This window comes from Zootoca vivipara, chromosome 2 (assembly GCF_963506605.1).
Source record: "Zootoca vivipara chromosome 2, rZooViv1.1, whole genome shotgun sequence".
In the NCBI taxonomy this organism is placed as follows: Eukaryota; Metazoa; Chordata; class Lepidosauria; order Squamata; family Lacertidae; genus Zootoca; species Zootoca vivipara.
This window is the reverse complement of record NC_083277.1, coordinates 16579485-16686239: the sequence shown is the minus strand read 5'-3', so window position 1 is coordinate 16686239 and position 106755 is coordinate 16579485. Positions and strand designations below refer to the sequence as shown.

At 46.7% G+C, this 106755-nt stretch overlaps 4 protein-coding genes across 9 annotated transcripts; 2 read left to right on the top strand and 2 right to left on the bottom strand.

The window, feature by feature from the left end:
- The first annotated feature begins 310 nt into the window (after window positions 1–310).
- PPP1R18 (protein phosphatase 1 regulatory subunit 18) lies at window positions 311–42607 on the top strand. Of its 2 annotated transcripts, none has more exons than XM_060271221.1 (4): window positions 311–1586; window positions 3002–4665; window positions 37993–38196; window positions 39320–42607. In XM_060271221.1, exons 2-4 carry the CDS (start codon window positions 3031–3033, stop codon window positions 39386–39388), a joined length of 1908 nt encoding a protein of 635 aa, XP_060127204.1. In that variant the 5' UTR covers window positions 311–1586; window positions 3002–3030; the 3' UTR covers window positions 39389–42607. The 2 variants fall into 2 exon arrangements, with proteins under 2 accessions (XP_060127204.1, XP_034963145.1); XM_035107254.2 differs by having other exon boundaries at window positions 37993–38200.
- A 1380-nt stretch (window positions 42608–43987) lies between these two features.
- On the top strand, window positions 43988–61019 carry DHX16 (DEAH-box helicase 16). 2 transcript variants are annotated; one of them, XM_035107252.2, is made up of 20 exons: window positions 44674–44922; window positions 46192–46460; window positions 46551–46716; window positions 47955–48011; window positions 48753–49007; window positions 50234–50458; window positions 51588–51782; window positions 51954–52064; window positions 52381–52496; window positions 53549–53759; window positions 54344–54442; window positions 54536–54688; window positions 55161–55301; window positions 56192–56354; window positions 56599–56717; window positions 57636–57703; window positions 58469–58631; window positions 59341–59502; window positions 60054–60227; window positions 60786–61019. In XM_035107252.2, the coding sequence occupies exons 1-20, from the start codon at window positions 44719–44721 to the stop codon at window positions 60912–60914; spliced, it is 3180 nt and encodes a 1059-aa protein (XP_034963143.2). In that variant the 5' UTR covers window positions 44674–44718; the 3' UTR covers window positions 60915–61019. The 2 variants fall into 2 exon arrangements, with proteins under 2 accessions (XP_034963144.2, XP_034963143.2); XM_035107253.2 differs by lacking the exon at window positions 60054–60227 and having other exon boundaries at window positions 43988–44922.
- Window positions 61020–61645: 626 nt separating this feature from the next.
- On the bottom strand, window positions 61646–74786 carry C2H6orf136 (chromosome 2 C6orf136 homolog). Its single transcript, XM_035107251.2, has 6 exons — window positions 74465–74786; window positions 70361–70879; window positions 68523–68611; window positions 64592–64792; window positions 63846–63915; window positions 61646–63694 (listed from the first exon to the last, which is right to left on the bottom strand). The coding sequence occupies exons 1-6, from the start codon at window positions 74597–74599 to the stop codon at window positions 63536–63538; spliced, it is 1173 nt and encodes a 390-aa protein (XP_034963142.1). The 5' UTR covers window positions 74600–74786; the 3' UTR covers window positions 61646–63535.
- Window positions 74787–78473: 3687 nt separating this feature from the next.
- ATAT1 (alpha tubulin acetyltransferase 1) lies at window positions 78474–104895 on the bottom strand. Of its 4 annotated transcripts, none has more exons than XR_004692038.2 (12): window positions 104736–104893; window positions 102209–102269; window positions 101690–101781; window positions 100701–100761; window positions 100081–100194; window positions 99245–99346; window positions 96848–96893; window positions 91636–91707; window positions 90646–90865; window positions 82172–88306; window positions 80783–80834; window positions 78474–78941 (listed from the first exon to the last, which is right to left on the bottom strand). XR_004692038.2 is itself a non-coding variant. In XM_035107250.2 (12 exons), exons 1-12 carry the CDS (start codon window positions 104828–104830, stop codon window positions 78611–78613), a joined length of 1344 nt encoding a protein of 447 aa, XP_034963141.2. In that variant the 5' UTR covers window positions 104831–104895; the 3' UTR covers window positions 78474–78610. The 4 variants fall into 4 exon arrangements, 2 of the variants coding, with proteins under 2 accessions (XP_034963141.2, XP_060127202.1); XM_035107250.2 differs by having other exon boundaries at window positions 82172–82269; window positions 104736–104895; XR_009557078.1 differs by having other exon boundaries at window positions 80783–88306.
- Between the last annotated feature and the right edge of the window lie 1860 nt (window positions 104896–106755).

The window sequence follows — 106755 nt, the reverse complement described above, 5'->3', positions numbered from 1 at the left end:
GGGGGAGGGCAAGGAAGGAGCTGAGCTCTAACTACAGGTATAGGCTACCACGCTTGAGCAGGCCCGACTCCGTGGGGCGGACCACCCTCTCTTCTGGAGGAGGTTCCCATCCACGGCGTGGCCTCCCGCGCTCCTGAACGGGAAATCTCTGCAGCCCAAGACTCTCCGCGAGGCAGCTCCTCCCTTCCTGCCTTGAGCCGCCGCCAGCCGCGCCCCCCTCCCCAGTTAGCTGGTGCCTGCCAAGCTCCGCCCCTCTTCATTGTCCTCCCCTTCTGTTTATACACAAAGACCCCCATCTTCTTCCCCCTCCCCTTCCTCCATCCCCCGCTTTTTTCCTCTCTTTCCTTTTTTTCTTTTTTTAAAAATCTTTTCTCTTCCCCTTCTTTTTTCCACCCTTTCTTTTCTCTCTCTCTCTCTCTTTTTCTCTCCCTCTCCCCACCTCCCCGCCCTCCTGCCTTCCTGGGTTAAAGGATTTGAGCAATGGGTCTGGAGGTGGAGCTCGTCGGATTAGAAGAAGCGGATGTGAGAAGAGATTGAGAGAGATTTCTCTCTCTCTTCTCTGCCTCGCTCTGTCCCTCCGATCCCGAAAACTTCTCGGAAAGAAGCAGAGGGAGGAGGAAAGAGGAGGGTGTTTTTTTCCCACGAAAAAAAGGGGGGGACTATCCAAACCCCCTTCCTTTCCTCCACCCAGCAACAATCCTGACTCAGACCCGCTTGGATCTGCCCTCCCTTCCCCTCGGCTTGGGGAAAGGGGGAAAACGAGACCTCGGAGGCTGCTAAAATCCCCCGCCACGCAAAGGACCAGCTCCGCCTGCGCCCAGCCACGCTCCCAGGGATCATGGGCCAAGCGAGGGATCCAGCCTGCCACCTGCCCTACACCTCCAGGACCTAGCTGGATTGAGACTGTCCTCGGGTGTTTTTGTGTATCGTCGGAATACCGTTTTCCGCTCCGGGTCCTCCGAGCACTGGAGGTGGCTTTTGTTTTTTTCTTGGCGTCTTGAGGACAAGCCGCCACTCCGCATCAGGGTTCTGATTTCGGAGTGGACGACCCTCCTGCCTTCTCGGACGCCTGGGTTCTAACGGAGCCGTGAAGAAATTCCGCGGAAGGTAGAGCGGGGGAGAAGAAGAAGAAGAAAGGATTCTTTTGATCTCGAAATCCACTGCTTTTACCCTCCCAATTCTCGGGCACTTTGATTCTCTCCAGATACTGAAATACATTATCTCTACCGCTGGCTTAAAAAAAAAAGAGGGCTCCTTTGATCTCTTGGTTCCTCTCCGGACTCCTGGGTTCTGTCGACTTATTGGAACGCTCCACCATTTTAATTATTTATTTTTTTGCTGTCTATAATCCTCTTTCCTCCCGTGGTCCCAGACTGCTGAATTCTCGGGATTTTCTGAATATTAAGAAATTCTTGTTCTACAGACATCCACCCGCCTCTCTCCATCCTTTTGGACTTCTGGGTTTCCCAGTTAAGAACTTTTAAGAGGAGTTAGGTACCAAAGTCAACTCGGCACCTCCATCGTTGTTGGGTTTTGCTGGATTTTGAACTCCTGGAATCGCTTGAAATTCTCGCATTCGGACTCTGGTAAATTTGATATTTAATTTTATCTCATTTGCACGCCGCCTCTTGCAGCCCCACAAACCCACTTTTCCTTTTCAGTCATCCACTTGGGGGGGGGGGTATCCTGATCAGTTTCTGCCAACAGTCAGGAGAAATCGGAGCCGTTCGGGATTTATTTTATCCCAGTTATTTAATTACCGCTTACTTCCTGTCAATAATATTAATCTCCCCCCTACTCCCCTTGCCAACCGCATGGGTCCTTGGTGACCTTCTGAACCTGAACCATTCCCCTCCTCATGTTCAGATGAAAAAAATTTCCAACCCCCTCCCAATTTGTGGGCCAAAAAAATTGACCCCAAAACTATATCCCTTTTATCTGAGATTAGTTTCCACTTCTCGGTACGAAAACCGCAAGACCTGCATATTTTAATTTAGATCAAGTAAGAAGGATGGCCTGTCAGCCCCTTAGCCTGGGCATACACTTGCCTCTTCAGATTAGGCTGTGCCACTGTTTCAATCTGGATTAAACAGCCTGGAATAATTTCACCACCCCTGGTTTATTACTCCGTGACACCAACAAGAATTAAAAAGCACACCTGCAGCATTAATAGCCATTGAGTGGGTTTTCAGAACAGTGGTACCGGTATATGAATCTTATGAATCAGGCTCTCCAGGGTGGAGGGGTGGCCATCCTCTTCCCCATCTCTTTAACCATTCTGGCCTCATCTACAAAACTGGCTGCCATGCCACACTCCGCCCCCCCCCTTTCTCCCCAGCTCCTTTCTTCAGTGGGGTGGCGCCTGAGCTCCTTGCGTGAAGATCCACGTGGAGAGCTGTCACTGCCCCAAGGCAGGGGAGGCAGCATATGGTGTGGGGTGTGTGTCTGGGTGTGAGCCGGAAAAAAGATGAGTGGATTGCTTGCAGGGAAAGAAAGCAACTCCCAGGTGGAGCTCCTCGAAAGAGGGCTTTTCATCTCCACACCCCTCCCTTTCCCTTCCTGACCCTCATAGTTATCTTTCCTTCCCAAGTTCCTCCATTTTCTTCTTCATCGTTTTCCTTCCCTGAATCTGTCTTGCTCCCCCTTCCTTCATTCCCAACCCTCTTTCCTCACAGCAATTCCAACTCCTTCCTGCCTTGCTAAACCCTTTCCCTTCATGCCTTCTCCCCTCCCTCCTTCAATCACATCCCCATTCCTTTTCTCTGTCACACACTCAAGCCTTTTCCCATCTACTCCCATTTTGCTACTCGCCTTCCTTCCTTCTCCCCCCTCCTCTTTCCCCCCCTTTGCTTCCGTCTATATTCCCCTTTCCTCTTTATCTTTCCTCTTCCTCCTCCTCGAGTCTTTCACTTTTCCCAACTTGCTCTCCCTCCCTCTTCTTCTTTCTCACCCCTGGATTTCCCCTTCTTTCTTCTTCTCATGTTCCCTCCTTCTTTCCCAGGTTTCCCTCCCCGAGCTCCTCAGGCGAAGATGTCTTCTTCGGCTTCAGCTCTGCCGGAGTGGAAGCTCCAGCTCCTGGAGCGCCGGCGCAAGGAGGAGGAGGAGTCCCGCCGGCGGGAACGAGAGCAGCAAGACCGCATGGCCAAAATGCCTGCTTGGAAGCGGGAGATCATCGAAAGGCGCCGGGCCAAGCAGGGCTCCGGCACCTCTTTTTCTGAGTCTGGAGGACCAGGAGGGACTGAGAGCGGCGCAGCTCCAGCTTCCAGTGCTCCGCAGCCCTGCCAGGAGGGAGAGCCAGAGAGTTCGGTGCTGCAGGAGAAGATTGGCCCCATCCACCAAAACCCATTCATCCAGCTGGAGAAGCGGCGCCACAAGGAGTCGGCCCCGTCTGAGAGCGACCTCGCCAACGCCAAAGCCAAGCAGATCGTCGACCTCTATGGGCAGATCCCGGGCGTCCGCACCTTGCGTGCGGACAACGTCATCATCATCGAGACAGTCCCGGGGGCACCACCAGCGCAGCTCGCCAGCAGCCGGCAAACAGGCGAAGCCAAATCGGGGAGCGTGGAATCCCTCAATGAGCTGCTGGCTCGGCGCGGGGGTAGCGTGACTGAGATCCGCGCTGGGGAGGTCTTCATCGTCAAGTCGGCCTTGAGCCGCAGCGTGGAAGATCTCAATTCGGTCGGCCGAGCTGAGAGCCGGGGGTCGCTGCCCGAGCAGCACCGAGGGAGGGTCAGCAAACTGCTGAGCCACTTCAGCCAGGAGAGTGGCAGTGGTGGGTCGGCATCTCCGCGCCCGGTGAGGTCGCTGAGTACCGAGAACCTAACGGAAAGCAGCTACGTGGCAAGGAGGCCGGCCCGTGTGGCGGCAGACCCCAGCCCGACCCGGAAGCACTTCGACAGCACCCCTAGCCCTCCGCGCGACCTTCCCGGATTGAGTCCACCCGTGCCCTACACTGTGGCATCTTATCGCAGCCAGTTTGAATTCAAATCGAGCAGTGGCGAAGGCTGGCCAGATAGCCCTCCCAGGCGCTCGCCGACCGGGAGGAGCTGGGGGCGGGAGGCTGCTTCACCGGAGAGAAGCCCCAGGAAGGACAGTGTAGATTCTGAAGCCGCTTTTGAGATCCAGCAGGCCCCCCCACCAGCTCCAGTGGCTGAGGACGATGTTCAGGGCAAAGCCTTGGCCAACCTGCGCCTGCACTCTCGGAACTCCTTTGTGGTCATGCCGCGCCGGGCCCCGTCCTCCCCACCCCCAGAACTTAAGCAGGAAGCCAGCTCTTCTCTGCCTGCTGTCAAGCCCCCAGCCCCCACTTCCTGCTCCTCACTTCTCCCAGACGCAGAGGAAGAGCCGCCCGAGGCTGCAGAGGCCATGAGGCGTGGTGTGGGGAGCGGCATCGCCAAGGAGGACGTCCGGGTGGGGGGCTTGCCCCGCGCCTCGTCCCCCCACCCGGCCGTGCAGCGGCGCAGCGGCAACACCATCACCATCAACCCTCGCAAGGCCCCTGCCGCACCTGTGTCCGTGGTGGAGAACGGCATCGAGAGCGACGCTTCCCCGGCTGTGGCGCCGATGAAGAAACGCTACCCTACAGCCGAGGAGATCCAGGTGATCGGAGGCTACCTGTCCCTGCAGAGGTCCTGCCTTGCCAAGAACGACCCACACCGGAAAAAGGTACACACCCCTGGTTGGCTGGGCTGGGCCTGGCTCAGTTTCGCAGGACCTCCTTTGCTTCACTTGCCACTGCCCCCTTTTGAGTTTGCTTCTTGCTGCCTTCAGTGGCCCTTCCTGTTTTCTAACTTGGGTGTTATTCTTTCATCGTCTTCCTTCTCTCCCAAATTATCCTCCGATTCCTTTTGTTTTCTTTTCCCTACTTCTTTCATTACTTGAGTCCTCTTTACTCATAGCTCTGACGCAACTGGAAATAGTCATGTAAGGAATTGTACCGAGGCGACTTGGCTTGTTGAAGGGTGTGGGATTCGAAAGCAGGAACCAGAACCTAACCTGGTGAGCTAGGCTACGTTTATGATTAAGCCTTCCCATAGCTTTTCTTACTTCTTTTTACAAAGTGCAGAATGCTTCGCTATTCCCGCCAGTTAGGTCACTGCTGTTCCCGTTTTACAGGTGGAAAAATGAGGCCAAGGAGCTGCAGCTTGCTCAAGGGTAGCCTTACGTCTGAAGGGATTTGAATTCATGCCTAGGAAGCTGCCTTATACAGAGTCAGACCATTGATCCACCTAGCTCCGTTTTGTCTAAATTGACTAGCAGCCGCTCTGCAGGGAATCAGGTTGGGGGAGGGGCTCCCATCCCTTTCTGAGGATGGCAGGGATTCTGCAGGCAAAAGCGTGTGCTCCACCCACTGAGCTTCACAGCCTTGCAGGCCCTGAGCTCTAGCCCCCAAACAACCTCCCTCTTCATCTTGGGCATTCCTTTCACGTTAGGCACATAGCTGCCAAGTTATCCCTTTTTTAAGGGATTTTCCCTTATGCTGAATAGGCATCCTCGCGAGAAAAGGGAAAACTTGGCAGCTATGGTTAGGCATAGTGATGTGAAGGCCTTTTTTGTTTTGTATATTAAAAGGCGCGCTGTATACGCAGTAATTTTACTCATTGCCTTGTAAGGCAAAATGTTTAGCAGGATCAGCTGTCTGCTGGGGCACTTAGTCCTTTTCTCCTGTGCTTTTTTTTGGTCCCCCTTTCACTCTTTCTTTATCTCTTTCCTCCACCCCTTCTCTGAATTTCCTCCTCACCTTCTGCCCTCAGCCTTGTTCCGACAAACTCTGCTGCATCCTGAGAATTGCAATAGCCTTCCCCTGCCTTCCCCATGCATAATTTTACACTGGATCTGTGGCTGTGGTTTGATGTTGACCAACAAACTCTAGACAAAAGCTTGGAGTGTTTGCACACTAAAAAAGCACTTTTGAGCTTCTGTTTCTATTGGTTCCATGCCTGGATGCTCTTAATGGAGGACATAATGCAGAACATTGTCTGCAATGTGTAGGGTGATTGTTGTTGTATTTTTACACTTGTTTGCAATTGTTTTTGGCTTTACAGATGGATTTAAGACTCTCATTTGTAAATGACCTTTGGCTATTTATAGACGAGGACCCCAGGAGAGCCCCAGTTACAGGCTAGGTCCCCTGTTGGGCTGGCAGGGCTTCGCAAGCTGCACATCCAAAATGCAAATCTTCTGCTGGTTCAAAGGGGGATCAATATCACAGTTGTAGTTAACATGCAATTGCTTGTTCGTCTGAAATTTCATCAGGAGTTGGCTGTGATCACTTGAATGCAACGACTGCCAAAGGGAGAAAAGCTTCCCCTCTGAAGGAGTGGAGCATCCTTTTCTCAGTAAACACATTCTCCAAGACACTTGGTTCTCTGTTTCTTCACACGGTGGTCTGGATTATGGGTTGTGTGCTGTGTGTGTGTGCCTGCGTGTGTGTAGATTGCCGTGACTCATGGCAAGAGATGTTCCCATTCCCAGTCATTCTTAATATCCGAAGAGCAAAACGCCAGCAATTTCTGACTTTTGCCAGTAAATGTTGAACCCGGCTGGGTATCCAAATGTCATGCTTGTTTTTCCATCGTTTAGTTGTCCAAAGGACACTTCCCATGCCATGGATACGAATGTCAAAAAAAACACAAGCCGCACACCACAGATGTTCCTGGTGTTTCCAGCTGGGCCGTTTAAAATCATAAGAGTTACTGGTTAATGCCAGCATTTACCAAATTCTGACATTTACCACAACACACACAAGTCCTGGTTTGCATGTAACAATATGCCAGACTCTCTGGCATATGGTGTTTCCAGAGAATCGAAGAAGGGGAGATTACAGTCAAAGCAAAGAGCTTTGACCATAGGAAATGACCATGGCAGCAGCAACAGCAGCAGAATACTTGTTTGCTGTAAATGGAGCAAGATAGGACATGTCAAAACCAGAGGAGATTCCTCTGCACAGCTTCCAGGTAGAGCTTAATGCAGCCTAACAGGGAACAGGGTGCTTTGTGAATTAAGGAGGTGACTAGTTGTCTTGAGCCGTATCCTGGGACCTGCTCTCTGCTTGGACTAAAACACACACAGAAACCAAGCTGTGGAAAAGGAAAAGAATCAGGTTGGAATGGGCATTGTTGCCTACTAAAGCAAGAAGGTCCCAAAGCCATGATTTACTTCTTTCACCTGGGACAGACTCAACACTAATGTTTTCTAGCGTGCCAAGACCTGAAACATTAGAGTCCCCAGCTGCCAGTGGTGCACCGTTTTCTAATATGTGATCCGTATATGAAATATGTTATTTTCTTTGCGGAATGGTCACTTTCCTGCTCAGCTGAAAAAGACTTCTACGCGGAGCAGCTTATGAATGTCAGTGGCAGGACAGTCCCTACCCCTAGTCTTAAAAGTCTCAGGGGCATGACACAAAAGGAAAAAAGGATTGGGAGGGACGAGGAAAAACACAAGTTTATGTGCTGTGTCTTAGGTACAGAGCTCACAATGAGCAGCTGGAATGGAAAGAGTTCAAGGAGAGGATGAACCAAAAGTTGCTGACCTTTGAGAAGAGCTGGTGGAGAGGATTTGTAATTCCTCTGCTCTCTTTCTTTCTTTCTTTCTCTCTCTCTCTCTCTCTCTCTCTCTCTCTCTCTCTCTCTCTCTCTCTCTCTCTCTCTCTCTCTTCTCTTTCTTTCTCTTCCTCTCTGTTCTAGGATAGAATGTCTGGTGATAGTTGGTAGTTGAGAGGACCCTGTTGGAGCTGGTCTGTGAGATCTGTCTTTGAAAGAGGGCGCATATTCACGGCAATAACTCCTTGGTGGAGGGCAGGTCCTCCAGAGCTGACATCAGCCGAGCAACAGCAGCAACTTTCTCCTCAGGGCCTCCCCAGTCTGGCCACCCTCCTGTGTGTCTATGGAGAGGAACCTATGAACATTAAGGTGTTACAAGACTATAGGTTCACCACAGGTTGCACTATGCCTGCTCTATGGCATCTGCACTGTAGCATAAGCTTCTCTTTGAGTGGCTGCAGCTTACACAAGATGGCGTCGCCTTAGGCTCCACGCTGTGTGACCTCTGGTTTGTGGTGTGTGTGTGTGTATCTGTGGAAGTGCAGTGTTCGAAATTCACCAGGCACATTTTGCACCTGGCTGTCGGCCACTTGTGGCCAGGTGAAGGTGCCCAGGTGCCAGGATGCCCGCCTGACGTCTCTACCATCTGGAGGTGCTTCCCTGGAGATCCTTGGATCTTGACTGTTTTCACACGCTAGCAACACATCCTGTAGAATTCTACGCGTTATATTTTATCTGCGCAATTTCAGGAAACGAAAAGCCGTGTTGAAAAATACGACCTTCGAACCGTCTGCCCCCCAAATGGCGACTAGGCATTCTGTTTTGGCGACTGCAACCCTGGTGTAAGGAACCGTTTGGTGCTCAGCTTCTATATCTGTGTTTCTAACACTGGAAGCCACACTTACTTCATTACACCAGCGTTTCCGACCTTGCGCAGGACTGGTTTGTGGCCCTTGAGAGGTTGCCAGAGGGCAGTCTGGCCCTTGGGCATAAAACGCTTAGCTGTCTGTGCCATAGAGGAAGCACTTCAGGCTTAATATACAGTATGTGCCTCACTTGCTGCCATGGAAAGAACTTTCTGCTCCTCTCTCCGTGTCAGTGGAAGAGTCCAAAATGTGCTGCCCTCAAACGGCACCCAAAGTTCACCACTTGAGACGGAGTCTTTGTGATTCGATTGGCCTTGAAAGCATCTAGTTAATGCTGGAAGACATTACACACAGAAGCCTTGAGTTCCCTCCCACAAAAGCCCTTTCATGCTAGTCACCCTATACTACGGTTCTGGGGTCATTGGATGGGCCCCGAACAAATGTAGTAGCCTGTCTCTTCAGTGCATCATAAGGAAGTTATTTATCCAAATTGCCAGCTACGTGCAAGGCATCCAGGCTACGTCTTTGTTGCCGAGTGCCAGCGGCATTTTCTGCAGCCAGCTTCCGAAATGCTACCCAGTTTCTAGCCACCCTTAAGCACAGACATCTGCCTCCCGGCTTATTAACACTATCCTGCCATTTCCAACGTCTTGCACAACATTCCCCCAACGTGGGGATCGGCGACTAAATAGCAGCTTTAATTCTCGAGCAACTTAGCTAAATACACCCTTTACGGAGATCCTTTGTCAGCCTTTAATTATCATTCATTAAGAAAATTCCTCAGTTCTTCTGTTACTCAACTCCAAGCCATTAGTGCTGGTGTCCGTAAGGAACACGGGCTTTTGAACCACATCTGCCCCACGTTATACGACATTAAGTCAAACGAGGTTTAAATTGACTTAACATTCTTGGTTTCTCAAAAGGAACTCTGGGAATTATATGTTGTATTCAAAGGCTGAGAATTCTGCTTCAGTCACCAGCCCCATTGCGGAATGGAGTTTCTTTGAGAGGGAGACTTGGTGGTTTAAAAGGGGTAATTACTTTTTAATTAACTGTGATTTAGTTTGTTAAGGTTTTCACAATGGAAGACTGCAGTCCCTTATTCTGCCTACCAGCTTCCCTTCTTCCCAGCCTAGGCTGCTCTTGTGCATTGATGTGCAGAAATCCACCTTCAATGCTGGTCGCGGCATGGAGACAAACATTGTCAGCTGCTAATGTCAGCTACAGTGACTGGTTGAAACTTTGACAATGCTGTGGACTTTTTGAGCTTCAGGTACCATCCCAAAACAAACATAAACCAGCAGCTGAGATCCACACACAGTGCCACACACAGTCATGAGAAGGGGAAGTCAGCAAGCTTTATCTCCTCCCCACCCCAATGTGCATGGAAGCATTTTGTGGCCATGGGTGTGTGAGCTTCTCTGAATTCCGCCCAGTGTTTGCTTGAAGAAACATGCAGACTCACATTCCAGGGGTCATTATATCTTCAAGGTCTGAACCCTGTGATGGCTACTTTCAGCTCCTGCAGATGTTGTTTCCGTAGGCAGGGCCTGGGGAAAAAATCCAGAACCTTACAAAGAAGCAAAAAGTTCAAGAATTAAAGTTAACTCAGGTTTATCCTTGCCTGTTCTGTGAGCTAGTAAATGGAGCATTTCTCTGCTATTATCACCCAAGCCTTCTTGTTCATCTCCACAACAGAATAACCTGTGTCTGTGCATTGTTTTTTTTAAAAAAAACAATTTTATTTGGTTTTAAAAATACAAGGTTATTAAAATCCAAATATGAATCCATATACTGCACAGAGATTCCTCCGAATCGCGTGACTTCCCCCCACCCTCTCCACAGGGTCTGATTTTGAACATTTACAACTGCATATTCTTCCGTACTCTTAACTTTTACCTAAATCAATCCATATTGTCCATGATATTTGTTAGACTACAAGTGAAATCAAAATCCTGCCAATGTTTCCATCTGCTTACAGTGGTCTCCTAAATAACTTACCGTACAAATTTTTCCCATTCTTTTATAAAGGTTTTGTCCTCTTAGTTTTGCCATTTTGGCATCGTCCATGAGCTTGGTTTGCCATTCCTCTCTGGTAGGGGCCTTGTCTTCTTTCCATCTCTGGGCTAGTAGCATCCGGGTGGCTATTGTTCCATACATAAAAAGTCTTTTCTGCTCCTTTGGAATGTTGGTGCCTATAATTCCTAATAAAAAAAGCTTCTGGTTTCATGATGATATATAGCAGGCATCCCCAAACTTGGCCCTCCAGATGTTTTGGGACTACAATTCCCATCATCCCTGACCACTGGTCCTGTTAGCTAGGGATCATGGGAGTTGTAGGCCAAAACATCTGGAGGGCCGCAGGTTGGGGGTGCCTGATATATAGTGTTTGTGCATTTTACATCCCCTCGTGCAATGCTCTGCACCTTGACTGAACCTTCTTCGTTCTGATGGTCTGGCTAGCTTGGGTGAGTTTGGCATATAGATATCCTCCCTCTGGTTTTACCGCCATGCAACATCTCTCACTCCCAATTTCTACGGTGTTCAGAATTTCAAAATACTGCATGCTAGTGGTGGGGAATTGGCGGCTCTCCTGATATTACCGGGCACCAATCCTGTCATTCCTGGCCATTAGCCATGTTGGCCGAGGCTCCCAACTCCAGTAACATCTATAGGACAACAGGCTTGCTATCCCTGTCGTACTGTTTAGGAAACAAAGGGATCCCCATAAAGGCAGACTGTACAGTGGTACCTCGGGTTACAGACGCTTCAGGTTACAGACTCCGCTAACCCAGAAATAGTACCTCGAGTTAAGAACTTTACCTCAGGATGAGAACAGAAATTGCGTGCCGGCGGCAGCGGGAGGCCCCATTAGCAAAAGTGGTACCTCAGGTTAAGAACAGTTTCAGGTTAAGAACGGACCTCCAGAACGAATTAAGTTCTTAACCCGAGGTATCACTGTATTTCTAAGAACCAGAGCTGACTCTATAAAGTTACAGTGTCATTCCACTCAAGGCAACTGGCACACGTAGGTGCAGATTCTATTTTTCACCTTTAAATGGGCACAAGTTATCCTGATCGCAATCTCCCCTTCTAACCTGTTTGTTTTGATCCCTTCGCCACCCACTCCCTCGCCATCCGACAGACTTGTTTGCATTTCGCCCAAGCTTGTTCACGACATCCCTCAGGGGGGAAATTCCAACCCTGCCTTTTCGTCCATCGCTGGACTCTTTTTTTTCCTTGTCTTCCTTCACAAAAAGCCCTTTTATCGAGTCTGATTTGCTGGAAGCAGCTAAGCCTGCCTGGAGTCCACCCCACCCCACCCCGCCGCTTCATTTCTTTGGCCTGAGCTATTGCTGTTGGGCTCTGGTCCAGGGCTGACACAACGGCCTCTGAGAGGAAGCGAGGCCGGCTGACATCAGCTGAAAGCAGCCGCTGGCTTGCCCTCAGCCTCCTCCTTCCTCTTCTGAGCGAGCAAATCTGTGAGAATGATCTTCCAACTCTTGCTTCCTTGCCTGGGCCAAAGCCCCAGTCAGAAAAGGGAGCTGGACTGCAGGGCTAATCTGATTTCTGGTGGGGGAAAGGGCAAAGATGTTACAAATCCACACACACACACATTAAGTAAAACAGAAACATTGCCACACCACCCCCCACCCCCTTCCCTTATCTACCGCTCTCCCCCTTTTCCTTCCCAATGTCTCAACAATTGAAACTGATCTGTAAAAATGTTATGAGAGACATTGTACACGTCTTTGTAAACTGAGAAAACCGTTAATAAATATATATATATATAAAATCACCCGACAGAGAAACTTTGCTGGGGAAAACAGCCATCTGAAAGATGGCGTCCTGTGGTACCTCAGAAGGCGACGAGCTTCTTGTGGCATTAACAGACAACAGCTTATTTCAACACACACATTTATTTGGATTTTTTATTTTTAAAAAAACAACCACGTTCACCCACTCACAGAACGTCCACTGTGAGGGTAGCAGTTTGTTAAACTTTTAACTTGTGTTTTAAACCGTCTGGCATGGCTGCGGGGACGATTCAGTCCCACCGCAAGTGGAGCAGATGAAGATTCCTGTTTCTCTCTCATTTGTCTTGCGCAGGGAAGGAGAGTAGGATGGGGATGTGGGGAGCTCATGCAGCCTCCCCACCTGCCACCACAGCGATCTGTCACGCTGCCTTGTTGAGCGGAGGGGAAGGAAAGAGAAACTGTTGGGCCTCTGCACCTGTGGTAGAGTTGGATCATGACTCAAATATTTGTGAGGAAACGTTGCTGAGGGGGCATGCGGGCAGTTCCAAAGAGGGCTACCTACATACTTCACAAATGGAGCCAGTGGCTTGAAGAATTGTGAGCCATGGGGAAGTGCCGGCAAATGCAATGTTTTCCCTCATGGCACTGCAGGGATGGGAGAAGCTGCACCGTTCAGAAATTGCTAATGTGCAACAGCATGTGTCAGCAGCATTCAGTCTTTCCAGACCCATAAATTACTGCTATAACCCCTATCTGCGACTTGTGACACAGATTTAATTTTGTGGCTGAGGTGTGTGTGTGTGTGTGTGTGTGTGTGTGTGTGTGTGTGTGTGTGTGTGTGTTTTACCTCTACCAGCCCTAAGCCTATTTCTTATCTCTCCTTTCCCCCCTTCCTTTTGCTCACCTCTCTCTCTGCCTTTGTCTCCAACATACAGTGGTACCTCTACTTATGAATTTAATGCGTTCCGAACGCACATCCGTAAGTCGAAAAAAATTGTAAGTCGAATCCCATAGGAATGCATTGGGAGAAAAAATTCGTAAGTAGAAGCAACCCTATCTAAAAATACGTAAGTAGAAAAAATCCTATCTAAACCACATCCAAGATGGCGGACGGAGCTCCATTTGTAAGTAGAAACATTCGTAAGTAGAGTTATTCGTAAGTAGAGGTACCACTGTATATGTACTTGTAGCACTGTTGATTTGGAGAGGAAACACTAATGCATTAGGCTAGCAACTCATCCACAAGAAAGCTCCATGATCCCATTGGTGGAGCGTGTGTGTGTGTGTGTGTATTCCATTGGTGGCATATATATATATATATATATATATATATATATATATATATATATATATATATATATACACACATACATACACACACACACACACACACAAACACACACACACACACATACATATATATATACCTGACTCTTGAGAAGATTTTCCTGGCTTAAAAAGTAGTCTTATCCGCAGGAATATACAGTGTGTGTGTGTGTGTGTATTCTTGAGTCATCAGATGTCTCTTTTTACTCAAGAGTTGTTGTTGTTGTTTCATCGTTTAGTTGTGTTTAGTTGTCTTCGTGACCCCATGGACCAGAGCACGCCAGGCACTCCTGTCTTCCACTGCCTCCCGCAGTTTGGTCAAACTCATGTTCGTAGCTTCGAGAACACTGTCCAACCGCCTCATCCTCTGTCATCCCCTTCTCCTTCCAGGGAGTCTTCTCTTCTCATGTGGTGGCCAAAGTATTGGAGCCTCAGCTTCAGGATCTGTCCTTCCAGTGAGCACTCAGGGCTGATTTCCTTCAGAATGGATAGGTTTGATCTTCTTGCAGTCCATGGATAGGTTTGATCTTCTTGCAGTCCATGGGACTCTCAAGAGTCTCCTCCAGCACTCAAGAGTTACCCGGACCTATAGATCACTTTTTGCCGTAGCATCACAGGACCACAAAGAACAGTGTAATGGGCAACCTGATCACAGAAATTCTGTCAACTTCATTTCTCAAAAAATGTGCATAGGACCACAGCCCTGAACTGCAACCATATTCATGCTTTCTTGGGAGTAAGTCCCATTGAGCTTAGCAAGGCTTACTTCTGAGTAAACATGTGTAGGATTGCACTGTTTTTGTCCCTTCCTTTTTAATTCTTTTCTTCCTAAGGCCCCATTTGTTAATCACTGCCATCCACTTTGTGCCTCAATCCCAAACTTTTTGGGTTAAAACTTAAAGCCTGGTCAGTTCGGTAAGACCTATGTCCCAGTCGGCATGCTGGTAGATGGGGCATATTATTTGTACCTACATCCCCCCCCCCCGCCACCCCAAATCCATTGTGTCTTCTTTGCAGAGATATTCCAGCTGTTAGTCTAAAACCATTATATATAAAGAGAAAAGCATTTTGTTGACTCTTGGAACAGGAAAGCTCGATCGTTTTTCCTCTCCCTTTTCAGATGTGAGCCAATCATTCTTATCCTCACATTGCTGTCCTGTGCACAGAATAGTCTCAGTTAGTTCATTGGGGCTTATTCCTATATAATCATGCATAGGATTTCAGCTCAGACTCAGTTTCTCTTTTCTCACTGCTCCCCATCCCTGACGACAGTCAAGTGCAATTCTGTGGATATCTATTTAGAAAGGCCCCATTCAGTTCAGTGCAGTTTACCCCCAGGTAATTCTGTACCGGATTGTACAATGTAGATCTCTCTTTTCTTTCTCCCTGGGACTGCCTTTCTCCTGGGGAGGGGGGGGAATTCAGACTTGGTTCCAGCTGCCTCTTTGACAGATGCAACCCACATCACAAGCAAGAACACAGACAGGAAACCATTTTCCACACCCTGCCTCTGTAGTGGCCCCTGGCAGCATAGGATTCTGGGGATGTTTTGTTGAGTCCCCTCCTCCTCCTAGGCCCTGCGGTTTTTGGCTGCATCTCAAAACCCCTTTTGTCTCGTTCTGGCTCTAACGGCCTGCCAGCTGTAACTGGCCAAGGGGCTGCTGGGTGAGCACAGAGAGGATGACAGGGTGAGCGATGACAACACTCAGGAAGTTAGGAGTGGTGGAATTCCTTGCTGTTGCTAACAGAGACATGGGTTTTCCCCAGGGCCTTTTGCAACACCGGGTACCTTTATGTACAGAGGGCATGTGCTCATGCAGGAATCACATACCCACCCACTCACATGCCCTCTCTATTGCAATGGGACTTTGAGAAGGAGTTTCAGGGGCCTAACAGAAGAGAAGAAGAGGGTGAATAAGGGATCTCTGGGTTTAATTCCCACTTCTGAAAGGGGAGTGATGTTTTGTGGGCTAGGACAGAACAGGACAAAAATAAGACTCTGCCACCGTGATCAGAAAAAAGGAAAAGCCAGGGCAGCTCTTGCATCTCTAAGAGCAACTTCATGTGCATAAATTAGCACAGGCGTGGGAAACCTCTGGTCCACTGGCCAAATTAGGACCCGCCCAAAGTGGCCTGCAGAGTGTTGGAGTAGCTCAGGATCCCTGCAGAGCGTGATGGTGGCATATATTGCTGCCAACCAATTATGTTCTGCTCTATGGGCCAGTTCAGAAGCTGGCAATCTTAATTTTATCACCAGCTGGATAAAAAAATAGTAGTTAAAGCAGGGGAAATGGCTAGACCAGGCATCCCCAAACTTCGGCCCTCCAGATGTTTTGGACTACAATTCCCATCATCCCTGACCACTGGTCCTGTTAGCTAGGGATCATGGGAGTTGTAGGCCAAAACATCTGGAGGGCCGTAGTTTGGGGATGCCTGGGCTAGACTTCCTGTCTTCTTCCAAGAGGCTGGTGAGGGAATTGGCAGCGTCCTGAGTCCTGTGGCATCTTAGAAAGTTTTCTGTGCATTTGACAGAGGAAAAAACCCCTAGCAATTCTTGGTTTACTGGTTTCCGGTTTCATCACGAGCCAATGGTGGAGGTTCAGGCAGGGGAAAGCCAAGATTTATGAGGCAAAAATCCTGGCAATATTCCCCAGTGGGGTCTAGGAGCTCACTGCATCCCACTGTGCCGTGCAAGCCCATGTCTGCCAACCTGAAAGGCAGAGTGGGTGCGACCTGGGAGTGTGTCCCTGCCGTGGATGTGCTTGGTTCCTCCATAATTCGGACAATTGGTATTAATCAAGATGCACTCTTGGACTGACATATGCCAATGGGCTACAATCAATCAGCTGCCGAAAAGACTAGGCTTGGCTCTTTGAAGTTTATTGTGGCTTTATTTTGCTAATTCATTAGTTGCATAATACAGGGCATCCTCTAAGGATACTTACAATCAAGCTTAAAAACATACAAAATAGTTAAAAACATCCACCAACAATTAATGACCATCAAAATTAAATCAGTACATTCTTTTTTAAAAAAACAAACAAACCAAAAAACTCCAGCCTCCACAAACAGAAATATTTTCAGCAACTGGCACAAACTAATCCACTTCATCCAACTGATGAACTAGGCTCTTGCCCAGGAAAGCTCATACTACAATCAATGTTGTAGCCTTTAAGATGCAAGAGGATTCATTGATGTATTTGCTGCAAGAGTCTAATAGGCTTCTTAGCCCCTCTTAGCTTTTCAGTGTTTCCAAATTAGGTTATAATAAAGATGTGTGGCCTGGAGGAATAGAGTGAGACACTTAATACCACATGTACAAGATTACGTTTCGTGTTTAATCCAGAGCTACCACCAGGGTGATCAGATGCAAGAAAGGACAGTGTTTCATAGCTGTGTCAATTTCCCTCTCTATATAGCTATTAAAGGCGCAGGAGCCCTGCCCTCCTCAGTATCTGGCAACACCAGGTTCAATAGTCAACTAATACAGATTATAATCCTCACTTTTACCCAAAGGCAGGTGAGAAAAGGGTGGAAATGGCCTACCCTTTCTCTGTTTAAAAGAGCATTAAAGGTAAAGGTAAAGGGACCCCTGACCATTAGGTCCAGTCGTGACCGACTCTGGGGTTGCGCGCTCATCTTGCATTATTGGCCGAGGGAGCCGGCGTATAGCTTCCAGGTCATGTGGCCAGCATGACAAAGCCGCTTCTGGTGAACCAGAGCAGCACATGGAAACGCCGTTTACCTTCCCGCTGTAGCGGTTCCTATTTATCTACTTGCATTTTGACGTGCTTTCGAACTGCTAGGTTGGCAGGAGCTGGGACCAAGCAATGGGAGCTCACCCTGTCACAGGGATTCGAACCGCCGACCTTCTGATCAGCAAGCCCTAGGCTCAGTGGTTTAACCACAGCGCCACCTGGGTCCCAAAAGAGCATTAATGGGTAACTAATACACACTGGATGATCTGTTGGGCACACCCTTAAGAACAATAATTTCCTCTATGAAATAAGCAGAGAAAAGTGACAGCAGCAGCACAGAATGGCAGGTCTAACAAAACAGTGAGAGAGTAACAAAAGGAAATGTCTCTACCAAAGAATTGGTAGGTGTCATGGTTGCCAGATGTGGTGATGGTGACTAGCTTAGCTGGCTTTCGTTTTTATTTTCACAGGGCTGTTAAGCAAATTCATGTGGGATGAATCTCTCAATGGCTATTTGTTGTGGTAATTAAATAGACCCCTCATGTACAGAGGCAGTATACCTCTTCCCAGAGGAATTTTGAACGAAATGGCTCTCCTTGTACAACAAGATGGCAGGGAGCCTGTGGCCCTCTGGATGTTGTTGGACTCTGTGAAAAACAATGGCTAAGGGGGCTCTCAAAAAAGGTAATGAGGGCAGGGGCAGAACTCCTCTTCCCTCCCTGTAAATCAGTCCCCGAACATAGCTGGTTTTGGATGGGCAGCCTGAGAGCCAGACCAACGGTGACTTTTGCTTAGGTGGTTTGGCCTTACATGGCTGGTTTCCTTGTTTTTCAACCAATAGGTGTGGGTGGGCCTGGTGCCAATAAGGGACCATGGCATGGCAGAGGGTTAATGGGATCATTTCCACACACTACAGGCTTGATCCAGGCAGGAACCCGCAAATCGGCTTTTTTTTTATATCAGTCACAAATGGCCAAACTCTGTGCCTAGTTTGACCTTCAGTAAACAAAGCAGCGCAAGCCAGGAAACCAGCCAGCCATACTGTTGTAAGCCAAAAAATGGCTTATATACAGTGACAGAGAGATACCGTAGTGAGGAGATCAAGGCACGTTGGCCATAGGAGGAGACGAGCCCTCCCCCAGCCCTCAAACTATGGGGGGAGGAATAAGGGTCCTTTATGAAATCCACAAGCCCCACCTCCCTATTCCTCCCAGATTCATCCAAATCATGTCCCTCTGCAGCCTTCGAATGCAGCAGAAAACAGGGATTCTGGAAAAAGTTGGCAGGCTCTGGCCTTTGTGTAGGACAAGCACCAATCTTTTTAAAAAACGATACATGTATACAGAAGTAAGTTTTTGCGTCATCTGCCGTTTGCACTTTTTGAGGAGGCCTCGGTCAGAATCTGAGAGTTGCAACTGTAGGGGGTGTCTGTAGCAGATTATAGACATGGAGCACCAAGGACATTTTTGTGTGTGCAACTGGCAGAAGATCCAGGGAGGCATCATGGAAGATTAAATACAGAGGGAGGCAGGAGTGGGAGCAGCGGACCAGGGCTCCTCCTGGCAGAAGCCGCCCGCTGTGTTTTTCCAAAGGAAGTCATTAAAAATATACTGAAGTCAGTGTTTACAAAGTTGCCACAGTTACCATGGAAGGCCTCTTTTAACTCCTCACTTCTTTGCGGCAGATGCCCTTAAGAAACCTCCCACCCAAGGCCTGCCGCTTTTGGCACACACTCAACCCGTCCCCTCTGCAGTTGCTTCAGGCCATAGCTGAGAAACATTCCTGGCATTGAGTTGAACTTGATTCCACTGGTTTCAGCTCAGTGCTTCCTAAAGGATGCTTGTGCTAAGGAAGCACTGGTGGAGTTATTGGGAGTGGCACAGCTGAGAGTCCAGAGTGATATGCAGGGGTGTCTGTTGCTGGGATTGTGGAGACAGCACAATAACATCCAAGACCAGAGCCGGCTCTATGATTAAGCAGAGTGAGGCGGCTGCCTCGGACAGCTTATTTGGAGTGTCTCGAAGTGGCAGCAAACTGTGAATTTTTTATTGTTGGATTTTCACTGCCAGGAAGTATTGGTACTTGTGGGATTCTCTGCTTCAAATGCCAAAGACTGGAGAACCGTAGAGATGTGTCCGAGTGAACTCAGCTGGGCCTGCTTCTGAGTAAATAGGATTAGGATGGGACTGAAATTAACTTGGGCATTATGCGCCTTGATTCTCTACCATGAGGGTGGGGTAGATGTTTATTTTCTCCCCCGCCCCCCTTTTACTATTATTATAGTCTTAATAATTTTGTGGGTTTTTTTTGTTGCAAACCACTCGGTGGACTCTTGATGAAGGGCGATATATAAATCTAATAAATACATCATAATTCTGGTTTGTGACAGCTTGGGTTCTGCCATTTTGTCTACTTCACTTTTAGAGCCACAGTTGCTGCTGCAGCAGCAGCCAACAGGAGTCCTATAGATCTGAGTTGCCAGCTTTTGTCGCGGCCTTGCTCCTGTGTCATTGAGAGCAGCGTAACACATAGATGTTATGCAAGTGACACTTTCCCCGGGATTCTCCCCCACACCCACTGGAGCTGTGCAGCACAATTCTGAGCATGTTTACTCAGAATTAACTCACAGGCGAGTGTGCATAGGACTGTGGAGAGAAGAACTGTACTGGACCATATGGAGGGATGGGGAACCAACCCATGGCCCTCCAGAAGCTGATGGGGATAAATGGGGGTTGCTGTCCAATATCTGAAAGGCCCCAGGTTCCCCATCCAGCATCCTCTTCCCTGAAGTAGCCAATACTATTTCCCTCCGGGAAGTGCACAAACAGGGAACGAATGCAATAGCTCTCCCATGGTGTTGCCCCCCCCCCAGCCACTGGAATCCAGTGGGCATGCAGGCTCTAAGCACAGAGGCTCCATTTAGACAACTTGGCTAATAGGCTGCTGATAGAGTTATTCCTCCCCACCCCTCGGAATGTGTCTAATCCCCTTTTAAACTCATTTAAGCCTGAGGCCATCACCATACAGTCCGACAGTGAATTCCATAGATTAACTGTGCATTGCATGCGGCGGGAGGGGGGAGGGAATCCTTTCTTTTGCCTGGAAGTAGACTGTGGGAATATTATGGGAGTTAGGGACAAAATGTCCTCTCTATTCTACTTTATTTGCATCATGGCTGGGGAAGCCATGGCCCTCTATACAGTGGGTACCTCGAGTTACAAACACCTCAGGTTACAAACGCTTCAGGTTACAAACTTCGCTAACCTGGAAGAGTTACCATAGAATCATAGAGTTGGAAGAGACCACAAGGGCCATCCAGTCCAACCCCCTGCCAAGCAGGAAACACCATCAAAGCATTCTTGACATATGCCTGTCAAGCCTCTGCTTAAAGACCTCCAAAGAAGGAGACTCCACCACACTCATTGGTAGCAAATTCCACTGCCAAACAGCTCTTACTGTCAGGAAGTTCTTCCTAATGTTTAGGTGGAATCTTCTTTCTTGTAGTTTGAATCCATTGCTCCGTGTCCGCTTCTCTGGAGCAGCAGAAAACAATCTTTCTCCCTCCTCCATATGACATCCTTTCATATATTTGAACATGGCTATCATATCACCCCTTAATCTTCTCTTCTCCAGGCTAAACATAGCCAGCTCCCTAAGCCGTTCCTCATAAGGCATCGTTTCCAGGCCTTTGACCATTTTGGTTGCACTCCTCTGGACACGTTCCAGTTTGTCAGTATCTTTCTTGAACTGTGGTGCCCAGAACTGGACACAGTACTCCAGGTGAGGTCTGACCAGAGCAGGATACAGTGGTACTATTACTTCCCTAGATCTAGATGCTATACTCTTATTGATGCAGCCCAGAATTGCATTGGCTTTTTTAGCTGCTGCATCACACTGTTGACTCATGTCAAGTTTGTGGTCTACCAAGACTCCTAGATCCTTTTCACATGTACTGCTCTCAAGCCAGGTGTACCCCGAGTTGAGAACTTTGCCCCAGGATGAGAACGGAAATCGTGTGCCGGCGGCACAGCGGCAGCAAGAGGCCCCATTAGCGAAAGCACGCATCTCGTTAAGAACAGTTTCATGTTAAGAACGGACCTCCGGAACGAATTAAGTTCGTAACTAGAGGTACCACTGTAGTCTGGAGGCTTTGGGGCTTCAACTCTCCATCAGGCCCAGCCATCCTGGCCAGTGATCAGGGGTGCATGTGAGGGCCACAGCTTCCCCACCCACCTGTGCTACACTCTGCATATTTTAATAAAGCTCTGTCATGTAGAGCATGAGACGCTTAATCTCAGGGTCGTGGGTTCGAGCCCCATGTTGGGCAAAAATTTTTTGCAGGGATTGGACATTGCAGGGATTGGACTAGATACTTTGTACCCACACCCTACAGTTGGATTCTCTGCCCTAAACTAAAAATCTCCCAGTGCGTCAACTTTTCCTTTATCGTTCATCCAATTCCTTGGATCATTTTGGTGGTTCTTTCCTTCTCTTCATTAATAAATGTGTTTTAGTCATTGTGCATCCAATGATAGACAACAATAAAGAGGACAACAATGAGCAGTATCAGACCCTAAAACTTTTAAACATGTGGCGGTTCTGTCTTAACAGAGAATTCTTAATTTGCAGAGGGCTTTGCAATATTTCATTCGCAACTGGACTTAAATGTCCTTTACCTTTTTGCAATATTTACTGTACTTGTGTTTTCCCTCAGGACATCTCTTTAGAGGTAAGTCACTGTTATTCCCCAATTAGGCGATGGGAGAAGCAAAACTGAGGAATATCATTTAGAGTCTACGGCCGAGACACAAAGTCTTGTAGTAGGGTCAGAGTCCAGTTTTCAGTCTGTTTGTGACAGTGTTGCCTCTCCAGATGCATTTGCCCCTCTCGGTGTCTCTTGTTTTTCTTGGTTCTCTCCTAGAATCTCTCTTGGAGATGCCAGGATATGAACCTGGGACATTCTGCTTGTAGAGCAGAAGCCCTTTGCCAGTCAAGCCAGACTTTTGATTTGTTCCACAGCTGATGGGAGAGAGGAGTGAGAAGCAAAGGAGTCAAGAGAGAAACCTGGGGTGGGAGTAACTACAGCATTATCATTTGCCAATCCTTTTGCAGGGTTGCATTACATTCACTAGTATCGTAGAGTTGAGAGGGGACCCCGAGGGTCATCCAGTCCAGCCCCCTGCAATGCTGGAATCCTATCTTAAGCACAGACCCTTACGTTTACATCTGGCTGGTTGCTCCTTTCCAGACGTCCTGTCTTGGAGTCCATTGCATACAACCAAGTGTGTGGTAAAGGCTGCCGTCTCTAGAGCTTGACTGGCTGTGGTTTCCGGCTTCCGTCATCCCCTTTGATGCCCTCTGGAAAGAAATTTCTGGTAAAGATTGCCCAACCTCACCTTCTGGGTAGCCACCACTCTTGCTGCTGTTTTGGCAGGTTGCCTGACCTCGTCACAGAGCCTGTTAGGGCTGAGCATGCACAATTGCGCAAAGCATGATGAAGAAAAATGAAAACAGCTACAATTTTTTGAGGGAGGGGGGAAAGAGAACTGCACAATTGCACATTCCGGGTCGGGTTGCACCCATTTGTTTCCTGTGTTATTTCTCCTCGTGAAAAAATGCCGAAACTGAATCAATTGTTTCTGAACCACTGTACGTGGACAAGTTTGACAAGTCTCAAAGTTAAGATTTCAGGATTACAAGTTCATGGAGGATGGGTCTCTCAGCTGCTGTAAGTCGTACAAACTAAGCCTCCATGTTCAGAGTACCTCTGAATAATAATAATCAATCAATCATAAGCACACACAGGCCTGGTTCTCACATAACACTAAACCATGGTTTATTAAACTAGTTTATTAAACCATGGCTTAGCGCTATGTGAAAACCAGCTCAACTGCTTACCTGTGGTTTATTAACTATAGTAAAAGGTTGCTTATTAACCAAGGTTTGTAGTTGTTTTATAAACCTTACTTAATGTCAACCATAGCTTAGCCTTATGTGCAAATCCAGACCTTAACTATGGTTAAGGAAGTGTCACTGCCACAAAGCTGAGAGTGAAGAGCAGTTCTTCCTGGTTTGTGTGTCCTTTAATGGGGAGGAAAGGGGGAGGAATGTAAGAAACCAAAGTTTAAATGATTGCCTCCCAGATGCCTCAGTTTACCTATGGTTTGCTGCTACATGCAAACCGTGCCACATACACATTTAATTATTGAGAATAAAACACCCATCAGCATAAATCCACCCCATAAAAGGACAAAACAGAGGGTCAGTTAAACAGAGCGTTACATATTATTATTATTAGTATTAGTATTAGTACCGTATTAGTATTATTATTGCGTATACTAGAATAACACAATCTACACTTGACACCTAAATGCGGTAACGAAGGAAGCCTCCTACTACATACTTAGGGGTGAGAAATTCCCAAAGGGGACGCCACTACCGAGAAATCCCACTTTTCCAGCTGTTCTACCTCAACCAGCAATAGGATACAGCCTCATCCAGGAAGTCAGACCTTAGTGAGACTTGGAATGCCTGCATGGAGGGTTAGAAAAAAGCTAGAAAATAGTTACAGCAGGGATGGGGAGCTGGTGATCTTCCAGACGTTGTTGGGCTACAGCTCCCATCATCCCTGACCGTCATCCATGGTGCCTGGGGCTGATGGGAGATGGAGTCCAACAATATCTGGAGAGCAACAGGTTCCCCATTCCAGGGTTGCAGCATCTCAGTTTCTCGTGCTGGTATTATAAGAAGCTGGTGAGGTGGGCCTGTTTTGAGAGATAGTGTCTTGCACAAAGCCCACTCATAGCAGGCCAACTGCATCTTCTCGCCATCTATTTCTTCACTGTTTGAAGTCACTTCCGCCTCGCCAACCCCAGCCTGCATCACAGTTCTTCCGAAAACAGGAAGCAGCGAGTGTGTGGGGCGGAAACCAGAGGCGGCAAGAGGCCTCTGCCGTGCACCGAGTGCACCCTGGCTGGCTCGGCTCAGGAAGTGGGTTGTTGCACTTACTAAAGATGGAAGGGAGAGGCAGGCAGGCACGAGGCAGGCCTGGGGAGGAGGTTGGAGACCACGAACAGGCCAGAGGTTTTTATGGTTCCTGGCTACGCTCAGTGATTTCCGAACAGAATATAGGATCGGATGTAAAACCCAGGCTCCCCTCCTCTTAAAAACATGTTTCTGTCCTTTGTTTGTCCGGGGGGGGGGGGGAGTAATCCAGGCAGTATATCTCTTCCAAAAGCTTCCTTGTTCAAGAAATGCAGCTGCAGCTTCTCCGCCCTGTGTAGCTGCTGGCTACCAATTTTAACTTCTTCTCACGGTTTCCGGTCACAGCCCTTTGCGTGCTTCTGAGCATGCTTTTGGAACCCCTGCCAGGGCAGAGAGTCGTGCTTTGGGGTGGGGGTGTCAAGAGCTAGCTGAGATAACCTGTGTGCTGTGCTGTGTTGTAAAGGCGATTAAAGCCAGCCGTAGTTAGAAAGAAAACACATGTAACATGTCTGGTACAGACCAGCCTAAACTAGCGCTGCCGTATGTCTGGATATTCTCAAACGTTACCAATATTTCAAAGGCGGAAGTCCGGAAGGTGGACTTTAAAAAAAATGCTCAACAGGGTGTCCCAGCTTTTATTTTTTGAAACCCTCCCAAAAGCAATATGGTGCCAAAAGCAGTATGGTGAAAGCGCCTGTCTGATGTCAGTAGGCAGTGAGTTCCAAAGTTTGTGTGCTGCCACACTAAAATACTGATTTCTTGCAAGTATTATGTTGCGCCGGTAACGGTGCCCGTTCCACAGGTCAAAGTGCTTGATAAGGCATATATGGTGTAAAGTGATCCTGTAAAATCTTACGGTTGTGGGTTCGAGCCCCATAGTGGGCAATAGATTCCTGTGTTGTAGGTGGTTGGACAAGATTATCCTTGAGGGTCCCTTCCAACTCTATACTTCAATAGTAGCACCTTGAACTTGGCCCAGTAGCAAATCGGCAACCAGGGCAGATCTCTGAGCAGTGGTGGCAGATGCCGACAAGCTCTCACTCCTGACAGCAACTGTTCTGCAGCATTCTGCGCGAACGACAACTTTCTGATGAAGTGCAAGGGAAGCTCCACAAGGAGTGCCTTGCAGTAATACAATCTCGAAGTCACCAGCGTCTGAACTGCTTTCACGCTTTTCATGAAAGTCACGAATATGTACCATTTTGGGAGGCAAAGGGTGTTTAAGGAGATAACGGAAATCACTGGGTTAAAGCTCACCAAAAGTCCAGAGGTAGCATTATTATCAATTTACGATGGGGTAGAAGGTTCGCAGGCTATGAAGGACTTGCTCACAAATTTATTGACAGCTGCACGAAATATGATAGCTAGGAAGTGGAAGGGGCGAGCAGAATATAAAATGGAAAAATGGTATAAAGAGGTGTGGGATATAGCTATTAATGATAAATTAACACGTGCCATTAATGTAAGACGGGGAATATGCAGGAGAAATGGTTTTGAGGAGATATGGAGGGTGTTTGTAAAATTTGTATTGTTAAAACGGAATGGGGTCAAACCATCACAAGAGGTGTTGACATTTTGGGAGGTTGGATAGTTACAATGGATTGGTCTCGGAGGTGGGGTGCACATTTTTATTCTTATTTATTTATCATTATTTTTACTTTGTCAAAATAAAAAAGAGATTTTTTTTAAAAAAAGGAAAGAAATAAATTCAGGGAAAAGAAAAAGGAAAGTCACAAATGTGCTTCCTCCCCCCTCTTTCACCCTCGCGAAGTAGGTTTGGCCGAGAGGTTGCCACCAGCTAATCTGTGGGCCTTCAGACATTGGATTCCAACTCCCATCAGCTCAGAGAGATTTCTGCCTGAAGCGCAGGAGAGCTGCTGAGCTCTGTAGACCAAATGGCCTGACTTGGTATAAGGCAGCAGTCACAGGGTGTTTGTTACACGCGTGCAGTTTCGGTTCAAATCATTAACAGTTCAGCTTGCAGGTGATTCTCTTATTTTAAAGCACTTCCTCCAGAACCACAGAGATCTTTGTTGTAGGCCACCTCGCTTCCTTCTGCTTGCAGCAGTCTTATCGGTTGGGATAAATGTGGGTTAATCTGCAGGGAATTAATGCGGGTTAGAGATAAGAAGATCCTGTCTCGGCAGGGTAGAGGGCAGGATTAGAGCTAGTAAATCCTAAATGTTGCACCATGGCACGCTGGTGTCCCAGAAGAGAACCGCTATGAGAAATAAACTAATGACATAATTAAAAGTTCCTGTGAGCCCAGAGGATTTACCGGTAAAGGAGGTAGCCTGTTGTATCTCTTTGTACTACATAGTTCTCTGCCCTGTGTGGGAGGCAGGAAATTATTTCCAGCATCTGCACTGGATGCCAGCGTCACTCCTAATTAGCTGACATGCATCCGTCTTAGGAGACAATGGAGTGCACCTTGGGGGGGGGGGTGAGATCAAGCTGTTGGGCAGTTGCAGCGCCTGCTGTGGCTGTAGATGCAGGAGAGAGATGTTTTCTTGCGGCTGGGGCAGATGAAGGCGGCCGGTTGTGCTGCTGCAGATGCACTCCGAATAAAGCAACAAAAAAACCACTCATTGATAGAGGAGGTTGCCTATTCATCTCTACATGGTCATGGACTGGGGTTGCAGGGTCTGGAGCAGGGATTGCCCTTTGTTTTCCACCTTCTTGGTACAAGATTATTTTCCTGTTTTAATCCAGAGCAGGTGGCTGGAGGGCAAGGTTGGGTTATGGAGAAGAAATTTGACTCCTCTACCAGTCTAGAAGTGTTTCTGATCGTATTTGTGCCTAAGATAACCTTTCAGATGAGATCATAAAGCAAAACCCGGTAGTAGGGTTGCATGTTCTGCACATCTTGAGAAAGCTGATGGTTCCTTTTAACCTTCTGATTCCTGTGTGGAGCGTAGATAAGAGGGTTCCACACTCGTAAAATGAGTTTGCTACCCATTTCTTGTATATAGGAGTTCGTAACATTCATGTGTTGTAGCTGCTTATCCTTTCTTCCCCAGCAAATAGCAGCTTTTAGGGACAGGGATTTAAGACATAGCTGCCAAGTTATCCCTTTTTTAAAGGGATTTTCCCTTATGCTGAATAGGCTTCCTCACGAGAAAAGGGAAAACTTGGCAGCTATGATTTAAGATCAGAACAAGGGTTAGAGGAGTAGCTGTTGAGCAACTGCTCTGCAGGCAGAAGGGCTCAGTCCCCAGCATCTCCCGGCCGGACCGGGCGAGAACCTACTCTGAAATCTTGGAAAGCCCCTGCCAGCCAGTGCAAGACAGTAATGAACTAGATGAGCCAATGATCTGATTCAGTAGAAGGCAGTTTCCTTTGTTCCGGCCTCTCCCTTAGGCAAATTCCCTGATCTTCAAAGCCGCCGTATGGAGCTGGCAATTAAAAAAAGAAGCCCAACAGTAATTGCAAGATATCCTAATCCTAGATCTCCCATGTCACTTCCAGATTGGCAGGAAGTATCCTGGCTCACCAGTCGAGAGAACCTGCTTTGCATGCAGACGATAGCAGATTAGTTCCCTGGTATCGCCAGTTAAATGGCTCAGGCAGCAGGTGACGGGAGAGACATTCAACCAAGACCTTGGAGAGCCGCTGCCAGTCAGAGCAGACAATATTGAGCTAAAGGAACCAATAGTTTGACCCCAATATAAGGCGACTTCCCGTGTTGTTCCTCAGTGAAGGTGCAAGAAAAATATCTCCTTTCCTGCTCTGCTTCCTGTTGTGAAATTTACCCTCTCTCATTACGAAGCACAACTGGGTTTATTTAATAATTTTCATTTTTAAAGGGGGGTGTCATCAGAGCCGGACAACAAAAGTGGCATTAAAATGGAACTGCAGATCAAAGAGTTCACCTGCGGCCTTGCACAAGTGAAACTCTAGCTCCCATCAGTCCCAGACAGCTTGGCCAATGGCCAGGGATTAATATGCAGAACGATATTAAGTTTGTAAATTGAGATAAAGAGAAATGAAACAAAAAATAAAATAAAAATTGGCATGGGAGTGAATATCCATTCTACAGTAGAAATGATGATGCTTTGAAGCACCCCACTCCAGAAAAAAACCCCACAGGCTAAACTTAAGTCTGACACACCTCAGAACAAAACACAGATAAAAGAGAGGTGTCTGAGAGTGCTATTAGGGCTGTCATATATCTGGGTTTTCCTGGACACATAGGGGAATCGGGCTGCAGAAATGGTGTCCGGGTGGATTTTTGCTGAATTGGCAAAATGTCTGGGAAAACCTGGACATATGGGGAGGGGGGAGATGTTCCCCCCTCAAAAAAAGCTCAACAGCTTTGACACACACCCCAACCAAAAAAAGGGAATCCTAGCCCATGGGTGTCATGATGGAGGGCCTCAGATCTAAAGAGTCACAGCATTGTAGCTATCATGTCCACCTCTCTAGTAACAATCCTGTAAGCGGGGCAGATTAGGGTTCAATCAATGCATGATGTTCAAAAGCTCCAGGAAGGAAAGCAAACCGCAATCTCATCCCTTTGGGACTGGGATCCACCTGCATACCTGAGTCTTCTAGTGCAGGGGTAGCCAATGGGTTGCTCTCCAGATGTTGGACTACAGCTCCCATCAGGCTTGACCATTGGCTGTGCTGACCAGAGCTGATTGGAGATACAGTTAATCAGCATCTGGAGAATGCCACGTTGGCAGGAGAGGCAAGTCAGCCGGAAGAAAAAAAGGTGCCTTCTTCGTTCTTAAACAGAGGTTGGATGGCCATCTGTCATAGATGCTTTAGCTGAGATTCCTGCTTTGCAGGGGGTTGGACTAGATGACCCTTGGGTCCCTTCCAACTCTATGATTCTTGAAACCCTCTTCCATCCAATCCCAATAGATATAAACAGCACTCCAAGGCTCGTGTTGCAGGCTAGCTAGAGCCCTGAACAAGAGCACTCCTGGTGGTTGGGGAATTGCAGCAACCTTTTTTTGGTTGGTGTTTCAGGTCCTTTATGTTTGAACTGGCCTGCTAAATTAAACCCACCACCCATTCATTCATTTAATCACACCTTTCGTGCTGCCTGGAGGTCTGCTTTGTGATGGTGCCTGGTTTTGTAACTCCATCATTTGTTTTCAAATTGTTTTAATTTATTTTGTTTTATTATGCTTGTGAGCCACTTTGAGAGTCCTGTGCAGGGCTGAAAGGCAACGTATATGCTGCCACTCTGCCAGGAAGTACCCGAGACAGCATAAAACCTTTTAAAAATGCAAGGCTGCCTCAAAAGCGCTGAAACTCACTAAAAGCTGGCATTAAATTCAAAGCAGCAGCATAAAAATACACCACGAAACTGTGGTTAGCACCCCAGCGGTAAAAGCCACAGTCTATTTAATTACTCAGTCATCAGTACATAGCGACTAAAACAAAAAGGGGTTTTTTTAAATAAAAAATACTGTAAAAGCAATAAAATCAGTCACAACAAAACCTAAGCACACCACAAGAACAGTAAAATAATGAGTCCAAAGAACGTTTAGGATTATAAGCATATTACTATCTTGTGCTGACTTCCAGGAAAAGCTTTGTAAAACATCAAATGACATCAGTCGCCAGCAAAATGCTGTTACTACGGGGGTGGCCAAATGGGTTTCCCTTGGGAAATAGTTCTGCAGCATGGGTGCCACAATAGAGATAGCCCCTCCCTCTCCTTTTTATTTATTTTCTGAGCCATCAGTGGGACTTCAAGCAGATACTTTTCTCCCAGATCTTGGATAGCAGGACGGAACGTACGGAAGAAGACAAGTCAAATGAAGTATTCGTTTATTATTGTTAATCTTACTCCTACCTTTCCTCCTAGCAGGTGAGGGTGATGAGCTGAGCTCTTCCTTTGCTGCACCCCTTATTCACACAACAGCCCTGCAAAAAGGCTCGGCTGAGAATAGGATGCCCTCCAGATGTTTTTACACTACAGTGCCCATCAGCCCCAGCCAGGGTGGTCAATACTGGGGGTGATGGGAGTTGGCGTTCAGCATCTGGAGACCACCACAATGGCTAGCTCTGCTCTAACCACTATGACACACAGGTGTAGGTTTTCTGTAAAGACAGACTCCTATTGATACGATGGGCAACATGTGGCTCTTCAGGTAATAGTTAGCCGTGTTGGTCTGACGTAGTTGAAACAAAATTTAAAAAATCCTTCCAGCAGCACCTTAGAGACCAACTAAGTTTTTTATTTGGTATGAGCTTTCAGGTGCATGCACACTTCCTTCAGATGCCTGAAGTATCTGGAGAAGTGTGCATGCACACGAAAGCTCATACCAAAATAAAAAACTTAGTTGGTCTTTAAGGTGCTGCTGGAAGCAATTTTTTTTATTTTGTTTCTTCAGGTATTGTTGGACTCTGACCCCCATGAGGCGCCCAGCTAGCATAGTGAGGAGTGATGAGAGCTACCATCCAACAACACTTGGACAGCCACAGAGTTCTCCATCTCTTCTTTAAAGCTGAGCACCGAAATCTTAGCAAGGACCCAGTAGAGCCGAGAATAGTGTTGTTTTGCTCCCAGAGCGAAAAGCAATTTAAGTGCATAATTCTGCGCTGTCCTGGATAATTTTCAAGGCTTGCTCCTTGTAGATCCTGTTGCCAAGGCAACAGATGACACTGTTCAGATCCTTATCAGAGAGGAAGGGGTTCTCTAGCAATTGATGAAACGGAGCTCTCCCTCACCATGCAAAGCAGATTCAACAAGCACTCGCAGCTGCAAGCTTGCAGTAGACAAAACAACCTAGGATTGCCGTGCCAGCAGCACTCGCATCTAAGCATCTAGTGGACTTTGCTGCATTATCTCCCATCAGTGCCGTGGCACCATCCACACATATTCAAGGCTGTTTGAGTGGCAGCTAGCCATCAGTTAAGATAACCAATACATAGATCATAGAATCTGAGGGGACCCCGGGGATCATCTAGTCCAACTCCCCACAGTGCAGGAACAACCATCAATATATCTTAATACTTCTCAGAGGTATGGGGCACTGTGCAGGGTTTCAGAGGCCCAAAAAGACGTCGGAAGAGCTTACAATGCAAGGGGATAACTAACATGGTGGGGTGAGAAAAAGTAACAAAGGGGAAAGGCGAGCAAGCCCATGCAACTTAAATAGCCTTAAACCTGGCTCCCGTTTGGGACAAAGATTAAGAGGTTTAGCCAAAAGCAGACATAATTACAAAGGAAAAGGAAACGGGGGGGGGGGGACCTGAAAGGAAAAAAACAAACATACGTTGCAGCGTGAAGTGCTTCTATTCAGAGTTCCAGTCATCCCCCCAGTTTTTTAAATTTCTCCTCCACCCTGAGAGACAGTCAGCGTTCTCCAGACATTGAGCAGCTGTTTTAGGGTCTGCCTCCTCTTCTTTATTTCCTTTTCCCCTCTAAAGATTTGTGGGCTTGCAGCAGACCTTTCAGAGTTTCCACAAACCGGCTGGTACCTTCCTCTTGTTTGCGTGGGTGGTTTTGACTACAGAAGGATCAGCGCTCAGATAATGGGCTGGCTGTTAATGTGTTTACGGATGGTTTAGGAGAGAACTCAGAAGCCAGTTTCCATGGGTGTAGCCAGCGGGGGCGGGGGGGCAGCTTCCCCCCATCAAGTAAAACAATAGAAATACTTAACTGACCAATCATGTCAGTACTGCCCCCCCCCCAAAAAAAATCATGGCTACGGCCATGCCAGTTTCTTGTTCTTTCCCCTGTACTGTCTTGAATTTTGCATTTCCTCGCTCCTCACCGCAGCTGCCGGGAACCGCACCCACCCAAGGCCTGCCTCCTTGAGGAATGCACCCATTCTGAGTCACCCACTCTGCCCAAACAGCCCTGGGTGGGCAGGAGAGAGAAGCCCAGGACCCCTGCAGCTGCTGCTGCTATACCACCTCCAAGTCTAGAGTGAACCCTCTCGGGACTTTCCTCTTCTTTTCCTTTGCTGCTGATAACGTGGGTGGGGAAAAGAAAGAAAACCCAGAAAGCAGTGTCTGGGTCTCCTCCTGGGAGGAGAGCTGGGAATATTTATTCTTGTATGAAAGAGCCAGGGAGTGAACGTCAGCAGCACAAATTCCAGAGCTATGTTACATCTGTTCCGGAGGGGGGGCGGTCTCAGGAGGCATCCTACTCACAAGTAGAACCTTGGCAGAGACACATGCCTGACTGCCATGTTCCCTCCCTCCTGGTCATAGCTGCCAAGTCTCCTGTATTCCCTGGGAAACCCCCGTTTTTCCAGCTGTTTCCCGCTGGCAGCCCAGATTTTTAAAAACCCCGTAAATCCCCTGGATTCTTACCGGCCCGGGGAGGCTCCTTCTGCACATGTCTGGAGTCTCTGGACATGCACAGAAGTGATTTTTGGTGCTGCGGCCATTTTGGAAATGAGACTACCGAAGCTCACAATTCTCAAAGATTTGTGAGAATTGTGAGCTTCAGTAGTCTTGTTAAGCTTTTACACATGAACCTTAGAAAGAGTCCGCCCCCTGAGGAAACCATTCCTGTGAAACAGGGAAGAAGCTAGCCGCCCGTCGGAAGAGATAAGAACGCATGATACATCGTAGCACTTTATTATCGGACTTGATTATTGCACTTTATACTGGACTTTTAAGACTTCGAGCATGAGATTGCATCATTGTTTTTGTGGCTCTTTTTTTGTTTGTTTTTGTGACTGTGTGGAACCCAGTTCAGCTACTGATTGATGGAGTGTGTGACTGCAGTATATTGTTTATTTCTTTCATTTTATGGATCAATGGTCTCGTTAAGATTGTAAAATCAATGTTAAATTGCAGTTTTAGGGGTTGTTTTTAAAAGAGTGGAACGGATTAATCCATTTTGCATTACTTTTTATGGGAAAGCGTGCCTTGGTTTTGGAACAGACTTCCAGAACGGATTAAGTTTGAGAACCAAGGTACCACTGTACTATTGTGGTGCAGCGGCTGCTTAGATACCCTGGCCATGAAATTCTGCTGGAAATTATTTTCGCAAATCACCTGTGTCCACGGGTAGCCCCAAACCAGACTGGTTGTGGTAAAAGTGGAAGGGAAATTAACCTTTCTCCTCACTCCCTAGTCTATTTTGGCCCTCATTGAGTAGGTAATCCCATCCCATGTGCAATGGCTTCATTCTTTGTGTTGATGGTGTGGGAAAGCCACTCTGCACATGTTCTGTGGCATTCTAGTATTACTTTGTGTGCTGTAGTCTAGAGGCTGAAAATAGGTTTTGAGGTTAAGCCGCATATCATCAAAGTTCTCAAAGGATAGCTTCTACATAACCAGAGCTGGGAAACCAAACAAAATAGACTGATCTTCTGTGCTCTAATCATCAGCTTGGAAGCTTTCCAAGCAAGGATTAGCATGATCATCTGCTAATATTTGACAACATGTTGTTAAAAGCAAAGTGAAGCCAGATTTTAAAAGGTGAGCTTTTGATCCTACCGGTACTGACACTTCTCTTTCCCCCCCTTTTGCTTAAGACCCTTCCCATGTTAAAAACAAAACAAAACCCAAGTACATCAAATTGCAAATATCGGAATATCGTACCACAATTCATGCCACCTCATTCTGCTGCATTCTTTGGTGTGTGTTGAGTATCCAGCTGGTTTTTGTACTACAATTCCCATCATCCCTGACCTCTGGTCCTGCTAGCTAAGGACAATGGAAGTTGTAGTCCAAAAACAGCTGGAGACCCAAGTTTGGGAAACCCTGGTGTAGACCAACACCCCACCCCCATTTCTGAAGGTTTGACTCTTCCTTGCTCAGGCCCATAACTAGAACTGGCAAGTTGTTTTTAAACTGCTTCCTGTGACTGGAACAGCAGCTTGACTTGATTCAGCAAGTGACCATGTGGAAATGTTTCCCCCTGCTCCTTTCTGTTGTGAAGGCACAAGCCATTTCCAACATGCCATTCGGCAAGGCTTTTTTCTTCCCTGTTCAGTCTACAAACAAATCTTCTCCCCCACCTCTTCCCTGGGTCATTAATAGACTCCAGTTAATTGAGATTAGCTTGGATTAATTCCCATGGGAACACTTGGGAAGGAGATCAAGGACCCCCTAGGTCGCTAAACATAGGGGGCCTGGGAAGGAGCACGTTGATGGCATCAGTGGCCTGAACCAACAATCTGGAAACTGGGTCCTTAAAACTGCAATGGGGTGGGCTTCTAAGGGGCTCATCCCTGCCTGCCAGAACCAGCAGAACTTTATGACAACATCAAAACAAAGCCTGGGCTTCCGTGGTCCATTCTGAGCTCAGTTTTGTAGTTAATCATTTACAGAGGACGTTTAAAGTTCTGTAAGTTAAGCACTTTACAATCTCTATCGTGTCCTTTCTCACACCATCCCTCCGGAAGCACGTGGTTCTCCCTGCTTTTACAGCAAACAAATTGTGCAAGGCAGTGCCTTAAGTCATGGCTTCCTTGTGTTGCCTGAGATTCTATCTTTAGGTCACTCTGGGTCTTCCTTGTTTCAGGTAGCAGCAGCAATGAGGCCATGTCATTCAGGGCTGCAGAACCATTGGCCCTCCAGATGTTGCTGGACTACAACTCCCATCATCCCTAACCGTTGGCTGTTCTGGCTGGGGCTGATGGGAATTGGTGTTCAATAACATCTGGGGAGGGGGCAGATATCCCCCAGCCTTGATGTAATGGGTTGCAGTGTCAATTTACAAAAATAAAAATGAGGAATGAACTGTGACCACCTTTTTCCTGATTACCTTATTTCCCCCTGCCATAGCTTTTTTTTTGCTTTGCAGCTAGGTGGCTTATGGAAATTCCACAGGTGCCAGCAGTAACAGCATGAGAGTGTGATTGGCTTCCTGCTCTGCTAGCAGCCTTCCCAGAAGTGTGAGAAACAGGATGCTGGACTAGGTGCAAGGCACTTAGGTTTTTATAGCAAGGAAATTGATTAATGGGGCTAAACATAATCTGTTGAATTTTGGCCTGCCACGTTACTGAGTTTTAAGCCTGTCTAGAAGCCACATTTCCTGACCCTTTAAAGCCGGGTCTCTTGGCCCAGATGTCTCAACGGAAGTCGAGAGCCTTTCTTTCTTCAGATGTTCTCCGTATGTTTGCTACCGTAGATGCATGCAGGGATGAAGCACTGCGGTGAGGAAGGTTGAGATTCTTGATAAATTCCCTTTGTCCATTGCTGGGGGACATGATACCCTCCAGATGTTGTGGGCTAAAACTCCGATCAACTTCAGCCAGCCTGACCAGTGTGGTCAAAGAAGATGGGAGTTTTAGTTTACAAAATCTGGAGGATGCTCCCATGGGCTAGCCTTCTACAGTAATACAGGCAACCAGGGCAAATTGGGATTGTACCACTGTCTTCTGTGCCAAATGTTTCACAACGAGAGTAGCTGACTGAGATAACTGCCAACCTACCAATCGGTTGAAGGGAGATTAGGCAAATTCATGGAGGCTAAGAAATACAGTCATACCTCATGATACATCCGCTTCATGATACATCTTTTCAGGTTACGGACACGCCAAACCTGGAAGTCCCGGAACGTGTTACTTCCGGGTTCGGCGCATCCGTAACCTGCACAGAAGCACTAAATCGCGCTTTGCGCATGCGCAGAAGTGCCGCATTGCGTCATGCGTGTGTGTCACTTCATGATACGTTTTTTCGCAACAAGAGGTATCACTGTATTTTTAAAAATGAAAAAATATTCATGGAGGCTAAAGCAGCCAATGGCTTCTAGTCAAGATGGCTATATGCTACCTGCAGGATTAGAGGCAAGTTGAGAGTGCTTTTACGCTCGCATCCTCCTGGAGGGGTTTCCAGTAGGCATCTGGTTGGCCCCCTTGGGAGCAAAACACTGAATTGGCTGTATTTATTTATTTAGAAAATCTTTTAAGAGGCTTTTTTGTCTATAAATCTCAGAGCAGCACGCAATAGCCACAAGACCGCGAAGACTCAATAAATAACAGTTTAAACATTCAAATTGCTATAGAATTTCAGCAAGCACTTTACAAGGTGCCAGATCCAAACAACATCAACAGCCAGGAAATGTCAGGGTAGGCAGAAAGGTCTGCGAAAACACCCCATGCTCAATGCTCGCCTGGTCTCCATGGGGATCCTGCCCCTTTGGTCTGATCCAGCAAAGCTCTTCTTATGATCAACTCCTCCTCCTGAGGCCCAGTGTCCGCTACTGGGAGCCTATCAGAATATATTGGGTCCTTACCCGCCCCCCACAGGCAGTATATTCTATCTCCTCTTTCTGCATGCTATTTTGGACTGCCGTGCTCTCAGCGCTCGCCAAGGTGATGGGTCTCAGAGGACGCCTGCCCTTGAGAATGGTCGCTTGACTCTCTTCCGCTGCAGGGGTGGGTGTGGGGCAACTTAATCTCATTTCCTCCAAGGTTTATCTCCTGCTGCAGCTTCCGCTCTATATTTTGCCATGGGGGTTGAGCATGTGTGTGCATAAGGAGGGGACGACACATGCTGGCAGGTAGCAGTAGTGACTTACCTGGCAAGGAAGGCTAGGAAACCTCCTTTTTTAAAAAAAAGATGCCCAAAGGCATAGGAACGTGTTGTTGTTGTTGTTTTCCAGCAGAACCAACAAAGAATATTGCAACTGGCAAGCTTATTGTGGCATAACCAGCTTGTTAGTTTTTATTTCATTCCACGTATTCGTACGCCATTTGATATTCCGAATTCCTAGGCGGTGTGCATAAACATTAGGAATAGACAGAGGAAAAAGGACAGTTGAAATTCATCATAGGGACAGACCTTCAAATGCCTGCTGAAATAGGAAAGACTTTGGAAAGAATTCCACAGAATTGGGCCCATGGCACAGAATGCAAGGTATCTCATTGTGACATGCTGTATCTCTGAGCCATGGGGGACCGCCAACAGAGACTCCCCACAAAGATCTCCGTGATATAAGGAAGGGCTCCCAAAGTTGGGTCTCCAGCTGTTTTGGGATAACAATTCCCATCATCCCTGACCACTGGTTCTGCTAGCTAGGGATGATGGGAGTTGTAGTCCCAAAACAGCTGGAGACCCAAGTCTGGGAAACCCTGATATAAGGGATCCTTAAGGGATCCTGGGCCTAAGCTGTTAAGGGCCTTGTAAATTAATACAAGACCCTTGAACACTGGCCTGGAAACATATGGGCAGCCAGTAAAAGCTTTTAAGCACTGGCGTTATGTGCTGACAGGAGTCTGCCCCCGACAACAGTCTAGCCACAGCTAAGTTGTCACAAAACTCTTTGTTTTTATTTTCAGGTCATCTCCTCACTCCCTGTCCCCGAAGCTTGTGCTTTCCTGTTTCTTCTTGCCTTCCCCCCCCCCACCTTTCAACCCACCATTCCACCTCCCCGCTGCTGACCCAGGGTATATCTCTGTAACTAGGAGAAGTTTGCTCTCAAAAACAAAACAGCGGCACTCACAACGCAGCACAGTCCCCTGGGGTGCCCCTCGCAACTTGCATGTGGTTTATTCCTACCGGGTGCTCCTATCTGAATGAAAGGGACCCACTGGTTTAACTTAGTGCAGCGAGTACGCCAATATGGCATCCTCCAGCTGTTGTTCAACTCCCATCGTTCCTGACCGTTGGCTGTGCTTGGTTGGGACTGATGGGAGCATAGCTGCCAAGTTATCCCTTTTTTTAAGGGATTTTCCCTTATGCTGAATAGGCTTCCTCGCGAGAAAAGGGAAAACTTGGCAGCTATGGATGGGAGTTGGAGGCCAACATCTGGAGGGCATGCCGTTGACTGCCCCCATCGAGTGAGAGGTTGGCTCCGTGACCTGATCTCGCATGGCCAGAAAAGGAGATGACAGAGCAGAACACTGTGGAACTCAAGATCTAACCAGCTTTCTCCTTTTCCACGCAGCTTAAGATTTCGTTCAGCGAGAACCAGCTGGAGAGGACCTTCCAGTATCCGTCAGAGGGCTCCTTGCTGGAGGAATATGGGCCTCCCGATGAGTCAGAGCCTCTGACCTGCACCAACGCCCATGGGGATGACGAAGAGGAAGAGGAGGAGATGCTGCTGCTTCATCGGGGCCTCCCGGGCCTGCTGAGGACCAAACCCCTCATTGTAGGTGAGTATGGGCAATACCAATCTAGATGAACCCAGTCTCAGTAGAAGGCAGCTTCCTGAGTTCCCAAGAGGCATGTTGGCAGTTGGTTGCACAGTCTGAAAAGAGAGGGGAAGCCTTGCAGATCCAACATCAGGTCTCACTGAGAGCTTAAATCACTTGGAGCTGCTACACGTCTGTTTTCAGACTGGACCACTTGACACACGGCATTCAGCTGGGGAACTTGAGTGCTTGAAGGCTCCCTCTTGTTAAATACTCACTACGACCAGTGGTTCTCAAAGTGGCAGGAAGTGTGGTGGGAAGGTTCGAGGACAAAGAAATGTTTAAACGTTTTGTTTGTGTAGATGAAAAGACGAGTTTGTCTCAAATTAGACCTAATGTAAACGAGGTTAGCTGGCGAGAGCAAGCTCACAGCTCTCACTGAGTTTGTAAACATACTTGAGGTACATATGTAAGAGGCTCGCTTATGATCATTTTTTGGGAATGATTCATGCTCCTATGCAGCTGCATTGTTTTATACTTTCTGGATGTCCTGTGATCATATTATAAAGTACAGTGGTACCTCGGTTTTTGAGCATCTCGGAAGCCGAACATTTTGGTTTTCGAACGCCGAAAACCCAGAAGTAAATGCTTCCGTTTTCAAATGCGCCTCGGAAGTTGAACAGCTCCTGCTGCATTTTTTTCTTTTCAGTTTTCTCCATTGACTTTGCAGACCGCCCTTTGCGCCTCGGTTGTCAAACATTTCAGCAGTTGAAGGGTTTTCCAGAACGGATTACGTTTGACAACCGAGGTACCACTGTAGTTGTGTTCTATGTTATAGCATTCCTAGGAGTGTCTCCCCCTCCCCCCAAAGTATTTATTATCAATTTTAAAAAATTGTGTGGTGCGAGCAAATTTTTATTCTGAAAGTGTGTCCCAGAGAAAAAAAGTTTGAGAACCACTGCCGTATGCGGAGGATGGGGCTCCTAACTCCCATCAGCCCTCCCACCTCACAGCCAATGGTCCAGGATGATGAGAGTCCAGCAATTTAGCGAAAAGGGGTTCAACATTCATTACTCTTTAGGGCTTCATGCTTTCCTTTTTTGCTGACAATGCCTGTGTTCCTTCTCTCCCTCTTTGCAGACGAGTCTTGTCGGCGGTAACCCCGTTCAGCCTCCGTCGCAGAAGACAGCGGAGTATGCCACATTCTGAATCCTCCAACTGGACCTTTTATCTCTTTCCGTCTTCCAGGGACTATCACACCCAGGAAAGAAGCTGGGGCCACGAAAGACTGAGGGGGTGGGGAGGCGACCACTTTTTTCCTGGGGTTACATATGCATTTCTTCCTTCGGATGGAGACCACTCCGAAAATACTCTCCCATTTTTGATACATATATTTTTCCCTATCTGACTGGCACTGAAAACAGGACCTCAAAAAAGGCGGGGGGGGGGGTATTAGTTTGAGTCATGTGAGAGACGCTGCCCAACCTAGTTGGGAGAGGGCGCTCTCAACTTTCTCTTATCCTTGCACTGCCAGCCAACAAGGAATCTGATGCAGCAGCGACAGTACTTCATTAAAAAACTGACAGCAGGGGGAAGCACTGAACCTTGTATGCACACTTCTCTGGGGTTGCAGTTTTTCAAACAAGGGCTAATGATAATGATCATATCTTTCTTCCTGCTGTCACTCAAAATACCGCTGAAAGCCTCACTGGCCAAGGGACTTTTCTGTAATTGGGTTTGTTTGTTTGTTTGTTTGTTTGTTTTGTAAAATATCTGGGTAGGACTTAATTGCTGCCATGTGAGTGAGATGAGATGGGGGGTAGGTGGGGGGAGGGAATAACTAGCTTTGAGAAGGGACCATTATGTTGGCACACAGCCTATCAGTATTTGGGGGGGGGGGTGCTTTCTACTTGCTTTTTTTTCCCCAAAGCCATTCTGGAGGAAGGCAATTCAAAATACCACGTCTCTAGTTATTCCAGCAAGAGCCATGAGTAATAAGGCATGTTACTGGGCAAATGGGGAGGGGTCCTGGGTGTTTATTGAAGCAGGAGCGCTCAGTATTAAGGCATGGAAGTGGGTCAATGGGGAAGGGCAATCTGCATGTGGGCAGCGCTAGTTGCTCTTTGGGGCCATTTGCGGGGGGGTTTCTCCCTTTTTTGTTTCAGACAGGGGCAGTTCATGTTTGGAAGCAAAGTAAATATGCAGGGGGGTGCATTGGGGATAGCCAGGCGAAAAATGCAGCTTCCTGTTGTGGTCATGACCATTTCCTGTTTGGGATTCAGCACTCACGTGGGATTGAATGACGGGCAATGAAGAGGCAGATTGAATGAAAATGAAGTGATATTTTGATGAACAGGGGTTTGGGTTCGTTTGCTTCTCCCCCCCCCCCAAAAAAATATTATTTTACAAACTGTCTTCTTGATGAGTATTTGCCATTTTTTTGCCATGTGGCATTTTGAAGTGGAAAGAAGTAGACCCCAGAGATTATAAACTGAGAACAGCTTTTCAGAAATGATTGAATGCAGAGCAGTTGCAGCTCAGAGTATAGACAGCTCTCCAGTGCTGGCTTCAGGCTTTGGAGAAAGCCTCAGATGAGAGATTACCAGGAGTTCCCTTCATCAACAAGAGGCCGCACAAACGGAAGCAGCACTCCACAATCCTTTTCCCAGATGACTGATGCAAGCAAACCCAGGCATTACTGTTCTGGGTCTTTCTTTGTCAATTCAGCAGTCATTTAAGTCAGCCGGTGACAGTAAAAACCTTGGTAATGGTGAAGAGGAAATCAAAGAGCATGTTGTGCATTTGTTCAAAGGTGTCTTATCCATCTTCTTAAGTGGGCCCTGCTGTTGGTCTCAGGTGAGAGCTGGCATCGGGGATCAGCATCACTGCTGAGACCCATTTCTCAGTAGCGGAGCCATCTCCAACCGCTCAAGCCACAAAGCCATGGTGCTTGTCCTCTTTGGTATCACTGCCTGTTTACCTGCCCTCTCTGGATGAGTAATTATGGAGAAGGTGCAGTAGCCTCTGTATCCCTTTGGGTGGGAATGCACCTGGGGCTAGAGTGGGGGTGGGGAAACCTGTTGGTCTGCCAGAAGTTAGCAAACTCCCATCTCCCATCAGCCTCAGCCAGCAGGGATTATGGGAGTTCTTGTCCACTAGAATCTGGAAGGCCACAAGTTCACCATCTCTGGGCTAGAGATAGAGAGCAAGCTAAACGTGGCAGTGACAAGATTACTGGTCTGCTCAGGGAAGCAGCGGCCTACCAAGGGCATATTGCCCAATGCCCACTGCCGAAAAATAATATACAAGTGGAGCAGCCTCAGGGCCTTGGCAAATGCTGCACCGTGACACAACAATGCATATATATTTTTAATCCTCTTAGATGAAAATGTGTAACTAAACTGAAGCATCCAACTTAAATTGGGGGAGTTTTTTAAATTCGTGAACAAGAGCCCCCCACAATTGGAGCGAATAAAACCTGGGAAAACTGGTCGGTTAAATGCCTCGAGGAACAGCACAACTCATCTGCGGGAGAGGATGCATACACAGAGCGGAAGATTGGCCAACGTATGAGAGCAGAAAGTTGTTTCTTTAGAGTGCAGGTGGTAGACTGAGCAAAACAGTATGAATGAGTGGAAGGAGGCATTGAGAGAGAATGAGGAACTTTACACTTCTATCTCTCTCCCTTCCTTCCTTCCTTGCTAATTTATCTTGTTATCTGTGCACAGTTGTTATTATTATTTTCCCCTTCCCCCCTTATTTTGCACTGCGGGAACAGCCATGTCTGGAGCCCATTAACAGGTGAATGAGTGAATGACTGAACACGGCAGATGTTTCTTTCTCTGATGGGGGAGAACGAGGTCTGCGCAGATCAATGTGTGTGGAGCAAGGGCCGAAGCAGCTGTGTCCAGCCATTTCCATCAGTGTTGTTGTTGGGTTTTTTTAATTGAAAAAAATGGTATTGTTATTATTATTAACAATAAACCAGAATGATGTTGCACGTTGACCTAGTGTTCTTCTGTTGTCTCTTAGCCATGATAGTTAAATGGACTCTTCATTTACAGTAGCCATATTCCTCTTAATAATGGTGACAAATAAGAAGACAGGCATCACCCTTGTGGACAAACCATGATTGGACTAGATGGACATGTTGTATTCCAGCAAAGCAATCTGATGCTTTTCTATCTTTAAGGGTGTCTCTTCTGCACTCTGATAGAGGAGGAGGGATCTGGCTTGGCTTGTAGAATCACAGGACAAAAAGAGTTTATTCTCTCCCACCATAAAAATCATTCTCCCACCAGCTCCCTCTGTCAAAACACACACACAGACACTGAAATTAATATGTACAGATTGTTAATATTCTTATTTATTAGACTTTTTAGTCATGAGTTTGACCAAACTGCAGGAGGCAGTGAAAGACAGGAATGCCTGGCGTGCTTGGGTCATAGCTGCCAAGTCTCCCACTGAAAAATGTGGGATCAGCAGTGGCACGGCACCGGAAGTCGCTTATATGCATGTCTGGACATGTGTAGAAGCAACGTCTGGTGCCGGCGCTGCCCGATTTCCGGTGCCCAGGCATGGGCAGAGCGGCACCCGAAATGGAGCCTCCCTGGCAGGTAGGAAATCGGGGGGGATTTCCGGGATTTTTTTCTATTCGGGATAACAGTGGGAAACGGATTAAAATTTGGGGGTTTCCCGCGAAAAACGGGAGACTTGGCAGCTATGGCTCTGGTCCATGGGGTCACGAAGAGTTGGACATGACTAAACAACAACAACAAAAGTCACTTGCTATCTGAAGTTCTCCTAGTGACTAAGAACACAATTAAAATACATTGGTCCATGTAGCTCAATATTGCCTACATTGACTTGACAGTGGCTTGCCAATAAGAAGAAAAAGGCTGTCCACCAGAGTTAAGGAAAAACACATCCCCTGAATTACTGAGGTGTCACCAACACGCTGCCACAGCTTGTGGTAGTCCCTGAAGCATACAACAATAATCAACTGAAATATACCTTATGTAAGAATGGTCTGCTGGATTAGGCCAGTGGCTCATGTACTCCAGCATCCTGTTCTTGCAGTGGTTTTAACTCATGTGTGGGAAACCAGGGAGCAGAATATGAGCATAAGAGCACACTCTCCCCTCCCATGATTTCCAGCAACTGGTATTCAGAAGTATTGCTGCCTCCGATTGTGGAGGTGGAGCATAGCGATCGTGACTGGTAGCCACTGGTACACTCTCCCCCATGGATTTGTGTCCTCTTTTAAAGCCATTCAAGTTGGTGGCCATCACTGCCTTATGTAGGAGTGAGTTCCATAGTTTGTCTATGTGCTACATGAAAAAGTGTATTACAGTGGTACCTCGGGTTACGAACGCTTCGGGTTACGAACTCTGCTAACCCAGAAGTAGCTGCTTCTGGTTGCGAACTTTGCCCCAGGATGCGAATGGAAATCGCACACCGGAAGTCCCATTAGAGAAAGGGTGCCTCAGGATAAGAACGGTTTTAGTTTAAGAACGGACCTCCGGAACGAATTAAGTTCGTAACCAGAAGTACCACTGTACTAAGCCACTTACCCACTGAAAAGTATTTTTTTGGTAAATTTCTCCTGCATGCCTGAATCCAGTGTTTTGTATGAAGCTGCCCGGCAGTGGGTTAAAATGTTAAAAATGCAACATTTTCCACACAGGATTAAGACTTGGTTGGTTTAAACACCGTAATTTGGTAGTAGTAAGTCCCATAGGGACCCAGGTGGCGCTGTGGTTAAACCACTGAGCCTAGGGCTTGCTGATCAGAAGGTCGGCGGTTCGGGTGAACTCCCGTTGCTCGGTCCCAGCTCCTGCCAACCTAGCAGTTCGAAAGCACATCAAAATGCAAGTAGATAAATAGGAACCGCTACAGTGGGAAGGCTGCTCTGGCTCGTCAGAAGCGGCTTTGTCATGCTGGCCACATGACCTGGAAGCTATACGCCGGCTCCCTCGGCCAATAATGCGAGATGAGCGCCACAACCCCAGAGTCGGTCACGACTGGACCTAATGGTCAGGGGTCCCTTTACCTTTAAGTCCCATAGAGTTAGTGCTTATTAGACTCCACGGCAGCCTGGAGAGCATGAGAAAAGGGGCTCATCTAAGAGTAGCATATCATTCTTACAGCGGCCAACCAGGTGTCCTCTAGATGTTGTCGAGCTTCACTGGCTGAAACTGATGGGAATTGCAGTCCAAAACATCTGGAAAGGACCACGTTGGGGGAGGCTGGCTTAACAAAGTCAAAGAAACAAACGGAAGGCGGCCAGTTATTCAAATACTGCATCTGGTTTGTGCTGGATTCTTTATCTATGCTCTACCCCAAACCAATAAAATAAAACAGCCCCTCTCTCTTATACCGTCTCTATGATCCTCCCGTCTCTATGATCCGCCGTCGCGGCGCAACAACAGCAACCTGAAAGCGCTTCTTCAACCAGAGCGTCGACCGGCTGGCGAGAGCGCATGTCCGGAAGCGTTCGAAGGTGACGGGAGCCGTTGGAGAACCGGCTTTCCGCTGCCATGGCGGGCGAGCTGGAGCGCTGGGTGTCCGGGCAGCTTCACTCTCTGCTGGGGCTGAGCGAACGCCATGTGGTCGCATTCATGGTGGGCCTGGCTCACCGGAGCCGAACCCCGGAGGACCTGCTCGCGCGCCTGGAGGAGACGGAGACGCTGCGCGCCGCGGATCCTTCGGCGCGAGCCTTCGCGCAACAGCTGTGGGAGCGGGTGAGGCGCCCGCGATCGTTGTGCGCGAGGCCGGACTCGGGGGCGGGGAGGGGGAGTGATAACGCGTCAGAAACAAGGCGACGCTGGGGCTCTCTGTGGGTGGCGCGCCTTGACTACGATACTTGGCATTTGGTGCTTGTGAGTGTCCAGATAGAGTTGCCACCTTTCTACTGGCAAAAGGCGGGGCGGGGCGGTTGGTGAACAATTTCTTTTTTTCCTCTGGTGCTGAAGTGACTTCAAAGCCATCTATTACAACCTACGGCAGCCCAACAGAATGTCCCCTCTGGAATTTGTTGCACATGCATGCGCTCTCATGAATTTGTAAATCCGTCCTTGCTTGGCTACCCAGAGCTTAAACCCATGACCTTTCACAGGATCCCTAACTTAGCAGAAGGGGGGGGGCGGGAGACAGAGCGACCTTAAATACAGGACAAAATTGTATCAGTACAGGACATAGCATTTCTCACTGAAATACGGGACAATCCTGCATTATACAGGACTGGTGGCAACCCTATGCCCAGAGCACTTCCAGAACGTGGGGCTGGCCACCTTTGGAAGACAGCTCAGGAACTTTGCTTGGTTCGAAATGTGGCATACAGATGCAGTGTTTCTCAAACTTGGGTCCCCATCTGTTGTTGGACTACAGCTCCCATCGTCACTGACTACTGGTCCTAGCTAAGGATGGTGGGAGTTGTAGGCCAACAACAGCTGGGGACCCAAGTCTGAGAAAGATTGGAAACAAATAAAAAAAATTCTTCCTTCTTTTGACACTTGTTTTTGACACTTGTGGTATATATTTTTAGGACCCACCTTATTTCTGTAATTGTGTTCTTAAACTGTTTTTAATATTCACCTTGGGGTAAAGGGTGGGTAATTGTAACAACAATCATCATCATCATCTTGTTATTTTTACAGTTGGTCAGCATTATCTCCATTTTATAGATGTGGAAGAGAATGAGGCTAAGAGTTGTGCTGAAGGCCAGTTAGTAAATCTCTGACAAAGATGCAGTTGTCTTTCAGCCACTGTGCTAGCTCTCTACACTTTAAATGCATGTGGTTGTACGTAAAGTGAAACTAATGTGAGGAGCAGATGAGGGATGGGGAAATTTGTGGTTAGGAAGCACATCTGAAGCATCACCCTGAGAGGAGTTACCTTTTTGAGGAATAGTAATAGGCACCCAAGGGCTGTGGGGTTTGCGTGTGAGGATGGAAGTCATAGCTTCCTTGTTTTCTGTGTCTGATTTGTTCCCTCACCAAATTTCCTGGTAGGTTCCGCACCAGGCCCCACGGGAACGTCCAGCTAGGTTGGCTGAACAGGAAGCCTTGGCCTTTCAGCAGAAGAACCGCTCATACACCCTGCTGGAGGACAGTGATGATGAAGAGACTGGCGAGGCGGCTCGGGGCTCCAAGCGTCAGCGCCCTCCGCGAGGCCTTGAGGGCAAGCAGCGGAAGCGGCATAAACACCTGAGGCAGCGCAAGGAGGAAGAGGAAGACGACAAGGACTCTGATGAGAAGGGCAGCCGAGATGATGGGGGAAAGTGAGTATCAGTCACTTGCAGAGAGCAAGATTGGATGAAGAGCAAAGGAAACAATAGTGATCATTCTTTTGTCATTCTTGGACGGTGTAGGAAGTCAGCGGTATCCCCCACAATTAAGGAGGATTCAGAGGATGAGTGGGACCGGAGTGAGCGAGAGCGACTGCAGGACCTGGAGGAGCGGGACGCTTTTGCTGAACGTGTCAAACGCAAGGACAAGGATAAGACACGCAACATTCTGGAGCGTTCAGACAAGAAGGTGTGACCTCGGCCTGTGGCCCCTGCTTTTGCCAGCCCTTCCTGATTGCTCTCCCTGGTTTGTGTCCCCCCTCTGTCTAACCTGAATGTCTCATACTGCCCATCTGTTTTTTATTGCTGCCAGGAATTATCTGCCTGTGGTTGAAAAAATTAGGTTTAAAATGTAATTTTGGTACCTAATACATTTAAAATACAATAGGATTGTGAATCTACTCAAGCGTTAAAAGCACCCACTGCAGAATTCAGTTTTCTACTAATCACAACTTTTCTGATTCTTATGGCAGCAAAAGAATGCCTCAAAGAGAGTGGGTAACATCTGGTAAAATCTCAGTTTCAGGAGAAGGAGAGGAGAAGGAGAATTAAGATTTCAGTGTTCAGGAACAAGGAATGAGTACACTGTGTACCTCCTCATCACTAAGCTCCTTTCCCCAAACAACAAGAGCAGAATGAGTTACACAAAACAGCAAGGTCATTCAGAGTTACTTAATTCTGAGCATTTGCTGACGTTGCACATCTCTGTCCAGGTTACCCTAGTGTAGAATTTTAGCTCTGTATTCATATATTCTAAAGCATGGAAGAACCTGTGTAAGATTGGCACCTAAACAATGCTGGCCTATAGGACCCCATCCATTTTTACTCATTTTACTCATTTCATTCTTTGCAAGGACTTATTTTCCCTTTTCTAGTACTAAACCTGCCCCAACTTTCCTTGCAATTTGGAAACATCTGCCGTGCCTACTCCAAGGTTCTTGCCTCAGGGCCATGTGCTCTAATAGTTCTTCCTAGTATTTTCTTTGCCATTTATATACTTCATGCTGTGTATATTTAATTATGTATTTATTATATATATCAGCTTTGATGCTGATTTATTTATTTAAACAATTTATATCCTACTGAACAACAGCTGTCTATAAATGGTTTACAAAGATGCAGTACAAAAAAATAAAGATCAGTTAAAATTATAAAATCAAACTTCAATTAAAGTGCATTCTGACTTCTGCAGTTAGAGAAGGATAAGGGAAGTCATGTGTAAATTATGGAATGGGGAAAAGTCAGGGAGGGTAATGATTCTCTTGCTGAAATTTTTCCTAACAATTCTGGGGACTTATGCTGTTCATGACCAGTCCATAGTCTTTAAAAATATTGCACCAAAAGTGTGATGATAGGGACCCTGTTGACGATCTGCTTTGGTTGAGCGATATTTTTGTGTCTTTTGTCTTCTGATCCTGCCAAGTCTAGGCCTATGAAGAGGCTCAGAAGCGTCTGAAGATTGCAGAAGAAGATAAGAAAGTTATGGTAGGAACTTTATTTTTACTGTTATACGGTGTAGCTTCTGGCTCATGAAATTTGTAGTTGTATTCTACAATTTATAGTTGTATTCTACAATATTTTAATGCATCTTGTTTTTTAACCAGTGTGGTGTAGTGGTTAAGAGCGGTGGACTCATAATCTGGTGAACCAGGTTCAATTCCCCGCTCCTCCACATGCAGCTGCTGGGTGACCTTGGGCTAGTCACACTTCTCTGAAGTCTCTCAGCCTCACTCACCTCACAGAGTGCTTGATGTGGGGAAGGAAGGGGAAAGGAGATTGTGAGTCGCTTTGAGACTCCTTAGGGTAGTGATAAAGCAGGATATCAAATCCAAAATCCAATCCAAACCACTAATCTTTTTATTCTTAACTACCTTTGATCAGACTAATAGAGTGATTTTACCTTTGTTCCCTGAATGCCACACAATGTGTGTACTGGGTAGAAGGGGTAACCACTTACAATATTTACTACAGCTTTTCAGAAAAGTACAAAATTAATGATTTGCAACCATTTTTCCTGTTTTCATACATTTGCTTTCATGGGGCAGTTTGACTGGTGGGTTTAGCAAGCTACCAACCTAGCAGAAATACTTCCTAGTGAGAGGCTGGTTTAGAAACCTATTTATTTCACAAAAGCCCAGTTCATATTAGGGATCATGAATCAAACTCTCATAGTCCTTGCTGTTTGACTTACTTGCATGTCCCATATTTCCCCTTTCTGCCTGACAGGTTCCAGAGCTGCGTAAGAAGTCCCGCCGAGAGTATTTGGCGAAACGCGAAAAGGACAAGATAGAAGACTTGGAGGCAGAGATAGCCGATGAGGAATACCTCTTCTCTGAGCTCAACCTAACTGTCCAAGAACAGCAGGAGCTGGAATACAAACGTGAAGTTCGTGACTTGGCAAAACGGTACAAGCAAGCTGGAGAACAGGAGAAGTTGGAGAAGAGCAATCGCTACTATATGCCTGAGGAGAGTCGCAGTAAGGTAACTATCTTGCCCTTAGCAAAATTGGGAGCCTAGACCCCTATGAAGAATGGTTGGTAACAGGAGCTCCAGGACAGAGTGTATGTATAACCCCTTTAACTCAGGGGTGGGGAACTTTGGGCCCTCCAGATATTGTTGAACTACAACTCCCATCAGCCTTGACCATTGCCCATACTCATAGATATCTCATATAGAATTGGAAGGAACCCTGAGGATTATATAGTCCAACCCCTTGCAATGCAGGAATAGGCAGCTGTCCCTTATGGGGATCGAACCTGCAACCTTGGCGGTTCTCAGCACGTTTGGGGGATAAAATTGGTTTGCTGAGATTTCAGACTAAGGCTCAGAAATACATACACTTGTTTGCAAACAAGATCCCTTTATTTGCTTATAGTATGTAGAACTGCATGGCCTGGTAGGAATAGAAGACGCCATATTTTGCCTGGTCATATCTGCCTTCCCTTCACTTGCTGTAGTGCTATGAATGTTGACTATAATAAATGGAGAGGAGGAGACAGAACACAGCAACATGTCTCCCCTACCCCAAGAGTATGCTGTTTGCATTAGCAGCTTGCAGCAGTTCCAACTGGAATGTTTGGGACTGTTATGCAGGAGAGTCTTCTGAGAAAATCTGTTACAATACAGAACTACCCTGGGGGAATGTGCTTCTGTAACTGTGGCATGTCTAGGATGGTGCTGCACTTTGTTTGTCTCCTTAGAAATGAATGGCAGGCATTCCTACATATGGGAGAAAGAGGATAAATCTCAGCCATTGAGAATCAAGCCTGTTTCTTGCTGCATAGCCACACCCTGTTTCTTGGTCAAACTGTAGCACAAGGGTAGGGAACCTCCAGTCCTAAACCTAATTTTATGTGGGTGGCAAGGAGGGGGGCACATAAGGGAAAGGAAATAGCAGGAAAAGAGTGTAGCTCCACTCACTTTTGGCTCCAGCCTTGCCCTCTGCTACTATCTGGTCCCCAATAGATTACCACGGAGAGATAAAAGTTGCTCACCCTTGCACTGCAGAATGGTAGATTGTGAAAACTTGCTTCCATATGCAAGAAGAGTTCAACATGGCTTATGTAAACTTAAATGCAGCACACTTTTAAATAAATGTGCAACAGTTTGGGCTGTGAATATACCTCCAATTCAGTGATGCCTCACAAGGCTCTGAGGTGCAAGATGCACAAAGGAAATTTCCATACTGATCTGTTTTTGTCCTGCAGAAGATACCTGATCGCTATGAAGATCCCCAAACAGAGGATCATATGGCCCCGCGAGATGAGCAGCGGCGCTGGGAGGAGGACCACATTGGAGCAGCTTCCCTCCGTTTTGGGGCCCGGGATGCCAGTCAGCACCATCCTCACAAAGACTATGAATATGTGCTTGAAGAGGATGAGATGATCCAGTTTGTGAACGCCGTGCAGATGCGGGGCACAAATCAGGGCAAGGTGAGAGTAGGCTGTTGGTTAGGGAATGGGACACCGGGGGGGGGGGCTGGGACCAAAATAGTTAAATCATGTAGTGAAGTTGTCTTGGAGAGAAACTGGTGGGTGAAAAGAAAACAAGGCCATATTTGACGTGATTGAAAGGGAACAAGCAAACTGTGTTACAGATAAGAAAACATTTGGGGACATCAGGAGATGGAGAATGCAACAAATTGCTCAGTAGAAGCTTGAAAGAGAATTGCAGATTAAGCACTTATGGATAGCTGATGGTGGGAAATAGGGTAGTACCATGAGATGGTGCAGAGCCTCTTCATATTGCTGAATGTGTGCAAACTAGACACGATTGGGGCACTCATGTGTTTGTTTACATGTCTTCCCCGTTTCCTTCCCATTCACCTACGAAGCACCATTGGGTGTGTGAGTCCATTTTTTAACATCAGAAGGGGCACATGGATGAGTGATGCTGAGCTTCTCCCCCACCACACACACACAAACACGTTTACCTCCCTGCCCTCTTTCACCACAGGCATCTTTCTCTAGTCCTCCCTCACTTCCAATATCAGAGCTTGCCAGGGATCATGAAGGGTTTGAAGTTGGAGGGAGGGCTCAGTTCCTATCACACACATGTTCTTTTGAGGTAGGAAATTCTACCTACCTACCCACCCACCCCACAACCTTGATTTATATGTTAACAAGGGAGACAGATGAACAACAAATGTGGCTGCCTCCAGTATACCTGTTGTTTTGACAGCTTTCCTGAGCATCTTTAGAAGCAGCTTGTTTGAGCCTTGCTTGTTTGAGCAGGGATTTGGTGTTAGATATGTCAGCATTTAGCCCAAGTATACATAGACACCTGCATGATCAAGTTTTGTTTACACAGGATAAGCTACTGGAAGACAGGAAAATGCCTTATACTATGGCAATCCAAATATCCATTTAGCCCAGAGCTATTTCTGGGATCTTCTGCATGTAAAGCATGGTACTCGGCAACTGAACTACCATGTCTCCCCAGTTCTGCATGTGGAACTGGCTTTTCCCAGTGGCGGGATTTAAGTATAGAACAACAGGGATTTCACCCATGGTCTGTTGCTCTGGGGTAACTAAATCTCTATGGCCACACTGTTTCATTTAGTCCGTGGAGGAGAATCCAGAGCTGTCTGAAGCTGAGCGCAAGAAGCTTTCCATCCAGGAGGTGCGCCGTAGCCTGCCCATCTTTCCTTACCGTGCGGACCTGTTGGCCGCCATTGCCGAACATCAGACGCTCATCATTGAAGGAGAGACTGGCTCTGGCAAGACCACTCAGATCCCACAATACTTGTTTGAAGAGGTAACTTCGCACAGAAAGTGAGGGATTGTGAAGATCAAGTAAACCTGCACTTTGGCTAGCTCCCTGTGCACTTGCTGCCTCTTCCTAGTAGAAGCTTTTCAGCATCTGAATGAACAGCCCAGTACAAATGCAGCCTGTGAGTACTAAGGGAGATTTTCTCTCTTCCTACAGGGCTACACAGAGAAAGGAATGAAGATCGGTTGCACCCAGCCCAGGCGAGTGGCGGCTATGAGTGTTGCTGCCCGTGTTTCCCAGGAAATGGGTGTCAAACTTGGAAATGAAGTATGTACTTGGAGGTGGGGGGCTGCAGAAGAAAACTGTATGTCCTGTTCCCAGTTGTTTCAGCCAGTCGTTTCTGAATTGATTTTTACACTGTAGTAATCCTAACAGCAGCCTACTTGGTCTCAGATAAATATGCTTTGCTGGTTTGGCAATGTTCATGCATTAATAGATGGGAAGGTCTCATCCTTCCCTTTTGGAATATATTTGGTTTTTAGACTTTTGAGCTAAATGAACTTCCTAGCCAAATACTGTTCTGTTGGTAATAAGGATGGATGGCTTCATGGAAACTTGTATCTAAAATTCAGCCTTTCTACAGGTGGGCTATAGCATTCGTTTTGAGGACTGCACCTCAGAGCGGACGGTGCTGAAGTACATGACAGATGGGATGCTGCTGAGAGAATTCCTCACTGAGCCTGACCTGAGCAGCTACAGGTGAGCAACAGCCTATCCCCTAGAAGTCTGTAGCTAGCTCAGCTGGGAGGTGGTGAACAGCTCTATTGTTTCTGAGGGCTGGTTGAACTAGATTAGGTAAAATGCTCAGGAGGAAATCTTGATTTGGGGTTATATAGAGTTACAAGGTGGGCTAAATACTAGTATGTGTTGTGCAGAACATGGAATGCAGCTTCAATACCAGAACCCCAACTTTACTTGCATACATAGAATAAAAATGTAAGCATGTCATCACACTGCAGTTCACTTGGCCACACACACGTGGTGCTCAAAACTACAGCATGTTGAGCGGCATCTGAGGAGAGCCAGAGAGGGTCAGTCAGAACGGGCTGCTGCAGCGCCCCTTCTGGCAGCCACTCTTCTCCACTAGCTTCTCTGCCTGCAGGATCTAGATATAGTTACCTCATTCCTCCACAGCCTTCTTGGAGGAATGCTGCTCCTGTCACCAATTAGGATGAAGAGTTGGGCCTGCAGAAGGAACAGCAAGGAAAGAAAAGGCATTCAGAAGTGGCAGTTAGCTGGCCTAGTAATCTTCTGATGTTGCTGATTAGGCACAGATAAGTTGGCAATGATGGCAGCAGCAGATTTCCAGGCTGGCTGCTGCTTATAGCATCCTTCCTATTGCTCACCTGCCTGGCCAACTCTTTATCCTGGTTGGCTGCAGAGGCATGAGATTGAAAGGGGAAGGTCTAAGAGGTTAGTGTAAGGGGGGGGGAATAGGCAGAGTTGGCGAGGAATGAGGGGTAGGCAGGGTTGGCAATCAATGGGAGCAGGTGCAAAACCCCAGTTATATAAAGGAAAAACCCAAGAGCAGTTTCCTAGTCCTCAAGATTGTGGAGAGAAACATAGAAGCAGTTTCTACTAAGAAGGAAAGGAGTAATTGAGAAGGTCTTTCCAGAAGCTTTTCAGTGGGAAGTCATTGCTTAGTACAGCTGCCATCCCACACTGCTCATGTTCTTTTGTAATAAATGGTCCATAGCTTTTAAATAACAACTGGTAGTTCAGCAGCACGGCCTCCCTAATTTCTTCCCTAGTGTCGTCATCATAGATGAGGCTCACGAGCGCACGCTGCACACAGACATCCTATTTGGGCTGATCAAGGACATTGCTCGCTTCCGGCCTGAGCTGAAGGTGCTGATTGCCAGCGCCACCCTGGATACGGAGCGCTTTTCCACCTTCTTTGACGATGCTCCCATCTTCCGCATTCCTGGGCGCCGCTTCCCTGTTGACATCTTCTACACCAAGGTCAGCAAGCAGAGAGGCCTGTTGTGGGTTGTGTGTGTGAACATTGCTAAGGAAACAGAGCTGCAGTGATGAGCAGGACCAGTGCTCATGACCATAGTATAGCAAAGGAGATAAACGCAGCATTACTTTTTTTAAAAGCAAGATTCCCAGAATGCACGTTTCTGTACCCAGAACTGAATTCTGGGGCAGATTCAACTAATGGATCCTGCTAGGAGAAGTCCACAGAAGGATTTTCACTGGTTCAGTAGGGCTTTTGCCCCCTATCCCTTGCATTGGCTCTTAGGGGCGTCAGGAGAACCCCCGGAAAAGCAGGGGGAGGGGAGATAGTGAGGACTTTGGTTAAAAGATAAGCTGTGAGTGACATTGTGTTAGGCAATGTTTAATGGAGAGAGAGGAATATCAGCAAGTCTTGGTGTTGGAATAAGCGGAGGATGGATGCCAGAAGCAGCAGTGAAATTAGGTTCCCCAAAAGAGAGATTGTGTGGTACAAGTTGTAAACAGAAGCCACTGAGAGGCAGAGATGGGCTTTGCTTATATAGGTCAGTAGGAGATAGTGATTTTTTTCTCTACCTTCCATCCTCTAGGCTCCAGAGGCTGATTACCTGGAAGCCTGTGTGGTATCAGTACTGCAGATCCATGTTACACAGCCTCGAGGGGACATCCTTGTATTCCTCACTGGCCAAGTATGTCTGTGTTCGTTTCAGTGCCCACTTTGCCCTTGGAGGGGGAGGGGGGGAGACATGCAACAGCATCCGACTCCCACTATTTGTTGACAGGAAGAAATTGAGGCATGCTGTGAGATGTTGCAAGATCGCTGCCGTCGCCTGGGTTCCAAGATTGCAGAACTTCTGGTCCTCCCCATCTATGCTAACCTGCCCTCTGACATGCAGGCCAAGATCTTTGAGCCAACCCCACCAGGGGCCAGGAAGGTAGGAGCATGGAGCAGAGAAGGAAAGGGGAGCGAAGCTTTGGCTGTTTGCAGTGGAGCTTTATGTCTCTTTACCCACTCTGGAGGAAGAGAGCACTTGGCAGGTTTGGGCTGTAGAGCTAGTGGTGATTTTAGGAACTGGTTTTGTGTTTCAGGGGATGTAGTTTCAAGCTGTTTAGTGTCCTGGGGTTGTGGCTTTGAAGGGGGTTGTGCAAGGACCAGTTTTGAGTTCACAGTCTGGAGTCAGGCTGTTGGCTCAACTAGCCTGCTATTGTTTACTCTGACTGACACAGGTCCTTCCCAGCCCTTTTGCCTGAAATCCTTTTTAAATGAAGAAGCCAGGTCTAAACCTTCTTCATCAAAGCATGGGCTCTTACCACTGAGTTATGTCCCTTCCTCTCATAGTGTGCTTTAGGCTATGAAAAAAGCAGGTGACCTGACCAGTTAGCTTATGTATCTCTTCCCTTCTCCAGGTTGTTGTCGCCACCAACATTGCGGAGACATCTCTGACCATAGACGGCATCATATATGTGATTGACCCTGGTTTTTGCAAGCAGAAGAGCTACAACGCTCGCACAGGCATGGAGTCGCTCATTGTCACTCCGTGCTCTCGGGTACCGGGCTTCTTTACTTCTATTCATCACACTCCTAAGCTTAGTCTTTGGGTTAACCTGCAATTTTCATTCAGTCCGTTTCCTCTCTCGGGGAGAACAGTTTAGCTACCAGATAAAATGCCAGTGAGAGGGTGTAAACTGTACTAACGGGTTATGCAGCATAAATTAGAGATGTACAAAAAGTGACTCTGTTAAGCCACAAGTTTGAATCTGTTTTTTTTCTGTCTCAAAATCTCCATATGGTAGCATCTGCATAGCCACAAATGGCTTATGTGCTGGTTACCAGTGCATTACAGGGAGTCTGGGACAGGTGGCTAGGAAGTGGGTCTTGGGTACAGTGTAACTTTTAAGAGACAGAGAAGTGAAAGTTGATAAGGTGATGGCAAGATATCAAAGCAAAAATGGATTATTGTTGGTCACTCTCATCATAAATATGTTGAGACCACTTTTGTAAAAGTAAATCGGAACATCTTGTGCAATGGTATGCTAGGAAAATTTAGATTCCCATCTGTAAACCCTGGTTTCCACTTCTCATGAAATTATTGAAACTTACATACGTTTGTGGGGGTTTTATGGTGTGCCTGCATCTGGTTTCTGAGGCTGCCTTGAGCACTGCATACATTGCAAGTGTGCCTTTTCCACAGTGATAAGGACTATAGATGTGCCCATATACTCAGTGAAGCCAGACATTCTGTATGCCGTGCTAGACAGCAACATGGAATTCTAGACCACCTTAATCAGGAACATGTTAATTTCACTGAGGTGCTGTTAGTTCTTGTAATAACCCTAATAAGTTGTCCTTGGGATCTGGTGGGATAAGTTGCCAGTTGTCACTCCCCTGCATCCTCACAGACACAGTGCTTCATCATCTCCTTCCCTCTTTCCCTCAGGCTTCTGCCAACCAGCGAGCAGGACGGGCTGGCCGTGTTGCTGCAGGGAAGTGCTTCCGTCTCTACACAGCCTGGGCCTACAAGAATGAGATGGAGGAGACGACAGTGCCAGAAATTCAAAGGACCAACCTGGGCAATGTGGTGCTGCTGCTCAAAAGCCTGGGTGTGTGGATGGTCAATCTAGGATGAGAATGATGTACAGGAGTTGCTCAACTTTCCCTAAAACACCTCCTTATTAAGGCTTCTCTGGATGAGAACAAGAGTTTGAGTGTTTTTAAGCCCATCGTTTCCTAGGGTCCTATTTTCCATTTTAAAAACATGGGAGGGGTGCATTTCCTGGTGACAGAAATACTTGGAAGTTTTGCAGGGTGTTTCTAAGTCTAGCTTTCCTCCATTTCTCCATTTAGGCATCAACGACCTGATCCACTTTGACTTCATGGACCCACCGCCCCATGAAACTCTAGTATTGGCACTGGAGCAACTCTATGCCCTGGGAGCCCTCAATCATCTTGGCGAGCTCACCAAGGTATCGTTTCATAGGCTCAAGGACATGCTCTGCTACCTGGGCTGAAAGTGAGCTGGGGTTTCCAGCTGGCTTCATTGGGAAAAGAGCTGGAAGCAGGAAAGGAGGCCGGAGCTTCAAGCCTACTGACATTTTCTGCTTGCTCCCCAGTTCAGGGCTTCATGGGTACAGATGGTTTTCATAGCATTGTAAAATACTTGCCATTTTACAGCATAGTGTTGTAAAATACGTGCCATTTTTCACCTGAAAGATGGTGGGGTGTTGCCCTGTGGTCGAGCTCTGTGGAGCAACTGCAATGTTAGATTTAGGAGCCTATGCTCAGGTTGCTGCTGAGACAGAAAGCTAACTGGTGGCCTTGGGCCTTTCACTATTTCTCAGCCCAACCTAGGCTCACACTATTATTATGATGAAAGAGGAGGGGACATGAATGCTCCCCTAAGCTCATAGGAAGGATATAAAAATGTAAGAGATAATAAATGTCTTCCATGGGTTGAACATGTATCCTTCTACCATGATCTTGACAAAACTCAAAAGCTAGGCAGTGTTAGGAAAAGTGGTGAAACTGTTCCCAAGAAAAGGTTTCAAGTGGTTCAGGTTAAATTGCACTTTTTATTTGTTTGTGCAATAGCCCACTGCATCCCAGTAACTCCAGGCAGGCACCAATATGAAAACATGAAACCCCTAATTAGGACAGTTAACCTGAAAGGGTGTGCTTCTGGGACAGGATTTGGGATTTCCTCTGCAGGAGGAGCTTCCTTCCTTCCGTCCGTCCGTCAGCATATGTGATCAGTTGCATCCATGCACAAACTAAGTGTCAGGATACAGTTGCACCCCCCTCCTCTGCTCTTAAAAGGAAGACTAATGTGTTGTGGAGTTGAAGTCGACATTTGTACAGTTGTCCTTCTTGTGTTCTGTATTTAGCTGGGCCGGAAGATGGCAGAGCTTCCTGTGGATCCCATGCTGTCCAAGATGATCCTGGCTTCAGAACAGTGAGTCCTTCTCTGCCTTCCTCTGTCTCTTTCCAGCCAATTAATTGCATGCTTAGCATTCCGTTCTAGTAACCACAAGTGAAGCTTGTGATCCTTATTATGTCTCTTGGTTCCTAGTTTCTCTTAGTTCCGCCTACTTATTGCTATTTTCCCAGCAAATTCCAAAGCTCTCGAAAACCTGAACGAGCTCTATTAGAATTAACTGTTTCTAGAGAGGGAGCCATGTTAGGCTGTTAAGCAAAAATAACCATCTTATGGAATCGTAAAAACTAAGGCATTTATAGATCTGTTTTTATTTGTGTGTTGCTGTAATCATTGGCAATCTATTCCTTTGTTCTTTGTTGTGACTCGTGATCATAATAATAAAGATTGACTAAGGGTGCAATCTGTCTTTCATTAGGAGAGAGCTTATTTCTTTTTTCACAGAGAATATAAGTGACCTACTAAGTAATAAACCATTCTACTCAGGGTAGTAAAACATTTGTTTTGTTTTGCTTTTAAATTGCAGGTGGCTAAAAGTAGATTTTATCTTGGTTGCATTTTAAATATTGTAGATTTTTAATTAAAATTAATCCAAGCACATGGAACAAACACTTGGATAATATTAAATTCACTTGTAAAGTAACCTGTTTTGAGTAGTTAGGTTTGTTTAGGAAACCTTGGAAGTACCAGATTTAAAAATGTGATCAGTCCAGCTGCCCTTCAGTTGTTCAGATTGTGTTGCCAACTTTCTGAAATTACCTTCTGGTTGGCTTTCTATTGCAGGTACAAGTGCTCAGAGCAGATCCTTACCATCGCTGCCATGCTTTCAGTCAACAATGCCATTTTTTACCGGCCCAAGGACAAAGTGGTCCATGCTGATAATGCCCGCATGAACTTCTTCCTGCCTGGTGGGGACCACCTGGTTCTTCTCAATGTTTATAATCAGGTAAGGAAGAACTTCTAGGAACATAGGAAGCTGCCTTATACAGTCAGACAGTGACCTTGCAGGGTTTCAGAGAGGGACGTTCCCATCCTTACCAGGAAATACCTTGATCTTTAGACCTTCTTCATGCAAAGGAGGTGTTCTACCCAGAGCTACGGTATGAACCTTTGCTTATGCTGTGCATATGGAGTCAGGAAGGAGCCTTTTGTTAATGCATTTCAATTGAGTATCAGGCTACCTCAGGGAAAGAGTTGGCACAGTGGATGTGGATGACTTTCACGTGCTTGATTTGATCAGATTGCTGTTTATAGTGATGGTCTGCACCATGTTGCTAAGGAGTGTGATTACATCTCCACTGCTAAAGCTCCTTAGAGCAGATTAAACAGATATTTGGTTGGTGAATGTCAACCCTTCGGGTAGGATTAGATGACCCCTTGATATCCCTAAGAGACTCGCATCCAAGTGCATCTAGTCGCAAGAGATTAAGTGCATGGCCTTTCTGATTAAGAGTGTATTTAGGCAGGAATCCTGTTTTAGGGGTTGAGGGTCTAGTCACCTCTGACTAGGAAAGGCTCATTGGCTGTTACAGCGAGAAATTGGGTACAATATTCCCTTGAGAGGCACCAGCTCTGTGGTTGTAATCGGGTCGGTGGGTGGACGGGAGCCCAAAAACTGGGACTTGGCTTATACCTCTCCTTTCCCCCTCTCACAGTGGGTGGAGTGTGGTTACTCCATGCAATGGTGCTATGAGAACTTCATCCAGTTCCGCTCCATGAGACGAGCCCGGGACGTGCGAGAACAGCTGGAAGGGTTGATGGAGCGCATTGAAGTGGACATCACTTCCAGCGAGGGAGACTACATCCCAGTCCGCAAGGTACAGGCTCTCCCCAGCTTCCATTACTTCCTCCAGGGCTGTTTGTAAATGTTGTGGTTGCTACAGACATGCCTGTGTTCTGCAGATCGGGGGGGGGGGGGATCAGCATAGATTTGGGAGGCAAGGGAGAAGCTGTCGTACTTGGGGAAGTTGTTCCATGCATGCCATAATTTAATTGGATGCAACCCTGTGTGGGGAATAGCCCTCTGTTTCAACTTGACTTTGTTAAATTTCTGTGCATGAAATTGTGTTGCTAAATGTGTACAGTATTACGTAATGCAGAATGAAAGTGCACTGGAAACACAACCTACAACACGTTGTAGTAATTTATCAGATCAAAGACTTACCACTCCTAAATATATCACACAGTTGATAGTCTGTACAGCAACACTGAGCATCTTTGATCACTTGAAATGCCAGGGAGTGCAGTAAGTAGATGACTGTGTCAAGCAGAGCAAGCCAGTCATCCCCCCCCCCCCGCCCCACAAAATTACGGTTTCGGATTAGTTCCTTCTTGACTCCTTTTGGCCCTTCCTCTTGTTCTTCTGCAGGCCATCACTGCCGGCTTCTTTTATCACACGGCCCGCCTGACCCGCAGTGGCTACAAGAGTGTCAAGCACCAGCAAACAGTGTTTGTCCACCCCAACAGTTCCCTGTTTGAAGAACAACCACGCTGGCTCATCTATCATGAGCTGGTCTTCACCACTAAAGAATTCATGAGACAGGTAAAAAAACCACCACCAGACCATTAATTCATGCTGGGACTTCTGGGGAGAACTTTTGAGATTATAACTCAAGATAAGCCCTAAAGGAGACAGATGACCAGTAATTTTAGAAGAAATCATATTTTAGAAGATTTTAGGAGAAATCAAATTATAATGTGGGTTACATTTGCAAATCCAGCCTTGGTAACTGAAGTAGGAATAGCTTGATGGGTGTCTTGTGATGGTGGTAGTCTTTCCACTGTACTACCCTCCCAGTGAACAGCCACATCAGAACATGTGTTTTGAATGGAAAAGGTCCCAGGTTCAGTCCGTGACACGCCTAATTGAAAGGACCACAGGTAGTAGTGATCTATGCAGGAGAGTGGCTGCTAGTCAGAGTAGATAATTGCAAGTTAGACCAAAGGGCTTCATGGGTGTAGAAACATTCTTGTGTTTTATTGTGCTCACTCTTTAGCAGGGTCTATGTAACGCTTTGGTTTCCTCCAAAAAAGAAAATGATCAGTGTGCCAGCTGACATTGAGTGGGGCCCAACAATGAAATATCCTCTGTACCTTGCAGGTCATAGAGATTGACAGCACGTGGCTGTTGGAGGTGGCCCCGCATTACTACAAAGCCAAAGAGTTGGAGGATGCTTCCAACAAAAAGCTACCCAAGAAAGTGGGGAAGACTCGGGAGGAGCTGGGATAGGCTTCTCCCTTATCTGCTTCTTCCCACCAACCCTGGGACACTTATTTGTACAGCTGTATAGTTTTGATGTAATTTCAAGGCATTGAATAAAACCTTTTTTTTTCTACAAACACTCATGGGTAATTGCATCCCTTCTCTTTCTTGATAAGAGGAGGAAAGTCTCTCTGGAACTCAAACAGCTATCTTGCACTGCAATGTAGCTACTTGGCTGCGGCTATTTGAGCTACTATAGTTTGTCACTTGTGTTGGCTATATTCATGCTATGCAAGCATTTGCACATTTTGCAGGGGAGTACATTAATTCATCTAGGTCTAATACAGAATTACTATGTACCATTCACAGCAGTTCCCAGCCAATACAGACAGCTAACCTACAGTCTAGGGCAGCGTTTCTCAACCGCTGTTCCGCCGCGAGACGCTGGCTGGTGTGCCACGACGTGCGGCGACAATAAGGGCGATTTGCATTGTCACGTGCCTGGCGGCCGCCAATACACAACGCTGACCCGCCGGAAAGCAATATTTGGCAAGTGTTTCTTACAGTCATAATTATAATATAGGGCGGCACAGAGTTAATTTTTTAAACTTTTTTAATGGTGGTGTGCCTCGTGATTTTTTTCACGGAACAAGTGTGCCGTGGCCCAAAAAAGGTTGAGAAACACTGGTCTAGGGCAGTTCATACATTATCTTGTGGTTAAAGTTTGGTTAAGGATTTACAGTATATAAAGCTGGTGGTCTGTGCCACTATAAAGTTAAAATTCTCTCAAGAACAAATGAATGCTGGAAATAATTAAGTGATATGTAAATATGTTCTTATTCTCCAACTTACTCTGCTTCCCCCTGACTAGCTAAACCACAAGTTAAACTCTTTAGGACACTGACATTCTGCTTCCAAACCTTGGAAAGCTTGACAACACCTCTCATTTTAAGCTTCAGGATGCCTTAGTGACATTTTTAAGCATCTTTTGCAATCATTAAGATTAACATTTTCTCTTTAGCAAAAAGAAAGCTGACATTCTTAAGACTATTTCACAGTACCACCTTCTGTGCTCACACAATTGTGACATGTGACACCATACCTCAATGAAGCCTCCCAAAGATTGTACTAGCTAATTTACTAATGTAAAATCTGCTGTGCCTGTACTCAATACAAAATCTACAATGTTGCTACAGGAAGCTGGAATGCCTGCCTTGTTTTTAGCTATAGTTGGAAAAACCCTATGTATGATAAAGAAATGTGTTGCAGAGAAATCGGAAATAGGTTTTTTATTTATAGCAGTGGTTTTCATCCAGTGTGCGGTGGCACCCTGGGGTGCCTTGAATGATGGTCAGGGGTATCGCAGGCAATACTGGCCTACCTCTGTCCCTTTCCTTCCCTCTGATGCCCTCTTGCATCTCTACCTCCCCCAAAGGTTGTCAAAGCTGTTTGTTGCAGCACCCCTGGCTACAATCACCCCAAGCGAATGGTGCCTCTGGGGCTGGCCAGGAGGCGCTTCCTAGACCCCTGTGGAGCAGTGTGAGGTGGCACCTCTTTAGAGACCAGGGACGGCAGCATCAGCTGCCTGGAGGACTCCCAAAGAGAGGGGAAGAGTTCAAAAAAGGGTGAGAGGCAGCCAGCTCTGCAGGCAAGAGGTGACATAACTGGGCTCCTGAGTCCCTCAGGGGCTCCGCAGAAAGAATGTTGTTGGTCAAGGGAGCCATGGACTCAACAAGATTGAAAACCTCTGATTTATAGTGTCAACTACTTCTCTGTTTCTCTTAAGCCAAGGGTGACTGAGCTGTGGCCTGCCAGGTGCTGTTGGACTCTCTTCCCATCAGCTCTAGCCAGCATGGCCAATGGTCAGGGATGATGGAAGTTGTGTCTAAGTTAGGTAACTGGCAGCTTATATTTATACTAATCACTTTTCTAGCCCAACAAAGGAATTGTCTTGATTAATACAATCATCCTTATAATGATTTTTAAGATGCAATACCGGTATAAAATCAACCATAAGTCTAAATTGGCGCTGGACAAAATTTTCATGCGGCTCTGTTTTCAGTGCAAAGAAGCTCTTGCGAAGACAAGCCACCCTTTATGAAAAATTGTTTGCACATTATATGCCTCGATTCCGTCCCTTCTCAGCAAGCACTTTGATCCATAGAGGCATTCCTCATTTCATGGCGATCTTTATAAAGTGCTGCTAAGAGAGGATGCACAGCACCAACCCCATCGCTGTGATTCGCCTCCTCCGCAGTGACCATCGGCATCTGAAAGACATCTGCATGTGCCCTGAAAGACTGCCAAAACAGGGACCGCCTTTTCATGCTGCTGAAAAGGGTGTTGCGAATCGGGGGCCTCTGTTCTGAATCAGTAGTTTAGGTGCAAGTTGTGCTTCCACGATGGACCCACTTTATTCGCCCAGACATATTTTCAACATAAACCTTTTATTATGTACAGATTAAATTACAACCATCTTTATACAGCGCTTGCTGGTGCAATTGACAGCATAGCCACATGGAAGGCAAAGCCCACGCTATTTATAGAGAGGCAACACCGATACACAATGAGCCACTAGTGGCATCGTGCCGGCCACACACAGATATTGTCAATGAGCTGAGAGACATGACTAGTGAGAGCGCTGGACTTCAGCTATCTCTACAACCTAGTGGTGCTTCCTGCTGCTTGCCAGCCAGAATTGATGACAGCAAGAGCAGCGACGGCTTCTGTTCTGACAGCCCCAGGCCCAACAACGAGGCTACGACAAGCTTTTTCAACTTGTTCAGGGGAGGCTGGGATGGCATGAGCTGCAAGGGGGGGAAAGGCAAGAATCAGGCTGGTGAGTATAAAACATCTTCGTCTCTAGAAGCAAGCAAAGTGAAGGGGTGGCAGGCGCGGGGAGGGAGATAGTGTTTTTCTACTCTCCCCTGCAGGTGGTATTCATGCACCAACACTCACCTTGCTTACCCTGTGACACTTAATCAACCCTTGTGAATCTAAGTAGAAAGTGGAATAGGCATCATAGGTCCTGGAGAGGAAATGTTTTTTTAAAAAAAAATTAGGCAAGATATCAGTTGGGTGACTTCTTCCAACAAATACAGCATGAAAATATACGTGTTTTGAATATATTACTGCATCTGAAAGGCTCAGCTCATGCTACCAGCCCTCAAACAGCACACAAATAAGCAGAATACACTATTTTCCTTAAGACTTTCCCATAGCTACTTAACCCTAGCCACAGCAAGCCAGTCTAAATACAGTGATACCTTGGTTCTCGAACGGCTTGCCTCCTGAACAAATCGGCTCCCGAACGCCACAAACCCAGAAGCAAGTGTTCCAGTTTGTGAACGTTTATCGGAAGCTGAACGTCCGACATGGCTTCCGCTTGAGTGCAGGAAGCTCCTGCAGCCAATCGGAAGCCACGCCTTGGTTTTCAAATGGTTTCGGGAGTCGAACGGACTCTCAGAATGGATTAAATTTGAGAATTAAGGTACCACTGTACAGTACAGTGCTTTCAGAAGACTAGCCCTGGTGTAAGAATTTCATTAAGACAGAGCAAGATGGTTCCCTTTTCACTTCCTCCACCACCACCACCCCCCGCAAAAAAAAGAACGATAGAAGCACATCAAAAGTTCTGATGCCAAGGGATCTGTCTGGGGCTGCTCAGCTCTAAAGAAACTGCTACCCCAAAGGAGATGTCTCACCTGTACAGCTCACTCTTATCCCTCTTGTAGAAGCGCAAAAGGAATACATGGAAAGGCAGCCCTTTAATCCGCCACCGGGCTTGGATGCTCCAGTTCTCAGGGTGCTGTGTCACCTTCAGCACCTCCATGTGCAGATTGGCAAAGTAGTTCCAAGCCAAGAAACGGCAGAAGGTCAGCGCCAGCTGGTACATGGTTCGGCCGCTGGTGATGGGAGGCAGAGAGGTGAAGAGAATGGAAAGGTCAGACGGGGATAGGAAATAAAGACACTCTTTCCCCCATCCTCACAGATAGGGAATGACCTAGTCCTCTCATCTCTACCGAGATAGATGATTCGCACTGCCATCTCAAGTAGAATGGCATATATTGAACTTCGTTCTCTGTTCATCCCTGCAGGTTTAGACAAATGCAGTACAGTTCCAGCCGGAACACCTGGGAAGCTGATTAAGAAGGTTCCCCCAACCATTCTTCCCTAAATAGATCAAGGGTAGGCAGCCTTTTGGGGGCCCATTTGTAAGCTGGAGAAACTGTCGTGAGCACTCCACACAAATCACCACCTTTTCAGCCAACTACAACGTAGGGCTTTTTTTCGAGCTTAATTTCAGGCATGGGAGAGGGCCCTATTAGAAATTCTCTGCGGACACTGGCAACCCCCGATAAGCTCACTCACTCACAGGCAAGTTGATACATCCCTTTCAGCCCCCGAGGACTACAACAAAGACTCACACATGAAACAGATCAAATGCCACAGTTAACTCATATAATCTTGCATTAAAAAAAATGCTTGTTGGGGGTGGGGGGAAAGAAGAGGAAACATACAAATTGTGCTACAAGTTAGTAAGTAATTCACAAATATTTGGGAATTAGACCCTTGAGCATATGATCCCCCTGCCACAGATCAGCTAGATGCTGAAGGCAACCAAGGGATTTCAGAGGATAACTGAAGTAGCAGCAATTGTTGGGGATGTTTCAGTAAGCTGAAGCAAGACTATCCAACCAATATCAGAGCACAGGGACGAGGGTTCAAAGCTCTTTCCTCATACAGTTGTTTCTTCCACCATGCTCTCAGCCAGAAGCAACACTTCACCGTACTTCAAGGGGCCCGTGCTAGAAGAGAGCCCTGTAAATCTTCGTTCCTCTACTTATGCTCACCTCGAATTCAACGGTAAGGTATTTGCCGAATGGCATAGGCACATGAGAGTCCATTTCAAAACATTCAGAGACTAAGACATGACTCCGGGAAGCCCAGCCTGAGCTCTTTATTGCTCTTGCTGTGTCTCTGCAGTGTGATGCCATCTGCCAAGCGCCACATCCAACGTGAACAGGACAGGGTATGTAATTAATAATAATAATAATAAATTTTTATTTATACCCCGCCCTCCCCAGTCAAAAACCGGGCTCAGGGCGGCTGACACCAACAGAACCACAATAAAACATAAAAACAATTAATTAAAATACAGATTAAAATACAGTATTAAAATTTAAAGTGCAGCCTCATTTCAAGTAGGCCATAAATCCAAGCCATGAGGGAGGAAAACACAGGGGTCAGGCTGAGTCTAACCCAAAGGCCAGGCGGAACAGCTCTGTCTTGCAGGCCCTGCGGAAAGATGACAAATCCCGCAGGGCCCTGGTCTCCTGGGAAAGAGCGTTCCACCAGGTTGGGGCCAGTACTGAAAAGGCCCTGGCTCTAGTAGAGGCCAATCTAGCCATCTTATGACTCGGGATCTCCAGAATATTATTATTTGTGGACCTTAAGGTCCTCCGCGGGGCATACCAGGAGAGGCGGTCCCGTAGGTACGAGGGTCCCAAGTCGCATAGGGCTTTAAAGGTCAAAACCAGCACCTTAAACCTGATCCTGTACTCCACCGGGAGCCAGTGCAGCTGGTAAAGCACTGGATGAATGTGATCCCGCGGCCGGGACCCTGTAAGGAGCCTCGCCGCGGCATTCTGCACCCGCTGGAGTTTCTGGGTCAGCTTTAAGGGCAACCCTGCGTAGAGCGAATTATAAGAAGACATTGACAAAGGAGATGCAATAGATGGGGAATTGTGAAAGAAACCTTGCCCTAAAGACAGGCTGATGAAAAGTGGGGTGGATTTTAATAAATAAAATTCAAAAGATGAAGTGGAGTGCCAGCTAGGGCATTGGGACTGGTGCCATTTTGGAAAGATTTGAGTAATGCCCACTGAATATAAAAGAAGAGGAGTTTGGATTTGATATCCCGCTTTATCACTACCCGAAGGAGTCTCAAAGCGGCTCACAATCTCCTTTCCCCTCCTCCCCCACAACAGACACCCTGTGAGGTGGGTGGGACTGAGAGACTTCAGAGAAGTGTGACTAGCCCAAGGTCACCCAGCAGCTGCATGTGGAGGAGCGGAGACGCGAACCTGGTTCCCCAGATTACGAGTCTACCGCTCTTTTTTTTTTTTTTAAATATTTTTATTAATTTTCCAATTAAAACCAATTATATCACATTCAATATTTCAAATTATACACATATATATATCAATCAAACCGAATGTTATGCCAAATCATCTAAAGAATTTTTTATTTGGGTTCCCATGCTTCAGGAAATTGGGAATTCCTCGCAACTGTCCACTGCCGTCTTTTTTCTAAAGTTCAAATCGTCCTCCAAGTTCATAATAATCCAGATCTTCCCCTTACAGTCACATAGATGTTTTCCACTTTCATCCGATTGTTTCCCAGCCGCTGAGATAAATATCAAACAATGTTTCACAGATGTTCTTTCTCCTGTGTGAGTTAATCAGTCCAGCCTCCCCATAAATCTTCTTAATGGAGCTCCTTGTTGCGTCGAAGCAGCCCGAAGCAGCGCCATCTCAAAAAGCTCAAATCACTTTCGCTTTCTCTCATAGCCATGAAGATTCACGATCATTATAGAATTTACAGCTTTTTCAGGCAGGAGACCCAAACATCAAACCATAAACTCTTGGTAAATTAATGGATCTCCTTGCCCTATAGCTGAACTTAGCTTCAGGTCGCTGCTCCAATTTAAAGTGCGTCACAACTCATAAATCCTCCGAGCGCGTCCAGAACTCCTTCCGCCCAACTAGGGGGAGGCTTTTCTCATCGGCAACTCCACATCTTTAAAAAAATATGCTCAGTAACAACAGTTATAAAGTTCAACTCACACAGTCTTTTGCTTCTCTTTCACTCCAAACAAGCCAGGACATCGCGTCCGGGAAGGTACGAGGCAACAATATGAAGGGGAAAAAAATAAAAACTCGCTTCCCTTATCGCTCCGTCCCCATCAATCCTTCTTCCAGATGCAGTACAATCTTTGACTCCTCTCCTTTCAGCAGCATAAATTTCTCAGCAGTAAACAGCGCTTCTTCCCCTCCTTCTGAAGTATGTCCATAGATTTAAGCCTAATTATCTTCTTTAACCATGGAAATCCCCGCCATGCAGATTAGCGTCCGGGAGTCCTGGCCCTCGTAAGTGCTCAGCCCAAGCTCCCCCCACTCCAAAAACAGTCGGAGTGGGTCTGGGGGCATCGCGGGCCAGCGGCCCCTCTCCGTAACCCCCGGAGAGGGTAGGGGGTTGCCATTTACTCCCCTAGCAACCGCCAAATTCCTTACGAAGGTCAGAGAGATGGAAAACAGGTCCGCCATTCCTGCAGGCGGAAACCGGAACCCTACGAGTCTACCGCTCTTAACCACTACACCACACATATAGCAAGCCACTTCTGCCAGTGATTCAGGCTGTCTAGGTCAAGACGGTCAGAAGGCTGCCATTATCTTTGGGATGCTTCCCACAGAGAGCCAGATAACTTCTGCTATGCAACCATTAGATCTTTAACTTACACAATGGATAGAAGGGACTGTTTTCTTTCATCTACTTTAAGCGTCTCACAGAGAGCAGATCATTCAGCTGGCAGGCATCCCCCCCCCCAATCCCTTCACTGTTCCTAGAACTGACCGTGTTCTCATATGCAGAATCTCATTGATGAACTCTACTTCCTGGGAGTAGATTCCATAGTCGTGGGTCTTCAAAAAGAAGTATGGTAACTGGAGGGGGAGGGGGAGAAGAGAAAACAAAAGCAATGAACTATGAAACATTCCCAGCCCAGATGCAGGCTTCCAGTGCTACCTTCAAAAAACTCCCCCCTGTCCTCAGCTTTCACATCTATAGTACATGGCAAACAGCTCTCTCTTCCTCAATTCAGATTGTGGGCTCTTTGGCCTAGGTTTGACCCAGGGGAGTGGGAACATATACTTGGTTAATTCCAAATTGAAACCTCAACTTTGTACGTGGAAATTTACATTTTAAAATCTGATATTCTGACTCAGCCTTCCATGCACAAATATAAAATAGAATTGGTATATACACTTTAGTAAGAAAGTGGGCCAGGATTCTGAGACTCATGCACATAACAAAACTTTTTCTGCATGGATACGTGATATTGTTACGTGCTGGATATTGATGCACCGAAGTCCCCTGGCTGTCATGAGTAGCTCCAGGAGGTGGTTGTAAGAGAAGGAGAACTCCAAGCTACTTCTTGTGTTTTTTGGATCCCTGCCTTGAACTCCCGCCTCATTACAAAATAGGCTTTTAGAAGTCAAATACTCAGGCCCTTGAAATATGAAATCCTACACTTAAATTTCAAGTTTTCAGTTCTCAGGGGTATTTATTTACTGCTATAATTTCTAGGCCCTCCAGGTTCTCAAGCAGGCAGAGGTTTTTCCCACTGCCTGTGACCTGTGATAGTGAGGCTTCCTCACTGAGGCTACTTCCACCCTACTCCTCACCCTTCCACCACTGCCAATAACACAGATAAACATGATGCTTGGAAGTCATCCAAGGGGATATGGGAAGATTCATGTGTTACTTCTCAATGTGGCAGGCACACATACCATACATTTAAAGCACATGACTCCCCCCTGCCCAATCCTGGGAACTGTAGTTGTTAAGGGTGCTTGTGAATTGTAGATCTGATGGGTGAACTACAGTTCCCAAGATTCTTGGGGGGCGGGACGGGAAGGAATGTGCTTCAAATGTCTGTTGTGTAAGCAGCCCAAGTCAGTTTTGCGTGATAAATTATTTGTGTCTTCTCATGAAGAGAAGACACTAGAACAAAGAAAGCACTGCAGACAAGGGTTGTGGCATAGAAGATTTCAGGTCTTAGTACACGAAACTAACTTATTCATGATATTCACCATGTAAAAATCACCTCAGGGTGACTTTATCTCATAAATTATTATTATTATTATTTATTGAATTTATATACCGCCCAATACCCTGAGGTCTCAGGGCAGTTCACAGAATAAAATCAAGATATAAAACCACAAAATACACAATAAAAATAAAAAAACAACCCAATAGCTCCTCCCCCCCAAAAAAACATTTTAAAAGGGCATAGGATGTAAATCAGATCAACCAAAGGCCTGGTTAAAAAGGAATGTTTTTGCCTGGAGCCTAAAGGTATATAATGAAGGTGCCAGGCGAACGACAGCATTCCACAAACGGGGAGCCACTGCAAAGAAGGCCCCGTCTCGTGTTGCCACCCTCCGGACCTCTTGAGTAGTAAAGCTGAACCTAACCTCAAAGTATGTTAATATGAGGAATCCAAAGGACAGCATAACAAGAAGGGGCCCTTAACTCCTGCCCAAGCCACACAGAACAGAACCCAGCCTGCCATGCCACTCCTTATTCCAATATCGAGTTCAGCATATACTAGCCTGCCTTTGGGAAGTCTTCCAGCCCTAGCAAAGCAAAACCGCTAAGCCCCATAACAGGACAAGATCCCCCATATATACCTCTTTCCGTAGTTTCTGATGCATGACTGCAAGATGCTCTTCCATGCTGGGGTCATCCCTTTCTGGAGAACTCACTGGGGAGGGAGTCCCGGTAGTAGCCCTGAAAGGTGCAAGGGGCCCCAGTGCTACCTCTGAAGCCTGGTAAGGCGATCGGTACTGCCAGCCGTGGAAAAGGCTGTGCAGAGAGTCTAAAGAGGCACCGTCCAGCCCTTCGCTCTCTTGCACCGCAATGTCATCCTCTTGCCTCCCATTCACCAGCGTGATGGCACCCTCCATGCCCTCTGGTGGGGAAAGCACAGCAGGGTGGGGAAGGACCCTAGTCTCTAGATAGCGCATCGGCGGGCAAAGGCTGGTCTTCAGTTTCGTACTGTTGATAATGGCAAAGTTGTCCCCAGGAGGTGCAGACAGGACGGTGGGAACTTCCGATGGGTTCTTGGGGAAGAGGGAGTGGAATGTCGGTCCTATGGAACCGGAAGAGACTAGCCCTGGAGGTAGTTTGTCCCATGAGCCATCCAGGTCCTAGAAGAAAAGAAGGTATTTGAGGACAATTAAAGCTAGGTAACCCAGCTGTCCCCCTGGAGCTCCTGATTAGTGAAAGAAGCTTGCAAAAGCACCTAACATATCCTCCTGAGCCATCCGACCTCACTTGACAAAATAACTAACATCCACAGGGGAAAAAAGAAAGATTGCTTCATCTGTGTTATGTATAAAATCACAATATTTGTTTGTTTTATTGAGAGTGAAATTGGGTTATAAACACAATTACGTCATACTGACATCCTGCTTTTTATTTCTCTTTATTAAATTTCTATACTGCCCTTCATGCGGGGGTCACAGGGAGATTTACAATATAAAAACACAAAAATACAAATCACAGTAACAAACAAAAACAATAAACCCCTACGCACAGTTTAAAACCCCACCAGGCCCTCAAAACAGTTTACAACAAGATGGGGGAAATTAATTGTATACTATTGTACGAAAGGCTAAGTAATACTCCAATAAATTTACACCATGGCATAGTACAAACAAAGAGGGGGTGAACAAAGGTCCATTTTTTCCACTGACACAATGGTGGAAATTGCTCCAATGACCAGAGAGAAAGCCTTTGATATTTGCAAAGCAGCTACTGATTGAGCTGGCAATCATGGAGGGCAGAACTCCTCTTCCCAAGTATTTAAAGGATGTACAGTAAGTCCGCAACTTACGCGGAGGTTACATTCTGGGGATCACATCTAAAGGCAAAATCACGTATAATCAAAACACATTGGGTGCAATGGCAGGTAGGATTACCGAAGTCTTTTTTCCCCAGACGCCCGCCCCCCTTTTTAATTGTTTTTAACTTTTTTTGCCAAGTACATAAAGCTGAATGCACACAAGTTAAACGTGCATAAGTTGTGGGCTTACGCTAGGCGATTGACTGACTGCCTCCCTCACACGTCTAACCTGAACGTAACCAAATGAGATGAACTCCAAGGATAATCACATGTTCATCAGAGCTTCTGCTGGAGAACCACAGCGAGTGACCACTGGGTGACAATACGATAGAGAAAAGTGAAACAATTTGCAATTGGCTTTGCTAATTTCAACAGTCTTGAAGGTTGGAACTCCATTTTGCTAAGTTACTTTGATAAGCAGGTGGGAGGCACTGGTGCACCAAGGCTTTCCTTTCTTATTTCTAAAAAGGCACATTAGGAAGTCCTACAGCCTCGATCTACAATGAACTAAAAAAAATGTTAAAATAAACCTTCCCCCCCCCCAAAACGGAAGCATTTTTGCTCGGGTTGATGGGAGAAGAAATTGCAAAAGTAGATCAAAGACTATTTATATATGATATCACTGCAACAAGAAGTTTGTTAGCCCAAAGGTGGAAATCACAAGAATTACCAATGCCTGAGGAGTTGCAGATGAAGATGATGGGCTGTGCAGAATTGGCCTAACTGACTGTGAGGATCCGGAACCAAGACGACCAGAAATTCCAAAGAGATTGGAGTAAATTTATTGAATATATGAAAGATCATTGCAAAAATGTGAAGACACTAGCAGGATTGACATGAATCCTGTAACATAACATAAAAATAGTATCTGACCTTGGATAATAAAAGGAATGGATATATGTTGAAGGACAGAAACTGGCAGCTATAATGTGCATACAATTTATTAGGAAATGGGAAACCAGTTGAAGGGAGGGAGGGAAGTCACGAGCTCGGCGGAGCAAATGAAATTGATTTGTTATTGTAATATTATATTTTATGTTGTGTTTTTATTTAAATAATAATAAAAATTATATTTAAAAAAGGCAAGTCCTACAGCCTCAGCCACCATTCTCCCCTTAAGGCCTCGGCTCTTTTTAAAAACCCATGTACACCGATAAATGGGAAGCGTGGCAAGATTTGACTTAAGACTGACAACTGCTAAGTTACTGGTTCTGGCACCAGACCTACCGTATATAAGAGTCTAAAGAGAACAGTCCCATATTCCTTTCCTCAATTCCTGCACCAGCCAGTTCCCATCTCCCAGGCTACCTTGGTATTCAGTGAGAACATAACTGTTTTAGATATTTCACATCCTCACACCAGCTCACATCAGTTAAGTGGCCATTTTTTGTGTTCAGCATTGTACAGAAACTGACACACAAGATAGTGCAAAGTAAAAATGCCTAGCAACAGTATCAGAGGCAGAACCTGGTATTTTGAAAATGTTAGTTTTCCAGTTGCCATAAATGCAGGGCAAAATCTGAAAATGGGTGGGTAGAGCTTAGTGAAGCTTCACAGACTAAGATGGTATCCAGTGATCGGTCAGTAAGCCCCACTTCAGCAATCTGCCCTTGCCTACAGATACTACAGTGGTACCTCGGGTTAAGAACTTAATTTGTTCTGGAGGTCCGTTCTTAACCTGAAACCATCCTGAAACCCTAAACGGCCTCGGTCCAGTATACCTGAAGGAGTGTCTCCACCCCCATCGTTCTGCCCAGACACTGAGGTCCAGCGCCAAGGGCCTTCTGGTGGTTCCCTCATTGCTAGAAGCAAAGCTACAGGGAACCAGGCAGAGGGCCTTCTTGGTAGTGGCACCCGCCCTGTGGAATGCCCTCCCATCAGAGGTCAAAAAGATAAACAACTACCTGACATTTAGAAAACACCTGAAGGCAGCCCTGTTACGGAAGTTTTAATGTGTGACATTTTAATGTATTTTAATCTTTGTTGGAAGCCGCCCAGAGTGGCTGGGGAAACCCAGCCAGATGGGCAGGGTATAAACAGAGCCTAGGGCTTGCTGATCAGAAGGTCGGCGGTTCGAATCCCTACAATGGGGTGAGCTCCCGTTGCTCAGTCCCAGCTCCTGCCAACCCAGCAGTTCGAAAGCACATCAAAGTGCAAATAGATAAATAGGTACCGCTCCAAGCGGGAAGGTAAACGGCGTTTCCGTGTGCTACTCTGGTTCGCCAGAAGCGGCTTTGTCATGCTGGCCACATGACCTGGAAGCTGTATGCTGGCTCCCTCAGCCAATAACACGAGATGAGCGCCGCAACCCCAGAGTCGGTCACGACTGGACCTAATGGTCAGGGGTCCCTTTACCTATTATTATTCTTAACCTGAGGTACCACTTTAGCTAATGGGGCCTCCTGCTGTCACTGCGCCATTTTTCCCGATTTGAATTATAAAATCGTTATTTTCTTGAGTGAAAATGAGAGTACCCCTAAACATTTTTTTAAGGGGGGGGAGCACTGGTCATATGTATGCAAATATAGAGTGCATGCGTATTGTGGCACTTTAAGAACCATGAAGACGCAAGTTTCCAGAGTACTGGGTCCCCTTCATCATGCACTCAAGCCCCCCCCCCAAGCCTGAGCACGAGGGAGGCACTAGCAACGATCCAGTTGCCAATCTCACCACCCGCGATCCTACCCAACCCGGCTCAGTGCTCAGCAAGTTGGCCCCATGGACCATGTGCCAAACACCCCACCCTAAAGCAGCCCTCCCTTCCGGGATTCCCATCATCAGCACTCATGAAAGAAGCAGGGCCGCCTGGCCACGCCCTGTTGGCACCCGGCCACGCCCCCTCGTCCACCCCGCCCTTCAGCCTCCCGCTCTCTCCTCGCTCGCTCACCTTCGGCCGTGCCCGGTAACAGCATCGTGCCGAGTCGCCATGGCCCAGCCGGAGCCTGCCGCCGCCGCTTCCTCCCCACCTCCAAGGGCACCGAGGCCCCAGGCGCCCGGCCATCGCCCGGCTCCGCTGGTACATAACGCGGACACAGGGCGGCTCCCCACCTCCAGCCCAACGCCTCTCGCCTCAGAAAGCGCCCGCTGCAGCCGGCGAAGTCACGGCGCCTGCGCCGGCAGGGGATCCTCCAAATGCGCAGGCGTAGTGCCGTAGTCTCCTTGGGCTGAAGGAGGAAGGCGTACGCAGGCGCCCTCTTGGCGGGCCCCCGACCCCGCTTTGAACTTTCCGCGAGCAAGCGAGAGCTCTTCGCCCACTGCGCTTGCGCAACGAGGGGTTATGGTTCTGCTGCAGGGAGACTTCCGGTTCTCTATCGCAGCTGACAGCATCCCCCATATGCGGGGGTCGAGAGTGCTAGAAATTCAGAGGGCCGACAGGATAGTCCTTCCCTCCCAGGATATTCCTTCCCATCCTCTCGCATCACACACAGCGCATGCACTGAGCACAGCCAGGACTCACTGGGCAGCTTTTGGGGGGGCGAGGGTCAACCCCCCTCCTCATAATAAATTGAATATATTTTGTTCCCCAAAGCTGCAACTGTCTCCCTCTTGCACTTATGTAGTCAAAACGATCAACGCTAGAATAACTTCACTTTTAGTTATGTAGGATAATTAAATGTAAAGCCCCAAACCCCACGTGGTTAGAGGCTCCTTTGCATGGAGGGGATTTGACATAACCATCCCCCTAACAACAAAGTGCTCCTGTGCATTTTTTAAATGTTTCGTGACAATTAGGGCAACAATTCCACAAAGTATTGCATAAAGATGCAACTTTCACTCTTTCATTACAGTCCTTTGAAAAAGCCATGTCCTCTACCCAGGAAAGAGAAAGAAACCTCATGCCCTCAAAAGATGATGTGATAGGAAGATAATAATACAGCCCTCTAAAAGGCTTAATGACAGGTAAAGACATAAGAGATCTCAAAAGCTGAGAGCCAATATTTATCGTAATAGGCTTCAATATCACAGCAACCCCCTTGGTGAATCCTTACACCCTTAACATGAAGTTGCTCAGTTCTAGTCTTAAAGCCCAGTCTTTTAGCTCACTTTTCCTACTTGTTGCTGTTGGTGAATGTTAATCTGGTTTTACCAGTTTATTACCAGTTGAGAGCTGGTCACACCAACACAGACCAGATTGCATCAATTGCTCCTTTTGAATGGCTCTCGCTTTCACAGTAAAATGGAAATTGTGCATTGCTCTATCTTCCAGCCTCCCTTTGTGATAACATCTTTCCCTCTGTATGCACACATAAAGTTAGGAACTATTTATGTGTCTGATGAGGTGGGTTCTCATCCACAAAACCTTACACCACAATATTATTTGAACCCTTTAAGGTGTCATCAGATTCGTGCTACAACAGACACAGCTCCACTTCTGTAATTTCCTCACAAAATGTTTGCTTCAGTTATGAGTGCGGCTATCAAACACGGCATGCGAACATAGAATTATACAGACTATTGATTTCAGTGAGTTTAGGTACACCCAGTACTTTTTTTCTGGGGGGGACGCAGGGGTACGCATACCCCTAAACATTTTTTAGGAAATAAGCACTGGGTACACCTAACAGCAGCTCCCTTTCCATTTTCTATCATGCATACATTCCCCCCCCCTTCTCCTTTGAAGCATTACACTGTTTCTTTAGGGAGTACAATATTGCCCAGTTAGTTAGCATTACAGTACTTTGATTCAGAAGTGAGTTTCCTAAAAAATAGTTCCTTGTAAGATTTTGAAAGATAAAGTTACACTGATTATCCGAACTTTCACTGTTGCCTTATTCTTCCCCAAATAAACAAAAAAATAAATGATTTCCTACTTTAAACCCTGCCTTATTCCAACAGCTAGAGAGCAGGCTCAACTGAAGGACACACACAAAAAAAACATTTTTGCAAGCTAGAGGAGTTACACTGATTTCAACACACTGGAACAAAAACGTACTTCTCATGTACTTGCAACTCTTTTGTCCTGCATATGGAAGCTTCTAATCTGAACAGGAAATGATGGCTGCAAGGAACTCTGCTTTTTCTCTATCTTGAGCCTGCTCAGACTTAAGTGCTAGAAAACTTTTCTGCATCTATGGTACAAGCAACCCAAATTGCACAAATAGGGAAAGAAAGCTGAAAGATGCAAATGCATCTTTGCACCAGCCCTGAGTGCTCACTGGAAGGACAGATCGTGAAGCTGAGGCTCCAATACTTTGGCCACCTCATGAGAAGAGAAGAATCCTTGGAAAAGACCTTGATGTTGGGAAAGATGGAGGGCACTAGGAGAAGGGGACAACAGAGGACGAGATGGTTGGACTGTGTTCTCGAGGCTACGAACATGAGTTTGACCAAACTGCGGGAGGCAGTGGAAGACAGGAGTGCCTGGCGTGCTCTGGTCCATGGGGTCACGAAGAGTCGGACACGACTAAACGACTAAACAACACAACAACAACCAGAACAATGACTGCAAAAGCTAATTCATGCATGTTTTCCAGGGGTCTGTGACTGCATCAAATGTGGAATTTATGCATGCTCTTCAATGCTATGCTAGCCTGAAGAGATACTTGCATGATCAACCCTCAACAACAGCAACAGCTTGATATGAAATAACCTGTTATACCTACATCTACATAAATTCTGTACAGGACACTCATAGCTTTTATGTTCTGTTAAATTCAATATTTAATGGCACATTCTGTATGATGGTACATGTGCAAATGACTGACATGAGGAGTTGACACTATCCAGTCTCTTAAGCTCAACACCCAGCGTTTTCATTAGATCATCTTATAAATTCTTCCTAATCCCCCAAGCGACCCAGTTAAGGTGATGCATAACTGTTAATGGTTGCGCTTCTATTTAAAATGTTTTTGACCCTTCATGTTCACCCTGCCCTGTTTGGACAAGGTGCTGACTTACCTTTGCATGAGTTAGTGCTCCTTTCCAGCTGGTACAACGTGGAGGCAGAAGCAAATGCCAGAGCCTATAATAGTTTGCCTAAATGGTTTAAATTGATGTGGCCACTACCACCAGAAGAGAATACTATATGGGGAAAAATTCTAACATTTGCTTTGTTATTAAAGCCTTGAGGAGCTTTGGCCTAGACACATTAATAAGTAAACAAATGAATGAGAAAACATTAATAAGAAAACAAACAGGAAGGTAAAAGACACAGGGAGTGAACTTAGCTGATTTTGTAAGGCATTTGTTCAATGAAATAAGTATGAATTCACTTTTCAGTGGTGGCTAATTTGAAATAAATGCTCTACTAAGACCAAATTCGTGTAGATTATATTTAGTCCAGTTAGGAAAAGAAATATACCAAATTGGAAGAGGTAGATTTATATCTAGATTAAGCAGATCCAGAAGTGCTAAATCCCTTTTGATTAAATTGGACCAAGTTTATTTCCTGCACATGCTATTTATTTCTTCCTGTATTTTCATTCTACTGCTCTTCATATTCAGGATAAAGGCAAAGGAAGTGAGTGACCTTTCCCTTCTCAAAGTTTGTAGGAAGTTTCAACCTTGTACCAAAACAATTATTGAAATTTTGAATTCAGGCTTTCCTATTTTTCACATCTTCGGATGGAGCAAAAACCCACATAAGAGTTGCCAAGTAAAATTTGGCTGGCGCATTTCAGCACCGGTATCTAAATTCTGTAAAAATTCAGGCACTTTAAAGTTTACAAATGCAGGATCACCTAATTAAACGGACTTTCATTAAAACGCTTGTTTCAAATGATGAAAAAAGAGGATTTCAAATTGAACGGTGCTGGCAGGAAATACAACAAAAAGGCACCACATCAAGGTGAGTGAGAGGGATATAGTGAATGGCATGCTTCTTCTGCAGAAGGAATCCAGGGCAGAAGGAAAAGGAGCAGGAAAATGCTAACAATTTAATGCCAGAGGTAGGAGGCATTCCAGGTAAGACAGGTTGATCCAAGTCAATATGTCAATAAGAGAAGAATCTCAGCTAATTTAGTCCTCTTCCTCATATCGGCAAGATTATCTGTTGCTGGCTGAAGACTACAGCCACGAGTGCAGGCCATTCCTCTCACCAGGGTCTGGTATTGCAATACAGATACTTGTGGTGGATCCATTTGGCTTCATAGGGGCTCCCTGCTACTGTCCATTGTGATGTCAGATTGTGCCACCCTCTGTTCTGCTGCGGGGAGAGTCTGGCCACGTGATGGCCGTTGTCACAGGAGGGTTGGCTGTTCGTGACTGCCAAAGCATAATGGTCCTTAATCCTTTCTGGAGGAGCTGGGGTCATAAAAGTTTTGAAGTCCATCCTCTGAGGTGTAGCTTCTGCAGAAGGATGAGCCGTCTCTCCCATCTGCCCGAGGTTGGCTGGTTCTGGGGGGATGATGATGGTGCTGTCCAGCCTAGCGGAGAAAACAAATATCATCATCATTATCCCTTTTAACATATGTGGTGGTCATGTAGTAAGGTTAAAGCTTACTAGGAAATGACACACAATGAATTGAAAAGGATGTTCAAAATAACTTCAGGGGGGGGGGGAACAGAGGCTTTTCCTTTGGGAATTATAGGGACAGAACTACCTAAACTGTATAGCAATTTATTTATGTATGCCACTACAGCAGCAAGAATGTTACTTGCCCAAAAGTGAAAAGAAGCAGAAGTCCCAGCAAAGGAAAAATGGATACAAAGACTTATGGGGACATGCAGAAATGGGGTGCGGGTGGCACTGTGGGTTAAACCACTGAGCCTAAGGCTTGCTGATTGAAAGGTTGGCAGTTCGAATCCCCGCGACGGGGTGAGCTCCTGTTGCTCAGTCCCAGCTCCTGCCAAACTCGGAGTTCGAAAGCACGCAGTGTGAGTAGATAAATAGATAAATAGATAGTGAGTAGATAAATGCCACTTTCACTGGCAGGAAAGTGAACAGTGTTTCCCTGTGCTGCTCTGGTTTCACCAGAAGCGGCTTAGTCATGCTGGCCACATGACCCGGAAAACTGTCTGCAGAAGCAGACAAACGCTGGCTCCCTCGGCCTTTAAAGCAAGCTGAGCACCGCAACCCCAGAGTTGTTCGCGACTGGACTTGATTGTCAGGGGTCCCTTTACCTTTACCGAAGAATAAGAAATCAAGATAACAAACTTTTTTTTAATAAAAGAACAGAAATGGTTTGTTGAATATTTACAGATTAAATTGCAAACAGATAAAAACATTGTCAGAGTTATTGTAATAACCTGCAGTTTCATAAGAGGATATATTTAAAGTAGATAATTGAAGGAGAAAATTAAATGATATGCAGAAAATATTTAAAAATAAATTTAAGGAACCACAGAAAGAGGGGGAAGTAAGTTTGAAATGTTAAATTGATTGTAAAACTAATGAAATGTATAAGCTTGAAAAGTATAAATAAAAACTTTGAAAATAAATAAATCATATGACATGATCCAAAGGCTAATGGTGGTGATGTTCAGTTTTTACACAATCCTTTTAAAGCAATTCATCTAGACTGGAAGTACAAATTTGATTGCTGTTGTTGTTTAGTCGTTTAGTCATGTCCGACTCTTCCTGACCCCATGGACCAGAGCACGCCCGGCCCATGGGGTCACAAAGAGTCAGACACAACTATACGACTAAACAACAACAATCAAATTTGAACTTCCAGTCTAGATGGCAAATTTGATATTGCCATCCTATTCAGAGCCTTCATTAGCCACTGTTGCCTTTAAGAAGCAGAAAAGTATTTGGGCAATATCTAACTAAATCGCACTCAGAGTAGACCCACTGAAATTAAGGGATTTGATTTATTTACATTCACAGCGAACAACTGGAAGATTCCTAGCAGTGAAGGAGGGAGAAAAAGTGGCTACTGTGTTTGGAGGGAAAGAAATAAGATAATTTCCCTACAGGGATTGAGATTGTTCTCTCCTGCGGGTGGGGAAGAGCTATAGCTCAGTGGTAGAGCATCTGCTTTGCACGCAGAAGGTCTCCGGTTCAATCCTCAGCCCCTGCAGGTACCACTGGGAGTGGGAGAAATCCCTGAACCACTGCCAGTCTATGTAAACAATACCAAGTGGGACTGTGCCACCAGGAGGAACTGTAATATACTTGCAGTGCTGCTGCAGGCTGAATTACATAGGTGTGTTTGGTTAGACGGTCCTGCACCTAGTAAAATACCAAACCAGAATAGCTTTTGGTGCCTTCAGTTGTTTTATTGCAACAAAAGTCATGGGATAGGGAAGTAACAAGAAGTACCTATCTGATTCCTGAAGCTTTCTGGGTGAGCTGAGGTTGTCCTCTAAGTCATCTAGAGAGGTAGGAAGAAACCAGACAAATGCAGCATTTCAGTAGTACAGACATGACAATACCCCGCCACCGCCACCATCCCCTCCCAAATTCTTCATACTGGAAGGCAGGCACACTATATTAAAACTAGCCCTTAGGCAGAAATCTCTCAAACATCAGCAAGTAATAGCTAGAAAGAAACCAATCAGAGCTTCGTCAATTAATCTGTTCCACATGGTTGAGACTGCTTTTGCACAAGGCCAGAATTTGATATCAAGGACCTAATTCAAAAATCCTGGGAACCACAGCTTGGGTTTTTCTTTTTTAAAGAAACATCTAGGGCAGTGTTGTTTTTTGTCCAATAGGAACATAGGAATCTGCCTTACAAACAGACCAGACTATTTGTCTATGTAGCCTAGTACAATTTACAAAACACATCCTTTGGGTATATTAAAGTTCCAGGGTCAATCCTTGAAATCTTCCGTTAAAGGATCCAGGTCGGAGGGCTGGAAAAAGATCTCCTGCCAGAGACAGCACAGGGCTAGGTGGACCAAGAATCTAACTCAGTATCAGACAGGTTCAATGCTTGCTTTTTGTACTGTCTCTCATAAATCGTGAGCCTGCAGACAGGGACTGTTACCTGTTAATACCTGCGCAGGGCTGAGAAAACTTGTAGCACTTTAGAGCAAATAATAATGAGGCATAACATTAAATAAGCACTGTAGAGGTGCTATAGAAACGTTCACCGTGAACAGCGCAATCCTAACTATGCCTACTCAGAAGTAGCTCCTATGGAATTCAGTGGGGCCGACTTCCAGGTAAATGCAGTAAAGATTGCAACCTGGGGGAGTCCTTTATGGGCTAGGATCCCAGTGCTGTAATGCAAGTGTGGGGGAACCTTTGGCCCTCCAGACATTGTTGAACTACAGCTCCCATCATCCTTGGCTATGCTTGCTGGGGCTGATGGGAGCTGCAGTTCAGCAACATTCAGAGGGGGCCAAAGGTTCTCTGGATCCGCTGAAACAGTTAACCTGTACAGTGGTACCTCAGAAGTCCAATAGAATCCATTTCAGAAGTCCGTTCGACTTCCAAGAAGTTCGGAAACCAAGGCGCGGATTCCGATTGGCTGCGGGAAGCTCCCGCAGCCAATCAGAAGCTGCGTTGGACGTTTGGGTTCCAAAGAATGTTTGCAAACCGGAACACTCACTTCCAGGTTTGCGGCATTCAGGACCCAAAATGTCCGAGTACCAAGGCGTTCAGGATCCAAGGTACAACGGTATTTGTCCCACTACCCAGTCCCTTGAGAAAAAGCTGGCTATAGATCTGGGAATGTCTCCTATGCCTCCAGCGGTCACTTACTTGCTCTTTTATCGGAATGCTCCACGGCTGGGGCAGAGTTCTTGAAGCGGCTGTAAGAAGACCTCTGAGCCATGAGGCTGTCCTTTAGAGTGCCTGTCCTGGAGGGCAGGAGGGGGAAGACAAGCGGGAGGGTGGAGATGAAGCGGCGGCAGCAGAAAGCAGCAGGTAGGGCAGGAACAGCAAGCAAGGATACAATGGGACAAGGATGTCCCACGGGGAAAGGATGCACAGAATGAAATCCATCCAGTGGGGCACAGTCCCACCCCCCCATTCAAAAGGAATTATATTGCAGAAGGTTGTACCTGGAGGGCAGAAGTGAGCAACATTGCAATGTACTTTCCCTTGTACTTGGACGACGTTACTTTATATCAACCCTCCGCCCCTACATGGATTCATTACCCCAACCCTGTATAAGGTAGGTTAACTCAAGAGGGGCAAGCAATCTGCACAAGGCAAAGGAGAGGTTTGAACCAAGGTTTCCAGGGTTCAGTGTCAGTGCTCTATTTGCCTACTATATTACACCAATTCCTGGAAAGGGAAAGGAGAGGATTTGCAAGTTATTCCAGAAGCCAGCAGATGCGGAACAAAAAAGACAAGACCACACGCATTGAAACTTTAAAAAAAAAAATCAAACTTTATTGAAATGTAAACAAAAGGTTTTGTATTTTCCATGCCAGACACCAACAGCCAAAGGCAGTTCAGAGTCTCAGGTGCTTTGATAAGAAGAGAAAGGGGTTGGGAAAGGCAAGCCTCAAAGAGCAGTGCTTCTCAAGCAGCCAAATCTGAATTTAAAGAGATGGGGGGGGCAATGTTGGGAGTTCCCCACATCCGAGCAGCTTTTGAAGTCCATTGTGTCCAGGAATAAGGGACATTACTTGGGCCCATGAGCTTCATTCTAGAGAAAAGCTTAAGATGCTAAGCAAACTTCTGCCTTGTCCACAGACATCATCTCTCACTCAGCTTCACTCCCCCCCCCAGTTAGCAATATTGGGTTGAGAAGGGTGGGCTTTAAAGATGGCATCTGGGGATGTGCTATAAGACGCAAGAACTGGCTATGCTAGGTCTGTCCAAAGGTCTGTCACAGCGTTCAACTGGATGCTCCCAGAGAAAAATGCTTCCAACAGGCATGGTGAAAAAAGCCATTCCCCCATCTGGCCTCAACATCTAGAGAACAGAGCAATACTGAGATGTACCCAAGGCTAGTCCTACTCAAGAGTTGACCTACTGAAGTTAACAGACATGACTAATTTAGGTTCCTAAATTTCAATGAGTTTACTCTGTGTAGAGCTTAGCTGGATATAACCTATTGTGTATGAACTTCAGAGGGCCCCCTTTTTAAAACCAGGCATAGGCAAACTCAGCCCTCCAGATGTTTTGGGACTACAGCTCCCATGATCCCTAGCTAACAGGACCAGTGGTCAGGGATAATGGGAATTGTAGTTCCAAAACACCTGGAGGGCCAAGTTTGCCTATGCCTGTTTAAAACCATAAAGGCTGTCAGTGACAGACCTAGCCAATGCTATTTTTCTAGAAAAAGAGGTGCTGGAACTCACCATGAATACCTCCCTTGTTCTCTTATAATGCCAATGGCGCTCACCTGAGAGGTGCCAGAACTGAGTTCCGGCTAAAAGCAAGCCCTGGACCACTGCAAAATTATCAAGGCTGCCCCAATACATTTGATGCCTCAAGCTCATCGTAACCCCCACCTTTTTCTACATGAATCTTACTTAACACTTGGGACGGGACAGCATCCACAGCAGAGATTAGCAGACCACTTGGCACATGCAGCTCTATTCTTCAGCCCTTCCCTGCCACTCGTCACCTCTCAGCTTTTGCCACCTGAGGCAGCTGCTTCCCTTTGCCTAGTGGTAGCACTGGCCAGCCCTGACATTTATAGCAAATTCGCTGGTGAAGCTCAGTATCATTCAGGGGCCTGGTCTAAGTTGTTAAGAGTCAAATTTAAAAGCAGCACAAGCAGCACAAGCCAAATACTCGAAGAACTAGATAGCCACTAGGTTGTTGTTTTTTTAAAAAAAGAGAGAACAGATTAGATTTAGCCATAGAGGATAGGAGTATCGTAAGCTATTAGAAATGCTAAACTAAAACAGAACTGCAAGAATGACACCAAGTACCAGTTACGGAGGACAAAGAGTAGCAGGAAAACCATCTCCTGCATTATCTTCTTATAAACCTCCTGGAAGCAACTAGCTGGCTGCTGTTTGAAACCAAGTGCAAGATTAGGTGGAGCAATGCAGCAAGGCAGTTCCTACGTTGTTAAGCAAAGTGGTCTCCTGTTACAGCCGAGCCCAAGCTACTTGATGGCACAACCTATGCACATACGAGGGCAGCCCACACTGCCACGATACAACTGGCGGACCACAAAGGGTGGCGACCATTGGCACATTCAGCGGGCAGTGCTTCAACCTACCCGTCTCTGGCCTCTGCAGTCTCCTCTCTTTCGATGTGGTGTCACAGGAGCACAAAACAAACTGCATAAATGAGGATGCCGTATGCCGGACTGCGTGTGGCACTTTACAGTTCTGCCATTTCAGCGCACATGAGGAATATAGTATTGGGCTCTGATGGTAGCATCCCAAGTCTCATGAATTTTCATTAAATCTGTGAGCCTGCGTGTGATGACAGATTTGAAATCAGGCAATGCCATGATTTCAAAGCTCAGAAGCCTGAGGAGAGTCCGAAGGGAAAAGGCAGAGTTTCATTGCCCCTGAATTTTAATCATGGCCACATTTTTATCCTGCCCTTTCGCCAAACCGCTCAGGCAAGCACATATGACATCTGTATCTCCGCCCCCATTTTATCCTCACAACAACCCTGTGAGGTAGGTTAGGCACAGAGAGGGAAAGGGGGGGGTAAGGTCACCCAGTAAGCATCAGGGCTGAGTGCGGATCTGAATCCAAGTCTTCCCCATTCTAGTCCAACACCCCATCCATCACACCACATGAGCTCTATATAGTTCCCTTGCTCCTTATATTATTACTACACCTACTGGTTAAGTAAACATCTAAATTACAATAGCTAATCCTGCCAACCTAGCAGTTTGAAAGCACGTCAAAGTGCAAGTAGATAAATAGGTACCGCTACAGCGGGAAGGTAAACAGCATTTCCATGTGCTGCTCTGGTTCGCCGGAAGCAGTTTACTCATGCTGGCCACATGACCTGGAAGCTGTACGCCAGCTCCCTTGGCCAATAATGTGAGATGAGCGCCGCAACCCCAGAGTCGGTCACGACTGGACCTAATGGTCAGGGGTCCCTTTACCTTTACGCAACCTCATTTGCAAGTTGCTAAAACAAGTTGCTCCTTTCCCTGGCACAAGAGTTTAGGCTACCTTGGCACTTTTATCCTCAATATATGTTCACTTGCTTCTCTGGCATAGTAATTCTCTGGCTGGCATGCCCAACACCTTTCAGTTTCTTGCTGCTGGAGACCAATCCCCCCCCTCTGAGGCACGCAAGACCCAACTCTCATTCTAGGGACTTCTAGTTCCCCACTTCTCATGCTCTAAACCTGTCCATCTCCACTCCCAAGTCTGAAAATAAAGGCCAGAGCTTCTGCTTCTCAAGCTGAGGTATCCATTTTACAGCCCTGTAAGGGTCTCTCTCCTGCTTTGTGAAGACAGGGGCAACCACTGTAGGTTTTGTCACCAAAGCCAGGTCCTTCTACGCTACATCCCAAACACATCAGCAGCCTCAGGGGTGACATTCTGAAAGGAATTCAGGGAAGAACATGCTATAGACACAATAATGTCTGAAGGCAACACACAGTTGGCAAATCACAAAGTGGAGGAAGATGGGAGAATGCAGGGAGGTGGACAAGGCAGGCAAATCAGCTTCTTGCTTCCTCTCTCTTAAAATTTGGCAAAGAGGGTGAAACCACTGCCAGTGTTGTGTTCTATGGAAGCTGGGTTACGTGGAAACACGATTGTGGTTCTCACGTTTCCACCATAACTACACTAAATGGAAGCTCAATAAGTACCTTTGGCTACAGTCGCAACTCCATTAGGAGTTAATTTGGGGGGTGGCAGGGGGAGAGGAGGAGATACTGAAGGAGAACTAGGTGGATTTCGCCAAGAATAGCTGTGGTCTTTGCTGGGCCCAACTCTGCTTTAGAGGGATGCATCATGGAAACTTTCCCAGGCCTACTCTGAAAAAGCAGAGCCCCAGCTTTGTAGGCAGACAGACGCTCCCAGGCACAATCCTTCTGAATACCAATTGCTGGAAACTACATGAGTGTTCGGGTCCTGCATGTGGGTTTCCCACAGCCATCTGGTTGGCCACTGTGAGAACAGGTTGCTGGACTAGATGGGCCATTGGCCTGATCCAGCAGGCTCTTCTTGTGCTCTTATGGTGGGGAAGCTGTGGCACCTCCAGATGTTGTCGGGCTCCCATCACCCACAAGCCCTAGAGCAGATATGGCCAACGATCAGGGATAATGGAGTTAGGAGTCCAGCAATATCCCCACCTCCAACCTGGCATCTCCAGGACAAGGGTTTCAGAAAGCAGGAAAAACTCCTTTCTGCCAGTCAAATTAGACTGCACTGGGCCAGATGGACCAATGGTCTGGCTCGGTACAAGGCCGCCCGATTTGTTCCTCCTATATATACCTTAAAACAGAACACACTGTAGCCTAATTTGATGTCTCAGCCACTTCCTCCAAGGTAAGGGTAACAGGTATCTAGAAAGTGGCTGAGGTGCATAACGGCAAGGGCGAGGGAGAAAAAAGGGCATTCCTTCAGAGTAAGGGACTATGCGTGGGGGTGTGTGAGGGCAGAAAAGGGAGTTTATAGGGGTTTCATAGAGACCCCTAATGCCTGCCCACTAGTTCAGCCTTGCAAGTAAGTTTACAGCAGCTCCTAGCCTGCCCATCTATCACTGTTATAGTTAAATCGTCCTTCCGGCCTGTCCATATATCAGCCTCTGCCATTCACAGCACATGGATACAAAACACACCAAACGCAACAGGGAGCCTGGCCACAACTGGGGGAAAAACTAAAACTAACACGCTATACCGTACGTTTTTCAGGGATCAGAGCACTTTGTCAAAATCCACAATGAAAGTGGAAGGGATTCCTACTGACTAGCCAAACGTGCAGGAGAAATATCACGGGCCCCAATTTTAATAATATGAGGCTGCCAGAACAGCTCCTCTGACTTGGGCTCTGCTAAAAGCAGTGTATCCCACATAAAAGGAAACAGGCTTTTGAAGCCCTACAAGAAATAATAATAATAATAATAATAATAATAATAATAATAATAATAATAACGCAAACTCTGTTTATCAGAGATAACAGCAGGATGTGTCCGCACCACAGGTTGATGCCTCTTTACGAGGCTCTGAAGTTAAACTGTCTCTTACCAATCTAAAACTCACAGGCGGCTGGCCAGGTGGCGCCTAACACTGTAAATCCAAAACCGTACCTGCCTCATGGTGGTAAGACTATATTAACCATTTCAATAATTTGCTTGTTTTTAATAGTAAAGTAAAATCTGCCATCTGAGGTGGGTGATCTCATCCCATCTAATAATACATCCAGTCCTGACAGTGTTACGTTTTGTCACCAGTCCGACGACTACTCATTTAATCTATGTGGCCAGTTTTTTCAAAAGTGAAATCTTACAGAACTAAGTGATAATTTACAGTAAACTTGCATTGTCTTCTTTGGATCCATGATTGGCAGGTCACAACAGACGGCTGACAGGTCTATATGGCGACAGGCAGCAGACCACAGTGTCAAAGAGTGTATACTTGGGACACCAATACTTTCCCAGCTGTAAGCTCTCACCGCTTTGGAGCTGAAGCCCAACTTAATAAATAATTTGAATTTTGTTAAAGCCCAGCTTTGAAAAACGCAGCTAGGTTCCTTTCCTTAAGGGCGTTCCGGAATCTTGGCATTAAAAAATTGAAGACCAAACACACACATACACACAATATAAATAAACCCACATCCTTACAGGTTCTACCCATAAAGCTTATAAAAAGGAAGGGATGAGGAAATTGGATGTAAAACCAATTTTTCGCTGCTAGAAAGAACTCAAGGACACAAGTGGAGGCCCAACGGCTGGGTAGACACAGCAGAGACCGGCGATCAATGGCTGTTTTCAGCACGATTCAGGGAGCTGGTGGTGGAGAGGGGGAGGAAGAGAAGAAAGGAAAGGAAAGGGGGGGAAGAGGAGGGGATTGAAAACAGAAAAAAAGAAAGAGAGGTTAGACCCCCAATCAGACCATTTGGGGAAAATCTATCAGGTTAAGATACCGAAGAAAACATCTCACTTCTGAGAGACACAGTGCTAATGGATAAATGGTACTCTGGAAATGGTGGATATATTATGCTTTTGGTGCTGGATTAAGTGCAAGGATGAGTATGATGGAAGGCAAGCATTAAGGAGGGGGAAGGAATGTGAGGATGCTGCCATGGCAAGAGGATAAAGAGCTGTGTAGGGCAGCAAGACCTTTCTAGAACCTCTGATTTCTGAAACTTCCTGAGGCCCTGCCTACATTTCTCCAAACCTTTTATAGCATATCAGATACTATTCACTGTTGTGTGAAATAAATATGACCCAGGGCACTCTTTATTCAAAGGAACAAAGGTGAAAGTGCATGCAATTAGAACTGAAGACCCACAAAAAAGTTTTTTTTTAAATAACTGCATTAGAAGCATGCATGGAAAATGTGCAATACAAAAGTGTATTTCATCCACAGCAACATCCACAACCTAAGATTAATATAGCCTGGTCATGCAAAACTGGCACATCTTTACGGCTTTATAGCTTTCGAGAGCCACAAACAAATCAAACATAATCTCATCTAGCACTCAGTGAGCCAAGTTCAAATCTAACATCCTTTTGGCATGTCAGATGCAAAGCAAACTGACAAACTGCAAGCGCTCAGTCCCATTTCATGTGGTCTGCATGTGATCGAGACCAATTCTGCCAACTAGAGAATTGCACAGAAGAATTAGCCACCCATGGCCATAAGGAATGATATGCAGGATTAAATCCTGAGAGGGAGCCTGTGGGTCACTGCAGTGCAAACCTCTCTATTCCTATGCCTAGGGCAGCTCAGCTTTGCCATCACTTTCTGTACTTTCCCACATCTCACTCAAGGTTAACCCTGTGCCTAAATGAGCACCTCTCTGCCCCTCCCCTAGATGTGCAAGTCCCACATTTACTGCTGAAGCTCTGTTGTATTTGCAACTCCACCCATCCATTCTGCCTCCATTTATCTTGGCTCGCTGCTGCCACTGTCCTCTCTGATTCCAAGTCTGCCTCTGGCACTCAGTCTCTAGTCCCAACCTGGCCTTTTAACTCCTGTGTCCAGGAAAGGGTAAGCACATTGTAGTAACTAGGTACCTACGTAATACACTAGCAACCACTGCCAGGTGGAACTGGAGGTAGCTAGAAAGAGCATTGTAGCTGTTTAAGTAACTACAACGTGTTCATCCTTCTTCCCTGTACTGTTCACACAGTCAGTATTTTCCAGGGTCTCAAGACATACAGCTTTATCCCAGGGATTTCAACATCCATCACCCAATTCCAGATGGTACAGTTTCAAAATAGGGTACTGAGCACAGTTAGTCTTCTCCAAATCAGTTTTCATTTTACAAAGCAAGATTCTAGCCCCTAGGGCAGGCATAGGCAACCTTGGCTCTCCAGATGTTTTGGAACTACAACTCCCATGATCCCTGACCACTGGCCCTGTTAGCTAGGGGTCATGGGGGTTGTAGTTCCATAACATCTGGAGAGCCAAGGTTGCCTATGCCTGCCCTAGGGTATGAAGATATGTTTGAAGGCAAGTGGGCAATGCCTGGTGAAGTCTCAGAAGCCAGAGGAACTGCTGAACAAACTTTTTTTTTATTGATTTACAGTGGGAGTATTCAGTACCTTGCACAGCTGTATTTCCCCATCTCACTTGACTAATATAAATAATAATAATAAATAATAATAATAATAATAATTTTATTATTTACAACATGCCCATCTGGCTGGGCTTCCCCAGCCACTCTGGGCGGCTTACAGCATATATTAAAAAATTGTAAAACATCAGACATTAAAAATTTACTGATACAGGAAAGTAAAGTCAGAATGAAATATGTAAAAGTAAGCCGAACTACACAAATCATTTCATTTTGTAATAATTTTTACGGGCAGCAGAATTCAGTTTTTCTTGTCAAGGATTTAGAATGTCTTGATGCATAGTTTGAACTACTTAAGTTCAGGAAACAGACTTCTCTGTTAACAAGGCCCCAGTGTGACAAGACCAAAAAAAAAAACCAGAATCTGAAGTCATTTGGAAATGAAATGCCTGCTAGTGTTTTGATACAGAGATCCTTAAGGATTGTCTACTTCCCAAGCTCAACAGAAACAATATTCTATTCCACACGTACACAGAGAGAGGGGGGGGGCATTCTTTCCCACCTACTGCAAGATTTTCAGATACCCCACATCTCCATCTGTACCTGGTTCTCCGCCTCTGTGAAGCTGGGTCTCCGGGCTCACCATTCATCAGAAGGTGGGCAGTTGAGTGGGGCGGGCAGAGGCGCAAGTTCTTCAGCAGCTCCTGCTCGTTGAGGAAAGGCTTGAGGCAGCTTCGCACTGGCGAGTTCCCCAGACTGCTGGAGCGGGTCAATGAGCGAGACTGGTTGAAGGGCCAGGGTGGTTCAACTTCTTGCTTCAGGACTATTTGTGGGGAAATATATATATATAAAAGGTTCAGTCCTCGAGTTCCTAGAGAGGCCCAAGGTATGCTATTCAAAAAGGCAGCCACTCTGGGTCCCTTAAAAGCAACAGCATCACCATCACCTTCGCCTTCTCGCTTGCTGTAAGACCAAAGACCCAGGGAACAACCTTGCTTTTTTTCTCCCACTCGCACTACAGGAAGCTCAAAAACAGCTGCATCCTTACTTATGAAAGGCCAGGTAGGACAAAGTTTGAGCATTTTCTTCTTTATGTAATGTTTCCCTGGCATCCTGTCAGGGGACCAGTTTGGAACTGGCACATTCTAAAAGGTGGCGGCTGAGCCCCAGGATCTTGTAGTTCACTTCCTAGACAAGGGAACCGTTTTTCTTTTAAAAAAAGCCCGCTCACTTCCAAGCTTGGATGGAATTTAGATTCTTCTGACTGAAATCAGTCTCGGATTTCAAAACTGACTTGCCTCTTCTCCTACTCCCCAGCCTCTTCTAAATCAAACAGCTACCGTACCCCTAGTGATCTAACTGCGACAAGTATCATGGAACCATGAACACATAATATGCACATTCCTCTGCTTCATGAAGTCAGCTGGTCTCCACCCTACCCTGAGAACCAACACGAAATGGGTTCTCTTGTCTTGGTGTCATTCACAACTTGCCCCCTCAATCTGGAGGCTGATTTGCAACGTTCCCACAAAAAAGAGAAACGCTTAAACCCACTTCCCAATCCAGAAGCAGCCTCAGTTATCAATCTCTTACACTCTCGATCTGTTGAAGAATATGGTTTTATATCCCCCTCTTGACGCTTTGCAGGCAACTTTCTCATTGGAGCTGCGAGAAGAGAGAGTGAAAGAAAGATGAGTAAGCTTTTCAGGAGGAAGGGAGGAAGGGAAAATCAGCTAATCACATACAGTGGTACCTCGGTTTACGAACACCTCGGGTTACGAACTTTCGGTTTACGAACCATCGAAACCCGGAAGTAAGTAACCCGAGGTTTCCGAGGCCCATGAAGGCCTCCATGGAGGCATCGGAGCGTCCGCGACTGGGACGCAGCCACGGAAGCACTCCGATGCCTTCACGGAGGCAAACTGCACAGAAAGGAGCCTTTCCCCGATGCGAGTGCCCTGCGCTGCGGCCGCCTCTCAGTCAAGGCGGCTGAGTAAAGCGCGGGAACCCCGGGGGGGGGTTCTCTTTGGAAGCTCTTACCTCGCGCTTAGAAAAGGGCTTCCAGCAGCAGTAGCAGCAACAGCAGTGAGAGGTTTTGCGAGTCGTTTCGCTGCACGGCGGTGGCAGCGCTCGCAGCTCTCCTTCCCCCTCTCTCTGCGGTGCCGGCCGGGCGACCTTCCTCCTCCTCAGAGCAGACGCCACCACCAGACTCCAGGACTGGCCGGGGTGGCTCGCGGTGCGCCTGGCTCTGGTTGGAGCGGCGGCGGCAATGGCGGCTCTCTCATCCCCGAGCCTCTCCACTCCGCAGGGGCGCAATGGTGAAGGCCCGGCTTCGCTTCTCTTGACCCCTCCGCGAGGCCGGGCCTTCACCGTCGTGCTCCTGCGACGTCTCTCCACCTTTGGCGTCGCGCTCCTGTCGAGAGGCGTCGCAGGAGCGCGAAGGTCCGCTTCTCTTGAGCCCTCCGCGATGCCGGCTCAAGAGAAGCGGGCCTTCGCTGTCACGTTCCTGCGACGCTTCTCCACAGGAGCGCTACGGCGAAGATGGAGAGACGTCGCCGGAGCACGAAGGTCCGCTTCTCTTGAGCCCTCCGCGAGGCCGGCTCAAGAGAAGCGGGCTTTCGCGTCGCGCTCCTGCGACGTCTCTCCACCTTCGCCGTAGCGCTCCTGTGGAGAGGCGTCGCAGGAGCACGAAGGTCTGCTTCTCTTGAGCCGTCCGCGAGGCTGACTCAAGAGAAGCGGGCTTTCGCGTCGCGCTCCTGCGACGTCTCTCCACCTTCGCCGTAGCGCTCCTGTGGAGAGGCGTCGCAGGAGCACGAAGGTCTGCTTCTCTTGAGCCGTCCGCGAGGCCGGCTCAAGAGAAGCCTTCGCTGTCACGTTCCTGCGATGCCTCTCCACAGGAGCGCTACGGCGAAGGTGGAGAGACGTCGCAGGAGCGCGACGCGAAAGCCCGCTTCTCTTGAGCCGGCCTCGCGGAGGGCTCAAGAGAAGCGGACCTTCGTGCTCCTGCGACGCCTCTCCACAGGAGCGCTACGGCGAAGGTGGAGAGACGTCGCAGGAGCGCGACGCGAAAGCCCGCTTCTCTTGAGTCAGCCTCGCGGACGGCTCAAGAGAAGCAGACCTTCGTGCTCCTGCGACGCCTCTCCACAGGAGCGCTACGGCGAAGGTGGAGAGACGTCGCAGGAGCGCGACGCGAAAGCCCGCTTCTCTTGAGTCAGCCTCGTGGACGGCTCAAGAGAAGCAGACCTTCGTGCTCCTGCGACGCCTCTCCACAGGAGCGCTACGGCGAAGGTGGAGAGACGTCGCAGGAGCGCGACGCGAAAGCCCGCTTCTCTTGAGCCGGCCTCGCGGAGGGCTCAAGAGAAGCGGACCTTCGCGCTCCTGCGACGCCTCTCCACAGGAGCGCGACGCCGAAGGTGGAGAGACGTCGCAGGAGCACGACGGCGAAGGCCCGGCCTCGCGGAGGGGTCAAGAGAAGCGAGGCCGGGCCCTCACCATTGCGCCCCTGCGGAGTGGAGAGGCTCGGGGTTGAGAGAGCCGCCATTGCCGCCGCCGCTCCAACCAGAGCCAGGCGCACCGCGAGCCACCCCGGCCAGTCCTGGCGTCTGGTGGTGGCGGCGGCTGCTCTGAGGAGGAGGAAGGTCGCCCGGCCAGCACCGCAGAGAGAGGGGGAAGGAGAGCTACGAGCGCTGCCACCGCCGTGCAGCGAAACGAATCGCAAAGCCTCTCACTGCTGTTGCTGCTACTGCTGCTGGAAGCCCTTTTCTAAGCTCGAGGTAAGAGCTTCCAAAGAGAACCCCCCCCCCCCGGTTTCCCGCGCTTTACTCAGCCGCCTTGACTGAGAGGCGGCCGCAGCGCAGGGCACTCGCATCGGGGAAAGGCTCCTTTCTGTGCAGTTTGCCTCTGTGAAGGCATCGGAGTGCTTCCGTGGCTGCGTCCCAGTCACGGACCCTCCGATGCCTCCGTGGAGGCCTCCATAGGCCTCGGAAAGCTCTTGGTAGAAAGTAAAATTATTGTTAAATTGCTGCTTTAGGGGGTGTTTTTCATCGCCTGGAACGGATTAATCCACTTTCCATTATTTTCAATGGGAAAGTTTGCTTCGGTTTATGAACGCTTCGGTTTATGAACAGACTTCCGGAACCAATTGTGTTCATAAACCGAGGTACCACTGTATAAACATTTTATCTCATATAAAATAAATAAAAGAAAACAAAACAAAATCTTATTCCAACCATGAGAAGCAGTCATCAGGAAGATCCCTTAATAATCAAAATAGTTCAATACTGGGAGCTATATAATAAAAAAAGGCAAAAATAGAAATACTGTAAGATGAAAATAGGAGAATAAGTCCAGCAAAACCAGTGCAATTTATCAAAGTATGCTCTGATTCTTATATTCACAAAGAGGAGATCAATAAACTCTAGTTCATCTCATTGGACTAATTGCACTCGTAGAAGTTGATTATTAGTAGGTTAAAAAAAAAAGAGTATCATTTAATTATTTCCCTCGTAGATTTAAAAGAACGAGTCTGGGGTGGACCTCCTTTTTATACCCCTAATGTTTGCCCAATTAATTTCAGTTTAAATAAACAGTTTATTATCCTCTTGGTAGTTAATTAATTCTAGGCTTTAAAGTTTTGGAAAAGTTACTCCTTTGATGCACGGAGCTTGAGGCTTCTCATCGTGGAGCTGTGTTGGAGCTTGGTGCTTTCAGCTCAATCTCGCCCCCACGGCTCTTTTCAGAATGGAGAGCGGGACAAGAATCAGAATTGTGCTGCTGGACCCCTTTGAACCCAAAAAGAACCTTTTGGGCTTTCTCAGGGGTGCACAGTGCCCGCGTGCTTCCCCCAGAACTCTCACGATGAGCGAGCCGCTCACGGAGAACAGAGCTCGCCGTCTGACGCCATTCCACGGTAACCCAGAAATGGGAGTAGGGATTTTAAGAGCTTTTTCTGAGCAACCAAATGAATGGCAGTTCTAAACTGTGTGGGTGATCATCTAAGAATTAACCTAGAAGAACATGATTTCATGAATGGTAGTTAAGGCATGCAATAGGAACAGTCCCTTAATTGTATTCAAAGATCTAGCCAACGAGCAAAAGCATGTGTAGGCACTCTACTCAGGAAGTTCCAGGAACAACACTGGAAATCTGTCATTAGACAGAGGGCCCTCACTTCCTTTTCTCTGCGTTTAATTAGCATAATTGCCATTCCATTTTCAGATTCTTGGCGGATGCTGAATCACAGCCAACAGGATGTAGTATATTTGTTCTACACTAAGATTAGCTTGAAATTATTACTCTCAAACCCCCACCAATGCCACCAATATAAATCCATGGTGTGAGATTCTTATTAATGTAAAGAAAGACTTCAGTTTTTGGAGCTGTTAATCTTGGGGGAAAGGATAACATTGTACATGGTGTAGACCAGCGTTTCTCAACCGCTGTTCCGCGGCACACCAGAGACGCTGGCTGGTGTGCCGCGACGTGCGGCGACGAGAAGGGCGATTTGCATTGAAGGGAGGGTGGTGTGGTGGCTGTTGAGAGCTGCGCTCGCCCCGCGTCGTGACCCGGCCGGCTTCCTTTCCGGCGGGTTAGTGATGGATATTGGCGGCCGCCAGGCACGTGACAATGCAAATCGCCCTTCTCGTCGCCGCACGTCGCCGCAAAATTTAGACAAACTAAACTAAAATTTAGACAAACTTAAAGAAGCTGGCTGGATGAGCTCAACCTGAAACTTGCTGAGCAAAGGATTGTGCTGGCAGAGAAATCAGCGGCTTGTGAAGCCTTATTACAGGAGATTGCAACCAACACAGCAATTGGCAAGTGTTTCTTACAGTCATAATTATATAGTCAATATAGGGCGGCACAGAGTTAAATTTTTTAACTTTTTTAATGGTGGTGTGCCTCGTGATTTTGTTCATGGAACAAGTGTGCCTTGGCCCAAAAAAGGTTGAGAAACACTGGTGTAGACAAAATGGGGAGCTTTTATCCCTCTCTCATTATACTGTACTGTACTGGGGACATCCATTCCCAGGACAGAGAAAAGGAAGCACTTCATTACACAATGGATGACTAACCATGTATGGAATTCAGTACTCAAGATGCAGTAATGTCCCACCAAGATGGACGGCTTATTCAAATTCATGGGGGGGAAGGCTATCAGTGGCTAATAGCCATGGTGGTTATGGCTCTACTGCCAAGTAGACTGCAATATCCTTTCAAATATCAGCTTCTAGGAATCACAAGTGGGGGTTGCACTCAGGTCTTGCTTCTGAGCTTCCCTTGGGCATTTGGTTGACTACTGTGGGAAATGGGGTGCTCAACTTGATAGGCCTTGCTTTTATTTTGGACCAAAACAGCATCCATACTTCTGAAGCCTTGAAGACTTGGACATTCTGGCTATTTGGATCCAGAGGGTTCCATTTTAACTTCATTACAGGCATGGAATAAAGCCATTCCATTATTCAGCTCAAGGGTGGGAAACAGAATCCCGTGGTCAGTCACGTGCTTGTGTAAACCATCAGGCCACTGTGCACAACGCAAACACTGAATTCTAACATGTAGATTTTGGAATCCTTAACATTACAAGCTGCAAATATTTAGTATTCATCAGGAGATGGCAAAGGTAAATGACACGCAAAATGCTCAGAAGCCAGCCTGTGTTGACGGAGATCTTTTTTTAAAAAAAAAGTGAAGAAGCTTTTATACTGTTCGCCTCTTCTAACCCTTCTCATGAGCAGCCCCCCACTCTTAATCACATGCAGAATCAAAGCAAAAGGACATAGCAATATTTATGCCACTGACTCACCATGGTGGTGGCTGAAAAAGCCCTGGAAAATCACAAAGTTGTTCACCTGAAAGAAGAAAAATAAGATTTTTAAAAAATCAGCCAGAAAACCAAGCCTACACCACTGTTCCAAGCTTCTTGTGAAACACATTTGTAGGGCTCCCTACAGATACCTCCCCGCTCACCCTCTTTTTTGCAGCTGGTCTGCATATTTGCTTCGGGGGGGGGGGAATACAACTCTTAAGGGTAGGGGCTTAGTAGCAGAGCATATGCTTTGGATCTTGGTTTGTGCAATTTGTAAGCCTTCCTTTCACTACATGGTGACAAGTCATAAAAATAACATATAAAACTGCAATATGCACACACAAAACATCAAACTATCATTCAATTAATCATTAGCTAAACACTTATTACAATATACTTGGAAACAGGCAATGAAACATGATCGTACTGACTGGCTACCCTTTAAATACAATCAATCAAAGATTCCCAGGAGTTTTTGAGCACAAGGTCTTCAGAACAGGGTAGAGCAGAGAAAAGGAACCTCTGGCCTTCTGGACACTGTCAGACTACAACATCCATCACTCTTGGCTATTAACCATGCTTGCTGGGGTTGATGGGAGTTGGAGTTCAACAACGCTGGAGGGCCGTATGTTCCCCACTACAAGGCTAGAGTGTCTGCTGCGTGGTATAAGGACCTGTGCAGCATCCTACACCCCTCCTCTGTGATGCTTAAGCTAGTGGCACCATGACCAGCTCCCAGCCTGGTTCATGGCACATTTACCAGTGTGCAGTTCCATTAAAGTGTTGCCACTCAGAACCACCTTTGGGTGACCCAGAGAATGGTCAAGATGCAAGATACACTTTTGCTGCTTTGGGGCTCTAAGCTGCCTAGACGGAAAATCATTTGGGAGATCAAAGTGGCTCTGAGAGGAAGTGCCAGGTAGAATAAGAGAGCATTCAAAATCCATTTTATTCTTTGCTTCCTGCACAGCACACAGCTATTCCCAACTTTTCTGGAGCCATTCCCTTCTTGCCCCACAGTCTGTGTAAGCTTAAAAATGAATACTTTCAGAGATGATGGACACGAACTCAAGTGAATAGGTAGCCGTGTTGGTCTGAGTCGAAGCAAAATAAAAAAATCCCTTCAGTAGCACCTCTGTTCAAGTGAACAGAGTATTATAGAATCATAGAATCATAGAATCATAGAGTTGGAAGAGACCACAAGGGCCATCCAGTCCAACCCCCTGCCAAGCAGGAAACACCATCAAAGCATTCCTGACAGATGGCTGTCAAGCCTCTGCTTAAAGACCTCCAAAGAAGGAGACTCCACCACACTCCTTGGCAGCAAATTCCACTGCCGAACAGCCCTTACTGTCAGGAAGTTCTTCCTAATGTTTAGGTGGAATTTTCTTTCTTGTAGTTTGAATCCGTTGCTCCGTGTCCGCTTCTCTGGAGCAGCAGAAAACAACCGTTCTCCCTCCTCTATATGACATCCTTTTATATATTTGAACATGGTTATCATATCACCCCTTAACCTTCTCTTCTCCAGGCTAAACATACCCAGCTCCCTTAGCCGTTCCTCATAAGGCATCGTTTCCAGGCCTTTGACCATTTTGGTTGCCCTCTTCTGGACACGTTCCAGCTTGTCAGTATCCTTCGTCAACTGTGGTGCCCAGAACTGGACACAATACTCCAGGTGAGGTCTGACCAGAGCAGAATACAGTGGTACTATTACTTCCCTTGATCTAGATGCTATACTCCTATTGATGCAGCCCAGAATTGCATTGGCTTTTTTAGCTGCTGCATCACACTGCTGACTCATGTCAAGTTTGTGGTCAACCAAAACTCCTAGATCCTTTTCACATGTACTGCTCTCAAGCCAGGTGTCTCCCATCCTGTATTTGTGCCTTTCATTTTTTTTGCCCAAGTGTAGTACTTTACATTTCTCCTTGTTAAAATTCATCTTGTTTGCTTTGGCCCAGTTGTCTAATCTGTTAAGGTCATTCTGAAGTGTGATCCTGTCCTCTGGGGTGTTAGCCACCCCTCCCAATTTGGTGTCATCTGCAAACTTGCTCACAATTCCCTCAAGCCCATCATCCAAGTCATTGATAAAGATGTTGAACAAGACTGGGCCCAAGACAGAACCCTGTGGCACCCCACTAGTCACTACTCTCCAGGATGAGGAGGAGCCATTGATGAGCACCCTTTGGGTTCGGTCAGTAAGCCAGCTACAAATCCACTGAATCCATTATTACATTAGCTATCAAACTGCATTGAGGGTGATTTCTTTATAAAACAACCACCACCAAGTGGTGTATACATTTTATGAAACAAATAATAAAATAAGTCAAAATGTGAAGGAATTGCTGTTGCTTTCTTCCATCCTGCCTTCCCATCACAAAGAGACCAGCTCACCTGGGGAATAGTGTCACAAAGATTATAGTGTTTCCGGAGGAAGCAGAGCAGCTTCTCTGAGGGGCGATCCACAGCCAGTTTGTGAGGCTCCACTCGCTCTTGCTGAGGGAGGGGAGACAGAGAGAAGTGAAGATAAAGGTTGGGGACTACAGCTTCCACCTCAAAAGAAGGGGTAAAATTTAGGAGCTGGATTTAGGAGCTGGATCGCCAGCAGCGAGTTTCTATGAACCTTGAAAGGTGCAGTAACAGGAAGGACAGGTGAAAAGAGATATCAACAAAACCAAAGCAACACTCCCAACAGCAGCTGCTGTTATTTACAGAAGAGAGGTGCAAGCAGCTTGCTAAGGCTGTGAAGCAACCCACAGGGCAAGAATGTTAAACAGTAGCTCCCAAGAGCTTGTTCCAACCCCATCCAGGTCAGCCTGGCTGGGTGAATTAATTAGTGCCCATTGGGATAACCATCTGCACTGGTTCCATACAGCTAAAATTAATATGAACCGAGAATAGCTCCAAGGCCATAGAAACCACAACATCCACAAATAAGCATTGTACATGGGATGGGATGTGTTCTCACAGAGATAAAATATCCCCTGGAGAAGACTCTGTGGAGAAAGTGTATTTCACGCCTGTTGTCTAACTGATCACCTTATCTGTGGTCAAGAATGAAATCTCCACACAGATTGATTCACTGTGAAGGGGATTGAGCCTTTAACTGTAGGAAGTGGGCACATGGAATACAGGGATATATGACCCAGCCAGGATATTACAAGGGCAGGGGAGAGAGAGACAGACAGAGACAGAGACAGAGAGACAGAGGAGAATATGCAGAGGCACACCTGCAACATGTAATGGAAGAGCTCCTTGCCATAGCCATGCCTCTGGAGGGACTCATGGATATAAAAGTCCAATACGCACAGTGGTTCCACTTCATTGTGAGCTCCGTGGCGGTCCTGAAAGAAAGGAGGAAGACTTGCAAGATGCGTATCTATATATAAAAACAGAGCAGAGTACACAGAATAAAAACAGACATTTCATACTCACCATAAGTAACAGAGCTAAAATATCTGAGACACTTATATCAATACATGCTAGCTTATGCTTACATTTCTGAGACACTCTTGTTTAAATCAAATTGTCAAATGCTACTTTAAGGAAATTCAGGCCCCATGTTGTGACCTAGCACGCAACACGATTACAACAAAAACCAATCTATATTGCTAGCACTTTCATTTTAAAGATCTTCCTTCCTTCTACCTCCAACACATACAAATGTCAGCTGACTTCATGGATATTACAAAGAAGGAAGGCAGTTGTCTCCACCTAGTTCTGCTAGATCTCTCAGTGGCCTTGGTATCAAATCAACCACGATTCTTTAAGGAAGAATCCTGTTTGGTACCAATGACCCTTTCAGAGACAACTGCTCTGCACACAAAGGCAACCTCCCATTGCAACTTACCAGTACAAAGAGTTTCTTGTATCCCACCTTGAGGAAGCCAATTATGACTCCTTTCCCGGCCCTGGTAACAATGAAGAAAAGATACAAACCATTAGTTAGAGATGTATGAACAATGGGCCACTGAGGCAGAGGAGGGCTATCATTTATTACTGTAATGTATTTATTCCTGACGGCGCCACAGGATCTACAGTTACTTAGAGCCAAAACATTATCTGCAAAACACCTGCTTATTTACACTTTTAGGGCGAGTGATAAAACCTGCTGTATAAAATTGAGATAAGGGGCCCAAGGGAGACTATCAATCTCCCCTAACCTGGTGCTTGCCAGATGTTTTTGACTACTGCTCCCATCAGCCCTGACCATTGTCCATGATTACCAAGGCTGACGGAAGTTGGAGGCCAACAAATATCTAGAGGGCCAAAGTGTCCTCATCCTTGAACTAGAGGCTAGATGATTCGGAGTAGCAAGAGGAAACAGTATTATTAAATAGAGAGGGTTTTTTGCTTTTCAGATTCCAAAATTGTAATGATTTATGCAAATCAGGAAAATGTATGCTATTCCAAGAGCAGAGGATTTTTGGTCAAGAATGTCACAGATAGAGAGAAAGCAGCATACAGATACAGGAATACATGGAACTAGCAACTGTGAGGGACAAGCAACTGTGATGAAGGAAACAGGGCAAGATCTCCCCACCCACCCAATGAAAAAGAGGGGGAACTTTGATATTTCAAGGAGTCTGCAAATCCCTGAAAAACATTTCTATGGTTGCTACGGCTAAGCAGATTGTGTAGAGTTCCTATGTATGGTTCAGAACAACAGTCTTTTCTTGCTGTATCCCAAGATGTTCCCATAGAAATGGCTTGGGCTGCAATCCTATGTACACTTACCTGGGAGTAAGTCCCACTGAACTCAGTGGGATTTACTTCTGAGTAGGCATGCAAAGGACTGGACCCTTAAGACTCCAGCCCCTCAGTCGCAGCCACACTCACGTTTTTGCTTCACTGTCCTTCAGAATGTAGAGAACATGGCGGTTGGTTTGCATCCGTGAAGCGCTGGTGATTGGCGTTGGCAGATTCTGGGCCTGAAACCCAAAAGTTTTGTTTCACTGACTTGCGAAGATTTTTTTTTTAAAAAAGGACTTGGAAGGGCAACTGAACAAACTGATATCTGAACTGGAGCTTATATCCCTTGGAGAGAAAAAGATCCCCTCTCTCCTTTCTTGCATCCTCTAGGCTGAACTAAACTGCGAGACAGTGCATCTCCCAGGACAGAGCAACTTAAGACCTACAAAGCCAACCACAGCTGCTTCACCTGTGCTTTTGCCCAGGCATTTAGGAGATTATTCATTTTCAATGAAACTGTTTTTCCCACCCACCCACTTCTGCTCCACAGTTATATTTGTGTTTTAGTTACAGTTTTAAGTGAATTGGCCAAGGCTTACAAGGGATAGGCAACCTGGCTTCACACACATCCTCCTGTTTACCCAAAAACCATAATCCCTGACCCACCTTGGCAGAGGCCCTGCCCATCTCATCTATGATCCTCATGAGCTCCTGCTGATGATCCACCCTGGCCATGAAGAAAAAGAGAGAGAAAGAAAAGCAACTAGGTTGAGAGCCTGAATAATCTAATCGAAGAGAAACCTAGAACAGGAAATGGTCCAAATACTTGAAGGAGGAGAGGAATCGTTGACACTTTGGAGGCAGCAAAGTATCAGGCAAGTTCTGCAATGTCATAGCCCCGGGACAGAAAGAAATAATAGGAGGTTCCTGGAATTGACTGAGCACGTTAGGAAAAATAGCAACTCAAAACAGAGATAAATTTTGGGAAAGGTTTAAGGCTGCCTAATAAAGATCCACCCAGGACGCTAAGCAGAAGACAACTGCTGCTGGATCAGACCAGAGTACCATCTAGTAAAGCATCCTTTTTCCCTCAGTAGCCACTTCATGTTTCTGGGAACACCACAAGCAGCATATGAAGCTAACAGCCCTCTCCTAGTGTTGCTGGCAAAAGGATAAGAGATTAGTCAACAAAAGGTACCTCATCCATGCAACCAGGTAATCCTAAAGCAATGGGGCATCTCGCTGCTATACACTGTGGATGGATGGAAAGAATGATGCTAATGTAAACCGTCATTGCCCATATTGATGCTTCTAGACCATGGTTTTCAGACTCTGTTCTGAGAAATTCTAGGCTTCCTTGGAAGCTTATTAAGGGGTTCAGACAAGCTTCCATGAAAGGCAATTTGATCGCCATTACCTATTGGCCTTTGTAATGCTCCCCCTGTAAGACAGCTCAAAATACATACAGTTGTACCTCGGTTTGCGACCGCAATCTGTTCCGCGGAGCCGGTTCGGTCGCTCACCGAAGGCACGCTTCTGCACGTGCGCCAAGCACCGATAGAGTGCTTCTGCTCATGCGCAAGCTGCGCAGATCGCTTCTGCGCACCGAGCGCCACGGAACCCGGATGTAAACACTTCTGGGTCCGCGGTGGTCGGAAACTGAAGCGGTCACAAACGGAGGCGGTCGCAAACCGAGGTTTGACTGTACTAGATCACCACCTCCATTATGAAGGGGTAACTGTGGAACCCCAAACACTTAACAAGAACCCTACATCAGGGTAGGGTACCCTGGCCCTCAGGACTCTCACCAGGCCGCAGCCCTCATCAGCCCCACTTCACACCATGTATTTTTGACAGGATAGATTCATAATTGAACACTGATAATGTCTACTGGGTGCCTGGATGGAGGATGGGGAGGGGTGTGTCATTGTGTAAACGAAGCTAGTCTACTGTACAGAAGCTCCTGAGCAAAAATGTAAATGCATAAAGGATTTCCTACAGATATAGTGCCTGAGAAACACTGCTGTAAGACAACCGGAAAGCAGGGACAGTATCTGCCACAGGGGACTGCTGTATCTTTCTGTGCAGACTTATAGAACAAAAATAAACCCCCTGCGAAGCACATACAGCAACAGGGATCATTGTTCCAAGACAATAGATTAAAGCAGATTAGCCACCATTCTCAGGATGGCAGCTGTAGCTGATTTTAAATATGCTATCCCAGGCTGTGCAGGTAAGAGCAAAACTTTTACCGTAGTTACTTCACTTTAAGATTGTTCATGGTCAAACAGAGAACTATAAATCATGCTTTGAAGTAGGCCGATACTATTTAAACATCACTATTAACCATGTTAAATAATATTATTCTATACAGTACTATCATCTTCAAAAAAGTAGTAGTATCCTATTTGCTACAATCTTCTTTTAAATACAACAAACCAGGCGTAGATGCAACCATGGAGCAATGGACCTGTGAATCATTTATCATTTCTGTACCTACCCATCCTCCATCCACTTCAAGTGTCACAAACACAGGCTAACCCCCACTTTATTCCCAAAACATGTACTGTATGCGAACGTGAGGCTGGGATTCGAATCTCTTTTTCGGCTAGGTGACCTTGGGCAAGTCGCTATATTCAGCCTAACCTACCTCACGGGGTTGTTGTGGGAGGGGAGAAATGAAAACAACAGGTAGTGATGGGGAAGGCAGGGGGGAAGAGAGAACTACGTCTGAACAGCTGGAATTCCTTGAATAAAAAGTTGGGTACAGACGTTAGCATGTAAACAAAGAGGGAAAGAGCAAGAACATTCATGGCTAAGGTCACATGTCTGGGAATAAAGCCCCGTGACATTGACTTCTGAGTTAGGAACCAGGGTGTCAAAATTTATACCTACACACACAGTATATAAAGGTTGACACCTTCATTCCCAGGGGAAAGAGGCGAGAAGCAGCCAGGGCTATCAATTACCCTGCGCATGAGACAATAGATGGGCGTGGGAACAGCCGCCACGAGCGGCTCCTAGGGGCGTCACGGGCGCGCAGGGAGAGCGCCTCCCCGCGGTGCTCAGGCGCAACTGAGGGGGCGGACTGCCGCCCTGCGCTGTTTTCGAGGGGCGAAACGAGCCCCATAGGCGAGGGGTGGGGTGGGGGTATGACAGGCCCACCCAAAGCCCGTGCCGCTGCCACGGTTACCTGTGGGCCCCCCTCCGGCCCGACGGCCGCAAGTGTTGATCCACCGTCGTAATGCGCTCCGCGAAGAGCGCGTCCACGTCGAAGGGGAACTCCATAGCCCCGGCATCCGGGTCCTTTTCTCTCTGCCGCCCCGGTCGCGCCGACTCACGCCTCTGAGCGACGCGACGCGGCGCGCGCGCGGCCGGCCCCGCCCTTAGCGACCGGGCCTGCTGCCGGCGCCTCCGTTGCCAGGCTCGCCCTAGCAACCGGACGGCCCCTAGCAACCGCCGCCTTCCTCGCCCGCCGCCAGGCGTCTAGACTTGTAGGCCAGCCAGCGAGGGAACCTGCCTCTGTTGCCACGTTTACAACGCACATTCCCTTTGGAAGTTCAGCATTGCACTGGATGTCCAGCAGCACGGATGTCTGCTGACATACAGTACAGTATCTTATTTTACCAATCTGAAACATACTTTCATCTCTGTTGCTACTTTGTTTGGAGGAGGCAGCACCTTTGCAGCTTTCACCAGTCTTCTGTTTCTTAATAGGCTTTTCGGGCACTGCTTGTTTTTCCTTTTCACCTTTTGGTCAACTTTACTGCCCGAATCACTGGCAGATTAGAACCATAGAATCATAGAGTTGGAAGAGACCACAAGGGCCATCCAGTCCAACCCCCTGCCAAGCAGGAAACACCATCAAAGCATTCCTGACAGATGGCTGTCAAGCCTCTGCTTAAAGACCTCCAAAGAAGGAGATTCCACCACACTTCTTGGCAGCAAATTCCACTGTCGAACAGCTCTTACTGTCAGGAAGTTCTTCCTAATGTTTAGGTGGAATCTTCTTTCTTGTAGTTTGAATCCATTGCTCCGTGTCCGCTCCTCTGGAGCAGCAGAAAACAACCTTTCTCCCTCCTCTATATGACATCCTTTTATATATTTGAACATGGCTATCATATCACGCCTTAACCTTCTCTTCTCCGGGCTAAACATACCCAGCTCCCTAAGCCGTTCCTCATAAGGCATTGTTTCCAGGCCTTTGACCATTTTGGTTGCCCTCCTCTGGACACGTTCCAGCTTGTCAGTATCCTCCTTGAACTGTGGTATCTTAGGCTGAAGATACAAGTTCTTTTGATTTTGGCATTGTTCCACTCAGTGCCCACTACCCTCACTGCCGCCTTCTTGGCTTGCCGTCCCCCCACCCATCCACCCATAAGCATCTTTTATATACGGGAGCATTTTTTTAAAAAAAGTGAGCTGACAAGAGGAGTCCAGTCTACCACTTCAATAGTCATTTACTGCATTATCCCGATTCCGCTACACAACCCACCCGTGAGTGTGTGATCGTTGCATTATGCCCTCCCTACAAGCTGTTTTTACATTTCCCACAAAGTATCATAATGCATGACACGGATCCTTGAGTGTAAACCTGATAACTGGGCAGCAGTGTGATCCAAGCAGTGTTTACTCAGAACTAGGTCCTGTTGAATTCAATAGGGCTTACTTCTCAGGTGAGTGCAGCCTAAGAATCACATTTCATTTTAAAAACCTTTTCTATAAAAAACGGAGAGCTTATACTAATAAAGCCCATCATAAGAACAAAGTAGAAAATAAATAGCAAGGCTAATGTTAGTTTCCCTCTGATCATTTCAACTCTGGAACAAGTCAGGAAGAGAATAAAAGCAAGGCAATGGAAATTAATGATTAAGAACGATCCTTTCCCAACTGGGTGGCCATGGCAGTACATTCCTATATTACTGTGTGTGAAGGATTGCAGGCTTACCTTCTGTTGCAGCAAACACAACAGCTTTCAGGCACCCTAAAGAGGATGAAGTAGCTGCAGTAATACCATTCCCATGCTATCATGGGCGGTATTTCTGTAAGGTTGTATTTCTCAAGGTTATTCCCACAACTGCAACAGCTATAACTTAATGAACTAGTTTCAGACTTCCTGAGCAGTAACTTCATTATGCTGTGTAGCTGCCAAAGACTGTTAAAAAGGGTAAAGGGACCCCTGACCATTAGGTCCAGTCGTGACCGACTCTGGG

What these genes read in the sequence shown, in the direction of transcription:
- PPP1R18 (XM_060271221.1), top strand. Translation starts at nt 3,031, where the DNA reads ATGTCTTCTTCGGCTTCAGCTCTGCCGGAGTGGAAGCTCCAGCTCCTG. An exon ending in ACGACCCACACCGGAAAAAG is followed by an intron (nt 4,666 to 37,992) that starts GTACACACCCCT and finishes TTTTCCACGCAG; the next exon opens with CTTAAGATTTCGTTCAGCGA. An exon ending in TGAGGACCAAACCCCTCATT is followed by an intron (nt 38,197 to 39,319) that starts GTAGGTGAGTAT and finishes CCCTCTTTGCAG; the next exon opens with ACGAGTCTTGTCGGCGGTAA.
- DHX16 (XM_035107252.2), top strand. Translation starts at nt 44,719, where the DNA reads ATGGCGGGCGAGCTGGAGCGCTGGGTGTCCGGGCAGCTTCACTCTCTG. An exon ending in CTGAGGAGAGTCGCAGTAAG is followed by an intron (nt 49,008 to 50,233) that starts GTAACTATCTTG and finishes TTTGTCCTGCAG; the next exon opens with AAGATACCTGATCGCTATGA. An exon ending in TTGTATTCCTCACTGGCCAA is followed by an intron (nt 54,443 to 54,535) that starts GTATGTCTGTGT and finishes ATTTGTTGACAG; the next exon opens with GAAGAAATTGAGGCATGCTG.
- C2H6orf136 (XM_035107251.2), bottom strand. Translation starts at nt 74,599, where the DNA reads ATGTACCAGCGGAGCCGGGCGATGGCCGGGCGCCTGGGGCCTCGGTGC. An exon ending in ATTCTGCATATGAGAACACG is followed by an intron (nt 64,793 to 68,522) that starts GTCAGTTCTAGG and finishes TCCCATCACCAG; the next exon opens with CGGCCGAACCATGTACCAGC. An exon ending in AGTGTCACAGGGTAAGCAAG is followed by an intron (nt 63,695 to 63,845) that starts GTGAGTGTTGGT and finishes CCCCCCTTGCAG; the next exon opens with CTCATGCCATCCCAGCCTCC.
- ATAT1 (XM_035107250.2), bottom strand. Translation starts at nt 104,830, where the DNA reads ATGGAGTTCCCCTTCGACGTGGACGCGCTCTTCGCGGAGCGCATTACG. An exon ending in ACAAGAAACTCTTTGTACTG is followed by an intron (nt 100,195 to 100,700) that starts GTAAGTTGCAAT and finishes CCTTTCTTTCAG; the next exon opens with GACCGCCACGGAGCTCACAA. An exon ending in AAGCTTCAGGAATCAGATAG is followed by an intron (nt 78,942 to 80,782) that starts GTACTTCTTGTT and finishes TTTCTCCGCTAG; the next exon opens with GCTGGACAGCACCATCATCA.